The following is a 135466-nucleotide window of genomic DNA, read 5'->3' on the forward strand; positions in this document are numbered from 1 at the left end:
ACCACAACTGGCAGCATTTTTTGAAGGTTGAGTTTACCATTTTCTAGTCGACTGTGGCAGTGTCAATAATGAACTGGGCTATTAAGCTTTCCCCTCCCCTTTGGCAGCATCAGCGGTCAGTGGCTACTAGCTTCCACCAACGTGGACCTTTCATACTGCACTTCTAAAGCTTGGCACATCAGTTGCCAGTGCATCATGTCATAAACCAACATGAATTCTGGTTGTTTCATTCACATCAAGACGTAGGTTGTGCAGTGATGGAACATATGACCTGTTTAGAAAAGGTTGTTCATGAGTTATCCAGTCCTTCGATTAAAATAAGTGCATCAGTTAATAGATTATCCAGTGGGTATATGTAAGAACTTTATAATACTCTACATCTACATGGATACTCTGCAAATCACATTTAAGTGCCTGGCAGAGGGTTCATTGAACCACCTTCACAATTCTCTGTTATTCCAGTCTCGTATAGCGCACAGAAAAAACGAACACCTATATCTTTCCATACGAGATCTGATTTCCCTAATTTTATCATGGTGATCGTTTCTCCCTATGTAGGCTAGTGTCAACAAAATATTTTCACATTCAGAGGAGAAACTTGGTGATTGTAATTTCATCAGAAGATTCTGTCGCAATGAAGAATGCCTTTGTTTTAATTATGTCCAGCCCAAATCTTGTATCATTTCAGTAACACTCTCTCTCATATCTCATGATAATACAAAACATGCTGCAGTTCTTTGAACTTTTTTGATGTACGCCATCAATCTTATCTAGTAAGGATCCCACACCACACAGCAGTATTCTAAAAGAGGATGAACAAGTGTAGTGCAGGCAGTCTCCTTAGTAGATCTGCTACATTTTCTAAGTGTCCTGCCAATAAAATGCAGTCTTTGGTTAGCCTTTTCTATGTGTTCCTTCCAATTTAAGTTGTTCATAATTGTAATTCCTAGGTATTTAGTTGAATTTACAGCATTTAGATTTGATTGATTTATCATGTAACCAAAGTTTAACAGTTTCCTTTTAGCACTCATGTAGATGACGTCACACTATTCATTATTTAGGGTAAACTGTCAATTTTCACAGCATTCTGATATCTTTTCTAAATTGTTTTGCAATTTGTATTGATCTTCTGATGACTTTATTAGTCGATAAACGACAGTGTCATCTGCAAACAACCTAAGACAGCTGCTCAGATGGTCTCCCAAATCGTTTATATAGATAAGGAACAGCAAAGGTACTATAACACTACCTTGGGGAATGCCAGAAATCACTTCTGTTTTACTCGATGACTTTCCATCAGTTACTACGAACTGTGACCTCTCTGACAGAAAATCACAAATCCAGTCATATAACTGAGACAATATTCCATAAACAAGCAATATTTCTACAAGCCTTTCAGAAATCAGGAAATACAGAATCAATATGAAATCCCTTGCCAATAGCACTCAACACTTCATGCAAATAAAGTGCTAGTTGTGTTTCACAAGAATGATTTTTTCTAAATCCATAGTGACTATGTGTCAGTAGACCGTTTTCTTTGAAGTAAATCATAATGGTAGAACACAATATATCTTCCAAAATCCTGCTGCATATCAATGTGAATGACATTGGCCTATGGATTACTCTAACTACGTTTCTTGAATGCGGGTGTGACCTGTACAACTTTCCAGTCTTTGGGTATGCATCTTTCATTGAGTGAATGGTTATATGTGACTGTTAAGCATCGAGCTAATGCATCAGCATAGTCTGAAAGGAACCTAATTAGTATACAGTCTGGACCAGAAGACTTGCTTTTATTAAGTGATTTAAGTTGCTTCACTACCCCGAGGATATTTACTTCTACGTTACTCATGTCGGCAGCTGTTCTTGATTCGAATTCTCGAATATTTACTTCATATTCTTTTTTGAAAGCATTTCAGAAGGCTGTGTTTAGCAACTCTGCTTTGGCAGCACTGTCTTTGATAGTATATCCATTGCTATCATGCAGAGAAGGCACTGATTGTGTCTTGCCACTAACATACTTCACATACAACCAGAATCTCTTTGGATTTTCTGCCAGGTTTGAAGACAAAGTTCCATTGTGGAAACTATTATGAGCATCTTGCATTGAAGTCCGTGCTAAATTCTGAGCTTCTGTAAAGCAGTGTCAATCTTGGGGATTTTACGTCTGTTTAAATTTGGCAAATTCGTTTCATTGTTTCTGTAACAGTGTTCTGACTCATTTTGAGTACCAAGGAGGATCAGCTCTGTCGTTTGTTAACATCTCAATTGCTGCTGATACTATTTCCTTGAATTCAAGCCACATCTGGTCTACACTTATATTATTAATTTGGAAGGAGTGGAGATTGTCTCTCAGGAAGGCATTAGGTGAATTTTTATCTGCTTTTCTTAATTGCTATATTTTTCGTTTATTTTTGGAGGATTTTGGGATCACAATATTCAATCTCGCTATGAAAACCCTGTTTTCCCTACTCCCTGTATCTGTTTTGATGCTCATTATTAACTCAGGATTATTTGTTGCTACAAGGTCAAGTGTGTTTTCACAAATGTTTACTGTTTGTGTGGGCTCATGAACTAACTGCTCGAAATAATTTTCAGCACAGTTTCAAATGATGTTTTATGCATATCTCTGGGATTAAACATGTATTTTCTGCAATATATTGAGGGTAAATTAAAGTCACTGCCAACTATAATCGTATGAGTCACGTAGGCGTTTGAAAACCTTTGAACCTTTCAGCAACTGTGTCATCTGAATTGGGTGGTCAGTAAAAGGATCCAATTATTATTTTATTCCAGTTGCCAACAATGACCTCTGCCCATACTAACTGACAGGAACTATCTACTTCAATTTATTGACAAGATAAACTACTTCTAACAGCAACAAACGTGCCACCACCAATCATATTTAGCATGCCATTCTGGAACACCATTAGGTTCTTCACAAAAATTTCAGCTGAGTTTATCTCCAGCTTTAGCCAGCTTTCAGTGCCTATAACAACTTCAGCATCAGTGCTTTCTATTAGTGCTTGGAGCTCAGGTACTTTCCCAACACAGATGTGACAATTTATAACTGTTATACCGATGGTTCCTGTATCTATGTTCTCCTTGTGTTTGGCTTGCACCCTTTGTAACTGAAGTCCTTCTTGTGTTTGCCTGAGACCCTCTAACCTAAAAAACCACCCAGCCCCTGCTACTCATGTAGCACCTCCTGCATATAGTGGACACCTGACCTATCCAGTGGAGCCCAAAACCCAACTACCCTTCCACGCAAGTCGAGGAATCTGCACCCTACACAGTCGCAGAACCATCTGAGCCTCTGATTTAGACCCTCCACTCAGCCCTGTACCAGAGGTCTGCAATCAGTCCTGTTGACTATGCTGCAAATGGTCAGCTCTGCTTTCATCTTGCAAGCAAGATTGGCATTCTTTACCACTTCTGTTAGCCGCTCAAAACCAGAGAGAATCTCTTCTGATCCAAAGTGACACACATTATTGGTACCGATGTGAGCCACCACCTGCAGTTGGCTGAACCCTGTGCTCTTTGTGGCATCTGGGAAGACCTGTTCCACACCTGGAATGACTCCACCTGGTATGCACATGGAGTGCACATTGGTTTTCCTTCTCTTCTTGGCAGCCATGTCCCTATGGGGCACCATAATGTGCCTAACATTGGAGCTCCCAACTATCAAGAATCCCACCCTTTGTGATGTCCGGATCTTGCAGGCTGAGAGGTTTCCTTTGAAACAGGACAGGTGACAGTGTCTGGTCCAGCGACAGTGCCAGCCAAAGGCAGCACCTGGAACATGTTTGTCAGAAAAACTGGGAAGCCTTATGTGCGGCCACCTGGAAAATCTTTCCCCACCTGCCTTGCCATGGGGTGACCTCCCACTCGACCACAGGTGAGGGGTCAACCTCAGTGCAAGCAGTAACTGGGCTGGCCACTGGTGAGGACTGATCAGAGGACTCAGACATGGTGGATGTCCATTGGATCCCCACGGCCAGCACACAAAAGTGGGGTGCCTATCCACTGCAGCCTCAAGCTGTGTAACCAAAGCCATCACAGCAATTGCAATCCCTGTCCATACTAAAAACTGTGGAAAACTAAATTATGCAGATAAATGGACTATTGGCACGTGCTATGGAACTCTACTGTAGACACTGCTGAAAATGCACGAGCTGTGTCTAATAAATTAGAGTAATATGCAGAGATTCAAAAACCTAACTAATAAAGCACTCAGATGAAATTAAATAAATTGCTCCTGATTAGGAACTTGTAATATGTCACAAAATCAGTTACTTCCCTGTTGCTACACCTGTCTGGGCCTCCTGCTGCTGCCTGACTGGTTGGCTGGCTAACTAACGTCAACAAGCAGTCACTAGCACTCATTTTTATATATGTTTTCTTTTTATAGTTTATACAGAAAATGAATACTGTAAACATCAAGTGAGATAGATATTTTTTTCTCTTATTTGCATTAATTAACACTGAAAACTAACTTTGCATTTTAATAAACATTTTTGCATTCTACATAATATGTAAGCTTAAGACCCACCAACACTAAATGAAATAGATGAAATACCGTATTTATTTATTTATTCATGCAGTAAACACTTGCCACAAACATGTTTGGTATTTTTTGTTCTGACATAGAACCTTTCCAACTTCATTGCTAATTTATGTGTGTACCACATGATGTTCCTCATTTGTACAGTAGTTTTATGAGTATGTTCATCACACTTTCAGTCTGTTTTGCAAATACTTCTATGTTGTTCACATTTACATATATCCATTTATTTTCCTCGATAGAAAGGCCATATAATAACTTTTTGTCATTAAAATACAAGTTTTGCCAATATTTTAAAATTACAAATGACTTTTCATTATCTCAAACTACTTTTTATTAAGACGACGTTTATTAACACTCATCCACAACAAGTTTAGGTGGAAAGCATCCCTTCTGTCTGAGTATGTTCTTTAAATGACCTACACATATAAATAAATATTTGCACAGCCTCCATGTGGCAAAGATATCACAGGGATGTAAGATTATATCCCACTGACATAAAAATTGAAGAACAAAATTAGCAATTATTTTATGTACCTCATTTGTCTTTTTTCACTGATCTCGTAGTCTGTTGATCTTCTGAGCTGGTGCAAGAAAGATGTATGCAATACAGTTCTCTCAGTATTGTGTTAAGTAAAAGTTCTAATACGTGGGAGTTGCAAGTTTTGCATTCTGCTACTGAGCTATGTCCTAATTTCCATCTCCCGATGTGAAGAGGACTTGCATTTTAAAATTCAGGTCTTTGGAGAGGAAGTCAACTCAAAGAAAGAATAGCTGCTGCAGCCACACTGGCATTGTTGTACATCATTGGGTAGAAAAGGTACATTACCAAGCTGCACACTATGTGCTTAATATTTATTTTATGTTTTGGAATGCATATATGTCAGCACATGTTTCTGGGCAGACAATTTTTGGAGTGGTTTCCCAATACTGGATGCATATGCCTCTGTCCCCAACCTGGCGACCTACAGACAGACATTGCTATTGGGAGAGAGTTAGCACATTTGTAACAATTTAAAATAATTATATAATTTTGTAAATTTTCTATTTTACTAATTGTTGTCTTTCTCTATTTCCAGAACTTCATGAATGGGGTATATTGATATTGCAATGAAAACAGAAAAGGAAATCACACAATGTGCAAAATGTTAAACGTAATCAATTGCAGAATAAATTCTGGAAGGAGTGAAAAAGCCAATGAAAAGGCAGGAAAATTCACAACCCATTGTTTTCATGACTTCGCTTGGTAGCATCTCTGCCAGTGGTGATCAGAGTACCTTTCCTAATCCAATTCCCAAATTGAAGCATTCTCATAAAATACGTAGGCAATTGGACAGAAAATTAATTTTAGGGAGAGAAATGTGTGCATACAACTGAGTTATGCTGACAATGTATTTTGATAGATGTTAGTGAGGCACCACTGAATAGGTTTCATAGTGCTATTCTCACTATTACAAACAGAATATTTCATTCTCAAAAGTATTCATTTATTTGCTCACTTTTGTAAAGTTATCAAAAAATGATTACACACAATAGACTCATCATTGCCAGTCCATTATCGGATAGCCAGGCACAAGATGTCAAAGTGGACAACCAGTTACATTTTTCAATCAACATAGACACAGATGATAGTAACAGTACCATTCAAAATGATACAATGATGACAGTAGATGAGACAGGGTCACAATTTTCTCCAGGGAGTATTTTTCCCCTGGTGAAAATGTAACATGCAACAGCATGGGCTTATTAAATCATTCTTTGCCTGCCACAATTATGCCTAATGCAAATGTGATTGGACAGGGTACATTGAACATACTGGAAACCCTGATCATGATGCAAATGTTATAACAGTTATTTAAAGAAAGTGTCAATGAGTTTTCAAAACAACTGACAGACACACAAATGGAATTACTTGAACAGCAAAAGCAAACTCTTAATGCTATCAAAACCAACATAACACAACAGTTCAAGACTTGGCAAAAAATTTGCATACTGATCTTTCAAATGAATTACTGGATGCACTTGTAAGTATGGGGAAAGACCTAAATACACAATTACTCAGTGATTTGTCACAAGATATAGATAATTCAAGCCTAAAAGTGTCATCAGTAGGCAAGGCACAAGAACAGTTTGTGGAAAAGGTGAAGGGAGTATCTGAGGCTCTGACAAAGATGCAGCAGGAGCAGTCACAATTGTGCCATAACATAAATACACTCGCAGATACCATTGATGGGTTGCAAACAGTGTACAAAGGTTTTACTGAACAGGAGTAAAACCTGTCACTGTAGCTAAGTAGCATAAGTTTAAATACTCATTTCATGAGGAAGAAACAAGAAAGGATAGATAATGACATTAAATAAATAAAAGGCAGAGCCAAGGCTGGTATCTTAGACCAAGTCCGTACCCTGGCACAGAAGTTAGTCTAGGAACATAAGGGTTATGTAGGTTAGATTAGATTAGATTAGATTTACTTTCATTCCAATTGATCTGATGTAATCAAGAAAGCAATGAAGGTACAGAAGGCAGATATAAGAGCTGAAATAGATCAGAGGTTGAAAGTAGTGGAGGAAAAATCATGGACTAACATCATTAGTAACATTGAAAAGGAAAGGGAACATTCAACCCCAAGCTATCAGGTGTGAACAAACAGGATGGATAATCTGATTATCTATCTGCACTTGAACCCTAACCTGTGAGATGAAATAGATCACAAGTGTAACATGTAGCACATGTTGTCAACTTCTGTCCTTGCTGTGCAGAAGTATTCTGAATATGATCCGATACATCAAAACAATGCCACACTGGCAACAGGCAGTGTTGCATGCCTTTCTACTTTGCTCATGGGTGAAGGCTTATTACGACATGGGCAGTTTCTGACTTTTTCTTCCAAAGGTAAGCAAACAAACCCAGTTATATTCATAACAGCCCTCCAGAACATTTTCCCAAGGAACTGGACCAAAGCACAGAAGATACGCCTTGTGGTTGGCTATACACAGAATGATTTCTTGCTGTGGGCCACTGATATGGTGGCAAAATGTCACAACCTTGAACTATTTGAAAGGGCATTCTTAGGCAAGTTCTGGTCCATTGCAGTACAAGAGAGATTGAGACATAAAGTGTTTAACCCAGTGCCATTCAGCTGTAAGCACAGAGGGCTCAGAAAGTACTCCAAGAAGTATCTAAATAAAACCTGTTACTGAACAAACTCGATATTAAACATAGATTTCTTAAAAATCTTGAAAAGCTGACTACCAGGTAACATATGTCAGAAATTAATCACCACTCCTGAGCATGATATAGAGAATTTCCTCTCACTGCTTGGTTCCATTGATCTATTTACGAAGACAGATCTGTACAACCACAAAGTGATAGCACACAGGCAGGACCCTTATGAACTAATGCACAACATGGCAATAACACCCAATACAGTTGGCAGCTATATCCCCTCACGCAATACCAACAGGAACCAATTTGGTAATAGAAAGGAGCAAAAATTCAAGCGAGGATTTAATTATAATCAAGGACAGAACACCTGTCAGACAGGATTTAATGACCAGAGGGGTTATAGACAGCAAGTGTACAATGCACTGCCACCACTCACTGTCAAGAACAGAATGCAAGCAGATGACAAAATAATCTGCCACTGCCTGGCTATAATCAGTACAATCAAAATTACATTTTGATTAGTGGCCAGGGACAATGAAATTTGGAATTAAAAAACATGCAAGATACTCACTGGTGAAATCAGATACAGAATGTCCACATAGTTGAGGTTACCTGTAACTGAGAGGTCTGTGCTCAGAGCAATTCAGAAAACTCCAATTGGTCTTGATAGGTCCCCATTCAACGACCAGTAATAGGGGTGGAAGTGGAACTAGTTAAAAGCTGTTTTCTTTGATATGACAGCTGCGGTGATATCAAAGATGACCTGTGTAAATGGAAATGAAGACACAGTACAGGTAGTAATCAGTGCACAAATATTTGCTGGACACAGGAGCTACCACAAATGTAATTTCACCATGTCTCTTTGACCAATTACAAAAACAAGGACACATACTGATCTTCCAAACAGCTGTAGGAGGCATTAAATTGCAGGCAAGGATTCAAATTCAGAGTTTCTCTTACAATGCATCTTTCTTGCCGTTGAAAGGCTAATAGTAAACTGCCTTATCAGCATCAATACCTTTAGGAAATACCAAGCACGAATTGACATTTGTAGAGGGAAGAGTCAAATTGTTGTAAACAACTGATGATATTCAAATGGCAGAGAAAGCTAAGTACAATGCACTCCTGAAGTTTGAATACAATTCTTCTACTCTACTCTCATGTTTCTAAACACACAGAAAGAGGAAACAGGCCTTGAGATCATGTGTACCAAGGTGAATGAGTCAGTGTGTCTTACAGAAGAATGAAAGGAAGAACTGCAAGAGCTTTTAATGGATTTTATTCATGTTTTTGAATGACACCCTGGCATAATCAAAGGATACAAACACAAAATGGAGGTGTACATACATAAAACATGCTGGCCATTTGTTATATCAAAACTCCCTCACCCAGGAGGCTATAAGTTGGTATACTTAAACAGTGGTAAGGAAAAATTGCTCTACACACAAAGATTTATGTGAATTTGTGCACTAAACAAAATATGACATTGATCAAGGAGGGCTTGGAGGAATGTACCTAAGTGTATATAAGAGATGACATACAGTCCCTTAAATATACTAATTACAACTGATGTTTAGTATCAAGGAAATATTTCTGTTTTGCCTATTTCATGTGTGTTGCCTCATTAGGATGTAAGTTTTAGTTGTGTAAGATTTTTTTGTATGTTTACAGGTCAGAGTAGCTCAGAAAACATTACCCTCACCAGGCACAAGAAATTCTTTAATTTGACTGTTTAAACACACTGTAGGTATGTGATTGAGACACCGTGCATGTAAGTAGTGAAATGGCTTTAGGACAGAACCGTGCATGCACAGTTCCTAGCTTTAAGGTTGACAACCTCTGCAAATGTGCACAGCACATTGTAAGCCAATGGGTCACCACCAGACATCAACAGCTTAGCAAAGAAACATGAAGCACTCTACATTTAGAGAAACCTTACAATATGAGTTCACCATCTACAGAAACAAGCCACACAGTATGATACTACATAAAAGTTATTTACATTTATACAAGTCATTATTTACTCACTACGCAAAAGGGATATCTACATGGGGAATAAAGGAATATAAATTAAGTCTCGAATATACTGTTAACACTATGCTTTCCGGGTGCAAAAAGGTAACCTAAAATAACTGCAGTATTAACAACTCATAAAAAAGCTGAGCCAGTGAGTAACTATGCACTTACTTCTAAGTAAGTATTTAAGTGCCCTTCCAGTGAACCATGTGGAGTCATGTCCTGGATAAAATAGAGGATACAATAGTTAGGTGTTTGGTACAAAAGCATAAAGGTTGCACTGAAAATAAATAATTGTATGTATAAAAATATGTGTGAGTGTGATGGTGTGAATGCACATATGAAAAAGCTACAGTACGCCAGATATATAAAAAGGATGAACTTAAGTCTTGTGCTACCAAATTCAAAGGGGGTCAGACCATGCATTATAAGTCCATGTGACTGAGGAGAGCTGGCCAGAGTAGCCAAGCGGTTCTAGGCACTACAGTCTGGAACCGCGTGATAACAACAGTCGCAGGCTCGAATCCTGCCTGAGGCATGGATGTGTGTGATGTCCTTAGGTTAGTTAGGTTTAAGTATTTCTAAGTTCTAGGGGACTAATGACCTCAGAAGTTAAGTCCCATAGTGCTCAGAGCCATTTGAACCATTTGACTGAGAAGAGCACCAAGCAAGAGTTATTGCAATACATTTTCACACGAACACAAGTTGTCTCAACATTGTTTTACACTAGTTCATTGGCATAATTCTTGTAGAGACATACTCATGTACAGCAGAATACACAAGAGTGTTATCCAGTAGTAAAATGAAGTATAAGTCACTAACATTGAGCTACATTGTTTACAGTTGATGATGACACTTGTATAACACAATATTTTACTGCCAGAATATATCAGTAGATAGTAAACACAAGGTAAGTGGATTAACATGATTAGATACCCTTGAAATGACGTACTCAATAGTTATTGTGTAATGAATGAAGGATTGCAGTTGTAGAATAAAAACTGAATGCTTTTTCCTGCCCATAACACTTCCTGTAGACCAGTAGACATATCATAGTAAATTTGTCAGAGGTGTAGCTAACATTAGTTATGGGGGCTTATTGTGATTTCATGTTATGAAGCTTTCCTCCCTCCACATCTTTAATGATGGATACTCACATTAGGTATGGTGTATGAAGGTGGCAGGGGTAAAATACAGGGAGCGAAAGGCTATTTACAATTTGTACAGAAACCAGATGGCAGTTACAACAGTTGAGGGGAATGAAAGGGAAGCAAAGGTTGGGAAGGGAGTAAGACAGGGTTGTAGCCTACCCCAATGTTATTCAATCTGTATATTGAGCAAGCAGTAAAGGAAACAAAAGAAAAATTTGGAGTAGGAATTAAAATCCATAGACAAGAAATAAAAACTTTGAGGTTTGCCAATGACATTGTTATTCTGTCAGAGACAGCAAAGGACCTGGAAGAGCAGTTGAATGGAATGGACTGTGTCTTGGAAGGAGGATATAAGATGAGCGTCAACAAAACCAAAATAAGGATAATGGAATGTAGTCAAATTTAATCAAGTGATGCTGAGGGAATTAGATTAGGAAATGAGACACTTAAAGAAGTAGATGAGTTTTGCTATTTGGGGAGCAAAATAACTGATAATGGTCGAAGCTCAAATGTCTCTAAGCACTATGGGACTTACTTAACATCTGAGGTCATCAGTCCCCGTAGACTTAGAGCTACTTAAATCTAACTAACCTAAGGACATCACACACATCCATGCCTGAGGCAGGATTCGAACCTGCGACCACAGCAGGGGCGCGGTTCCAGACTGCAGCACCTAGAACCACTCGACCACAGCAGCCGGTGATGGTCAAAGTAGAGAAAATGTAGACTGGCAATGACAAGGAAAGTGTTTCTGAATTAGAGAAATTTGTTGACATTGAGTATAGATTTAAGAGTCTGGAAGTCGTTTCTGAAAGTATTTGTATGGAGTGTAGTCATGTATGGAAGTGAAACATGGGCGATAAATAGTTTAGACAAGAAGAGAATAGGAGCTTTCAGAATGTGGTGCTATAGAAGAATGATGAAGATTAGATAGGTAGATCACATAAATGATGAGGAGGTACTGAAAAGAATTGGGGAGAAGAGAAATATGTGGCACAACTTGACTAGATGATGGGGTCGGTTGGTAGGACATGTTCTGAGGCATCAAGGGATCACCAATTTAGTATTGGAGGGCAGTGTGGAGGGTAAAAGTTGTGGAGGGACACCAAGAGATAAATACATGAAGCAGATTCAGAAGAATGTAGGTTGCAGTAGGTTCTGGGAGATGAAGAAGCTTGCACAGGATAGAATACCATGGAGAGCTGGACTGAAGACAACAACAACAACAATGAACATAAAACTTATGCACATCATGTGATAATGTTGTATGCAAATATTTTGCCAATACTGAAGACTATGAATACAGATTGCTCACAAGTTAACATTTGAAAGTTTAATGCCTGATAGCAAAATATGATAAAAATGGTAATGTAAAATCGGAAAGATGATATGTGACATATAAACACAAGAGACGTATGTAATATTAAATGTCTTCTATGTATAATTTCTGTGTAGTGTCTATGGAAAGTTTTGTATAATATTTATGTAAAGAAATGTAATTGCAATATAAAAATGTTCATGCAAGAGGTAAGAAATATGCAAACCCAGCATGTCAATACTTAGGTTATTGTAACAACGATGAAATATAAAGACCATGTAATGCTGAATATGTGTTCCAGGGAACAGTTGTGTAGATTCTTTAAATGGCTACACATATAAATGAATATTCGTGCTCTCTCCATAAGGCAACGATATTGTAGATATGTATGATTATATCTCGGCTGACAAAAAACACTGAAGAACAGAAATAGCAATTATTTTATGTACCTCATTTTTCTTTTTTCACCAAACTTGCTGTCTGTTGGTCTTCTGAGCTGGTGCAAGAATGACATATGTAATCAAGTTATCTCAGTATTGTGTTAAGTAAAAGTTCTAATATGTGGGAGTCACAAGTTTTGTATTCTACTACCAAGCTACACCCTAATTTCTTTCTCCTGATGTGAAGAGGACTTGCATTTTAAAATTTGGCTCTTCAGAGAGGAAGCCAACTCGAAGAAAGAGTAGCAGCAGCAGATAAGCTGGCATTGTTGTACATCGTTGGGGAGAAAAGGTAAATTACCAAGCTGCACACTAAAACTACAAGATTAACATTTATTTAATGTTTTAGAATGCATGTATCTCAGTGCATGGTTCTGCACAAACAATTTTTGGTGCAGCTTCCTGATAACTGGTGCATATACCTCTCTCCCCAACCAATATCTGTTGATTTGTTGGTCATTTGTATATTATTTACATTAATATATCTTATTTCATTTCTCTACATTAGTAAGTATGCTCCTTGCTTGCAATACATTTATTTTCAATGCTAGTTGCTTTGCTTTACACTAAAATGCTGATTCATTAATATTTTAAATTTTTGAGAATACAAGCTCACAACACTAAGATAACTTTCATTTCCTTGTTCTTTTATTTTTATGGCTCTCAGCAAACCAGTCACGGAATTTCTTGGGTGCAGAGGCAATGTAAGATTTGCAACAGTCTGACATAGCAATATGCAGTGTGGTAATGGCTGAAAGTAGTATTTTTTAAAACTCACATAGTAGTGTCTGGCAAGCATACTTTCGAATAAAATGTATGTGAGCCTGTATGCTTGTTATGTATATCAATTGCAACAAAAAATCAAATCGCAGAGGCAGCAATATGAATGGTGTTTTGTTTTGAAACATTAGAATGTGAAAATTTGTGCTGTTGAGTGACACATATTAATAAATCAGCAAATTTGTGACTCAGTATATTGATTACTGCCAATGATAACGCTGCCCGACTGTGACTGGTTCCCATCTACAAACCAGATGACTAGGTTTCTTTATGATCTGAAGTATAACAGATAAATTAAAATTGATTTCTACTGCAACTGCGAGGACAGAATGTTGAAGAAGTAAATTGTGATAGCTTACAACATTCACACAGAAATACTAAATTTATGTTTACTTGCAGCTCTAAATTCAATGTATAAGTCTCTAAGAACAGGTAAACATGGCTGACTGATAACTCTATTAGAAAAGAATCTCCAGTCATACTGCAAAACACTAAATCCTCCATCCTAAAAACTAATGTGTGTCAGTGTAACTTCATCCCATTGGACTGGGGCAACAAGTATGAGGCACACCATGGAGATAATTACATGCACGAGCTGCAGGTTATTAATCCTCACCCCCCCCCCCCCCCCAAGTAGCAACCACTCCTTCCCTTCCCCTACCCTCCTCCCCACCACCAGTTGCAAGACACACTGACTAAACAGTAAGATGACGGTCTACAGGGGAATACCTTATTGTGCCTTATTGCCTGCAGGACCACTTGGCTGTTTGCACATTCCCCTGTATTTCCAAATGCCTGTTTGATACAAGCTTCCTCTGATGTTTGTCTCTGTTACTTTCTAGCATAATTGGTAACATCCAACCAGTGCATACATGGCTCTTCCCGTATTTTTGATAAGACAAATTATGTTTCTTAATATCACTCCCCACTTAAGCTGGAAAACCATTTGCTAAATAACTGTTATTTTCCATGCAAAATTCTTCCCATCAATCTCTGCCATTCCTAGTGTGAATTCCTACAGACTGGCTGGAAATGCCTATGTGTTTTATCCCATTATCTGTTTCAATCTTTGACCTTTCCTATCATTGGTTTATTTTTTCACACTTCTTTACCACTGGATTAAACGAGTAATTATCTCGCATTTTAGGATATGGTAATTGGACTGTCATTTCTGAAATGGATCTACTCAGTTATTTTAAGCAGATATTCACTTTTTATATGTGATGATCATTTATCATCTTTAGCTACCTCTTTTTCCTACACTTTGAAAAACCATTACTAATTGCCTCTTAAGTCCACTTATAATGTTAGTGTCTTCATCAACATCCATCTGTTTGATTTTCCACAGTGTGGTTGAACGGTTCTAGGCGCTTCAGTTTGGAACTGCATGACCGCTATGGTCACAGGTTCGAATCCTGCCTCGGGCATTGATGTGTGTGATATCCTTAGGTTAGTTAGGTTTAAGTAGTTCTAAGTTCTATGGGACTGATGACGTCTGATGTTAAGTCCCATAGTGTTCAGAGCCATTTGAACCATTTTGATTTTCCAAGACTGAGAAGCTTTTTCCCTGCTTCTTGTTTGGTTTCGTTATGCAGTATATTCTAAAAATTATTTCTTTCTGATGTCTATACTGTATTTATTTAGTCTCTCATTTTTCATTGTTATTGTTATATATCATCAGAAAAAGTGGACCCTTACTATACATAGATTTGTGATCATTTATTTTATGTCTCATTGTAACTCATTTTTTGCCTATTAAGACTCATTTATGTGGTTCTGAAGTTGGAAACTGAATGTAGTTATCTTCCCAGTAAAATTTTTGTGTAGATTTTGTCTTTGAACAGTTTTATTGTCACTTTTTACTCCTCTTTCATTTCTTCAAGCATTCAGGTTATTTCTGCCTCATTTATCAATTGTTACTAGCCATTTAATATCTGCTTTATTCTCTTACAGCTGGTACAATATATTCCCCTTACAAAATTTTTTGGAGACCACATGTAATTAACTAGCAACACTACAATATCTTCTCCTAAACTGTGGTTCTGGAAACAACTCAAGGTGTTCTGCATACTATATAAACTACTACTATAGTACTACTACTACTACTACTACTACTAGTGTTGCTACCACTTAAGTAACAAGAAAAGTTAGATCTTATCATTAGCTAATCTCTGGTGTGAAATCAGTATGATTATCTGATATGAGTATAGAAACATCAGCATGCTGCTTCTTCCCCTGTAACAAGTTCAATCATATTAAGTTATCTTAATGTATATTAGATAAATACCCACACAGCAAGAACTCTATATGATCATTATCATCTAACTAGTGAGCCTTATCTTAATGCTTATTTTATCTAACTGTCAAGTTATTACTATGAAACATCTACATATATGTGGAAGTAGAAGTCTTTTTGGGCAAACTTCTTTTTATCTGCAACATTACAAGTATCTTATACATAGCAATGTGTTACTTTAAGTTAATTTCTCTCACAGTCATCCTGTTTTTCATCTGCTGTACTGTAAAACAAGTTCAGGTAAGAAAGCACTGTGAGAAATCTATCAGTTTCACTTATTATAACTAGAGCTGTATCTCAAAGGTTGTAGGAACTTTGGAGTTAAGAAGTGGTACGCCAACAGTTCTGCAAAACTGTAGCTCTCAGCACAGGCATATTTGTGTCTTTAGCTTTGACTATTTGTTTTAAGCTTAACTTAACAGTAAAATTTATAGAATTTAGAACATGTGAGTATTCTTAATTAATATTTATGATTTTCTGTCATACTCTCTAATATGCTACAAATAAATGATATGTTCAGGGTGCCACAAGGATATATAAAACAGTAAACACAACTCTGGGCCCTATAAGGGGTCGGCAATTTAATACTTCAACTGGCAATCCTGTTTACATATTCAGAAGAGTTCCTTACGCTGAACCACCAGTTGGAGAACGTCGTTTTAAAGTAAGAAATTATCAATCAAAGTAATTCATTTGATGTTATTTGTCTTATGTAGTAATGCTACTTTTTAAACACATAATTATTTTGAGCATAATCTTAATGGACAGGCCAGGTGCATGAATGTGCCTTCATAACATTTTAGAAACAAATAAAGAACCACAAATAGTAACTGTTGAGTTGGGTAAATTTTCAACTACTTCATTAGTGATGTGTTATTCAGCATCAATTAAAATATGATTTCTGAGATAATGATGACTTTTAAGAAGAGGAATAAATTGTTGATCGATCAATTGTGATAAACAATTTTTTGCAAACTTCTTTAAACTAAGTTTTATCATTGCCATTGAATTTACAATGAACTGATGCAGGGACAAACAGTGCAGATAAAGTAACAGAAAATTATCTGTGCAGACTGAAATTCAGCAGGAAACTAAATACTACGTTAACAGTGACTCATTGTGATGATTCATATGTTTATACCTGTTTTACAAATGTTAAGAAAGGCTGCCTTTCAAACACTGTAAAGAGTGTTAGATGTAGTGTCAGTAACTTCTTTACACAATGATGAAAACCCTCCAGGAATAATTTGTCATCTACAACTCACTAGGTCATGGAAAAAGAAAAATTTCCTAGCATTTGGTTCACTCTCTTTGATGTTTTATTCATGAGTCTTTGCCAGGGGCAAAATTGGCAACGTTTCCCCATAACTGGTTTGCATTATTTATAATTCAACATACACACACACACACACAAAATTCTCTTCTCAATGCAGCTTCATAAGACTACTGCAAGAAACAACATAATAATGACTAAATTAATGCAACCATATGATATAATAAGATACATTTTTTTTTAATCTAATTTTAGTACTGCTTCACTTTTTATACTTCCACTGTGTGTCATATGAAGTTACCTAAGGAAAGAATACAAATAAGTAAGTGTTTATCCAGCAAAACTGTGTAGCGTGAATGCTGATAAAATAGACAATTGTAAATATTATAGGGGGCTCTTCAAAGGTCCTGGAATTTTTTCATTCATTTTATTGTAAGTTTTCCCTTCCAATTATTAACCTGTTATTTTGGAAACCTCATATCCACACTTCATTAGACTTTTTGTTGAATATTTTTCATATGTTAGCATAAAATAAGATGACTGGTTACATATTGTATGTACTATGCTCACTAGGAACAGTGATGATACTTTTTATTTATCTTCAGTCTTTGTTGCACAATGAGTAAGTAGTTTGGTCTAATGATTCTTACTACAAAACGAGTTTAAAGTTCACCATAATCATCTACATTATGAAATGAATAACCTTACTCTGTTAGATTAAAGACCTCTATGTCCACTCATTCTTGGTATGATCTGCATTAAATAATGGACATTACATCGTAAAGACTAACAAAAACTGCCAAAATAGATAATTGTAAATATTATAGGGGGCTCTTCAAAGCTCCTAAAATTTTTTCATTCAGTTTGCTGTAAGTTTTCCCTTCCGATAATTATTCTGTTACTTTGGAAACCTCATATCCACACTTCGATAGACTTTTCATTGAATATTTTTCATATGTCAGCATAAAATAATGAATGCTACCAAATAAAAAAATTAAAAGAGTGAGTACACAGACAAGAAATGAATTTAATAGCACCATTATTTACAATGCAAAGTAAATTTTGTTCTTAGTTGTTGCATCTGTATAAATTAATACTTTTATAAGTGCAATCATAAAACTGTCATCAAATACATTATTACCTTTGAGAATTCGATGGTGTAAATACTAACAAGCTCCTGAGTACTTTTTATGAAGATAAAAAAGCTGAAAAAACGCATAATTTTAGACACAACATACTGAATAAATTTTATTACAAACTTAGATAATTATGAGGAAAAGATAATATAAAGTGGAGTCTTCTCTTAATAAAACATGCAAGAGGGCAATATGAAAAAAAATCAAAAGAATTTGTGAATAAATAACATAAAATGCAAATGAAGTTTTAAAAACAAATACTCATGTATTCTTAATAGAAATTGTGACATAACATGGTGAATTATTCGCATCTGTTATTATCTAAACTTATTGCTGATATTTATCTCATTTTCTGCTCATTCATTTATTGGCATGCAACACATACATGAAAATCTCAGGAGTTTATTTAGACTAGATTTCACTTGCATTCACTGTTCAGATTATCATTTTGGTTGTTGTCTTTACACTGGTGTGATCAGCTTTCATTAAGGCATTCATAATTAGGAAATAAAATAAATTGCTGCTTGTAAAATAAATTGATGCTTGTAATAATGTTCACAATATGCAGAACCGTATGAGCTATTCAGTGTATTTAATAAATAGAAAGTCTGCAAGTCCCACTTTCCTCGAAAGTACTTTGAACTATCTGAAACTAATTAACTAGAGAGATAATTAACTTTCAGGTTCATAAGCAGCCCCGTTTTCCTTCACAGATTTAATAATAACTGTTGTTGGATTCCAAACATTGACTGCATACTTTTGTTAGCATAATTTTTTGGTACAATATGACATACAGCACTAATTAATTAACTGAATAATTAAAAATTTCATGTTATTTATCATAATATGCAATATGGCACTCATATTTGTAAAAAAGAGAGTTGGAATAATGTAACAATAATAATGCTCATATATTTTTCTAAATTTTTAACCAGAAACATTTTATATAAGCCTAAACCACTTAAGATCTTGCAGTTCATTCAAACATTGTATTTGTGATGCAGTCTGTCCAGCCATGGCTGGTAAACGATGAAGATATAGTAATAAGGTAATAAAGTAATAAAGTAAAGTAATAAATCAGTAAAATCCAGCCCAGCTAATTTTTGAAGCATAATGTAGTTTACACTATAACAGTTTATATTTAAGTTCATCCAAAAATAGTCTAACATTACCCAAAATTGGCAGTTTTATGGTTTGCAAGCACACAGATATGAGTTATGTCAGGTGCACTCTCATTGTTGACTCATGTGAGAGTTATGCATGCTTTCTACATGAAAATACATACATCAACAACTGCAAGACTCATTAATATTACTATTTAAAGACCTTTGAGTGATTACGGTACCTCAAATTAAGGAACATTTTAAATGAACTTGCAATTGACATAATGTGTGAAACATCATTTCTATCAGAGTGAATGATTGTTGGACACAGTGATGCTCATTATTGACTGGATTAGTCAAATTACCACATTGTAGTCTTTTTTGATAAAATACCACAGTCATGACAGTTTTGTGTAGATGCTGACTGTGTTTTCTGAAACAGCTGAACATTCAACTTCAGCACTTGGGCTGTTGATGGGTAACTCTAGGTGCTGGCCTGGTTCAGTACACTAATAAATTTTCATGGTTGACAAAATTATCACAATTCTTAATAGGTGACTTTGGCTTAGAATAAATGTTTCTTAGTGCAATTCAGATTATGGTGCCACATATAATCTTGAGCAAACAATATCCTGCACACATTTAGACTTTCAGCTTTGACACGAGCAGCTCTTTGCACTACTGCCTAGAGACTACAAAACCCAGGTCAGTTTCACTACAAACTGAACAGCTACAAGAAGCAATGGAAGTCTGACGTGATGGATTGAGCTATTCTTTAAAATGAGAACACCAAATATCCAACAACAGCCCACTAACAAAGTATCAAGATGCAATATTAATTCAGGAATCAGTGGATATACCACTACCCCCATATCTACAGTAGGGGCTTCAAGGGCAGGACTAAGATAATTACCTCTGCTCTGAGGCATTTTAGCAGTCTTTCCTCATATGATTCATAACTGAATGGGACATGAGGAAATCTAAACATGTGGGACCTGGGGAAGTCCCCTCCACCATACACATCACAGATGCTGCAGAGTATTGATATAGATGTTGATTTAACAGTCCAAAAGATGCTTTGGAAGAGATCCAGAATAAGAAGAACAAACTGGAGGAGGAAGAGAAGGAGGAGGAAGGCAAAAATTCTTTGTTTCCCTGTGCCATTTTCATATTAAAGTACCTTCCCCCCCCCCCCCTCCCCCCCCCCCCCAATCATGACTCAATAATTTGACACAATCTATGCTAGTAATGTCTTGAAACGTGGCTTTGATATTTCATCCATGCCACCAAGTACTGAAGTCCCATCTGTCCATTACACACACAGCCCGATAATATGAATAATAATAACTTATCTTCCATTTAATACATTATTTAGGTACTAAATATTTTAGAGCTCACAGACCACAGAGTTTCTCCTTAATACTCTAGAACCATTTATTTGCGTAAAGTAACAGTCTTGTTGCATAATATCAGCATTCAACAATATCTGTGGATGATGTTCATGTTAGATGACGCATGGACACATCATCATTAAATTTCTCTTAGTTTCTTCATTATTTTCAAAAGCTATACAAAAGAACAACATTTTACTTATCTTCATTTTTTCTTGTTTTTGTTGGTTACAATTCTTGTGTCTAGGGGTACATTCTTGAGGCTGAAATTTTGACTTACTGGGTACCAGAAGACTAAATGACTGATGAAGTACTACTTCTTGTTGTGATTTTCTTTTATTTTATCCCATTCTTCTATATTACACTAACTTCACAATCTCCTTTTTAACAAAACCATCAATTATATTGTTGTAAACACAATTAAAACTATATGTGCATTTTCATCAAAAACATGCTCACTACTACTGACATTCTGCAGTACTCACAATATTACGAAGAGTTTACAAAGCAACTTTCTTGACAAAAGAAGAATCATCACCAAGATATAATATTATTTTATTAATGAGTCCAGAAATAAATATAATAATTCACATTAGATTGTGCAAATAATAATACGAATTTTAAATATCCCAGAAATTTCATAATTTCAAATATTTCTAGAAGAAGAGTAAGTTTAACAATACATACAGAGTACTACTTTTAATCATGCATAATTTAGCACAAAACATAGCACATCATATACAAGATCCTATGAATTTCATTCAGTTAAACGGCTGATACTAGGATGGTTTGAAAAGTTCTCGGAATGGAATAGAAAAAATGTACTTGCATCACTGAAACTTTTTTATTTTATTTTTCAATGTAGTTTCCTTGTAGAGTAATGCACTTGCTCCAATGATGTTCCAGTGCCTTGATCCCATCTTGAAAATGATTTTCCACCAGACCTGCAAAATAGTTGTCAATTCCAGCTGTTAATTCTTCATTTGAAGTGAATCTTCATCCATCAAGAAAAATTTTCAGTTTTGGGAAGAGATGGGAGTCTGACGGAGCCATATCAGGTGAATAAGGTGGGTGTGGCAACAGTTCATGCCTTAGTTAATGTAATTTTGCAATGACAATGGCACATGTGTGTGGGCATGCATCAAGAGTTGCAACACCCATCTTGCAGATACTTTTTTCATTTCTAATTCTTCAATTAAAATGTGATATATCCTTTCACATGACATCTGCCAAGCATGAGCAGTTTCATGCACTTTCAATTGTTGATCCTCCATGACCATTTGCGCACTTTATCAATGATTTCTGGAGTAGTGATACACCTTGGCCGACCACTGTGTGGATCATCATCTAACCTCTCCCAACAAAGCTTAAATTCATTTGTCCACTTGGCAACAGTTGAATATGAAGAAGCAGAGTCCCCCAGTGTTTGCTGGAAATCAGCATGAATGTCCTTTGCTTTCATACTTTCCTTACCGAGTACTTAGTCACTGCTCAAATCTCAATTTTTTACATCTTCGAAAATCACTATGCAGGAACAACAACAAAGCCATGTCGCCACCACAGCTCTCTCCCAAGAGCACTGACATGGCACATGTTTACAGGCAACAGTCCAATGAATATCATGTGAACAACTCGTTGCACTAGTGCTGACCTCTCGTGGTGATTCTGAGAACTTTTCAAACCACTCTCGTATAATGTTCACCTATACTAGAATCGATAGTATAGATGGTATTGGTTGTTTCTATAAAAAAAAAAAAGGTAATGTTAGAGGAGAGTGTTCCATTACAATATCCCCCTCACAAAATCTGGAGACAGGGTGTTTACAATATTTTATGACAGACTACATGGTTTGCCAAACAGTGTACAAATTGATGCTCAGGATAACAGAGAGATGTATAGAATTTTCTGGTACATAACATACTCCAGAAAACATTAGCAAAATATCTACTATACAAGCTATAATCTATACATATATCAGGATATGCTATGCAGATTTTCAGATCTATGGAACACATTGTTGCAAGACAAAAAATACAAGCTCAAAACTACAACATTACACCACTAAACTATAGAAATAATTACAGAGATAATGTAAATTACAAGACTTATAAATTGTAATTTTAATCTAAACAATCAAACCTTCAAAATCTTCAAAAGCCTGGCCCTGTTGTGCCTCTTAAGAATTTTTATAATGATTAACCCTGTCACTTAATCTTAGACATTTCTACAGTGTCCTTTGCCCTGCACCATGGAACTTATTTCATTACTAGGCTTCTTGCACAATAACCTCTAGCTCTGTATTGCAAGCTTATAAGCTAAAATGAATTAATTATCCTTAATTTTAGCCTCTCCTGCATTCATCTTCCTCCTTCTGCTTTTATGCTCAGGGTATCCAATCCACTGGAATCTGAACAATGGCTAGGCCTGAACTTCTGCTTCGTCTCCTATGTACCAAAACAAGGATTATGTTCTGCAGAACAAGTGTTGCTGCAGTGGTTGGTATGACAATTGTCAATGTTAGAATGAGATAAATACCTCCAGCTGCTGACGGGTGTTGATATATACCAACGGGGACAGGTGAAAATGTGTGCCCCGACTGGGACTCGAATCCAGGATCTCCTGCTTACACAGCAGACGCTCTATCCATCTGAGCCACCGAAGGCACAGAGGATATTGCGACTGCAAGGACTATCTCGCTCGTGACTCCGGCGAGACCCACATTCTCACCTTGTATGTTCACACACTACATTCATAGTGTCCCACCCCAACACACTCATTACTCATGGAAGGGATTCTTTCCAAGTCCCGTAAGAGTTCAGGGAATATGTGTGCATCTGCACAGAAGAAGAAGGTTATGGCCGGTATCGCCAGAACTATATACTTATACGAATTTGGCGTCTGTTCTTTTGGACATATCTGAAAGAACAGACGCCATTGATGACTTGCAGCCATCTAGAACGAAATTAAAATTAGATTAACACCTCCAGCTGCTAACGGGTGTTGATATACACCAACGGGGATAGGTGAAAATGTGTGCCCCGAATGGGATTTGAACCCGGGACCCCCTGCATATGTCAGACACTCTATCCATCTGAGCCACCGAGGGCACAGAGGATATTGCAACTACAGGGACTATCTCACACACGCCTCCTGCCAGACCCACATTCTCACCTTGTATGTCCACACACTACATTTGTAGTGTCCCACCCCAACACACTCATTACTCGTGGAAGGCATTCTTTCCAAGTCCTGTAAGAGTTCAGGGAACATGTGTGCATCCGCACAGAAGGTCATGGCCGGTATTGTCAGAACTATATACTTATATGTTCTTTCGGACATGTCCGAAAGAACAGACACCATATCCATATAAGTATGTAGTTCTGGCAACACTGGCCATGACCTTCTTCTTCTGTGCAGATACAAACATATTCCCCGAACTCTTATGGGATTTGGTAAGAATGTCTTCCAGGTAAGAATGTCTTCCATTAGTAATGAGTGTGTTGGGGTGGGACACTACGAATGTAGTGTGTGGACATACAAGGTGAGAATGTGGGTCTCGCAGGAGGTGTGCATGAGACAGTCCCTGCAGTCGCACTATCCTCTGGGCCCTCAGTGGTTCAGATGGACAGAGCGTCTACCACGTAAGCAGGAGATCTCGGGTTCGAGTCCAGGTCAGGGCACACGTTTTCACCTGTCCCCATCGATATATACCAACGCCCGTTAGCAGCTGAAGGTATTAATATAATTCTAATTTCATTCTAGTTGGCTGCAGGTCATCAATGGAGTCCGTTCTTTTGGATATGTCCAAAGAAGCTAGACCTCTAAGGGAATGGAACAGACTGGTTCACTGACTAATCATCATCCAGCCGAGACTGCTAAGGATGGCAACTTGAAATTTGGAGATGGTGTGGATCTTATACTGTAGGCATTGTTTAAGAAGGGATTGTCAGAAATTACACTTCTAAGGGAGGAAATAAGGGATGAAAGGCTTTTCGTAAATTTTCAGACATGTCCAAAAGAACAGACACCATATCCATTTAAGTATATAGTTCATATCAGCCATAATTTCATGAGTTTGATTTCATAATAGTCGAACATCTCAGGCATACAGCTAATAAAACCTGAAAGTGATTCATAAAAATTCAAGAAGTATTTCACTAATAATAGTTATTTACACTTTGCACTTTCGCGTTTACACTGTTGAGTCTCTGGAGTATGTCCTCTCAGACTGTCATCATGAATACTGTAAATAGTCTAACGAGTTGATCCACTGAAGCTCATGTCTCATTTCGCGCAAATGGTTTCTCACAGGTGTTGGTAGCACATGTGAGGACATTGACAACACTCTCGCAGTTTTCAATTAGACTTACACATGCTGGTTCTTCCCCTCTTGCTGACCAACTTGTTTTTGATAAAGTCTAAACTGTATTGCTTCTTAGTTAGTTTCATGAAAGAAAGAAATCGATCCCAGCGTTGTGAAGAAACAGAGGAAAATTATAAACGTTTTGCACTAAACTGGAAAATGAATATGCTTCTTGACAACAGCTTGCTACACAAGTGGCAACTAAATTTCAAAGAATGTGTTGTACAAGGCACATAATAAGTGTGCTTTCAGATTTCATTTTTTTAATGTGTACCTGCAAACTAGAGATGGGTCAACTTGAGTTACCAAACCATGCTAACTAGGGTCAAGGGAATTTCAAGACAACACTGATAGATCGTTGCTAACTCAAGTTGTGTTTATTCAGTGTTCAGTGGTTGCCACTACTGATAACGGTTTCGTGCGAGGCTGGATACTGACATCCCGTCGAGTGTAGACTGAAGCTGAGTTGAGTTCATGCCTACATAATGGTATCTCAGGCAATGTGTTCTTTAAAAGTGCAGCATCCTGTTATGATTTGTTTGGTTGAAGCGTTTGATAAGTGTTATTTTGAAAGAGGTTAAGCTAGTCTGATTGTCTTCGAAATCTTAGAGAAAATTCAAAGTGACTCTTTGAGTATATTCAAATTTCTGCCTGAAGTGTGACATTCATTAACCTTAGCAGTACAGACGCATGCATTACCAGAGGATTCTGTACTCTATGCTCTCCTTAAACAAAGTTTAAAAAGCAATATTCGTTAAACATTGTTGACTTATATTGTCAACATACTTTTTATAGAGGTAGTGCTGTGGCAGTAAGGTTCTGAACCTGAGATATTGAACACCAGATTACCGCCCACTGCTTTTTTACTTCTGTAGGCTGTATGGCCTGCACAGTCTTTTGTTTTTCTTTAATAGAATTTTTATGTTCACAAATTGTTATACCTTCTAATTTTTTCGCACTAATTAAGGTCGCCGAAGCACGGTATTTGCAGAATGTACTTCTCACCGAAAAGTGATTCCGGTAACTGGAGTTCAAGGTTTTTGTTAATCATGACTTTTGTGTACTTGTGGAGGTAATGCCATAGAAGCTTCATCCCCTATCACATGTTTCTTTACATCTAAATGAGAAGTGAAATACTAGTTTCCATAGATCTATAGTTTAAAAAAAATTTTAAATGAAATATTTTCTTAATAATTTTCATCCCATATTTTACCCCTTAATGGTGGAGTTTCCGAAAATGCTGAAACATGTATTTTTTTTATTTCTAACTGAGGAACGATGTACCAATTTTTGTAGGCCTAGATTCAAAATTGCCTTAATAGCAAGACATTTACGAAAAGTATTTCATCCCTTATTTCCTCCCTTAGGAGCGTAATTTCTGAGAATCCCTTCTTAAATGATGCCTGCAGTATAAGATCCACACCATCTCCAAATTTCAAGTTTCCATCCTTAGCGGTCTGGGCTGGATAATGATTAGTCAGTGAACCAGTCTGTTCCACTCCCTTAGAAGTCCAGCTTCCAAAAACAGTGAAAGACGTTTATTTTGCTTCTAACAAAGAAGTGAAATTGAAATTTTCAGAGCCTGCTTTAAAAACGCTTTCATAAGGAAATACTTCATAAAACAACACCCCCTTATGGGTGGCATTTCCAAAAACACCTAAACGGGTATTTCTTTTATTTCTAACCGAGAAGTCAAATACCATTTTTCATAGCTCTAGCTTTAAAAACGTTTGTATCCTTTAATAATGATTTATTTTCAAAAAATCTTTCACACACTACCGCTACGAACTGTGACCTTTCTAGCAGGAAATCACGAATCCAGTCACACAGATGAGGCGATATTCCACAGGCACGCAGTTGGGTTAGAAAACGCTTACGTGGAACGGTGTCGAAAGACTTCTGGAAATCCAAAAAAGTAGGATCAATTTGACATCCCCTGTCGGTAGCACTCATTACTTCATGAGTATAAAGGGCTAGTTGTGTTTTGCAAGAACGATATTTCTGAATTCATGCTGACTACGTGTCAGTAAATAATTTTCTTCGAGGTACTTCATAATGTTCGAATACAGTACATGTTCCAAAACCCTACTGCAAATCGACGTTAGTGATATGAGCCTATAATTCGACGAATTACTCCTACTTCCGTTTTTGGGTATTGGTGTGACCTGAGCAATTTTCCAGTCTTTAGGTACGAATCTTTCTGTGAGCGAGCAGTTGTATATAATTGCTAAATACGGAGCTATTGTATCAGAATACTCAGAGGAACTAACAGGTATACAACTGGACCGGAAGCCTTGCTTTTGTAAGTGATTTAAGCTGCTTTGCGACACCGAGGATATCTATATCCGTGTTTCTCATCTTGGCAGTTGTTCTTGACTGGGATTCAGGAATATTTACTTCGCCTTCTTTGGTGAAGGAATTTTGGAAAATCGTGTTTAATAACTCTGCTTTAGTGGCATTGTCATCAGTGACTTCACCGTTGTTATCGTGTAGTGAAGGTATTGATTGCGCTTTGTCACTGGTGTGCTTTATATATGACCAGAATCACTTTGGGTTTTCTGCCAGATTTAGAGACAGAGTTTCGTTGTGGAAATTACTGAAAGCATCTCGTATTGAAGTGGGAGCTATGTTTCTAACTTCTGCAAAACTTAACCAGTCTTGGGATTTTGCATTCTTTTAAATTTGGTATGCTTTTTTCGCAGCTTCTGGAACAGCAATCTGACCCGTTTTGTGTGCCATGGGGGATCAGTACCATCACATTAATTTATGTGGTATATATCTCTAAATTGCTGTCGATACTGTCTCTTTGAAATCATTCCACAACTTTCCTACGCTTACATGATCAGATCGGAAGGAGTGCAGACTGTCTCTTTAAACGGTATAAAGGGCATTTTTATCAGCTTCTTTAAATAGATATACTTTGCGTTTCTTTTTGATGGCTCTAGGAGTTACGGTATTCAGCATAGCAGCTACTGCCTTGCGGTCGCCAATCCCTGTATTCGTCACGATACTCACTATTTGCCCAGAATTATTTGTTTTATAAGAGGTCAAGTATGCTTTCACAACCACTTACGCTTCGAGTGGGCTCATGAACTAATTGTTCAAAATAATTTTCTGATAAAGCACCTATGAAGCGAAATATCGAAAAAATCTCTTCTTAAACGACACCTACAGTATAAGATGAACACTCTCTGCAAATTTCAAGTTTCTGTCCTCAGTAGTTTGGGCTGGGCGATGATGAGTCTGTCAATGAATGAGTGAGTCGGGACATTGCCTCTCATATATCGAAAGATTACATTCATTACGAAAAGAGACATCACTATTAAGACTTAAATTTTTGGATTAAGGCACAGTAGCCATTCGTGCTTGTGGTGGGACATTTGGCTACAAAATCGCCAGTTATGAACTGCCCTCAAGAAAAAAATGACTGATATGTTAGAAGATTATAATAATATTGAGTATATAACTTGTAAGAAATATATTGCAATGGATAGAAAATATTGCTCTGACATAAGATATTTGGACATCAAGCAATACAAAATGTGTTTCCAGTTTCATTGCCGATTATATAAGTACCAAAATTGCAGTCAAAAAAGTATGTAAACAGCACAGACGCTAACAAGCGAAATGAACGCCAGCAGAATTTTTGTACCAGTTCCGTTTGGTTGGCATATGTTAAGAGAAGTTACTACTCGGACAGACGTGAACATGGCAAATGAAGTTGAACGTTAATTTAGCTTTTCCTGCTAACTCGGCTTTAACGAGCTTGGACTCAGCTTGGTTTATGAAATGGGCTATCTTGAGTTGGATTGTTACTAACTCGAGTTGAATGTGTTGCACGGCGAGCGGTGCTTAGTTACGATTAGTTTCACGTTAGTTCAGGGCTCTCACCGCCACTTTCGGACCAATCCAACCCGAGTTCATCCAAATCAGACATCTACATCTTCATTAACGAGCGCTAACTGAATGTTATCACAAGTCTTATCTTCAAAATTTCAAGCCAACAGACCAAAAATTGCACCATATGCAGTATCCATCTCGCTCTTGATTAATATATATACAGAGTGATTTTTTACGTCATGTACAAACTCAGGAGATTGATTGAGGAGAGGATACGGAACAGGGAAGGTCTAATGAACTTCTGTCTCTAAATGTATGGTTTCCATACTTCTGTCTGGAAATGCATGGTTCCTATTCAATCATACAATGTTACAGAGACCATGGTCTAATACACGCTGTACCATGCAACCACAGTTACAGTACACGCTGAAAATGCTTTATGTGTGCCTCAACATATGTCTGTACGTGCTGTAGCATGTTTTGTCTCATACGTTCACATCATCCAGGGTGCATCAGAACAGTGTCAAAGGCAGCATGAATCCACAGCACCAATGTCTCTGCATCTGGAATGGCCTCTGCATACACAATACTTTTGAGATGGCCTCATAACCAGAAATCACATGGGTTGAGATCTAATGAATGAGCAGGCCATCCAATGGACCCCCTCGTCCGATCCATTAACCAGGGAAGACACAACTGAGATACACCTCAGTGTTAATGGCGAAGTGGGCTCGAGCACCATCATGTAGCAGCTACATATCCTTCCGAATCATCAATGGCACTAGCTAAAGCAAGGGAGCCAAGTCACCCACAAGAAACGCAGATAGTTCTGATCTGTTAAGTGGCGTGGAAGGAAGACTGGTCCCAAAATATGGTATCCAATTACCCCAGCTCCCACATTCCGGCTGGATCAATGCTGATGATACGCTGTCACCATACTATGGAGGTTCTGCATACCGTCCCAGAGGTGACTATTATGAAAGATGAAGATACCACTCCACGTAAGGGAGTCCACATATGTGAATAGCCTTGTGAAGAAACAGTGATGAAACTGCTCCCGATGTGGAGTGTCTGTCGCTAGTAACCCCTGCACACGCTCTAAGTGATAATATTAGTAACAGTTGTCATCGAGATGTTCCACATGATCATCTAGCTCACCCTCTACAAGCGGTCCAACTACCTGCTACTGACACGGTGGTTGCCTTCCACAATCTTAATCACATTTTCCTCCAAGTCTGATGTCTGAACATTTAGGGTACATCCTTCATGATTTCCTGCTTCCTGAAATGACCCTGTCGCAGATAAACGACGAAACACTGTTGCAAACATTGAATTCTGTGGTGGTTATCGGCGGGATAGGTCTCCTGATACAACCTTGCTGCCCGCCACCTGTTTCCATTTGCCTTTCATAAGTAAACACCATATCAGCAAGCTCTCAATTCAAATACAGAACCATTGCGTACAACACTGTATCACATCCACTTCAAGGTGAGTCAGCAAGAGAAGTGAATTGGATATAACATTACCAATTACTATGGCAGGAGAGGGCGCTAGGGTATGATGTATGAGGAACAGTACTACCCTCTAGGAGGAAACTGTGCATACTGTAAACTGTGGCTGTGTTGTTCAGTGCATGCTAGACCGCAGTCTCTGTACCAAAGTATGAATAAATGGTTCCTGGACATACATTCATTAGAACTTTTTTCTTCCATATCCTCTCATCGATCAATCTCTTGAGTTTGTACACAATGGAAAAAATCACCCCATATAGGCCTATAATCATCAATTGGGAAACCGTGAATCTTTGGTTTGTTAACTGAAATGAATATAATCTGTCGAATGTTATCTCAGTTCTTTTCTTTACTTTTTTTGGACCCAACTGGTTTAACTTGGTTTGAACTCGGTTTATGCAAACTTTCAGATCGGTTTGAAATAAACTCGAATTGGCCCATCACTACTGCCAATGTAGGCTCCTGACTAGTTGCTTGCATTGTCTTATGACTGGCCTCTACAGTTAGTAATTTCATAGGAATTTGTAGACAGCGCTTTCAGTATGGCCTCAGTTAGGTTTTCAGACTTGTGTCTCTGGTTGTAAAAACAGAATGAAACATTCAACAGGTTCATCATTCTCATTCACATATCTTAATATGAAAGATAATTCGTCAGTACTGGTAAGTGAAATTTCCACAGTAGGATCTACTGTTACAGAGAAATCTTTGGCCTGTTTGGTAACTGTCATGATAATTCTTTTTATTAATTCATGAAGCAGCTCTATTATTTTCTCACAGATCGTTGAAGATAGATAACTTTTGTGTCCCTGCTCTGGATTTCCATGTTGTTCAATATGCTCTGAGTGAAAAGTATCGAACTCGGCTATAAGTGAAAGAGACATAATGAAATTTTTCAACATGCCCATGTGTTGGAAGTCCACGACTTGTTAGCTTCTTCACGACTGCATAAACCCCTTTCAACACATTGCGCCAGTACATTTTTTTCTGTCTCAACGTGTGACTCGAAATGATTTTCTACAGTTACAAGTGATTTTTAACCCCTCATTAAAAGTGATGACTCAGAATTTTAGCGTTCAATTGAATTTTCAAGATGAGATAAAATATTAGAATATTTCTCCAATCTGATATACCAATAGCAGCAATCACAGTCTTACCGCAGAACAATCTGCACGGTGCACAAAAAATAGTACCGGTGCTACAGGTGGAGAAAACGGTTCCTGGAGATCTACTATGAACGTGAATTTGTAATCAGAAAATATTCAAAGAAAAACTGCATGAAATAAGTTAATATTGTGTAAACCCAACAAACCTGTTTTACTCCCTGAAACTTCAAAAGCACTCCCCTATATGAGAAGTTTCCCAATCCTGTTAAAATCCAGATAATATCATCCTTTGGTAATGGAAAACAGTAAAACAATCTGAAGCTAATTTGGTAAATAATGACACAGTGTACTGTAATTTTGCTTACCAGTAACCGTTAAACCCAGATAAATTTGCATCTAAACATGAATGAATGAGAATATGACATCAATCGGCTTGTAAACAAAGATCGCATACTTTGATAGTTGTCAGATTCTAAGTTCCCTCTAATACGCTAACTTGAACCAATGGCGAATAAGCTACTTCTTTGTAATTGGTCGGTATGAATAACTTCAATGGCAGGTGCCTCGACTTAACACGTTTGGCCACGCTTCGCAGTGCAACACTTAAGTTCTCCTGTCTAAATTGCTGTATAGACACATCGAAGCACACCCTTCCAAAAGACACACGCAACACATGTAACGACTAGTACAAATATACTGAAAAGCAAAAACAAATAAATGATGGCAATAACTACTGTTAGTGATGGGGTAACAATCACTGAAGGTGAACAGTCTTTACAATACACTTCTTTTATTTACTGATAGAAAGATTAAGAGATGGTCTATTACAAAGCAGAAAAAAATTGAATTGGTTACAATTGTGTTTCTCGAAGAGAGGAATGGTATGGTCTTATCTGTTCTTGGTCGGCGTGATGTGGTGATCGAAGCGCTTTGAAGTTGCTGATGTGAATGCTATAAGTTTTTCGAGTCGTGTCCTTAGCATTAAAATATCCTGTTTCCTTACATCCTGTTTCGGCTGGCGGTGATAATAAGTTGCGTAGCATCCATTTGTCGTAAGCTGGAACAAAGTGACTGCTTATGCAGCACCTGAAGGACAAATTAATTCAACTGCAACTATCACACATGATAGTTTGACACAGTCCACATCGTGTTTAAATTAACATTCCGCTTCGGGAAGAGAACTGTAAGGAGAATTGTGAACGAAAGTGTCAGAGCTATAGGAACTGTAGAAAAAGTTGGTTTCGTGTCTCCTGGAAAGCATCGAAATCGCAATGAATCCATAACATAAATGGATGGTTTTAACAACGATGTTTTAAAGTGCTCCACGTGAATCATGAATGTCCAACTTCACAAAAGCGTGCTACAGTTAAGAGCGAGAAAATTAGCTTCAATGGTAAGCGCTTCGTCAGTGTAAGGAATTTTGAAAGACATTGTTTCCTGATACGTTAAGAAGAGAGTTTTTAGTTCAAAGCAGTGATATAGTTGCAGCACAAGCTACATCCCATATAAATACAAGAGAAGGAGGTAGTTCAACAGTGTATGATGAAACATGCACCAATTAGAATCGTTTCAGGAAGATATGCTGGAAAATGTGTGATGGTACTGGCGGTTTTAAAGTTTTCATTTGAATAGCTTCTCAGATAATTATTCTGCGTGCTGACTCTTCTTTCGGTTTTGTCTCTGAGAGCAAACTTGCTTTTAGTGTAAGAAAAACAGTAGTAACTACCATTTGGGAAATGAACGCTGTCAGTTTCGTGACGTGATTCAAATGAACGCTGTCAGTTTCGTGACGTGATTCACAGTTCTTGTCATACCTTGCCTCGAAGTCTGTCATTGCCAGTTATAATTCGACTGTTACAGAGAAAACACCAGAAAAGCGGATATTTTTTCCCGTTTTAAAAACAAAAATATTAAGCACTGTATAAACCAGACTCGTGCCTATCTCCTGAAGCTTATTAATTTATACAAGTCACGTTACAGAATGTACAAACTTGACTGCCTTGCACATGAATGGGGTCACACAGTTTTGAGTTTACCCACATGTCACTGTCAGTGTAGCCCTATGGAATTAATTTAGGCAAAGGATAAGGCTATATGAAAGTTGTGAAGCACATATAATGATTTTGGTTTGTGCTTGAAGTTAATTTTCTTGTGTATTGAATTTTTACTCGTAATACAGTACAAAAGGCAATAAATGATAATTATTGCAAGCAGTTTCAATGATCTTGTTGTTAGACAGTTGCCATTTCGAGACAAATTGTACTTCAGGTCTTTACAAAGCTGTCAGCTGTTCTTTGTCTCCTGATGTCACGTAGCAGTGGATGCAACGTCGTCAAGATGGGAATTAATATTTCTCATGACGAATGAGCGAAATTGGTTTTAATATTTACTATTCATCTTATAGTTTTGAACTTATTATATGATGTACTGTGACAAATGAGCCTAACTGTTGTCCGCAGCAACGCAGTTCAGCAATGTAGACTTTGTTTGCCCTCTTCTGCTGCCGCGCATGCGCAGTTGTCATCCCTCCACTGCTCCATCATCTAACGTGAGACGAGCTGTAGCCGAAAATTTGTAAAAACAAGACGATGATAATAATGATGATGATGTTTGGTTTGTGAGGCGCTCATCTGCGCGGTCATCAACGCCTGTAAAAAGTCCCAACTTTTTCACACTACAATTTTTTACGCAGTCTAATCTAGCCACAATCATGAATGATGAAAAACAACACGAAAACTGACAGCCCAAGTATGTTTCAAAAGTAGTTGCTTTTTCGTGGGAGTGCGGAATTGGAAAACCAGTAACAAGAATTGGATTTCCAGAGTCGGTTTTGAAGTGTTTACTGACCAACCAGAAGCAGTATTGGCAAATGCCCCGTGTCAAATGACTGTTTAATCAACTGAGTAGTTCACATTACCTCACCAATCTGTGCCATCAAATAAATTCGTTAAGACATATAATGACAATAGCAGAATAAATTATATTCATTTACACCTCTTTCTCGATTCTCAGTAAGCAGAAATTAGAAGCCGATAGCATTCTAGGAATAACAACATTTTAAAATTAGTATTGTTGATTGTTGTTGATGGCTTACTTTAAAATATTATTGAACAATTTCATAATCACAATTCCGGAAGGAAATTGAGTTCCAGTCGGTCACCGAGTAAATTACTAGTATTTCAAAGCTTTTATTGTCGACTGCCGTTCTTACAGCTTGTTTAAACTTCGAAGCTATTTCATAATATTAATAGTTTTTGTCATTTGTTAGTGTATTTATTTTAATTTGTAAAATGTTAAAGTAAATACAGTGCACAAAATGTCGCGCTCTAAAGCTGCCGTCCCTACAATAGCGTCGAGTGGGCCATGTGTAAATCTTCCTCTGGTTGTGTACTACATACAGGTTGTTGGGTTCAGCTAACCTGGTGGCTAATGGGGTATCAGGGAAAACATATGCAGGTTTAACCCGATTCAACGCAACAGTCGTGGTTTTGCCGTTCACTAGGATATCCATCGTGTGGGCACTGCGCCGTAGCATTTCATATGGACCAGAATAAGGAGCTTGTAGAGGTGGTTTAACGCCCTCAGTGCGGAGCATGACGTGACGGCATTGTTCCAGGTCCTGGTGCACGAAAGTGGGCGGCTTGCCATGACGTGTGGCTTTCGGAGGGTGAATCTTTGATACATGGTCCCTCAACCGTCGCAAGAAATCTGGCTGGCCAGTAGCAACTGTCTCTGTGGCATCAGCGTCTACAAAGTCACCAGGAAGGCGCAGTGTTTCTCCATAAACCAGTTCTGCCGCTGACGACCCCAGGTCTGGTTTGAAAGTCGTCCGTAAGCCTAACAAGACCACTGGTAGTGCGGTTGTCCAGGTTTCTTCGTGGCACATCAGCGCAGCCTTCAAACAACGGTGCCAGCGTTCGATCATTCCGTTGCTTGCTGGGTGGTAACTTGTGGTCTTATGGTGGGTGTAACCACAGAACTTGGCCAACTGTGAGAACAGGTCTGATTCAAATTGCCAACAGCTGCCAATGGTAATATGTAGTGGGCACCCAAATCTTGCCAACCAAGTCATTGCAAAAGTGGAAGCTAATGTCTCTGCTGTGGTATTGTCAACCGGCACTGCCTCCGGCCAACGTGTAAAACGGTCAATCATTGTAAACAGGTATCTTTGTCCGTTCGAAGGTGGAAGTGGTCCAACTACATCCAAGTGAACGTGGGCAAAGCGGGCGGTGGTATTAGGAAAATCGCCAATCGGTGCGTGTACATGGCAGTTAATCTTGCAGTGTTGGCACTGAAGACAAGATCGGACCCACTCGTGGCAGTCTTTTTGCATGCCCGGCCACACGAAACGTTGGGATACTAGGCAGAATGTCGGGCGTACCCCTGGACGGCACAATCCATGTACTGTATCAAAGGCTCGTCTTCTAAAAGCCGGCGTCAGAAAGGGACGAGGTCGGCCACGAGAAACGTCGCAGTATAGCTGTGTATCTTCACCCGGAACATCAACGAGTTTCAGTTGCAATGCGGAAGCCGTATCTTTACATAGGCAAGGAGTTCTTTGTCGTCTGTACCAGTGCAGGAAAGTCTATGGTACTGGAAACACTGCTGATCCGTGATAGGCAATCTGCAACAATGTTGTCGATCCCAGAAATATGTCTAATGTCGGTAGTAACTGGGCCACGAACTCAAGGTGATGAAATTTACGGGGGGAGCAGATGACACTATTCTGACGGAAAGCGAACGTGAGTGGCTTGTGGTCTGTATACATCGTGAAAGTTCGCGCTTCCACTTGGGGGCGGAAATATTTCACTGCTTGGTATACTGCCAGGAGCTCACGGTCATATGTGCCAAATTTTTTTTGCAGGCGAAAGCTTGTGGGAATAATACGCCAGTGGCTGCCATGCATTGTCCGACCATTGTTGTAATGCGGCTCCAATCACCGTCTGGCTCGCGTCTACAACAATTTCTAATAGCACGTCGAGCCGTGGGTGTGCGAGAAGCGCTGCATCGGCCATGCTCTTCTTTGTTGCCTCGAACGCAGAACACATGTCCTCTGTCCACTGTATCAGAGACTTGCTATTTACTTTAGGGCCTGATAATGCCGCCGTCAAAGGTTCCTGCAGCTCCGCAGCGTGAGGAAGGTGTCGTCGATAAAAATTGAGCATCCCCAAAAAACGGCGTAATTCTTTGATCGTAGTTGGTCGGGGTAGCTGCAAGATAGCGTCCACCTTCTCGGACAGAGGATGAGAGCCTTCAGCAGAAATCTTATGGCCAAGAAATGTCACCTCTGACCGCCCAAAAACACACTTGTCCACGTTCAAGGCGACACCGTAACGCTCCAATCGCTCTAAAATCTCTCGCAGATGTTGTCGGTGTTGTTCCTCGTCAGCAGAGAACACTAACACATCGTCCAGGTAGGCGAAACAAAGCGGTAGCCCCTGGAGAACCGAGTCTATAAACCTTTCCCAGGTCTGAGCGGCATTGCGTAAACCGAAAGGCATAAATTTACTTTCAAATAAACCGAAAGGCGTTATTATTGCAGTCTTTGGAATGTCATCATTGGCCACCAGAATCTGTGTATACGCTTTAGGGCAGTCCAGAACTGTGAACACCGTGGCACTGTGTATAGCGTGATTAGAGTCCCTCAGTAACGGAACAGGATATCTGTACGCCACTGTTCGCGCGTTAAGCGCGCGGTAGTCACCACATGGGCGCCAAGCTCCACCCTTCTTCGGAACAAGATGTAATGTGGAGGACCACGGGCTCTTAGATGGCCGCATTATGCCCTCGCGAATCATGGCGTCAAATTCTGCCTTCACTATCTTCAATCGGTCCAGAGCGAGACGCCTAGGTCGGCATGCTACTGGGGACCATCAGTCATTGGAATGTGATGCACCGTATCATGTGGTACGAACCTGGGAGTGCCGGGCGGCCTGGTCAAGTTCAGATAGTTAAGCAGTAATTCAGTGTACTCACCCTCTGTAGCATGGACCAACTTGGCACTGTACATTGCGGTGTTGCGACGGAAACCCGTGACTGCTAAGCCAGTGACGCTGTCTACCAAGCGTGCGTTCACGACGTCCGGCAGCAGGTGGTTGTGCGCCAGGAGGTCAGCCCTGACGATCGCCTCCTTGACGTCAGCCACTGTAAAATTCCACTCGTACGGGCGACGTAGGCCGAGATTAAGCTCCATCCTCTGTGTGCCATATGTTGCGATGGAAGAATTGTTGGCAGCCGCCAGACGGATGGCAGTTGGCGGCCGGCAACGATGTATGGCTGTTCATGGTATGATACTCAGGTCCGACCCAGTGTCGATTTAAAACTTTACGCCAGAACTCCCATCGGTAATGAACAGGCGCTTGAAGGATAACTGGCAGTCAGTTGCGCCTATTGTCGACCGCTGGTGCTAGCATGGCGATGTGCAGTTCCTTGCCTGATCGCCGAATCGTCGGTGGTACCAGCACAACGGTACCTCGCCTTGCGGAGTGGTAGTACCGCTGGAAGATCTGCTTCTTGAACGCCGCCGTCTGTATCGACTTCTTCTATTGTTGTCGTCGTCACGTGCCAGCAGCGCACTGACCTGGACGCACAAAAGCTCAACCTTGGCCACGAGTGAGTCGTGGTCGGCCCGTGCTACAGAGGCTGTACTGTTTGCACTGTTGTCCAACGCCACGGCTGCGCTGACCTGAGCTGGTGTGATCGCGTCCTGAATTCGGTCTGCTAGCTGCACCACGTCATCCAGTGGCACGTCCTTTTGTGAGGCGATTATGGCTTTTATTTGTGGCGGCAACCTACTGCTCCACAGCGTTCTGAGCAGACTGTCTGGCACAGTAACGTTGTCAACTTTGCTGCGTAGATGTCGCAGGTATTGAGAACGCTTCCTGTCACCAATTTCTTCCTGTGTCAGAACCTGACGTATCCGGTCCTCTTGTGATGTGGCCACCCGTCGAATCAACTCTGATTTTAGCCGGGCATAAGCTCTAGTCTCGGACGGTGCTGTGATTATGTCCTGCACCTCGGCTGCGTGACGTTGGTCGAGCTGGCTCACAATCAGCGCAAATTTAGTTGCTTCGGCCGTTATTCCAGCGCAGCAAAAGCTTGCCTCTGCCTGAGCAAACCAGAGTACCGGGTTGTCAGGCCAGAACGGCGGCAAACGGACTGCAATCCTGGAGATGGCCTGCTGTTCGGTCATTATGTGCTCGTTACTTACGTAACTCATGCCTGCTTCTTCTTAATCAGGTCAGTTTCTGTTTGGATCACGTCGGGGTCACCACTCGCCGGGTTCAGCTAAACTGGTGGCTGTCCAACCTTTGCTTAACGTGATTCAGAAGAATAAAGATCTTCAGTTGAGCAACAATAACTTTATTGCGAGCACGTATCTGACGACGCCCGTCATGTATGATTTGATCGGAGTTACAAAATTTGCTTCCGACCTATACAGAGGGATCCTTCATCCTGGGAAAACTTCTGCAGTTATTGGAGAGAAAACAGTACTCATCCACACAAGCCAGGAGGCAAAGAACTACTAACTGAAAAAACAAGGAATAATAACAATAATAAACAGAACGTATATAAAAGCTAGAAAACCCAGCGCCTCTAGAGGCTGGACGCGGAACTACACAGATGTCGTGTACAGTAATTATGACCGCACAGCACTGCACTGACACACGCGTACACACCACACACACACACACAAACCGGCGAACTTGAATTAGCGCACGGCAGTGTCGCTACAAGGTCTTTCAGGACATTCAAGCATGGATTAGCAAATTGTCAAAACAGTGCCTGTTCCTTCAGACATGCGTACTATAGTACACAGTCAAAATTTAAACGTTATAAACTTCTTTCAGCCTAGGCAAACTGAGTAAATTGGTTGGTTCTTTTGCATTAGGTGTTATTTGAGGTGGACCTTGGGCGACTAGTAAAAGCACCATTTGTTCGTTAGTGATTCCTGAGCAAACCACGAAGAAACATGTTTTTGGTCCACTAACAGAAATCATAAATGAATCCTTCAAAACTGGTTGCTTCCCTGACTATCTGAAGCATGCCAAAATTTAACCAGTTCGCAAGAAAGGTGACGTAGAAAACGTTGAGAACTACAGACCAGTAGCCCTATTGTCATGCTTTTCCAAAGAGATAGAAACAATAATGAAAAACAGGCTTTAGAGTTATCTAAGTAAATTCAACCTCCTCTGCAATGACCAGCATGGTTTCAGGCCTGGTAGAGTTACAGAATCTGCAATATATTAGAGGCACTAGGAGTAAGGGGAGTGGTTCTCAAATGGTTTTGTTCATATCTAGAAAACAGAGTACAGTCAGTAGAGATCACACATGTCTCCAGTGGATCAAAGTACATTGAGAAACATATATCTGATCCACAATATATCATTATTGGGGGTCCCTCAAGGAAGTGTACTGTGCCCTGTATTATTTCTGGTGTATATAAATGATTTCCCGCAACATATCAGCCATGGAGAGAAGATATTGTTTGCAGATGACAGCAACATAGTAATCACCAGTAAGACACCAGCACAAATGTTGTAAAATTCTACTGAAGCGCTGAGGGATGTTCACAAATGGTCTCAGGAAAACAAAGTAATTCCCATTGTAAAGAAAACAAATACAATATGCTTTAGAATGAACAGGAAACAGAATCCCTTAAATTTAATACTAGATAATATCTCCATAGATGATGTACCTACAACAAAATTCTTAGGGTTGCACATTGACAGCCAAATGAAGTGGAATTAACATGCTAAGAAACTCTCGAAAAAGATATCCACAACATGTTATGCACTTAGAGTCCTTGTATCGGCATGCAGTAGTGAATGTTTGAAAACTGTATACTTTAGTTATGTTCATTCAGTAATCAAATGGTTCAAATGGCTCTGAGCACATGGGACTTAATATCTATGGTCATCAGTCCCCTAGAACTTAGAACTACCTAAACCTAACTAACCTAAGGAATCACATACATCCATGTCCGGGGCAGGATTCAAACCTGTGACCGTAGTGGTCAAGCGGTTCCAGACTGAAGTGCCTAGAACCGCACAGCCACACCGACCAGCCATTCAGTAATCAGTTATGGTATTATTTTCTGGGGAAACAGTGCTCAGAATTTACAAACAGTATTTAAAATGCAAAAGAGAGCAGTAAGAATTATAACCAAAAGCAGTAAGTGGGGCAACTGCAGAGAACTTTTCAAAATGTTAAATTCTAACTGATCCTTGTGAATTTATATTCCAGACCATAGTGTACATCAAGAAAAATATAGAAATTTGTAGCACAAATAGCAGTTTTCATAACTATAGTACAAGAACAAGTCACTATCTTCACCTAGACAGAAAGAATAAACATAAGACTCAAAATAGCTTCTTGTATGAATGTGTAAAACTGTATAATAAACTGCTGCAGAAAATAAAAGAAGCAGATAACATGTATCGCTTTAGGAAAAATCTTAAATTGTTTCTGCAGGAACACTGCTTTTACATTATAAGTGAATTCCTTAGTACAAAATGATTGTAAATAGCTTTTGTGTCACAATATTTTGTTAAGGAGCAAAAATGATTGTAAATAACTTATATGTCACAATGTTTAACTACATGTAACAACAAACTATATAAATATATGAATGTACGCAACTGACAACATCCATACATTTTAAAATGTCCGTGGATGGCAAAATAAATAAAGAAATAAATAAATGGTACACAAATGGTACTGATTGTGGGGATTGCCACTTCCATAATTTCTGTTCTCGGCAGAGTGTCAACATTTTTACCGTATGTTCTTAATATGATGTTCTCGGGGAACCTTACTGAGGTCCAGAGGTTCTTAATTACTACTCATAGACCTTTTAAAGAGGAACATATCTGTTTTTTTTTGTGCTTGGACAGGAACGTATTTCCAGTGGTAAACATTATGAGCAAGTCAATACAAGGACGAAAATGAATCTTCCAAATAATATCTTGAAGGTGTGTTACACAGAGTGCTTGTATTCATAACTTATAATAAATTATATTGTGGTTTTACTTTAATTTTAAAGCCTATGTAGGTTTTACTTTAAATTAATTTGAACTGATAAAGTTTGAATTCAGAATTCTTTATTCTGAGTAATCTCAACTGAAGTTCAAAATGAATGTGTATAGGAGAGTTTTTAAACATTGAAAGTGAGTAAATGAACCTATAAACAAAAGTTCACTGTTATTTGCAGCCACCAGTACCCCTATCTCCTTGGAATGAAACAAGAGACGCTTTGTCGTATGCAGATAAATGTGTACAGAGACGTGGATCTGGAGTAATAGAAGGAAATGAAGACTGCCTCTACCTCAATATTTTTAGCCCAGAGGTATTTCTACATTTATTGTTGTTCCTTTAGTTTTGATTTATATTTCAGCAACAAAGTGGTAACACAGCATGATTGAAATGTTTCATCTTATTAATGCCAAATGATGAACTCAGTAAGAAATTAAAAAAAAAAAAAGTAACATGTGCCATAATACACCCAATTCATTTACCCACTTTTCTCATTGTTATTAGTACCCTTAGCTCATTACATTTGTAAACTCTCTTTGCTTGAGCAGTTGCTGTAATTTGTGTTGTTGTGTTTCTTGATTGAAGAACCAATTACCAATTAATTTTTTGGGGGATTTCATTTATGAAACTACAAGTTCTAAGTGTGTGCTAGAGTTTCATCTGATGAAATGTAGAACTTAAGAGAACGTTTTCTTCATTTTCTTTATTAACTAATGTTTGATTACGTTTTTCGATATTTTCGTGTGTTTGCATTTTCTCTTTTTTTATATAATGTTCTTTTCTCAGTGAACTTGAGTTTAACATTCATGGTCATGGGAAATGGTGGGTGGAATATACCACACAGATATGTTGAGCAGCAAGTCGATAATTAAAATTATGTGGAACATATTAGCTCAGATTTTCGCTTTTTTTCATTCTTTACTTTGTATATGTGTGCATTCTGACACAGAACAGTTCAGAAGCTGAGCTACAAAGCACAGTATCTTGCATATGGATCTGTCCAGTAATTGGTACTTTATTTATAAGGTATCTGGCTATTTTCCCTGTGCTTGAGTATGATCATTTTTCTTAGGTAGGTCAAAAAGCTTACAATCTATTTATCAGCGCAAGTAAAATAAGATATTCACTACAATGTATGGTAGTAAGGTGTTTTATGAGTACATCATGTTTAAACTTTGGTGTGGGGCTGGAGGTGAGTTCTTTGTATAGGACCGAAACTTTGTAGGATTAATGTTTTTGGTAGATATGTTGAGATGTCACTGCAAAGGCTTTCACGGTGTAATAATTCTTGTTTCTCTCCTTGTGTTTGCTGCTGGACATTCAATATGACTGGATATTTCAGCAATTCACCTGTCCACTATCTTTCAGAGAGGTACTGCTGCTGCTGCTGAGTCCTGATAAAAAATGATGGCAAAGCTGGAAACCATTTGACCTCTATAGGCCTCCATACTGTACATATTGCATGTACTGCCTATCACATGTTCTGTCCCCAAATTGACCTTGTAGTACTCCCTGCCAATGACATATGCCAATGATGAATTATACATCAAACTTTCCTCTAACAAATAGGCTAGCTACAACAAAGAATGTTGCGTTTTGATGTAAGATGTTATAGAGTTTCACAACCTGCTAGGAAGAAAACTCTCATCTCTGTTAATCAGTCTGCCAAATTATGGCATTACTCAGCTCTTTCAGGAACGATTTGGGACTTAGGAAGCCTGGCAGATACAACATTCCTTGTCAGTGAGGGAAGGCTGACATCAATCAGTTGCCAGCTCAGATGGTACAGCACTTGCCCGCGAAAGGCAAAGGTCCCAAGTTCGAGTCTCGGTCTGGCACACAGTTTCATATCAGTCAGTTGATTTGCACAGATTAAGAACATCACTGTTATATGAGGCTACAACAGCCTGAAAAATAAATGGTAATGGAACATTGTTTAAATAAGGGACACATGATAAAATTTAGTGAGAATTGCTGATACATACAGTTTTTTGCCACAGTGTTTGTAAGGAGGCACTTGAAGTCCAGTCGGCAGACAATTTGGTTCATAGAGACAAAGATTTTCCTCTTAGCAAGACATGGAACCTGTGAGTTGGATTCCATCTCTGCTCATTAAATGAATTATGAACAAGTTGAAGGCTGCACACTGTAAATGTCCCAAATTGGTGTTTGGAGCAGCACCAGCAAAGTTATGGACCAATGGAATTTTTGAAAATGCAAATTTCATATCACAATCTGATAACAATTATGTGCTCTGTGTGTAGTGAAAATTCTTGGACTTCTTCTTCAAATGACTGCAGGTTCAATCTGTATGATAAGAGAAAAAGATGCTGGAATTTAGTAACAAAGTCATGCCACATAATTGTCATGTCAAAGTGTTGCATCTCTCCCACAAAAAAGTGGAAAAGCTGATTTAATAGCACAATGATTGTTGGCCTAAATATATGAATTGGTATTGTATAAATGTATTGGAATACATTTTGAATGAAAATTAGTGTAATATGTTGGAGATTATTCCAATCTACACATTTTGATGCTTACATGACAAAATCAGGACAGTAAAAGACAAAAGCTAACAGCCAGGCAGCTCCTAGCAGCCCTTGGAAAAAAAGAAGAAGAAGAAAAAAGAAACTGAGGGCTGTCCTCTCGTTTATTTATACAGATAGTATAAATATTGCCATATGGACACTTTGGTCCTCAACTGATATATCAGTTATATCTTCCCTTGCACAAGTACACACAAAATTTTATACATGCACACACACACACACACACACACACATACAAAATTATACTATCTCACACCAAAAGAAAACATTCTTTGGTGTAACCAACTGGAGTGGCTGACACTAGTGTTTGAGTATGACACATCATTGGTGCTGGTGTTTTACTATGGATAGCTCCACAAGCCTAGTCTTGGGAGAAACCCCTGTAATGGATAATACATGCGCCATGCATGGTATGAAGGCCTATATAGGATGACCGTTTCCAACCTTGGCATCAATTTTCAGCAAGACTAACCAGCGGGAGTAGCAGTAGCAGTAGCTTCTCTACCAAAGATGGTGGGCAGGTGGGTCACTGAAATAGTGAGTCATGTTGATTTTAGGGCCTGGCAGCAAACTCGAAGAAGCTAGCAACAGTGTTTTGGGTTTGTTTAGGTTCTGTTAGAGTACAACACCAATTGGAACCAGGTAACAGTTATTTGCATACATACACCCAAAATGAACTAAAAAATGTATTTCAAAGATTGATACCTTAATATCGTCACCAAAATGATTAAAGCGCTTACAAAATTTACACTGGTCCACTGAAACATGTAGACAATGTAAACAGAAATGTGTAAATGCGTTATACTAGTTTTCACTATTACATGTCAGATGCAAAACATTTCCCAACTTATAACTGTTGAGTGATCATTAATAATCCAATTTATTTACACAGACAGTACCATTATCATTTTCAAACCAATAGATTCGTCTTCAGATGTTAGTTCATATTTTTATTAAATTCTTTGCGGTTTGCATTACTTGTTGGTTTTTTTTTCCGTCTTGTGGTGAAAGTCCCTCAAGGTGATAGTTCCCTACAGCAAGAAAACAATATGAGAAATGGCCTAGCTATTTAATTGTAACTGTACCTGATACGGAATGAAAACAATGTAAATAAATCTCTAAGAATTGTTCAAGATTTAGGTTACTTATGTTAGAATGCCATAAGTAACTAAATCTGAAACAACTCTACCTTAGTGATTTGTTTACATTGTTTTCATTTCTTATCAGGTACAGTTACAGTTAAATAGGTTGTTGTTAAATGGGCTTCTGCTGTAGGGCCCAAAAGACACTTCTGCCAGAAAGGGAAAAACCAGCTAACAAATAATGTAAACCTCAATCAATGTGATATAAATTTGAACAGCCAACTGGAGATGAACCTGTTGGTTCAAGACCAGCAATGGCGCTATTTGTGTACATAAATAGCATTATTAAGAGTGTTTGGTTGTTGTTTTCTTCTTTTCAAGAATCAGTGTGTGCTTTGTACACATCCACAATCTCAAAATTATCATTTTTGACAAAATAATGTTAGTGATTACTCACAAAGCATGGTATATTTTTTAGCCTACTATTTTTATTGATGAATAAGTATCTTTCAACATGAAGTAGTATGAAATCAGATATATTACTTAAATGTTCACAACATCCAAATATTTCCCTTTCAATTATGTTGCAGTTGCCATCAAATACAAGCAACCCCAATAGACCAGTGTTGGTGCTAATACATGGTGGCTGCTTTGTAACAGGGTATGCCCAATCAAATTCACAAGATTATTATGTTGACAATGGAATTCTGGTTGTTACCATACAATACCGACTTGGAGCCTTAGGTAAGTATGGAAGTCACTTCATACATTGTGCAGATCATGATTTTAAAAGCCTAAACTGTGAAACTTCATTTTGAAAATAATTTTCTTTTTATATAAAAACAAGTTAAAGTTTTCAGGAAAACATAAAGAAAACAAAGGGAAAAAGAAATGATAGGATAATTGGCTATAAATATTTATAGATCATATGTGCTTATATCAGAACCGATAAATTTTAGGAACAAGTTCATATCCAACACAACAAATTTTTGCTTATTGTAAATTAACAATTATTTGAACACATCGGAATGGTAATGGCAGTGAAGAAATTTTCTAAGAGATTCAAATTTTGCACAACCAGAGCTTTAGAGGCATCAGGAAAAATAATGAAGTATCTGTGGCCAAATTTTCATAACCCAATTTAGTAGCACGCTGTATAAGACAAACCTGTAAATGCTGCTGATCACTAATAGTAGAAGCGTATTCTACCAAGATTTCCCACAAGATGACATTCCTTATTCTACAGTACATAATATGTTGTTACTTAACCTATCTAGATTTACTAAGTATTGCGTAAAAATTTAGAGAGTGTAAAATAGTAAATATAATAACTGGTGACTCTGATTGCACTAAATATGTACCCAGCTTGTATGTTGGAAAGGCAATTGCCCTAATGGTTGTTGGTTGTTGTTACTTATTGTGAACAACAAATTATGAACTCCCGGATTGTTATCGCCATCATAAAATGCGTAAGAATAGGCACAGATGAAATATGATCAGTCTGTGTTTTCTGTGTTATTTGAAAGTGCCTCTTGAAGATACATTGAGTTTCCTTGCCAACCACTTCTCTCCAGAAATTGACACATTATGTATAGTGGTAAATATTATGAAATGACCACTGGAATGGCCATGGGTCCAAATTTGTCACTTTCTATGTCAGATTTTTTCATGGAGAATTTTGAAGAATGCTGCATAAATATGGCTACTTGCCAATTTCACAAAGGGAAGCACTGGGTATGACAGAACCTTTTGCCTTAATAGCTGATGCTTTAGTAATACAAGATTCAAACTTGTGTCCAAGGCTATTAACAAGAATAGAAAAAGTCCTCACATTAAAAAAAGTTTGTTGGATGTTGATGCCATTATAGCTGTTCTGCAGCAGAGCAGGAGCATTCAGTGCTTGAGAATCTTCAGTGAGATATTTAAGAGTTCTATTGCCAGTGTTGTTCAAGGGAGCAATAGCAGCAACAAATGCTATTGGGATACTAATTATTTTGTTCATATGTTTTAAAGCCCTTTTGTCACTGAGACCTTCATTTCCTTTTTTAAAATTATGTGCATTTGATAAATGACTGCAGTTATCTTTCTATGTCATCACAAAAGCTTGTTTCCTTTCCATGAGTGATCTACATTTGCACATCAAAAGCAAAATGTTCTTTTGTACTCAGAGTACATCTTCCCATATTCTTGCATTTTCTCTAGAACTTATACTATTTTGAGACTGTAAGTTTGGCAACAGCTTACTATAAGATTTGTTCTCACATTGTCTGTTTTCTTGCTATAGTTCAACAAATTTATAATTTTGTGGGGAGTTCACCCTCTGAGTGACAGCTTATTGTGTAAAAACTCAGTGCAAAATTGTCTTTGTCAGACATTCTTTTAGTTTAGTGATATCTTTGAAGTGCTGGATGAGAGCTCAGTTTATTCTTAGCTGTTTGTGTGAATGTCTTGAACATGTGCTGCACAATTGTATTAATAAACACTGTTAGTACCTGCAACCAAGATGAATGCCATGCCTGCTATCTCCCTGCCTGGAATCCATGACTTAATGTAAATATTCCAGCCAACAGAACTTCAATAATATCGTCTTGGGTGTAATTTTTTTTATTGAGTTTATGAATGATATCATCTTTGTTACATGTGCTAACCCATATCTTTCTGCTTGCATGGATGTTTAAACAGGCAGAACTATAAAAATTTTTATTTAATGCAGATTAAAACTTTAAAACCACACTGCTTGCTTTGAAGGATTTGTATCTTATCTTTCAAGGAAGATGTACAGTGTAATAGTTGGCAGATGCATGATGAAACTTTACAGTTCACAGAGCAACTTGTAAAGCCTAATATGCCTAAAGGCTATAATCTATATTCCCTTCTCTTTATCATTTTTACTAATGAATTACTGAAAAGTACTGCCATAGGAATATCAGTACTATATGTAGATGATTATAGTATTTTAAAGACTATCATTATCCTCAAGAGGTAGATGGTATATTGACAAAAAATCTAAAAACTCATGCTCTGGCTTAGCACAAACAAGTTATTACTATGTAAATAAAATCTCTTCATCTATTTCTGGTCTTTAACAACAATCACCATCAGTGATCACAGTATTGCAATGGAACAGGAGAGTCAGTATGCTTTTTGGAGTCTGATTATTGAATACGATTATGTGGGACATTGTAATGTAAAAACCAACAAACAAGCTAGACATTACATGTTATGTATGAAATGTAGAGTGTGTGGTACAGAATAGGCTATGTAAATTAATTACGTTCTTGCACACTCAGTCATCTAATATGGCACAAAAGATCATATTTATTATTCAAAAAAATAAAAAGGTTACTCGTCTCTTGTAGTATAAAAATTCCTGCTTCATGTGGTCAATATAATATCTTTACTATTTATATTCTAGCAAAAACATCTTGCAAAGACAACAACTAGAACATATCACTAAAAGCAGTAAGACGATCAGTATGGCACATACCAGTCAAATGACATATCTGTTTTTACTAGTATCAAGATGAAAGGCATACCAGCATTAGAAATGGGAGAATGCTTATTTACAAAATGTTCTTTTCTTAAATAAAACATGTATTTTAGCACGAAAATAAATATGTCATTTCATAAACATTTCTTGCACTCTGCAGATAACTTTACAACATCTATCCACTTTGCACATTTATGAATATACTGCACAAAATTTGTTGGAATGTTTTGTTTATTATGTCATCTTTAATTATCCATATCGTGTGTATGTTAGTGTAGCCAGTAGGGTAGTGGCTTGTAGGCCAGTAACCTAGTGGTTTCTCTTCCATCCTGTGACTCAGTGTGCTGTTGTATTGTAGTGAGTGTTGCTTTTATTATAGTCACAGTATGTGTGTATAATTAGCCACTCTTTTCTTTTTATCTGTTTAATGTACTCAGTACCTTTTATTGTTTCATAAAATCCTCAATATTGTTAAAAATATCTGCCATTACAGTTCCTCAAATCTGCTTGTAAACACAATACAATTTTTTTTTCCCCCTTTCAGTAAATCATAGAGAGTCAATACATCTTATTTTCTGATTGGCTTTTCTCCTTTTTTTGTAATTGTACTTTTGTCTTAGCTTTTGATTCCTCCCAGTTATTTATTGCTCATTGGGAATGAATTATCAAGTAGGAAAAAAATGCACATTTACTCTCTCTTCTTTGGAATTTTTATAAGAGCTTTTTTTCCCCAGTTCTGGAGACACAGCTGAAAGTTGAGTTGCATTGACTCACATATTTTTGGAACAGTGAACAAATGTATAATGCACTTGCACTAAAAAATTAGTGACAGTGCCAACTGCACTATGTGATCAGAAGTATCCGGACACCACCAAAAACATATGTTTTTCACATTAGGTGCATTGTGCTTCATATTGGTGACCTCAGCAGTCATTAGACATCATGAAAGGGCAGAAAGGGGCAATACACAGAACTCAGGGTCTATGAACGTTGTCGGGCGATTGGGTGTCACTTGCGTCAAACGTCTGTATGCAAGATTTCCACACTCCTAAACATCCCCTGGCCCACTGTTTCTGATGTAATAGTGAATTGTAAACATGAAGGGACATGTACAGCACAAAAGCGTACAGGCAAACCTTTTCTGTTGACTGACAGAGACCACCGACAGTTGAAGAGAGTCGTAATGTGTAGTAGGCAGACATCTTTCTAGACCATCACACAGGAATTCCCAACAGCATCAGGATCCACTGCAAGTACTATGACAGTTAGGCAGGAGGTGAGAAAACTTGGATTTCATGGTCGAGTGGCTGCTCATAAGCCACACATCACAGCGGTAAATGCCTAACGTCTCGCTTCTTGTAAGGAGTGTAAACACTGGATGATTGAACAGTGGAAAAATGTTGTGTGGAGTGATGTATCATGCTACACAATGTGGCAGGGTGAGGGTATGTTGAATGCTCGGTGAATGTCATCTGCCAGCATGTGTAGTGCCAACAGTAAAATTCGGAGGTAGTGGTGTTATGGTGTGGTCGTGTTTTTCATAGAGGGGGCTTGCACCCCTTTTTGTTCTGTGTGGCACTATCACAGCACAGGCCTACATTGATGTTTAAAGCACCTTCTTGCTTCCCAATGTTGAAGAACAATTCGGGTATGGTGATTGCATCTTTCAACACAATTGAGCTCCTGTTCATTATGCATGGCCTTTAGCAGAGTAGTTACACGACAATGAGATCCCTGTAAGGAACTGGTCTGCACGGGGTCATGACCTGAATCCTATAGAATGCCTTTGGGGTGTTTTGGAATGCCAACTTTGTACCAGGACTGACTGTTCGACATCAATACCTCTCCTCACACTGTGAAGAATAGGCTGCCATTCCCCAAGAACCTTCCAACACCTGACGGAACATATGCCTCCAAGAGTGGAAGCTGTCATCAAGGCTAATGGTGGGCCAACACCATACTGAATTCCAGCATTACGGATGGAGGGCGCACAAACTTGTAAGTCATTTTCAGCCAGGTGTCCGAATACTTTTGATCACATAGTGAATGTGCATGTACTACCTGGCTCACATTGTTTTCATGGACTATTAATTTTTCTTTTCTAAATTTTTTTCTACATTTATCTAAAATGCTCTTTATCATTACAGCAATGTCTAACATCTACTGTTTCAAAAGAAAAATGGAGCTATGTGTTTCCCAATAGTACTTCAGTAACTTACATGATGTCCTTGGCATATAAACTGAATATACTGTATTGAAATGTTCACATTCCTTCAGCACATTAAATGAAGTTTTTGACTCAACAAAAAGAATGAGTGACTATTCTAAGCTTTATTCCTTCAGTTTCTAAGATCAGAATAATTCATTACAACACACAAAAATCTGAAACTTTCATATTGTACACCAAAATTTTTTGTTAAATGCAGGATTCATGAGTACTGGTGATTCAGTTCTTCCCGGAAATCTTGGCATGAAAGATCAGGTCCTTGCACTGGAATGGACAAAACAGAATATTGCAGCATTTGGAGGTAATCCAGATGATGTTACAATTGGTGGTCAAAGTGCTGGAGGAGCCTCTGTCCATTACCATGTGCTGTCACCAAAGTCAAAAGGTACCTTTATAATACCATATAATGTGCAATAAGCATTAGCAGTTTTGGATTTGGGGAAAGAGAACCCTCTAGGTTAAGAGTTTAAAAATGTACCAATAAATTAAATTTCAACATACAAGTCCAAAAGTTAAAGTGGTCGAAACAACATTAAGCTGTATAAAAACATGAATTTTAAATGTCACCTATAGTCACAGCCAGCCATAAGGGGAATGCTAATTCATGTACTCCTTGCAGTAAGGGAATGAATATATTATATAAGTATGAATTCAAATATACCTCTCTGATTATTCTGTGTCACTGTAGTTTAATGTGTAGTAGATACTAAAAAATTAGTTTTTATAGTTACAGTAAACTAAACTGCAGGATTTTTATGTAGTTACGTAAATCAAGCTATTTCCACATATTGTCATTCTAGTGGCTTCAATGAAAATTCCATTAGCTTCTGTGCACTCCTCTTTTAATTTTTGGACAAAATTAAATTGTTAGATTGATTACTTTAATTAATAGCTTTTCTGTTATACATACTAAAGAAGCATGAAATTAAACAAGGAAGGCCTAGAAGACCACTGTGTACATTTAATTGGCAGTGAAGTCATTACAGATGGTGCATGGGTAGGACAGGATGGGAAAGAAAATTCATTATGTCCATTTCTTACTTATTGGAAAAAAGAAGTTCATTATCAAACTGTTACTGTTATGGCTAAAACTGGAATGTACAGCGAATCTTTTCTCATGCAAGTGTGATAATTATGTTATTCTCCACTACTAATGAAGACCTGCAGCTAAAAAGAAATGCATATAGAGCCAATTGTATAAAGTAGTCGATCTTAGAATATCACAGAAAGTGAAATTGGCCAACCTGAACTCAGAAAACTGTATTGTATAAAGATTGATCTCAGATTATGTCCCTGTGAATTAGGATCATCTTTGACTGATGATATTTCACTGATCAAAGCTGATACAAAATCTAATGAATTTATAGATCGAAAGCAGACAAAATTCTGCATTGCTAGTGCCAAAGCAGAGAGGATATGAACTTGAATACTTTTGTATTAGTGGTGGACATTCATCTGGTGGACAGCTGGTTGTAGTCAGTTCATCGTAAAAAGCTGTGCAGTGTATGCAGCAGAACTGCTGTATATGTTCACAGAAAAGCAGAAGCGTTGAATTGTCAATAGGCACAGACAGAACAGAAACAAAGGAAACTTGCTAGCTTTCTGGGTAAGCCTTTTTTTTTCAGCTGAAGTAATACACCCCCCCCCCCCCCCCCCAAACACACACAGACTTGTGCTTGTGTCCCCAATCACTCTCCGTGGCTTCTACCTGTCTCTCCCTATACATAACCCACCCAACACTGCCCCCACCACAACCTAGTTCACGTGCCAAATGCAGCACTAGCACTGTCCGTCCAGTGCGACACTGTGTAAGGGCACAAGCATGTGTATGTGTGTGTGTGCATGTGTATGTGTGTGCAGTTTTTTCTTTTTCTTTGTGTATTTTGCTCTAGCTAAGAAAAGAATTACTGCAAAAGCTAGTAAGTTTTCCTTCTTTGAGTGATGCTGATGCTGATTACAGTTTTAGCATGACTGTGCGCACTTCCTAGCTCAGATATGATCAACTGACAATGTAATTTATATTACAATTTGATGATAGTGCCTTACTCATGGCTTCATCAACAGACAATAATCACCTTATATTTCACATAACATGATGCTGTGAATAATTTTATGAAACTGATGATGGTCGGATGACTGAAATAGGTTGTATAAGTAAAGTATTTTATCAGCAGCTCAAGTCAGTAATATGACATTATTCAGTTATGTGAAAGCATATGATAGAGTATTTCATTTTCAGACACACTCATCATGGCATTTATATTTCATTTGACACACACAACATGAGTCTGCCATGCTGCTATGGTGTTACAGCACTTAGATCACTAGAGTTTGTAGCAGTCGTAGACATAAGACAGTCGACATGATGTATCTACATGCACCAATAACAAGTAAGGAGCCAAAGTTCTGCTCGGCTTTGACAACTTACAGACTCTTCTTGCTGCTGCTAAGCTTTGCAATGTAACAGCCAGTGTAAGTGATTGCAGCCAAAATTTAGCACGAGAGATTTAAAAAAAAATTTTAAAAAATACCACTATTTGGTAGGGGTGAGGCGGGAGGGGGGTGGGGGTGGGCTGGGGGGGGGGGGGGTGGCATGTTGCTTACCCCTATCCCTAGGTTCTTACCCCTATCCCTAGGTTCCTGCTAGCATCAGCCTCAAGTTACTCGAAGCCTGCAAGGTTTCAACATTCAAGTAATAATAGAATTCTTCCACAAATTATTGACTACTTGTTGTACCAGTTTTAGGGAATTTTGGAGAGGGAGCTAGCTAAAGAGCATAATCCACCAGTGATATTTGTTGAAGTGATAGTGATATGGTAAAACAGCTGCTGTCATGAGAATCATTACTGGAAGGAATACAGTAGATGAAGCCTGGAAGGAACTGTGAAAGCATAAACTGTAAAATATAGGAGTGACAAAATTTGAAAGATTCAAGCTGAATTTCACAGTGGGATTGTTCATATTTAAGTACTGCTAAGCAAAAATGTTATTTTATTTGTTTATTTATGCACTTATTTTACCTGGATTTCAGGTTATCTCATATATGTAACCAGACTTTTGGTGACTGTGTCTACAGTTAACAGTGTAATGTACAAGGTGCTTAATCTGTGAATAGTAGTGACAGTTATATCAATTAATAATAATATTATGATAGTGTATCTTATTACAGCTGTGTTAACTATTTTTCTTAAAAATAGCACTCTTAGTGACTAAAACCAATGACATACTAGCAGAAATGCATAGCAGCAGTAAAGAAAGTATCCGAGTTTAGTTAATGAATGCTCTATTTTTTGTTCATAGGTCTTTTCAAACGTGCTATAGCACAAAGTGGATCTGCACTTAGCCCATGGGCATTTGATAAAAATGCTACAGATAGAACATACCGTTTTGTTTCATACCTGGGATATGATGCACAGAACTCTTCAGACCTTATGCAGTTTTTGATGATGGTCAATGCATCAGAACTGGTGAAAGCAAGCTTACCTGCTCTGTCTGATGAAGTAAGTACTTTACCCGAAAGTTTATATGAACAAGATATTGAGACTCTTTTTCCAGGGGCCTAATTATACCATAATTAATCTTTCTGTAAAAGTACTGTGTGAAAGTGGTGCAGTATTTATTTAGCTGAGCAGTCCAGGAAAACAGACTTCCTGTATTTTAATTGAAAATGTACTGCAATTTGTCTTTTGCAAACAGTAAATTGGCTTTTACTTAGCTTCCTCACTATAAGCTAATTGCAAGTAGTCAGAAAATGCTTATAATAATTTAAGTAAGAAAGAGTTTAAAAATTTGCAATGCATGTTAAACAATTATTAGAATGCAGTGTATGTGTGCAAGTTTGTTCATTTTGCAATCCTGGGGAAATCTTTGAAGCTAAGTGGTTGTCACAATTGTGAATTGTTGATGAATGTTAGATGTCAAGTGAGTTGAGTTATTAAGAAAAAAATATCGGTGATAATACATAATGCAATACACATCAAAACAGCTACAGTGAAATAAAAAGGAAAGAATTCTATGACATTGTTGCCTGGGAGACTTTGAGTGGTAGGTTCAGCCACCTAATTAGAAAAGATTTTCTTTCTGTGCACAAATTGGCCCCTTTCTACATAGTATGAGACAGATGTGTTCATTCACTCTTCAATTCATACATCATCTTCCATGAAGGAAGGATGTGGAATATGTCACTGGTACTTTTGTAAAATGTACTAACAACAAATAAGGACTAGTGCTAAGCTATATAAACTGATAATTATAGTAATTACTTTGAGATTACTTTATATATGTTTGTTACACTGCTCCTCCTCTTATGCTACCCAGCTGCTATTTTTATCTAATACTTCAAACAAGACATTTTAACTTTACACAGGCCACTGTTAGCTGTCTATTTACTATTTACTGTCAAAATGAGGATATATCTGATACAAATGTTATAATTACACACAAAATTTATATTCCTGAGTCCAAGTATCCAGATATATTGTAGAAGGAGTGGCTAGCGAGGTATTCTTTTACTTTATGTATAAATATTTGGTAACTTTCAAATTACTGCCTGATATTCACTGGCAACCTCTTATAGATTTTTTCCTCACAATGTGAAACTCCATTCTGAACCTTAAAGAGGGATGTAAATTATTTCTGTTGTCAGTATTGCGGTTTTGAATTGTTGACTTTATTCTGTATTCACTCTTATCATTAACTACATATACTACTTGCTTTTGTTATTAACCACAAATACCATTACGGATATGTACTGGCATGTAAGTGTAGATTTGGCATGTAAGTGTAGATTTCCTCTGAAGAGGCTTCTGAAAGATTTTATGTTATCAACTTTACATGATATTCTTATTGCAAAGCTTCCATAGAATAAATACTTTCTTCAATTAGCTACAACTTCCCAGAAGATTATGCCATAGGATAGAAAAGAGTGAAAGTGTGCATAGTATGTTAGAATCTTATCTGGAGTTCAACACTGTGTGAATGTACCAGCTGGAAAGCAATCCTGCTGAGAGGCAGCTACAGGAACTGGATAGATTGTGCAGGACCTTCTGCAGCAAACAGCACACTACTTGGGTGGGGTATGTGACTGTATTTGAAGATCTTTATGAATACAGTTAAAAACATTGCCACTTGTTCCTCTCAACATGAAGTTAAATCTACACCAGACAATTATTCATTTTACATACTTCTTAGAGTTCAATATAGATTGCTTTGTGGTGCCTGGTCTTGCTATGAACATTATTCTCAGGATGAATTTTCTTGGTAAGTATGGTAGCAGTATTATTGTAACAGACAGAGTTTTGGAATTTAATGATAGAGGTAGCAGAAAAGGGTTAAGTTTCGAAATGAATTGACAGGAGGTAAAGTGGTGGCTCACATAGAATGGAAGAATGAGTGTAGTGGGGACACGTGTTCTCTAGAGTGAATAAATGACAAAATAAAGAGATCAGTCATTTGTTAATTTTTTTGTAAAAGTTCATTCATGTTTTCTGGTTGATTATTCTCTTTTACAATTATCTTGTTCAGTCTCCTCACATCTAACACAATCCTTGCAGAACCATCTTACTTTTTGATTATAACAATTGGGTTACTATACTCATTCCTGCCCAACCCAATAACCTTCCAGTCGATCATTTTCATTATTCTGGCCCTTATTGCTTCCTTGTTTGCCACAGCAATAGTGAAAGGTTTAACCCTAATTACATCAAGGAGCATTACCTTTAAATGATATTTAAAATCAACTACTTCTGCAGACCTATCTGGAAGCACATCTTTATATTTATTCAATAGTTCATTGAGCCATGAGCTTTGATCTTTTGACAAATGACTGATCTCCTTATTTTGTCATTTATTTGCTCTAGAGAACATGCCTCTCCACTAAACTCATTCTTCCTTCCCATGTGAGCCACCTCTATACCTCCTGTCAATTTGTTTCTAAATTTAACTCTTTTTCTGCTACCTCCATCATTAAATCTGGAACTCTGTCTGTTACAATAATACTGCTGCCATACTTACTAAGAAAATTAATCCTGAGAATAGTGTTCATAGCAAGGTCAGGCACCACAAAGCAATCTATATTGAACTCTAAGAAGTATGTATAGTAAATAATTGTTAGGAATAAGAAGCAGTTAAACCTGTAGAAAAAAATAAAGAAAAAATCAAACAGTTGATTTGTCTTAAACAAACCATCTCAAGAATTAAATCTTCACCTTTACTGTCTTGTTATATCCCCCAGTTGCAGTCTTTATTTTAACTCCAGTCACAGTCAACTCCAGCAAATCTCTGCTTCTTATCTGTTGTCAGAATGATTCAGATACAGGTGACACACTAGACCCAGAATCCAATAATGCAATAGTTTCTACATTTCCCACTTTGGCATTAATAATTTGGTGAACTTTTTCAATATTACTGTCTTTAATTCAGTCCTTTCCAACATATCTGCTTCAATGCCTTCCCTGCTCTCTCTGTCCATTATATAAACACTGTTATCCAGTCTAGCATTTTCATTATTCTGGCCCTTAGTGCTTCCTTGTTCACCAAAGCAATAGTGAAAGGTTTAACCCTAATTACTTCAAGGAGCATTACCTTTAAATTATATTTAAAATCAACTGCTTCCTCAGGCTCATGTGAAAGCCTTATCTCCATTTCCACATACATAACCTGATCACAAATAATTTCATTATTATCTGCATCTTCCTTAAACAAATCCTGAACCACTTCCCTTATATCCTGTACACCCCTTAATTCTTCAATTTTCCTTTCCCCTTTAAATTTTAACTTATCCCCATCCTCAGGAAGATACTCACTCCTTAACATCATACTTAGCTTCCTCTTTTCCCATCCAATCACTACTAATAATCTTATCCAGAACCATCTGATTACCTTCCATAAAAACATGTGTCTGAACTTCTTGCTCACGACAAAACTCAACAACATTTTCATTACTGCAGTCAACCTCAACTCCACTCAAAATGTCACCATTACCAAATGCAACATTATCAGGTGCACCCACTGGCATAGTCACAGCATTTTCATATAAATCATTACCTTTCACCATGTATACTCACTGGTATTCTCACAAACAGCATATGCTTCACTTTGAGCAGGTGCACATACATCAATATCTGAAGAACTTCCCTCATTACTCGTCTCCATTTCCACATACATAACCTGATTACAAATAATTTCATTATTATTTGCTCTGCTGCTCATTTCCACATCAGTGCCTGTTTATACTTCTGACAGAGTGACTGCCTCTGTTTCAAAATTCTCTGTAGTGTTCATTGAAGCTAAACCCACTGTATTTTCCTCATTACCTTCCATTTCAACTATTTTGAAAAACACATTCAGGTTGCTTCCTGTACCCAGCCTGTTTCTTTCCTTCTCCCTAACATGCTATCACTATTAATATCACTCCCTGCACCTTCTGACCCACAATCTCGCAAATTATTAATTTCATCGACCGTGACTGGGTATGGGAAAAATTTACAATGCAGCTGTCAACTGTACTTAACTTGCATTTCCCCATCACCGTATGCAGCCTCTGCTGCTCCGCATTTTGTCCAATGCTGATGCAACATTGCCTGCAATGTGGACTGCCATTTGCCTTGTATGACTCTCTGTGAAACTACCACCTCTGATACTTGGGACCGATGCAATGTTGCTCACATATGACGCCATATGAAGGCACCACCTCTGCAGCTTGGTGCCAATGTGATGCCATCTCTGCTGCTTTGTGCTGATGCGATGTCACCCATGTGTGACACCATGTAGATGCAACTTCTGCTGCTCGGTGACTTTGCCCATGTGGACTGCCATACCGACAATGTACCATGTAGCCATCATCTGCCGCTGATGTTACTAACATGTACTATTACACTTATTGTCTGCACTAAGTGCACTACTGTTGATGCTGCTTTTACCACTGCTGCACTATACCAAAACTTGTGAGTCCACATGCTAGCTGCTCACTACTACAGCTTGAATGCTTGGACAGCCAATCTCGAAACAACAGCAGAATGAAAAAGTAGTACAACATTTTTTTATACTTGTTTAATTAGGAAACTGATCTGTTCATTATAACACAGGCATTATTCTTTTTCATCTGGTGTATCACGAGTGTAACTTCCATGATGGATTCAGTTGTTACAATTTAGTATAAACAGTAATGATAATAATGTCAATTACTTTTTAACTGTCAAAGCTTCAGGCATGGATTTGTGTTCATTGAGCTTGTCCCACTGCCCTGGTTCAAAAAATGTCATTTACTTTTTCTCTACCATGCTTGTAATAAGTGTTAGTGTATTTCATTAAAATCATACTAGTGCCAACATTTCAAATCACAGGTCCCTCCATATTTGCTGGTCCAGCGACCATGTTACCAGAACACACCACTCTTCCTGCCTGGAAAAACCCCAATGAGTACTGGGCCTCATGGCTTGCTAGCCACCTTTACTTCCACTCAGCTGGCTGCCCCAACAAACATTCACACTGACCCACTGAAGACCTGTCAGATTCACGCTGTCCTGCAGCAGTCAGCCACCTGCTTGTAACATCACAACAGTCTTAGCCATTGATTTGCTTCAGACGAAGAGGTGAATGCCTGGGTATGATCATAGTTCCATAGGCCACTGCAAACACTTTCCATGATGGCATTGACCATCTTGTCTCATAGTGCGATAAATGAATTAATAGTTATGGTGATTACTGCTGAAATCATAAATGGTGTACTTTCTTTTTTCCATCTGTCTCATTTTCTTTTGACTGCCCCTTGTAACAAACCAACTAAAGATGTGCAGAAATCAGATTTTGCATAATACTCTACATTATTTGATATTATTTGTAATATATACACCTCAATCAGTTTTACTAAGAAATTCATCAGTAGATTAGGCATTGGCCAGCAATAAATACTTTAGGCTCATCTTAAACTGAACTTCATTAGTATTTTTTTAAGGTTGCTGGAAAGTTATTGAAGGTGTGTATTCCTGATTAATGGAAACCTTTCTGGATCAAAGTAAGTGCTTTAAAATTTCTGTGAATATTATACCTGTTAATTGTTGTACTGATTCCCTCAACAGGGCTGTCTGTTTGAAAAAGAGGTATGTTGTTTATGACAAATTCCATTAAGGATTAAATATATTGGGAAGCAACAGTTAGTATCCTTAGTTCTTTGAGCAGGTCTCTGCAGGAATTTGTTGCGTTTACAAACTAATAATTCATACTGGAGTACACATTTTTGGTTTCAGAAAACTGTAGCTTGGCTTGTTGAGTTACCACAAAAAATGATTCCATATGACATTATGGAATGAAAGTAAGAGAAGTTATATAGCTGATATATTTTTATGTCACTTGTGCCTATCAACATATGCATTGCAAATTAAGATTTCTTTAATGCTTTAGTAGTTCTGCAACATGCTCCTCCCAGTTGAATTTGTTCATCGTCATCATCTACAGTGTCCAGGCCATGGCTGGGTCTGGGTAGAACATAAGCTTTTCCCACATTTTGTGTCCTTCTACCACATTACACTCTCCACTGTGACCCAGTCTTCTCTTTTCCTTATCACACATTCCTTCACCCTAATGATCCATCTTGTCTTCCTCTAGGTCTTTTGCCTTGTATTATCATTTTATGAACATGTTTCAATATTCTTCCACTTCTCATTCTGTTAACATGCTCATACCATCTTAATCTTGTCTTTTCTATTCTATGCTGCATGGGCTTCTCTTTCATTATTTCTCTTACTGTTTCATTTCTTACTCTATCCATTCTAGTAAGTCCTATTCTGCTTCCTTGAAATTTTGTTTCACAAGCCTGTATGATGCTCACCAGCCTATTCTTCATTACCAACATTTCTGATGCCTGCATGAGTATTGCAGCATAAGGAGATTGGTATAACATTAGTTTGATTTTTGGTGATACATCCTTGCTCCAGGCTTCTTACACTCTACAAGACCTAAGTGCTTACCTGCCTCTTTCACTAATTTCCTTATCATTCTTTCATTCCTCCCACTGTCTTCTGTTATGTGCCCTAGATACTTGAATCTTTCTGCTTTCTTTGGTACTTGCACTCTTAATACTTATATCCTTTGCTATTCTTCTTTTATTACTCATTGTCACCAACATATCACACTTCTTTGCATTAAATTTCAATCCACAATGCCCCACCACTTTCTCACATATATGTAGCCTTTCTTGTACCTCTCCTTTTCCATTTCCTCACACCATTTAATCTTCTGCAAACACTATTTTGTATTTTCATCTCCTAATCACACGGTTACTTCTGTCATTATCTCAACCATAACAGTGATAAAAAGAACTGAGGGGATAATCTTCTCCTTTGCTTCAGACTATTCTTCCCTGTTTCTACAAAATTCTTTCATCATTGATACATTTTGGTTATTTTGCTCACAATTGGCCTTCCAGTTCCCCTTTTCTAAAGTGTTACCTTGGTCTTGCTTCCTTTCACACTGTCATATATCTTTTCAGCGTCCAGGAACACCACTACTAAATCCTTACCATATTCACAATGTCCCTCCTGGAGCTGCCTTACACAGAGTATTAGATCCACTGTCAGACTTCCTGGTCTAAACCTATATTGCTCACCCTTCAGTCATCCTCCTACTATCATCTGTACTCCCTATTCCAGAATCTTTTCAAACACCTTGGCAGCATGACATATTGTAGTAACTCTCCTATCAATTTGGAATAGATTCCTGTGACCCTTTCCAAAAATTGGCATGATGATTCCATTTTTCCAGTCATCAGGTGTCCTTCTTTTCCATTCTGTTCTCATGACTCAATAAAGTCAGTGCACTCCAACAGTGCCAGTTGATTTCACCATCTCCACACTCACTATAATGAGAAAAAAGGTAGCTATGAGAGTAGTAGCAGAAGAGGAGATGAAATGGATGAAAGAGTGTACAAAAATGATGGAAGATACAGTGAGAGGAATATGAAAGGCCTCTAACAGGATTGTTAAGATTAAGAAGAGAGGCATGTTGGAGAATGTCGGTATGGTCAATAAAAAAGGAAAGGAAGCTGGGAATGTACAGGAAATCATGTAGTGTTGAAGGCATATTCTGAAGAGTTATTGAATCCCAACAGAACCAATGGAAACAGGAAATGAGAAGTAGGGGATATAATGGATATCGAGATTGATCTAACTTGGACAGAGTAGAAGAAGTGATAGAGATTGTGAAAGGAGCAAAAGCATCTTACTGAATGAAATAAGCTGAATTTATTAACAAGTTGTAAACCCAAGAATTTAACAGTCACCCTCTTCGTCAGAATATCATAATATTGTATCCATATATGGGGGTAAAACCTCTTTCAAGCTCTGAAACCCATTGCGTGTTTTTTCAAAGTTTATTGATGAAGAATTGGCTAGTAAATATTTATTAACGTCCATGAAAATTTCAGTAACCAATATTTCTAAAACTATGTTTCATTGCTGTTTATTGCAATGTTTGTTTCATCTGCAAACAAAACAAACTTGACACCTGCTAATGTTACTAATGTAAGGTAATTAGTATAAAGAAGATCAGGTAAGGGCCCTATTTGGAAACACGTCCCTCTCGTTTTTTTTTTTTTTTTTTTTTTTTTTTTTTTTTTTTTTTTTTTTTTTTTTTTTTTTAAAAAAAAAAGGAGGGAAGACTTTTAATGCCATGTCATTTAACTTTTCCTAACAGAATTTTATGGTCTGCACCATCAAGGGCTTGAAAAGCTCACAGAACATACCAACATGGTAATTTTTGTTGTTTATTTCTACTACAATTGAGATCATGTGTTGTATCCTAGTGGTGAAGCCTTTACAAGGGTCAAACTGAGCTGTAGTTAAAAGGTTATTCCCAGAAAGTATGTTCAGTACTATGTCTATGTTTAATCTTCTTTCTCAAAAAAAACTTTAAAAGTATGTGTCTTTAAGTGTATCTGATAAGTGTAAGTCACTGAAATGAGTATTTGTGTAGTGGGGTGTAGTTGAGAGGCACTGGTAGAAGTAAAGCAGTCACAGCAGGTGATGAGCTGTACAGGGATAGCCCGCTGCTCAGTAAGAGTGTTGTCTGAGGTCCTGGGTTTGTGTTCTAGTCTAACAAAAAGCTTTAACATGCCACGAAGTTTCAGTGAAGTGTCATGTTGGTGTTGTATGATTATGAGAGAAGGGTGAAATTGAGGCTCAGTGTTGGCATATAGCCTACTCTATTTGAATAGCTCCATTTGTGCTGCTGGGTTTGATGTCTGCATGTGATGAATGAATCACACTGAACAGTATTGGAACTTCCTCATTTCGTGAGAGAGTGGAGAAATGTCTAGAATTAAATCCATATCATCAGTAAAAAGTCTGATGATCAATATCTATAGACTGCCATCTCTCCTCCCCTTGCTCGCTAGAAATTTGTGGTGAAAATTCTTCCGTCACCATTACCTGAAACAGCTACATTAATCTTGAATACCACCACGCAGGTGTATATTGGTAACTTCATGTATGGAAGTGAGAAAAACCAATCATATTATACAAAATATATTTCAATTTTTCACTATATTCAGGAAACGTTTGGCGACCAGTTTATGTCATACCTAGGGGACACAGATAGATGGGAGGAGGAAATGGTCTAAGAGAGGGGGGAGGAAGAGATGGACAGAAAGATGGAGGGCAGGAAATCAAAAGAGAACTGAAACAGGAGGAGATGGGCAGCAAGAGGCAAGAGGAAGACAGGGACAGAGATAGGAAAGAGGAGGAGATTGACAGAGAGCTGGAGAAGGTGGCCAGAGAGGGAGGACAGAAGGAGTGGGTGGGTAGAGAGAGGGGAAGGAGTAAATGGAGTAATAGAAGATTGGAATAAATACATATCTGGGAAATTCCAGGTACTTAGCTATCTCTGGAACTACACAGACGACAGCAAATCTCAGAATGTTGTTTATGGAGGGTATTACAGTAGATTTCTGGCTCTCCATACACACTGAGACAATTATAATCTTTCTCAGGCTAAACATGTCACAAACAATCATGAAATTATTTACTTCCTTTTCTGGCATAGTTTGTAATTTTCTACTTGATCAAGTAAAAATGTTTGCCATGAAGTAAATGAGTGAGTTTCAACTGACATTAGTTCTGTCAGTTTTCCTCATCATTTTAAAATTTGGTGGGTCTATTTCTCAGTGTTGCATGGTTTTCAGGGTCAAAACTTGCTCATGATGCATGACTTCCAAGAAATAATTTTTTTGATGGCACGTACGTGTGGGTAGTGTATTTCAGCATTAACAGTTTTTAATAAAATACTGTTTAGCCACAGGTTATGTAATGGGGTGCAGCTACACACACACACACACACAGAGAGAGAGAGAGAGAGAGAGAGAGAGAGAGAGAATGCTAGTGTCATCTCCAAGCACTGTGGCCCCACTGAGGTGAATAGCAGTCTGGGCCAGAGTGGGTGATAGTGTATGGATACAGAGTAGTGGGGGGAGGGGGGGGGGGGGGTTACAGGAAGCATTAGGGATGGTATGTTAGACCTTGGGGGAAGATACTGTAGTACTGAATCATACACGGTGCCCCACATATAACCAGTATGCCTCATGCCCAAATTTCAAGTAACAATGAACCAACTACAAGAGAATAGATAATAGTAACATTACAAAACATGTAGATACCTCTTTATAAGTGGTGACCATGGTCATCTGAGCATCACTGATTTCATGTGATGACATTAGCAGCAAAATGCTGTAATTCTGCAGGCATGATGTGGGTGATTTCTGTAGTAATAATCTGTTTAAGATCATCTATTGTGAAAGGATTGTCAGCATACACTTTGCTCTTTATTGTGCCCCATAAATGAAAATCACATGATATTAACTCCGGGGACTTGGGAACCAGAGGTATCTACCAACAAGCCTGTCTTCAGAGTACACATTGTTTATGTAGCCCATACTTTGATTGGATGGGTGAGCAGTTGCTCCATCTTGCCAAAATACTACATACAGCTTCTCTGCTTCTGTGAACTGTGCATAGAAAGAGTCAAAGATCTATAGATATCTGGCACTGTCTAAGGTGTAATTGGAAAATGTGGGGACAATAATGTGCATGCCAGACAACACACACCACGTACCCGTCTTCCCTGAGGGGTGAGGTTCTTTATGCAAAATATGTGGTTTGTCCTGTGACCAGTATCTGTGGTTCTTGGAATTTACGTAACCTGACAAATGAAACCAGGTATCATCTGACATGAAATAAAGAAAGAGGTCCAAGTAACAGTCAGTAGTTGATGTTAACAGTGTGTTACAATACTGAACTCTTTTTTTTCTGTGTCACACTTGCATGACAGGCTTCCAATTCCATACACAATGACATGATGTTCAAGATACACCAACCTGCTGTGATAACCTCCTTATCATCTTGTGAGGACTTCTGGTAATATCCATGTGAATTCTGTCTGTAGTTTCAGGGGTCCTCACTGTTGGTTGCCTATTTCTCTGCACATTCTGAATATATCCTACAGCCCTCCATTTGTTGCACAGATCTTGAATAGTGCTGATTTTGGGGAGTTTCATACCAGGATACTTCACTTGAAACATTGCTTTACATTCCCTTATGGAGTCTGTTTTATGTCAAATATCAATTCACTATTATAATGTAAACTGCCCCATTTCTGTAACAACTCAACAATATGAATTTCTCACAACAAGTGATGCATGAAGACACAGCTGCACTTGACTTTCCAATAAAATGCAGTGTAGCCAACTTTCGAGACAGAGTTGCAATTTCACAAGCAATTCAACTAGAGATAATTAACTGGTACCTGAGACATATCAGTTTTATGTAACACCCCAAAATATATGAGTGAATCAAAGGCTGGCTGAGGACTTTTGGACTCGCAAATTCCATAGTGGGTTTGTTGACCCATGCACAACAGTTACTTAGATGAAAATGTTTTACAACAAAAGAGTTGCTGGTTTATAGATTACAAGTAGCTGAGAAAGTATGATACCAAAGGGACTGTCTTTCCACTTGGTATATTGTTCCACTTATGTAAACAATGCTGCTCTTTCCAGCTACTGAAAGATGGATGATGTCAAATGTAAGTTGCTGTTTTTGTGCTCTTCAATCTGAAGACTGGTTTGATGCAGTTCTCCATTTAAGCTTCTTCATCTCTGCATACCTGCCACAACCTACATCCCTTTGAACCTACTTACTGTATGAAAACCTTGGTATATGCCTACAATTTTTATCCCTGAAACTTCTTTCCATTACTAAATTGATAACTTATTGATTCCTCAGAATGCTTCCTATCAATCAAGCCCTTCTTTTAGTCTACTAGCACCATAAATTACTTTTTTCCCTAATTTGATTCATTACCTCCCCATCTGTTATGCAGTCTACCCATCTGATCTTCAGCATTTTTCTGTAGCACCACATTTCAAAAGGTTCTGTTATCTTCTTGTCTGAATTGCTTTTTGTCCATGTTCCACTTCTGTACAAAGCTACCCTTCACACAAATACTTTCAGAAAATTGTACCTGACACTTAAATTGTTGTTAGATGTTGGCAAATTCCTATGTCCCAGAAATACTTTCCTTGTCATTTCTGGTCTGCATTTTATATCTTCCTTACTTCAGCCATCATCAGTTATTTTACTGCTGAAGTGGCTCAACGTATCTACTACTCTTATTGTCTCATTTAATGATCTGATTCCTTCGGTATCATCTGATTTAATTTGACTATATTCCATTACCCTTGTTTTACTTTTGTTGAAGTTCGGTCTTATAATTTTGTGGGAAATCAAATCACATACCCACTGGAGAACAGACTGATTCACCACTTGATTGTAAGATTGAGGTTTTATTACATGATACACTATTGCAGGGGAGATAAAAAACAGTACACAAGAACAATATGGAGTTGACTAGTGTCCAGTCAAAGAGTTTGGCTAAAGCTCTTGAGACTAATGGTGGTGGAACTATCAGCAGTCACCCGCCCTCCCTCCCCCTCTTCCACCACCCCCTCATACTCACCATGCCTCTGGCAGTGCAGAGTATGGGGAAGGACGACAAGCATTTGTGCAGTGGATAGCAGAGAGAGGTGACAAATGTTCAGTGTCCTGAATGGCTACACGGCCAATCATGTCTTGGATGGCCCCAGTGGAGAGACGTGACTGTATCATTTATCATGGAGTGAAGCAGTGATTCAATGCTGAAGGCCGAGATGATGTAGTCCTGTAGCCAGCACAGTGGATGTAGGTGAAGGCCCGCATGGGGGAGTGCAATAATTTGGTCATGCACTGTTAAGAGGGAGTGCGAGATAAGGTGTATAAGTACCACAAGGCAGCTGTTGGTCTCAATCAAAGCCAAATAGTTCTCATTGCCAGCGTCCAGTGAAAGGTGATGGGAACACAGGAGTGTGATGTTTTAGCAGTTCGCCTAAGAAAATTGAACCTAAGGACAGGGCCCTCCGCATCAGATCATGGAAGGTCCAAGAGAATTGAAGGTCTGGCATAAGCTGAAGTTCAGTGACATTATAGACAGTGATGCCAAAACTGTTAACCACTAAAAGAACCTTTGATAGCAGGAGAAGCTCCAAAGGAACAATGACAGTGATGCCAAAACTGTTAACCACTATAAGAACCTTTGACAGCAGGAGAAGCTACAAAGGAGCAATGAATAGAGGTGTGATACTCAAATCTGTGCCCTTGTCGATGAGGAAGTGTGTATTATTTGCTTGATCAAGCACATGAAGTCTACCGTTGGAAGGACACACCAAGGATGATGACTGAGATTACACCCTGTTGCAGCAGCACAAGACGAGACCTCTAAACCAGTCAGCATGACAAGTTTGGTTGCTGTGTGCAGGGGAGTTGACAGTTTCTTGCAGCATTGCCAAATATCATGTGAAACCAGAATAGCAGGTAGATGGTTTGCAGGGTAGGGGAAGTGATTCCCACACCATCTGTAGGTCCATTCTTGTGACTGGCAGTGAAAGAAAGTGTGTTGCTGGCTGGAGTAGAAGGGGAAGCAGGATTTTGTAGTGCCAAAGGCCCCCAAGGGGCAGCATGATGCTGTCAAGGACTGCACGAGATCTCACATGACCTCTGCCATACAAGCACGAAGGGGGACAGTGCTTGAACTCTGCTACTAACCTTGTCTGTCAGAGAGCGACTCATTGCAGGCAGCAGTTGACAGTGGGATATGATATGATAAATACACTCAACAAGCTGGAATCAAGTGTCAGACAGCTCTGTGGAATATGGTAGTAGCTGCAAGTTGAGTTCATGAGGCAGTTTGACCAACCATTATATCCATAGAGTAACATCAGACATCACCTCCGGGTCCACAAGAGCGTGTTACCTCTGCCAGAGCTGTGAAGAGGGTTTGTCTCCTTGTTGCCCATCATAGATGATAGGCCATGAAGTGTTCTCAGGGGAATGATACAAATATTTGAAGATAATCACATGCACCTTAGCATATTTTGGAGAGATCAAAATCAATTCACTCATCAAATCAGTATGTTCTTGTAGGTGGCCTATTAGGCATATGAATATGGTGTCATCATTGAGGATGCTACATACATCCAGGATATTGTCAACCAATGCCAAACATATTTTCATATTGTCTTCAAGCAACTGAGATTGCTTTGTGAAATGCCCAACATGATCTTGTTACACTCATGATGGGGAAACAAGTGTAGACTGGGGTGGGGGCAGACTGGCAGCCTAACACAGTACTGTGATCGTGTCCTCAGTGAAGCATCACCTGAGACCTTGTTGAAGATGTGGGCTAGGAGATGGCTGCACAGGTAACACAGTGTGGCTGATGCGGTTGAAGACATGCGTTGCCTAGCTGGAACTGCCATAACTATTGAGAATCTGCTTGAATCCATCAGTTGTAACCATTCTTGAAACAAAATACGGAAATGTGGTTCCTGTATGAAACACATCTCTTGGCAGTTGTGACAGGATACCCAAAGGTGGGGAAGACTGTACAAATACAGCTAAAAATACACTACGTTTGTGTTTAAACAGCACTTGTTCCTGAGGTGAAATGTTCACAGGATAGCTACCGATGGAAGCTGTGGTGTGTGGTGGCAGTCTAACCTGTTGTATGAGCATGTGCCAACATGTCTTGTCACAGGGCTTGATGATGCTGTGACAGTATTTGCACAGACGAACACAGTTGTGAAACATGTCTGAAGTAAAAGAAGGAAACAGAACACCTGTGGTAAAAGCAATCCATTGTCCAACACTGTTTATCAATATCATACATAAAAATAATGGTGTGCATCATATGGATGCGGCATGGAGGGGTATGTGGGAAACACACTGCTCTCCCTGCTGTTTTGCAGACTTTCCAGACCATGGAGCTGCTACTACTCAGTGAAGTAGCCACTCAGTTGGCATCACGAGCCTGAGTGCATCCCATACCAATCTTCTCATGAAGGAAAAATCCTTGGTAGTCCTGGAAATTGCATCCAGATCCTCCGCATGACAGCTGACAGCCATCTGTGCTGACCATCAGCTATGGAGGCAGACGGATATAGATAGATATTATAATTGAAATAAGCACTTTAAGGCCAAATGTTTCTGAAATGATTTGTTTAAAACTAAGAAATAAAATAGAGTAGAGGAACATTGACACATTTTTGAATGCAGCTTGAAAATATACGCTAGTACTCCTTAAAATTTTAAGTGAGAAATTTTACTTTTAAATTCCCAATTGCCACCTCATTTGCTGTAAGTGATTTTGAACACAATTCGAAGGTGAATCAAATTTTCCTCTAATCTATTTTATTTCTTAGTTTTAGACTATTCATTTCACAAAACATTTGTCTTTTCTTTATTTTACTTATTCCCTTATCTTTTATTTTCAATCTTTGTTCAGAAAGCAAGAAATCTGTTAAACATGTATCAGTAATCTTTTATTATTATGAGTATATAGTTTAATCCAATTTTTTACGCAGAGAACCAGGCCTTGAAAATGTGAACTTTTTGAAACTTCATTTACTTGGCTAACTGCAGCTGTTTGTGAGATATTTCAGTTTTCTCTTGAATCCCTAGTTAAGTCTTTTATTAACTCCCTGCTGCTTGTCCATTTCCCACTCTTCGTTTGGCTGTGAATATTTGGACAAAAATTTTTCCTCAAATAACCAATCAAGCTTTTTCTTAATAACACAGATTACTTTCAAGAAGTTAAATACTTTTTACTGAAGTTGAATTCATGCTGCACCATTTGTCTACTTCCAACTCGTTGTTTCATTACAAAAATTTTCTCTCAAATCATCGACTAAGTTGTTCTTAGTTTCCCTGATTATTCTCAAGCAGTTAAACTTTTTTTCTTCGAAACTAGACACATCATGCTTATCAATTTGGTATGCCATCTGTGCACTCTCCACTCTTCATTTGGCTATGAAAATTTGGATAAAAATTGGTTATGTAATTTAGTAAGTCTTGGTTTCATTCTGCTCTAACATTAGACCAAAAATGAGCTCAGGAGCATTTGTAACAATTATAACTGAATTGATCTGAAATAGGGAAGTGACCAGAATAGTGTAATTAGGCTCTTCTCAGTTTCTCAAATGGGAACTATCAACCACAAACAGAATAAGTCTTCAATGTATGTAACAGTCATCAGAATTATGATATCAGTCCATTACTGCTATTCTTAACTTGTTTAAAAAGTTGAGAGAGATAGAGATTGGGGGGGGGGGGGGGGGGGAGACCAGACAAGAGAAACAAGAAAGAGGCAGGGCAGGAATGAGGGGGAGAGCAGTTTTATTAATATACCACTAGTTAGTGACATGAAAATGTTTCTGCAGGATTGTCCTGATAAAAAATTCATTGCAGTTTCATATGTCTGTGTCTTATAAAAATCTAACAATATTATGAAAGAAAAGTTGCTACTGACCAAATAACACAGATGCTGAGTCAGAGATAGGCACAACAAAAAGACTCTCACAATTAAAGCTCTTGGCCATTAAGGTCTTCATCAACAATAGACAACAGGCACACCTTCACACACCCACAAACACACTCACACAAATGCAACTCACACACATGACTGCAGTCTCAGGCAACTGAAACTACACTTATAATATCTAATAAATTACAAACCTGGAGTAATGAAGCAGTTTACATGATGACCTTAAGACATCTAAAAAAATAATTTATAACACATGCTTGCATTTCAGGATCATACATCTACCTTTGTATGTGTTTGGGTGCCACATGTGGAACCTGAAAGTGAAGATGCTTTTCTAACAGAGGAGCCATGGGTGATAACATCAGAAAACCGATATAACCATGTGCCATATCTGACAGGTGCAACAAACTATGAACTGCTGATAAGAACGCAGGGTATGTAAATGAGATGTTTATATTTATCTGACTTAAGCAGGGTAACTTAACCTTTATGGTCATTCATTTACATAGAAACATTGAACAAATGCAAAGTCAACAATTACTTATGTAAATTTGACATGAAAAACAAATGCAAACAAGGAGGTAATTTTTTTGAATTGAAATATGTTTTCTATGTTAAAAATACAATTCTTACTGATGCTATCCCACTTTACACCAGTACAAATTTTACAATGTTTTTTCAATGAGTGGATTCCATCCTTGACTTAATTTCTTCAGATTTGGTAAAGCTGTTAATTTAGGGTGCCAAATCTAACAATAGAATAGATGTTTGAATAATCTGTATTTTTAATCCTTTAGATTTCTATTGACAAAGAACCACTGTGGACAAGCACATGAACCTGATATAAAATGATTTATATCATTAGAATTTCTAGTTTTCCATTTATTTCATTGTCCACGATATCTGTACACTACTTCAAGTTATTGCTTCACACTTTCAAAGTTAAACTATAAGAAGTAACCCTTTAGCACCCTATAAAATAATTGCCATAATCTAACCATTAAATGAAATGGCCTTTGCCCCTTTTGATTCGTGGATGTTGACTTCCATCCATTGCTTTGATTCTTGCTACACTTCTTGTGTAAAATTTTTAATCTACATCCCATCCACAGTAGCAAACTGGTGCACATAAGCAGCTGGAATCTTTTAGAAATGTTCTAAACATTACTGAGAAACGAATTTTTGCATTTGCTTATTGCAGAATTCAAAAAATTTGACATCCATCTTATTCAAAGGTTTAATGAATTGAAAATCCAGGATGGATAATGACAGTATTATAAACAGGACAGACTGCTAATCAGCATGTAGAGGAGATGTTGAGTCTCGGACAGGCATAACAAAAAGACTGCCCTATAAGTGAGATTTTGGCTGAAAGGCCTTCTTCTAATACAGAAACCATACACACATTCACACGTCCACAAAAATCATGATTCACACACACATGAGTATCTCTGGCCCCTGAGGCTGGACTGTGACCATCTATGCCTGATGTACAAAGCAAAATGGGTGGTGAGGGTATGGATGAGGCTGGGGCAGGATAGTAGGGTGCAGATAGGAGAGCATAGTGCTGCTTTTGGGAGCATGCAGGGACATATTGGGGATGTGGTAGGGCTGCCAGGTACAGTTGGGAGGTTGGAGTTAGGTGAAAGGATGGGGGGGGGGGGGGGGGGGGGGAGGAGAGAAGAAGAGAAGGAAAAAAAAACAAGATAGAGCCAGACTAGTGGGTGTGTTAGTGTAGTGGAATAGATGCCTGTGTAGTGCTGAAGTGGGAGCAGGGAATAGGATATGTGGGTGAAGGACAGTGGCTAGCAAAGGTAGAGGCCAGGGAAATTACAGGAACATATTATATACTGCATGGAGCATTTCCATCTACACAGTTCAGAAAAAGTGGTGTTGATAGGTAGGATACAGATGACACAGGATGTGAAGCAGTCATTGAAGTGAAGCATGTTGTGTTGAGCAGCATGTTCAGCAACTGGGCAGTCCAGCTGCCTCTTGACAACAGTTTGTCAGCGGCCATTAAGTGGATAGATAGCTTGTTGGCTGTCATGCCCACGTAGAACAGAGTACAGTGGTTGCAGCTTATTTGTAGATCATGACTGCTTTCGCAATTACCCCTGCCTTTTATTGGATAAGTAGTGGTGGGAGGATGTATGGGACAGGTCTTGCACCTGTGTCTATGACTGGGGTATGATTGATAAGACAAGGGGTTGGGAGTAGGAGTGGAGTTAGAATGGAGAAGTATGTTGTTTAGGTTTGGTGGCCAGTGAAACAGCATGATGAGTAGGAATGGAGAAGGATATTGTGTAGGTTTGGGGGTTGTGAAGTACCATGGTGGGAGGGTTTGGAAGGATAGTGATTAGGATGTTCCTCATTTCAGGTAATGACAAGAGTTAGTTGAAATCCTGTCAAAGAATACGTTTCAGTTGATCCAATTGTGGGTGGTACTGAGTCATAAGGCGAGCGATCTTTTGTGGCCGGATGGTGCGAATGTGGGAGGTAGTATATGACTGAAGAAATAAGGCACAGGAAATTTGTTTTTGTAAAAGGCTGGGAGGGTAATTTCCATCTGTGAAGACCTCAGTGGGACTCTTGGTATATCTGGGAAGGGACTGCTCATCACTATAGATGCAATTGCCATAGGTGGCTAAGCTGTGTGGAAGGGACTTCTGAATGGGTGGCAGCTACTGAAGTGGAGGTATTGCTGGTGGTTGATGTTGACCTCCATCGCAAAGATGGTTTCATCAGTACCTGTGTTCATCAGACCTACCAACCACCAGCAATACCTCCACTTCAACAGCTGCCACCCATTCCATACCAGGCAGACACTTCTACATTGACTAACCACCCATGACCATCACATATGTAATGACAAGTAGTTCCTCTCACTGAAGCCTTCAGAGACCAAAATTACCCTCCTAACCTTGTGTAGCAACAGATCACTTGTGTTTTGTCTCTCCACTCATCTATCACCTTTCACATTAGCACTGTACAGCAACAGAGGTGTACTCCCCGCGTGACTCAGTACCACCCATGACTGGAGCAGCTGAATCACATTCTCAGCCAGGATTTTGACTACCTCTATTGTGTCCTGTAATGAGAAAAATCCTACTGACCATTGTTATCATCCCTCCCACAGTTGTAGTCTTCTGTCCACCAAACATAAACAATATCCTTTCCCATCTCCACTCCAACCCTGCTCCCAACCCCTTGCCTCATGGCTCACAGTACTGTTAATAGACCTAGATGCAAGCCCTGTCCCATACACCTCACATTGAAGTAATGTAGGTGGTATAAGTCAGATCAGATATAGTTCCTTGAGCAAAAGTATTGTCTGGGCTCAAAAATTTTGCATTGACAGACACTTTGCAATGTGTTCACGAACAAAAATTTATGGCCAGAATGCAGAAAAATACTTTTAATGCATGTTTATTACAACAGATTACAGATAAAACTACATGAATTTATGCCCATGAAACTGATTCAAGACTTGTGCTCGGTTAACACAAGTTTGCAGTAATTAGTCTATGGAAATAAATTGGTTTTTGCATCAGGAATTTTATGAAACATGTATTGTAAGCAACTGAGTTATTACATTCTTTATCTGCTTCACAATTACATTATGACTTGTGATACAAACTTGATTTCAGCATTTTTAGTTTGCTATCATTTTGACTACTGCTCTTCTGTATTCTTCCTCACAAGCAATAATCTCAGTGTGTATTTAAATTTGGTTTTATATAACAGGAATTTACAATGCAAATTTTTCATAAGTTGATTAACTTTATATATTAAGCACCTAATTTCATCAGAAGCCCACAATCTTTCATAAATGTGGCAAGTGTTGGCCAATACTATTAAAAGTTTGCATGTGTATAACATTACATAATGGTATCACAATTAATGATATATTTGACATTGATCTGTTCATTTTCTACTGTCAAATTCTGCTACATTCCATACCTCCCCAGAATATTGCAAATATGAGTGAGACTCTGTCACAGCATGCATACATCAGGATAGGAAGCTTTTTATACAAAGTAATCACAGTGTGTGCATCAGGAACACACGTCTTTTCTACATCAAAAGCAGTTTAATGATTTCATTTCAGTTCCAGCAACCCTCAGTTCCTCCTTGAACATTATTCCCTTAAACTGGTGAGACTTGCTACAAGAAACCTTCAGATAGTAAAACATATTAGTCAGCAACATCACTAACTATTTTACTATTTATCGTCTCAAGAGATCTACTATTATGAACCTATCAGGAGTAATTAGTATAGTTCTTTAGATTAACAAAGACTCACAGTAAAGACATTACACACCTTCATTTTCTCCCCAGATACAAAGTCATATTACATGACACAAATGAACATCACACAGTACAGAATAAAATTCCGTAGCTCAAAGAACTTTATCATAACCATCATTTCAAAAATGCTACAGTACAACCTATACTTAATCAATATTTCATTAAAACATGAAGGAAATGCCTACATTTCATCATCACAGCATGTAAAGACCTATTTCAACAAAACATCAGAGAACTCACAGTCAGCTCTCATATTTCAACAAAAATTCTGAAGCTGTTATTTCCATATTACAATATAGTTTGACTATAGAGTATCAATTTTCAAATCATAATCATCCAGCACATGTTCAATACTCTCAACCTCACGCCAGAATTTTTCTAATGTTGGTCCATTTCATGCTTAAAGTTGCCCATGTATAACAGTTCTCACTTGTCACAGCATTCAAAAATTGTGTATGGTCTGAAAATTGATTGCCTCACTCTAAGTTACTCTCTTTTCATAATAAAATCCTTACCAATGCTTTCATTGTAATAGCTTTATTCACATGCTGACTACTGACATTGAAAATAACAGTAGCAAACCAACAATTCAGATTTTATATCTTTCCAATTAGAAAAATTTCGCATGTAAGTTCCCAAATAGATCCAAAATATATTTTTCTGTAATTTCCGTAATCAGACAGCACACAAACCTAAAGCTTCTCTAATGTCATTACTTGCAAAAATTTATTGTCCTTCAAAGATAACCAAAAATATTCCTTCTCAAAATGCAAAACAGTTTCTTCATTATACAAGCATAAATGTAAAAATATCTTTTCGCCATAGCAGCATAAAATGCTATAAGTTTAACCATATTGTAAGTACTCTCTGATTGTTCCTGATATACATCAATGACTTTCCCAGTTGTGTTACTTGTGGTGAAAAAATTCTCTTCGCTGCTGACAGCAATATTGTAGTCACTGAGAAAACAAGAGAACTCCTTGCTGAGAAATCAAATGAAACTCTCAAGAAAGTTTATGATTGCTCAATAAGCAATAAAGTGACATTGAACATAAAGGAAATTAATACCATGAATTTCAGTTTGAAGAGGAAAAATGACAATGTTAAAAGTAGATGGCATCTCTATAGGCTGTGTAACAAAAGCAAAATTTCTAGGAATGAATTTTGATTCTCAGTTGAAGTGGTGTGAACACACAAAGGTACTTGCAAACAGAATGTCATCAGCATATTATTCCCTTAGAATCCTATCATCAGTGTGTAACATACAGTGTCTTTTAGTTACATATTATTCATATGTACACTCAATTCTTAGCTATGGCATTCTTTTTTGGGGAACAAAAGCACAAAATATGAATACAATTTTCAAACTCCAGAAAAGAGCCATAAGAATAATAACCGAAAATACAAGTTCAGCTCATTTTAAAGATCTGTTCAAAACACTGGGGATTTTAACTGCTCCACATGAATACATTTACCAGTCAGTTGTACATATCAAAATTCATATTGGTAATTACTGCACAAACAACTCTGTCCATGACCATGCAACAAGAGATAGACTCAACTTACATTTACCAAGAAAAAATAAACATAAAACTCAAAACAGCATTTTCTACCAAAGAATAAAACTGTACAATAAATTACCAGAAGAGATTAAAGAAATTGCAAAAACACACTTATTCAAAAAGGCAGCTAAAAAGTACCTGTTATGCAATACATTTTATACATTGAAGGACTACTTAGATAAAACAGAGTAGGAGTTTGGCAAAAAAATGTTACACAAATAAATAATAATAATAATAATGATTATAAAATATCCAACATTCCACGTAACACCTTCACTTTATGTTTTTTTCCTTCTTTTTTTCCTTTCTAGAAATACTTACCCCCAAGCTATGCATAGCACAATACTAACACCTCTTCCTCTTTCTGGGCTCAACATCTCACTGATCATGGAGGGATGCTGACTCAGTTTTTCAGGATAGCAAATGGGAAGTTGCGGTACAGAAAATGGCCCAGAGATCACCAGAGTGTGTGTGTGTGTGTGAGTGTGTGTGTGTGTGTGTGTGTGTGTGTGTGTGTGTGTGTGTGTGTGTGTGTGTTTCGTGAGTGAAGTGTTGTGAAACAATGTGTGTATAGTGTGTGCAGTGACTGATAGTGAGTTATGAGTGAACGGTGTGGCATTATTTCATAAGTTCTTTGTAAAAAAAGATTTGTATACCAGGAGTAAATCTAATGATTATCTCTAACTAGAAGTCTGTAAATATATGTGTATACAAATTAGATCATTTTAAATTGATCTAAATTTTAAATACTTTGACATGTCCTATATCCTTGTAAAAAGAGATCAGTGGATAATAAAGCTGCTACTACTACTACTACTGTTCTCATGATGCAATAGTACCACTGCACATCAACAACACCAGCTGCCTGCACCATCTACACACTTACTTCATCCAGGCACTTTTCCTCCTTTCATGGTCTTTTACACTTCTTATAATTCATTCAGGTTAGGTCCATCTTGACATCATCTACTTCCCCAGGCTCCTCATTTTCTTCTTCTGTATTTCCATAAGTGTATAGTAACTCCCCAAAATATTCCTTCCACGTGTCTTTGATTTACTGTACATTGTCAGTGTAATTTCCTTCTTCATTGGTCATACTGACATTTTCCATAATGTCTCTCTTCTTAGATTGGTTTGTTGGTTAATTTGGAGGAGGGGGCCAAAAAGCAAGGTCATCAGTCCCATTGGATTAGGGAAGGATGGGAAAGGGTGTTGGCCATGCTCTTTCAAAGGAACCATCCTGGTATTTGCCTGAAGATATTAGGGAAATCACGCAAAACTTAAATCAGGATGGCCAGATGCAGGTTTGAACCATTGTCCTCATGAATGCAAGTCCAGTGAGCTAACAACTGTGCCACCTCATTCTGTCACTTCTTAACCATTCCATATAGGACCTTCTTACTGCCCTCAGTATCCTCTTCCATCATATTTGTTCACTCTTACATCTATTTCCTCTTTCCTAAAGCTACCACTCTCTTAGTCATTTTCTTCTTGTCAGTGTATTCTTTACTTGCTTGCTCTAATCACTCTTGAAACCAAACATGGACTGCATTGATTTTCTTTTCTACTTCCACCTTTACTCCTTCATTTCACTAGGGACTTCCTTTCTATCTTTTCGTATCACTGGTTCTTCCACACACTTTGTCTGCTGCTTCTGCTGTCTTCATTTTGAAACTTCCCCATTCCTCCTCTGCTGACTTCATTTCATCCCTTGGTATGTTCCTCTTTAATATTTTATAAAATACTTCTTTACACTTCTCTTCTTTCAACGTCCATGTTCTTGTTCTTGTTTTCTATCTTTCTGCTTGCTCTTCCTCTCTAATTCGTGTATCCATCACTACTAAAAGATGGTAATCACTATCTACAGCTTCAAAAGATATTTACCTTGACATCTGTGTCTGTTATCCTTGCACTCAGGCTGTACATTAGTTAGTTTACCCTATATTAACTCAAAAAAGCACCTTATGACTTTCCTTCTTCTTAAACCAAATGTTGCTAACTGCTAGCCCATTCATTTTATAAAATTATAATAGTTTTCGTCCTTCCTCTTTTCTCTTTTACCATCTTTCCACTACCAGTACTTCCTCATAACCTTCTTTTTCCTTGCTCATATATGTATTTATTTTTGCACTTCTCATTGTCTTGTTTTCTGTTAGTTGGCTCTGTGTGTCCTGTTCAAAAGGCTCCTCTTTCGCAGGACATCCAACTTGTGATGAAAAAATTTCAGGTTTCCAACCTGGTGGCAGCATTTAACTACTGCAATGTTTTGAAGATTTTCATACTCATCATCTTTGCCAGAAGATGATGAGTATGACACTCTTCAAAATGACATGGTACTGTCACCTGGCTGGAAACGAAAGAGCTTTTCTTCAACAGTACACTCTGGAAAAGTCTACATTCACAAACTGAACTTGTGGTGCATATGTGTGCACGCTTTCAATATCCTTCCCTTCCACATTTACTCTGACCTCTCTCATGCTGTCAGTTATTTCCTTCACCTCCTCTTTCAACACTGCTCTTATAACTACAGTTACTTCACGTAACCATTTCACCGAGTTTCCTTCTTAATCATTTTCACTTCAGTACAGCCTAGATCCATTCCTCAGTTTCCCATTTCCTTAACCTTTTTGCCTGGTTCCTGGGTTTCTAACAATCGTAGGCTATGCAATCTCCTCAAGTTCAAGTCTACCACTTCTTCCACCTTCCTGTCAGTGTTTGTACATTCAGTGTGCCAAATCCTAATCATCTGGAAACAGCTGGGTCATCTCTCATTACACTCTTAACTAATGTTAATGGGAAATAGAGCTTTGGTATTCCAGGCAATTCTTTTCTTACAACACACTTGACTGGAGTTATGTGCAGTATGATGTATGAACTTATTGGGCCTGTATTTAAATTTACACTCCACTGAGAATTCATGTTTGTTTAAGATATTTTAGCAATCATTTTAGTTATTTGGAGTACCATATATGTCCTCAATGGGCTTGAATTTAAAGTTACACCGTACTGAGAATTCATGTTTAAGATATTTTAACAATCATTATCTTTACGTTTTTCTGACTTTATGTTTCTCTTGGTTTTAAGTTTATCATCTGTTGGGTCAACAGAATTTGCGATTGACTGCTTGTTTCAAAATGTTGATTTCCTTTTTTATTTTGTGACATTTCATAATAATGTATACATATGTTATTGCAGAAAGTCGAAAACGAAATTTTATGCCTATTGCAGTTCTTATAATGTGGACTACAAAGTTCTGATAAACATATGATGTGATAAATTAACTTTTTATTTGCAGAGGGTGGGTTGTTTGCAACTGAGGAAGGTGTAAAGGATTTGAATGATAACTTTGATGATTATATTGCTCATGAACTCAGGCTTTCTAGTAAAGAAGAGCAGCTGAAAGCATCAGCACAGATTCGGCAGTTTTTCTTTGGTGACAGTGAAATTACTTTGGAATCTAATGACTCAATTGCAACGGTAAGATTTACTAATAATCATATTTAATAAACTAAATTTCTTGTTTTTTATTTGATTACAATTGTACAAAGAAATAAATCATAAAGCTATTATGCATGCACCTCTTCGTGGCTTCTTTTGTACGTGTTGTTTGGATAAAAAGTTGCTTCCTGCATTATGAGTCAGAAGGAAGTGGAATATGGCCCACATATTGCTGGCAACAAGGAAAATGCCACTAATATATTGTGCTTGTTGCACAGATAGAATGTGTTTATTACAAAGATTGAAATAACATACACAGCTGATGAATATACAAATATTTATTATAAACTTGAAGTTCTATACATTTTGACAGATGTCTTGTTCAACACATACTTACTCATTTGAGGCCTGCAATTTGGGCATCTTTCTTAGCCCAGTTAGGATGTATGTTTAGAAAAGAATTAGATGTATATTTTTAAGGTACCAGTTACTTATGTCTCACATTCCTAGCAATTAAGAATCAGCGACTCAGCATCTCCACTATATGGTGAGTAGCAACTTTCCTTCTCACAATATTGTTACATTCCATCTTGGATTTTCCATTGTTTGATTTTTTGATTATATTGTTTCCCATATTGCTTTCAGCATATAGTATGAAGTTAAATAAGTATTTTGTTTGTCACAGCTGGTATCAGATCTCATGTTTGTTGAAGGAGTACACACCGTAGTGCAAAACATGAGTAAAGATTCTGCATATCCAGTTTACTATTATGAATTTTCCTTCTATGGACCACTCAGTGAATTTCCTGACTTTCCAGGTAAAAATATTATCATGACTAAAGGTCTTATTGCCACCTGAAATCAGTTTTTATACAATTTTTGATGCAGTACAGTAGCTCCTCTAAAAAGTCTTCAACATAACAATAACACTAATTACTATGTTCCACAGGAGCTTGCCATGGAGATGATAGAAGATATATGAGTAATTATGCAAGTCTTGAATCTGATTCTGCTGGATATAGAACTGGAATTCGGCTGTTACAGATGTGGTCCAATTTTGTGAAATATAGGTAAAATAATTATTTTTGTCAGTATCTGCTTTTTATAAAACAAAAAGGGGGGGGGGGGGGAATGTGGGGGATATATACATATATAAAGTTGAAACACACATTAGCACAGCAGGCAAATAATATTGATTATGCACACCACAATAAAAAAACATTTTAATGCTTATTAACAATAAAAAATGTTAGATATATTGTTAGCCATTAATGATACAAACACCATGCCTACAACAGTCTTCAATTTGGTGTGGAATCTACTACTTGCTTGACTGTGCAAAGGATTAGAATTTTGGTGAAACTGAAGACAGTATGGATATAAGGAAAGGAAAATCAGCAGATGACTCATTCATAAATCAAATTTCATTGTTATGTATTGTGGACAGACAAAAAAAAATCTACTCACCAAGTGGCAGCTGGAGAAAACATACATAATAGTTGTGGAAATGTGCAAGTTTTCACAGTGGACCCTCCCATTGGCAGAAGGGTTGAAGGGAAAGGAGAAGGGATGAAGGAAAAGGACTCACAAGGGTTAGGAAAAGGGGAAAGTTACATAAAAGTCATCCAGAACCCTGGGTCTGTTCAGCTACAGTTACATTGACTTACCACGCATTTTAAATACACTCCTGGAAATGGAAAAAAGAACACATTGACACCGGTGTGTCAGACCCACCATACTTGCTCCGGACACTGCGAGAGGGCTGTACAAGCAATGATCACACGCACGGCACAGCGGACACACCAGGAACCGGGGTGTTGACCGTCGAATGGCGCTAGCTGCGCAGCATTTGTGCACCGCCGCCGTCAGTGTCAGCCAGTTTGCCGTGGCATACGGAGCTCCATCGCAGTCTTTAACACTGGTAGCATGCCGCGACAGCGTGGACGTGAACCGTATGTGCAGTTGACGGACTTTGAGCGAGGGCGTATAGTGGGCATGCGGGAGGCCGGGTGGACGTACCGCCGACTTGCTCAACACGTGGGGTGTGAGGTCTCCACAGTACATCGATGTTGTCGCCAGTGGTCGGCGGAAGGTGCACGTGCCCGTCGACCTGGGACCGGACCGCAGCGACGCACGGATGCACGCCAAGACCGTAGGATCCTACGCAGTGCCGTAGGGGACCGCACCGCCACTTCCCAGCAAATTAGGGACACTGTTGCTCCTGGGGTATCGACGAGGACCATTCGCAACCGTCTCCATGAAGCTGGGCTACGGTCCCGCACACCGTTAGGCCGTCTTCCGCTCACGCCCCAACATCGTGCAGCTCGTCTCCAGTGGTGTCGCGACAGGCGTGAATGGAGGGACGAATGGAGACGTGTCGTCTTCAGCAATGAGAGTCGCTTCTGCCTTGGTGCCAATGATGGTCGTATGCGTGTTTGGCGCCTTGTAGGTGAGCGCCACAATCAGGACTGCATACGACCGAGGCACACAGGGCCAACACCCGGCATCATGGTGTGGGGAGCGATCTCCTACACTGGCCGTACACCACTGGTGATCGTCGAGGGGACACTGAATAGTGCACGGTACATCCAAACCGTCATCGAACCCATCGTTCTACCATTCCTAGACCGGCAAGGGAACTTGCTTTTCCAACAGGACAATGCACGTCCGCATGTATCCCGTGCCACCCAACGTGCTCTAGAAGGTGTAAGTCAACTACCCTGGCCAGCAAGATCTCCGGATCTGTCCCCCATTGAGCATGTTTGGGACTGGATGAAGCGTCGTCTCACGCGGTCTGCACGTCCAGCACGAACGCTGGTCCAACTGAGGCGCCAGGTGGAAATGGCATGGCAAGCCGTTCCACAGGACTACATCCAGCATCTCTACGATCGTTTCCATGGGAGAATAGCAGCCTGCATTGCTGCGAAAGGTGGATATACGCTGTACTAGGGCCGACATTGTGCATGCTCTGTTGCCTGTGTCTATGTGCCTGTGGTTCTGTCAGTGTGATCATGTGATGTATCTGACCCCAGGAATGTGTCAATAAAGTTTCCCCTTCCTGGGACAATGAATTCACGGTGTTCTTATTTCAATTTCCAGGAGTGTAATATAGATATTGCACTCCCTACCAGTTTTCTATTTTCTGAATTAATAAACTGGTTTGGTTATTCTATTGGCATACCTAAGATGTTCTACATTGGATCATACCTTCTGCTGTTTACTGTCCATTTCATGTTCCTAAAAAGAAACGTTATTTTTCAGTAACTTTAGGTTAAAAAAACAACAACGGTCCTGAAGTTTTGATGCTCCCTTTTTATGCAAACCATGTTACAAATTGGTGTAAATGGTAATATACTGTCCACTTTACTTGCTACTGGCACAGTGTGGACCAGAAATGAGCAGGAATTTTAAAATGTTGAACAATACTGATATCGACTCTGGATAAATATGTAATAGTCAGTAGGTGTAAGGCAACTGCTTTATTGATGTGTTTCTAAGACACTGATCCTCAGAATATCTGGAGAAGGTTAAAAAAATCGAGAGTAGCAAGGTAGTAGAAGCTGTAAGACAAGCAAGAAAATACAATAAAGAGTACATGAAAAAAACAAACCAAGACAAGGTGTAGAGCTACATACAGGCAATATGGCATCAAGTGAATATCTCACATACCAGGATGTAACTGAGTACACTACATTAATATCTAAGATTAGAAAATGGTCAATAGGTGGGACTAGTTGTATCATAATGCAGCTTTGAATGCATGAGTAAAATATAATTTAAAATAAAGGGAAGAAGTAAAAAGGATGGTCATACATATGACAAACCACAGAAAATAAAAGAAGAAAAAAAAAAACAGACATTATTCTTACAGTGTTATTAAAACAATATGATACATGCACTAACTGGAAATAGGGGAAGAAGAGGCATGGAGGATGAACCATCAATGAAGAAGGATAAATTTGTTTTATTAAAGACATGATAACAACAAATAAAAAAGTAAAAAGATATAAAACATATTTAGAAAAAATTATGTTGCTTATAAAATATATAGTAATAGTAAGACTAAAAATGTGATGTCATCAGAATTACTTGGAAATGGCAGTGTATATTGGGTGTAGGTGTTTGTAAAAAGGTAGTAGGTTTACAAGCAAATACAATACTTATTTATTTTTTTGTTGTATCGTAAGTACAATATGAAGAAGCAAGGGCTAAAGCAGTCTATTAGTCATCTAGTGTTGCACATTAAACTGGGCAAAAATATGGGAAAATAGACAAGCTGGAGGTGCTCCAATAACTGTTTATTTTTTATTGTATCATAAATGCAATGTGACGGAGCAAGGACTAAAGCAGTCTATTAGTCATCTAGTGTTGCATATTAAATTGGGCAAAAATAAGGGAAACCAGACAAGCTGTAGGTGCTCCAATATTTATTTATTTTTTATTGTATCATAAGTGCAACATGAGGGTGCAGGGACTAGAGCAGTCTGTTAATCATCTAGTGTTGCATATTAAATTGGGCATAAATAAGGGAAAATAGACATGCCTAGGTGCTAGCTGCCGAATAAGAATGAAAGACTTCAACATCAGCAAAAAAATGAATCACACTGCATATGTGCACAAGTAGGAGGAATGGTGAAATTGTACCATAAAGTGCATGACAAAAGAGACAATCGTATCATAAAATATGATAAGACAAGAACAAACAAAATTGCATAACAAATTGTAAAAGTCACTGATTATGCACAGTTTATAAATACCAAACTTATGCTGCAAAGAAAGGGGCCAATAATGAAACATCTCTAAACCATCAAGCCCCCATGACAGAAAATTAATGAGACGTGTGGGCTGGCAAGGGTGTAAAAGGGGAAGGTATAAAGAAAAGGAATGTCACGTGGAAGTTTGCTCAGAAGACATGTGGGTGAACAATGATAGAGACCATCATGCTCAGAAATATTTTTTGTTATTGCTTTTACATATTGTTCACTGCCATTTTGTGGGTTTAAGGACAAGTTGTCGTTGCCTTTGCAGTATGGCTTGACTTGAATTTTGTTGTTGAAAATAATACAAAGTTGTTCATCATAAACTCTCACAGATCTTCATCAGTATTATCATATAGTAATAATCAATATTTAAATGACTATGAATAATAAGTCTCCAATGCCAGTCCTTAGTAGCACTGCTGATAGCTCATTTCTCAAACTAAAAATCTGCTCCTGCAGGTTATCATTAAACTACCAGTTCTGGAGTTTTATATGCTTTTAGATCCACTCTTGTGTCACAACAATTTAATATAATATTCACTAACCTTTAGGGTCTGTATCTTAATACTGATTTTTGTAAATATGCACATCCTTTTTTTTTTCTCTCTTTCCATCACTTTAGATGTTCTACATATTAGCTGCTGTCTATGTAAATGTATATGTTCATTTTTCAATGATTTCTAGGTGAAGTTAGTAAAATAAATCTACAGATCTCTTTCTTTTAAGGTATTTGTATCAAAATTTTCTATTTTTTGTTTCTAAGTCTTATGTTTTGGTGGAAGCTACTGCTTGTGGGTTAGTTCATACGCACAGCTTAGCTAAAATTGCAGGATGTTCCTTTATTGGTAGTTTTTTAACTGTAGCTATAGTTGTTGAAATATTTGGAAGAATTGCTCATTTGCAGAGATTCATTACCAGCATTGCTATACTGAATGTAAATAATGAATTTTTGATAAAGTTTGATAAACACTTTTAAAAAAGTAAGCTGTTATTTTTGTTATGTCCAGAACAAACACAATATAAATTTTAATTTTGTATTTTCAGTAATCCAACTCCATACACTGATGAGTTACTTACAGAAGAATGGAATATATTTGAGATAAATAATACAAATTATCTCGAAATTGCGAGTGATCTCCAGGCTGGTACGGGGCTCAACAAGGAACGAATGAATTTCTGGCATAGTGTGTTGCCATAGACAAGGCACTTTGAAATAGAATGTATGTACAATGACAGAGAGAGGTGCAATTGACAGTATCATACAGAAAATGATTATGACAGAGGCACAGGAGCTGTTAAATTGCAAAAAATTAGATCTAAAGGAAAATTTAACAAATGGGCAAATGTAAAATAAATTATGTTCTACCTTTTCTATAACCACCAATGAAGCTATTTCATGTACTTTGTAAAGGATAGAAATAAAAAATGAGATGAGGCTTAATACCATGTCAATCATGATCCTGTTGGTGACACACTTATTTCATGTTGTATGAACATTATTTGCTTGTGCTTTAGTTGACACTGTAAACTTCTAATGAACCAGTCTCTTATAAGGAATGTAAGCAAAGACTTTCAGGTAGTTTGACAAAAATGTTGTCATTTTCCAATACTTTCTTATTGTTGTGTGTATTTATTTTTTCTTATGACCTTTTCTTTGTATGCTGGTGAACACATTTGAAAGTATGTAAAATAATATCATTATTATGTTATTTTTCAATATTGAGAGAAACAGATACACCAAAAGGACACCAGCTGATTCAACATTCCAAGATTTCCCATTACATGGAATTATCATTTGAAAGCAAAAATAAACAAGAGGCCCACAATTTAAACGTGCCAACAAAGAGTAAAAAATAATAAATGAATAATTCACTAAATTTCACTGTATTGTTTTGAAAGGCAGTGGCCATCATTGCTTATATCATTTAAGAAATCCTTTATACATTTAAGAAGAGTTTTTAGTAACTACCTCCTGTCCTGTAGTGTGAAATATACCAAGGCATAACAATTAATTAGCAAATACTCATCTTCATTTCTCGGTGATCTCAGATGCTGCAGTTGCTGTAAAAGAATTTGTGATTTATTTCCTCCACAAAAATTTGCTGCAACTTGTTGTTAACAGTGTAACTATAGATTTGGTGGCACTAAGAGAAATTTCAGGAAATTCAGGTTGACACAATGTGCTCCTCCAAAATCACATGTATATTGCATAATACTGTAACAGAACTGTCTCAAAAAGCTGTTGGACACAATCATGTGTACTTCATGACTACTTTTATATATATTAGTAATAATTACTTCCTACATCATCCATTATTAGAAACAGAAAGTGTATGGATTACAGTCAAAATCTTGCTAGTGTACACAGACTGTCATCATTCAGTTACACATTAATTCATTACTTTCTCATTGCAAGAAAAAGTTTTACAGGGCTTTGAGAATTGAAATTTGTAAACTATGTTTGCTAACAATATTTTTTTTGTATAAAGTTGCTTATGTCATGAAGATTATTAGTCAGAAAATGTTCCTAACATTTCTGTGAGGCTATTACACAAATGCAAACAGAATGGTAATTTCAGTCCCTTATTTATTTATTTTTTACACAGTATATTGGAAACTTACACATCATGGCTCAATACAAGACTTGTGTTTCAACACCTCTGTAATCTCTCATAAACTATGCAAATAAGTTTTGAAATTAAAAACCTCTTAAAATGCAATGAAAATGAAACCTGTATTACAAATGCATCTCTCAACAAGCAAATGAACTGAAATATAAGTTTACAAGTGGGCCACTGAGGCAATGTGCCTTTACTGTAGTAAAATGTGAAATAGAAGTATAGTTAAAATACCATATTATTATTATTATTATTATTATTATTATTATTATGTAGTATCCCCCCCCATGAACCATGGACCTTGCCGTTGGTGGGGAGGCTTGCGTGCCTCAACGATACAGATAACCATGCCGTAGGTGCAACCACAACGGAGGGGTATCTGTTGAGAGGCCAGGCAAACATATGGTTCCTGAAGAGGGGCAGCAGCCTTTTCAGTAGTTGCAGGGGCAACAGTCTGGATGATTGACTGATCTGGCCTTGTAACACTAACCAAAATGGCCTTGCTGTTGTGGTACTGCGAACGGCTGAAAGCAAGGGGAAACTACAGCCGTCATTTTTTCTGAAGGCATGCAGCTTCACTGTATGATTAAATAATGATGATGTCCTCTTGGGTAAAATATTCTGGAGGTAAAATAGTAGAAAATTTAAAAAGGGAAATGGATAGGTCAAAGTTAGATATAGTGGGAATTAGTGAAGTTCAGTGGCAGAAGGAATAAGACTTTTGGTCAAGTGAAAACAGGGCTATAAATATAAAATCAAATAGGGTTTATGCAGGAGTAGCTTTAATAATGAAAAGGAAAATAGGAGCACGGGTAAGCTACTACAAATAGCATAGTGAACGCTTTATTGTGGTCAAGATAGACACAAAGCCCACACCTACTACAGTAGTACAGGTTTATATGCCAACTAGCTCTGCAGATGATGAAGGATAAACTGAAAGAACCAGAGGTTGTACAAAGTTTCAGGGACAGCATAAGGGAACAATTGACAGGAATGGCAGAAAGAAATACAGTAGAAGAAGAATGGGTAGCTTTGAGGGATGAAATAGTGAAGGCAGCAGAGGATCAAGTAGGTAAAAAGACGAGGCCTAGTAGAAATCCATGGGTAACAGAAGAGATAGTGATTTTAATTGATGAAAGGAGAAAATACAAAAATGCAGTAAATGAAGCAGGCAAAAAGGAATACAAACATCTCAAAAATGAGATCGACAGGAAGTACAAAATGACTAAGCAGGGATGGCTAGAGGACAAATGTAAGGATGTAGAGGCTTATCTCAAGAGGGGTAAGATAGATACTGCCTACAGGAAAATTAAAGAGACGTTTGGAGAAAAGAGAACCACTTGCATGAATATCAAGATCTCAGATGGAAACCCAGTTCTAAGCAAAGAAGGGAAGGCAGAAAGGTGGAAGTAGTATACAGAGGATCTATACAGGGGGGATGTTCTTGATGACAATATTATGGAAATGGAAGAGGATGTAGATGAAATTGAAATGAGAGATTCCAATTGTGTTTTCTGTAGAACATTCTGCATATAGCCTCTACATGTTTGATTACTAACTTTAGTTCTCTGGCATCTGTCACAAAGTTGCTGAAAGATTTCAAATGCTTCTGGTCATGTTATTAAAACATAAATTTTATTAAATTTTCTGTATACATTTCAGTGCTTCACAATGACTATTTGCTTCATGTAGATACCAAATAAGTGTATCAATAAACTGTTCTGGCCAACGTAACTTCCATTTCTCACTGTACAGGCTATTTCTAAAAAAAAAGTCCCCTTGAAAACTGTAAAGTAAAGTCCATCTTTTTCATTTACCATCAACCTAATACAGCTTTTTATTACATTTTTATTCTGCTTGATGTCCTTACAAATCTTAGTTATCTTGTTCTCATCTTTAGTTCCTCTCATAAACATAATTTTGAAATTCTTATCACATTCTCCTCCATTCTTCTCATTCTGTACAAAGAGTACAACATCAATTTCAACCTCTAGAGTCCCAGTAGCTCCCTTAATCTTGACACCAACAACGGGTAATTCAGTAAAATTCCTGTTATATTTAATTTAGTCTCTCAATTTCTCAGAAATTCATAGAATGGACGTTCAGTGTCTACCAAAGAATTCCCTTTCAGTTATCAATTTTAACAAATATGTAAGGACTCCCCTGTAATTCCCCATAATCTCTACCTTCTTTTTCAAAAAACAAATCATTTTATACTCCTCCATAACCAATGTGACCCTTGCCTTGATTATTATCACACTCATTATCAGAACTGGTTACAAAGCTCCTGCAGGCACTTTAGGTCTATCTTAAGTCACCTTCATTTATCTCTTTCCATATGACTGATTGTAATTCATTGCAAATGCCCTCTATTTTCTCAACTACCTTAACATAATTATCAATATTTCTGTAAAGATCCCAAGCAACTCTTAAAATCTCATCATCAATGCACGATAGTCTTTCCTGTGCTGTACTATCAGTGCTCCCTGCTTTTCTGACATCTACATGCAACAGAAGATTCTCTTGTGCCATCCTACCATATGCATCACTCCTCTATGAATTATCAGCCCTACTTACATCATCATCTCTCTTTAGAATATCATCTTTAATACCCACATAAATCATCTCATCTAACTCAACATCAAAAATAATAGCACTTCTCAAATGATAGTCAATGCCATCTACAACATAATCACTTACAACATTGCAATATCTCTCAGCATTACTTTTACAAATCACAGACACATCATCAATCTCCCCAGCCACACAAATCATAGAATCATTATCAGTATCCACAGCCTCACAAATCAGAGAATCGCTATCAATCTCCTCAGCACTACAATTAAAACTCTCTGTTTCCTCTTTTGGTACAAGATCACCTGACTCACTAGTTCAACACTGCAGCAGACACATTCACTCACACTTCCCATACCTTCATTACTCATTATATTATTTATGCCATAAATATCAAAGTTGTCATCATCATTAAAACTTTCACCCCCCCCCCCCCCCACATCCTTACTATTGTCTTCACTATATAAATTCTGAAAAGTTTCTGCATGCAGTCTACAATCATATTTTTCCTCAGTTTGTAAATCTCTCCCATCATATACATCACTCTCCATTACACTCCAAAATTTTTGATCAAACTATAATTGGCACACCTAGTGAGTCTCCATACTATTGAATCTGTGGGATTTCATACAGCCTTCTATGGATCTACAGTGGTTTGCCTGATTCTAATGATTTTTTTTTTCACCCCAAACTGACAGGCATGTGTTCAGATATTCTTCTGTTTCCCTGACCACTGCCTCTGTTGTTTTGTTTCAAGTTATGATATTCCCTCTTCTCTCTCTCCCACTGTCTATTTCTGTTAGCTGTTTCTCTCTTTCTTTTCCTATCTCTGTCAATGCATTGATTATCCCTTTTATTTCCTACACAATTATGATAATTTCTGGAGTTATTCCTATCTTTCCTCCTATGGTTACTCCAATTATTACTCTGATTACATCTGTTTGCTTTAGATCTATTATTCATATTAAAGTTACTGTCTTGATTTCCAAATCATTATAAGGCTCTGTCAAATTTGTTCATGTATTTTTGGAATTCCTCTACAGATTCATCTGGTCCATACACACATTCCCTCTTCACTCTGCTCAGAAGTCTCTTTTTTAGAGTGTCGGTCTGAATGAGTTCATCAAATAGTTTGTTTAATTGAATTAGTCTCCTATGTTGTATTTCACAAAATGCTGTCATGCTTTCCTACCTCACTCTATAAATTGGCTCCTTACTCTCGCTTTCTCTGATCAAAATTTATTTAAACAACAGATCTCAAATACATTACAAGACATTTCAGCAATAACATTTTGATTGCCCATGACAGCACCTATCCACCAAAAAACTTCAATTTAATTTTTAGATTATCAGTCATATGACTTACAAAGTTGTCCCTACATTTATGTAAAAAATCAACAGGGTGAATTTTGCTGTCACATGAAAATTGATTAATTGAGATGTTACCTCACGAGCCAGCACAATTATTGCTAAAGCCTTTCACTACAAAATTTACCTGTAACTCAGTAAATATCTTCTTCATGTTATTCATTCCACTACTATGAGTACAAGCATCAACACTGATAGTTACAAACTTTTCTACGTTAATGACATTGGAGACTCATTCTAATACTCTGTTATTATGGTGGTCTTCTAACTTTTTGAATTTAAAATCTGAATGTGACTTGTTATTTATTACATTTCTCATTACATCACAACCATATATTACATTCTTCTGAACAACTCTGAAGTTGTGTTTGGTACAAGTAATTTCTGCATTGAGTTCTGTTTTGAGAGTACCAATTACAGAGACCCAACTCAATCCTGCAAATTCAGTTTTGACAAAACCAAGGAATGGGGAACAAGCATTCACATCACCACTTACTACGGCCTCATTCTCATGTGTTTGGTTCTGAGCTACCTCACTGTTTACTTTGATTTCACTTTCATTATTGGTGCTACTGTTGTTTAAACTTGGAACATTGTCTACTACCTGTTCCTGTTTTTCTACTGGCACACTGTCTAGGTTACTGTTACTCATCGTACTGATAAAGCAGCACAATTCTAAACAGTTTAAAAGAAAATTTCTGTCCACACACGAAAATTCTAGTTTTCACATGAAATTCCTACCACATATAAAACAAGAATGGACAATCAAAGTACTTATCTCAATTGTCCATGACAATGCATTTCCATGTCCTTAACATCATTTCCTTCTTTGTGTCAACTTCTTAGTTACTGTGTCTTTAATCTCCTTTTTTTCTGTTAACATATAATTCATTTTAGATGTCCTCCCCAGTGTTTTCATTAAAATTGTTCATTGTATTAGCAACCATTATAGCAAAAATCAACCTGAAACTCAAAATTCTCTTTGCGAAATCACCTTATCAGTGCAGTTGTAATCCCAGCTGCTCCATGACAGTTGAAATACACCAGGGTATAACAATTAATTAGCAAATACTCATCTTCATTTCTCCACGATCTCCAATGCTGAGGTAGCAGTAAATGAATTTGTGGGTTACCTGCTCCTCCAAAATTTGCTGCAGCTTGCTGAGTTATTGAGAGTGTGGCTATAGGTTTGGCAGTGCGAAGAGAAACTTCAAGAAATCCAGATTGACACAATATCCTCTTTCAAAATCACATGTTTATTGGATAATACTGTTACAAAACTGGCTCACAAAAAGTGTCAGAAAACTGAAACACCCATTCCTGATTCACCACCCCCTTTATATATTAGTAACAGTTACTGCTTACATCATTAACCATCACTAGAAATATATTGTGTTCATGTGATATTTATCCTCGGCTCAGGGTCTCCCTTGGTATTTGTTAGAATTACTGTGGGCAGTGGGTCCACGAGGTACAGAAATACACAAACTATGAGTTATTAGCCATCACCAATTTATTTCTATGAAGACAGTTATAGATAATGTGCTCGCTACACCGACCCATCATAACTGGGTCTGACATCCTACCACAAACAAATACGGATTTGTTAATGCTGCACTGTGAGTCAAAAAAGACATAATACCACATTGGAACCATGCACATTGGAAACTGTTCTGCCCATGCAGGCAGACAGCAATGTGACTCGACTACTGTGTGTGTGTGTGTGTGTGTGTGTGTGTGTGTGTGTGTGTGTGTGTGTGAAGCACTCTGTGGCCAATGTACACTGACACCTCAGTTCATCAGCATTCCATGATAACTCCAGCTCCCACTTGTACCCACATTTGGCAGCTGTGTCCAAGCTTGTGACCCTTCACCACACCCCACCAAAGAAGATGAGCTATCAAATGTGGCTCAAGACAACCACCTGGGCATCATGAATCTACTTCATCAGTTGTTGTATCAGTAGGCATTGCAACATTTATCTCCTTTGCAGACACAGTAATGATTGATACTGATGAACAGGTTTTCAAAATCACAACATGGTACATGACATATACTGTAACCACAAGATACATTAATAAAAGTAAGAAGAACACAATACTGACAAGTAAGTATGGATTAACATTACTTGAAGATTCAAAAGACTTAATCCTATTTGTTCCTTGAGTGAAATTCAACTCATTGTTAATAGTCATTATATCTTCTTATATATCCACAATTAAATCATTATCCTTGGGAAAACTGGACAGGGAATGATTTGCATATACTATTATGCACAATATGTTATAATAAACTGGTAACATTCTTGTTAGTGGCAGCTTTCCAGCTGCATGAATAATAGTTGGCAATACAGAAGACATATCAAACAGATCATATGATAATCACAATGGGTGGGATTTAAAATTAATCCACTACTGTTTAATTTGAGTGTGAAACATTGATATGGTGTACCAGAAGTTGTACATGCAAATGTGACATCGAGAGTTGAATTGAAAGAGTAAATCATACCTTCAGGACATGAAGAAATGGCTGACACAAATACATTAGCTTCATTGGGCAATCAGCTCTAAGAGGATTATCCATAAATAATTCTTTCTCATGGTTATACACTCTTCTGTGTAAAAATACTGCCAATTCTGGGCAAATTGACTTATGACGATGTTTACATACATACAGGTCATGCTCATCTAGAGCTAAAAAGTACCTTCGATCTTTATTGATCAGTAAATAGTCCTTTAGCTGATACATGACATGAAGGCCAGCTTGTTGCCACACAACAGTGTAAGTATAAATTTTATACATTTCAAAATTATGCTATGATGTAGCAGTGGGTATAGAAGCAATAACAGGTAATTCATCTTCAATCATTAAAGAGCATGTTGTAGCTACCTTGTAGTAGGTATATAAATTATAAGAATTAACAGGGTAAATCATAGTAGATGTTGCATCTAACACACATTCAATTAACAGCAATATCTGTAAGGATTGATCTGGATGTAATTGTACACTGCTTGAACAATTGTTTGAACTAATTTTTGGAGCTGTTCTTAAATAAAGAGCATCAATTCTAGCATCTCATAGACTATCACTAATTCTTAAAAGCAGAGTGTTTAAATCTAAGTGAACACTCACAGAATATAATTCTTCAAAGAGCTCACAGATGGTTGCATTCCTCTCACCATGAGTCATGTTGAAATGGGTAAGAAATTGCCTTACAATTTATTCAATAAAAACTGTGTTATTAGCAATGGCTCTTTGTGTATTCCTTAATACAGTTATTTCATTAGACAGGTTAACTGAATTCGTACAACACTGTTGTTCAAGGGCTACAGTTTTGTATTTAATGTCAAATAAATCTTGGCTTGTTAAAGTGCCAAATACAGTACAAAGGACGCTTCCTCCAAAATCAAACCAGGCAGATTTGTGCCTAATCGAGATTTTATTTGGCAAAAGATTTAAGAAACAGTTAATCTCTTTTTCATAACTAACAAATGCAGACACTACCCACATTTTGGTAGTAATCCAACTGCTATACCAAGATGTACCCACTTCCAAAACTGTGTCATTAACTTTGACTGAATGAATCAAATCAATTAGCTTCTTAACAGAATTGAATTGTTGTTGAATCTCACTCATATTGTATTTAAGTCAAGCTTAGCATAATTTATTGAAACTACCCTGTATGATCATGGTTCAAACAAAACACCTGTTGTATGTGGTACTACCACTACAACATTAATGGAGCAGATTGTCATGGAAAAAATTATAATTGTGGTAAACATGGTCAATTATTTTTAAACACTTGAGCTGTGTAACATCTGCAATCTATATTTCCACAATACATTCAGATAAGCACATGGCTGAGATATAAACACATGTTTTACACATACTCACACTACACACATCTACAAAGATTGTAAGGGTGTTTGGGACTGGACTGCTCAGCACATGGTGGTGCCTCGGTCTCGAAGTCTTTACTGCTACCTCCCACTGCTTGTGTCCTGGGATTTGGGAACAGCTGGATGTCCTCTAGGTCATTCCTCTCATTGTCCCATGGTGCTACAGGAAGTCTACCCAGAAATGGCTTTACATGATTGACATGAATGACAATCAAACGAAAAGGCAGTTGGAGCTTAGGAATTATTGGCGACAACACCTCCAAGATTGGATACGGTCCTTTCCAAAACTTCTTAAATTTTTTGTCCTGACTCTTCTTTAATACTACATTGCTAAGGAAGACAAGATCTCCAACTTGGTACTGTGGCACAACTGCTTGGTGATTGTGATGTTTCACTTGCAGTAGAAAAGAATGATGGTTTTGCCATTTCACTCCATTCCATGCCTCCTTTAGCTTGTGTGCTAATTCCTTCACATGTTCATTGTTGATTCCAGCAGTCGATCATGCAAAGTCCAAAGGTGACTGCATCCTTCTTCCCTATAGAATTTCATATAGACTTAGGCCAGTTGATGTGTGCATTTTTGCATTGTGAGTGCTCACAACGTATGGAGGAGACACATCCCAATTGTCATGCTTGCTACTTGTGTAGTGGCTAACCATCTTAATGACTGTCCTGTGAACTCACTCAACACATCCATTTCCTTCTTGGTGTGCTGGTGTAGTTCTTTTGTGTGATTTACATTAACTTAAAAGTCTGTTTAAGCAGTTCACTCATGAAATTTGATCCTTGGTCAGTGATTATGCTTAATGGTGATCCAAACTTTAGAATCCATTCTTTTACAAAAACCTTAGCCACAGTCTTGCACTCTGATCAGGAATTGGTATCATGAGAAGATATCTGGAGAAATGATCTAACATGGCCAATATGTATTTATTTTCATCTTTAGTCTTAGGCAAAGGTCCAACAATATCAGGTCCAAATCTTCCGAATGGTTCACTAGCCTCTGGTGCCTTAGTTTTTCTTGAATTAGTCTGTCTGTTGCAGGCATCACATTGTGAAACAAACTCAGCTTTATGTCTTGGCCGTCAATATACCTCAGCTATTTGAATGTTTGTTGCTTTCTTATCACAATGTCCAGATAATAAAGAATCATGTTGTTCTGTTGTGATATGCTCTCTCATGCTTTCTGGACCTAGGCAGTTTCCTTTACTATGATCTTGTACATCAGTCCATCTATTTTGACAAAACATTGATTATATTTCTATATTTTACATTGTGGATCCTAATCCTGAGCTGCTTTTAACTCTTCCTTATGACTTATTGTAACACAAACATGCACCTTTTGGCTCATCTCATCAGCATTTATGTGTAGTTTGCCATGTCAATGAATAACTTTAAACTGAAACTAAGTCTCAAAGCCCACCTTGTTAGTATGGAACTTGGATCCTTTAAGCTCAATAGCCATTTAAGCATGGCATGTTCTGTAATCACTGTGAATTCTCTTTTTGTCAAAAAACACCTGTTATGTGTATTACCAAAAGTCAAAGCATAAAGCTCCTTTTCCATAGTAGTACAATTACATTCTACTTTGTTTAATTGTCTGGAAGCAAATGATATTGGGTGTTCATGGCCATCAATTTCTTGAAACAAAATGGCACTGACAGCAAAATTTGAAGCATCTGTTGGAAGAGTGAAGGACTTGCTGAAATCTGAATAGGCTAACACTGGAGCTGTGGTTAGTGCAGTTTTAAGTTCTTCCATTGCCTTCATGTATTCTGTTGACCAACTGAATGTAGTTCCCTTTTTCAGTAGTTGTGTCATTGGATGAGCTATATTTGCACAACCAGCTATGAAACACTATGAAATTTGTTAATCTCAAGAATAACTGTAATTCCTTTAAATTATATGGTTCCAGAAAATTCTTGACAGCTTCAATTAATTTTGGATCAGACAGATGCCTTCACTAGATATAACATGTCCAAGGTAGTTCACCTGATTTTGTGCAAAGTGACATTTATCTATTGACAAGGACAGATCTGTGCTTCTTATACCCTCAAAGACTGCTTGAAGTCTCTCAGTATGCTGCTTCATGTTTTCACCAAAAATTGTTACATTATCAAGGTGTACAAGAGCTTGTGTTGGTGTGAACCCTCATAAAAAAGAATCTATCAGGCGTTGAAAGGCGGCTGCCACAAGTATTTATACACTCCTGTAGTTGTAGCAAATGAAGTTTTTGGTCAATCATCTGGATGCACTGTCAGCTGATGATATCTGCTTGTTAGATCACAAACCAAAAAAATTCAACATCTGCCCAGGCAGCCCAGGGTTTCTAAAAGGTTTGGTAAGGGGTTAATGTCTGGTGTGGTTAATGCATTCAGAGCACGATAATCTATGCAAAAACAGAACTGTGGTTCTCTGGAAACAGATTTCTTCTTATCAAAGACAACTGGTGAACACCATGGTTGATTTGCAGGATCTCTTGGTTCTATAGTTCTGGCTTCCAGTTGTTCTTTAACCATTTATTCTACCAGCTCTCTCCAGCTGAATGGTATTCTGTAAGGTCTCTGAGTGATTGATGCTGCATTTCCAGTACGTGTACAAAGCTGAACCAGATGAGTGAAGGGTAAATTTGAACATTCTTGGAAAAGATCTGCATACTCCAAAAAACAGGCGCTAAAATCTTCTGCTCTTCAACTGTCAAATGTTCTATCTACTGCCAAAACTTGCTCTTTATTTCATTATTAGTTTTGACTCCTGAATGCAATTTTTTGGTACCACTAGAAAAATCTGTCTTTGTAACTGAAACATTTGAAACTTCATTTGGAATCTGTATGACATCACTTTTACTTATGCTCAACACTTCAGCAACTTCCATTCCTCATGGCAATAGAAGCTATTTGTTGCCCATGTTTGATACTGTTATTGAGACTCTAGCTACATTCTGTCGTACGATTGTAGCTACGCCAACACTTCTGGCAACATAACAATGCATTGTCTCCAGCAACTCACATTTATTTAACCACTCGGTCAATTACAAAGTTCCTTCTTTGCATTGAGATGACTTGACTTCGACATACATTGTTTTTCCTGTCCTCTGGGAAATTTGCTGGCACTGTTCAATCTGTACATTGATTCGGAGGGTTTGAACTGATGTATTGGTCGAGTTGATCAATCCCATGATGTCAGTGTTGCTACTCCTTTGAGTACAATCTGAAGAATTATTTCCTATGTAATAGTTTCTATAGGCTAGTCTGATCCCTCTGTCTGTGACAAATATCTCTGCCCCATTAATGGACAAGAAATCAAATCCAAGTACACTGTCATAGCTCATTTCATTATTTGTAACTACTTGCACCCTTGCCATGCATTTTTCATGGTCTAAACATAATTCTATGTCAACCTCAAGGTGGTTACATAAATCCCCACCATTTAATCCATGACCTTTTAGCTGTGGTGGTCTGAATTTATCCCTTTTGTCATTGTAACACAACATTAGTATGGTCTGCCCTCATGTGCCAATAACTAGTTTGATATGTCATCTACAATATACAGCACCTGTAACAAAGTCATTGTCAATCCGATTTTTGGTGGAGATAACAGGAATGACAATCTCAGGCAGGGGGCAGACAATGTGGTGGCCCGTATGTCCCCGTACTCATTTCACATTCTGCCAAGTTGTCCATTCTTCACATTACTGTTATTGCAGAAATCTTTCGATATGTGGCCCTGTATTCCACAGTTGTAACAAAGTCGTTTTTCCTTACAGTCTTCATGTTTATGACCAGGCTTGTGCATCTGTAACATTCTGCATTTGTGTCGAATATGTGACGCTCTTCTTTTCGTAAATCATTTGGGGCCTTAATGCTTCCATGAAGCTAACAGGTGTTTCTACTGCTTCCTGAAGAGTCTTTCATCATGCCAGACTGACTGCTTTGCTTACTTCCTCACCATACAACCCGTGAATGAATGTGTCTAAAGCTCTCTGATTGGTATTGAACAACTGAATGTGATTCTCATTCTTGTCTTCAAGCAGTTTGTATGTTTGAGCATTAATGTTTCAAATTCTGTCAGGAAACTGACCAATAGATCCATCCCATCACATCCACAGACTACACAGTCCCTCTCTGTAGAATCTGATAGCATTTTTGCATTTAAATCTCTGAACAACTGTCACTTCATTGTAAACTTCTGATTTCACACAAGTGGGCTCCGTGTTGATGAAATCTTGTGTGGCTCTCTGAATTCTTAATTTAGCATCTGCTAATTTATCTGAATCAGCCCACAAACCCAACAAGGCAGCTCCTTCATGTTTACAGAAGAAAACCTATATGTCTTCCTTGGGTTTGCCACTAAACAGTGGTACTGATGGCTAAAATGGGAAATTCTTTATTGAGCCAGCACTGCAAGAGCTATCGTTTGACAAGTCATGTGAAAGATTGTGCTCATTTCTGTCTGCTTTTAACCTTCTTCCTTGGGTTTGCCACTAAACAGTAGCACTGATGGCTAAAATGGGAAATTCTTTATCAGGCCAGCACTGCAAGAGCCATCATTTGACAAGTCATGTAAAAAGCTGCACTCATTTCTGCCTGCTTTTAACCATTGAATCTCTTTCTGCAAATCATTTATATGGTTTGGAGATCAGCTGTGCCACCTGTGTTACGTTCTGCCATAATTATTTTTGTACAGCAGCAAACTCACTCTATTACAGCAAAATATTTACAAATTCATCACTGCCTCTCATACTGTAGCTAAATTTGTGTAGACGAACCTGAATTCCAGCATTGGATGACCCCATGCGGTCAGATAATCTCCATGTTGCTGCTGCTGTTGATTTGTCACACAGATATGCCAGAACTCAGAAATTCTCAGAAGTTCACATATTGCTGCATCTCCTCAGGACTGTAGGATATTCACAACTGATGCCCATGCTGACACCACTTCTATAAGGTGTTTATGAGATTTGTATCCTCGACGGAGGGACTCCCTTGGTATTTTTCAGGATTATTGTGGGCATAGGGTCCATGACGTACAGAAATATGTTAACTATGAGTTATTAGCCATCATCATTTTATTTCTATCAAGACATTTATGTTCACTATGCCGTCCCATTATAACTGTGTCTGACATCCTACCATGAACAAACATGGATTTGTCAATACTCCAGTGTGAGTTGAGAAAGGCATAATTCTGCATTGGATCCAAGTATATTGGAAACTGTTCTGCCCACACAGGCAGCCAGCAACACGACTTGACTACTGCATGTGTGAGGCGCTCTGCAGCCGGTACATATTGACACCGAAGTTTGTCAGATTTCCACAATAATGCCAGATTGCACTCACACTCGTACTCACATGATGCAGCTGTGTACAAGCCTCTGATCATTCCAGAAACACAAAAATTTGCATATTACAACCAAAATCTTTCTGATGTACACAGACTATCATAATTCAGCTAAACAGTAATTCATTCCTCTCTCATTGCAAGGTAACATTTTAAACAGCTTTTAGTACCGAAATTTGTAAAATATGTTTGCAATTTCTTTTCATAAAGTTGCTTATATTATGAAGATTATTATTTGCAAAATCTTCCTAACATTTCTTACACAAATGTAAATGGAAAGGTAGTTTCAGTACTTACAAAAACTTTATTGCAACCACAAAAAGAGAATTGTTTGTATTTTATGTTCAAGTACTGATTAGTAACAGTCAAACCAGTGCAGAGATATATGTATGTGTGCTAAATTTGCAATGAAATTAATGTCAGAATATGAATCTGTATCATAAATTGAATTTTAAAGGACCAGATAGTTGAAATGAGGTTGTTGCAAAACTTATGTAAGCCTATAAATGTGGCTGCCTGATGCATGAGGACAACACTACATGTCATACTTATCCTTACATATGTATATTGGTATGTTTCAAGTGGCTCAGGTGTGATAAAGGTTTCATTCTTTTTGTGTACACCATTTTATGTAACTGTGGTACAGATGAACACAGAGTTTTCATATCAAGAATTAAATCAAGAAACCATTGGGGTTAATTAGTGGTTTTATATGATCTGTTGTGATTGTCTGAATAAGTGTATGTTGTAGTTTAAACAAAGTTCCACATTAGCTGAACCAAACATCCAAAACATAGGGACAATTTATTCCATTTGCTAAAGGAAATAACAAATATTTGCACAACAAATGGCAAAACAGTTTAAAATTATATTCCTTATTTCATTTCCAATTTTTGTGCCTATTTGTTATCCCATTTCTATTGGAACAAAGAGACCCTCTTTGCAGAAAAATTGATTCAGTGTTTGCTGGACTTTGTATATTTGGCAATACAATCAAAACAGAAGAGCAGAGATGAAAATTTCCATAAATATATTATTAAGCCAAACATAAATGCAATGATAATGGCTACTTGCTTCACTTTGAAAGATCTGTCATAAAAAGGGACTTTTTTCAGATCAGCCTTTCTTGATAAAGGACAATATTATGAAAAGGATAGATGTGTACTCACCATGTATTGGAGATGTTGAGTTTACAGACAGGCACAACAAAAAGACTGCTAAACAAGTCAGCTTTTGGCCAAATGGAATTTTTCTAAATTAGGTAATACACACACACACACACACACACACACACACACACACACACACACACACACACAGAGAGAGAGAGAGAGAGAGAGAGAGAGAGAGAGAGAGAGAGAGAGAGAGAGAGATAATGAAATTTTGGCAGAGAATATGATTCAGTTGTTCCAGATCTAGGTAGCACTGAGTCATGAGAGGAATGCTCCTCTGTGACTTGAATGTAGAACTTTGGGAGGTAGTGGGTGACTGGATAAGGCACAATAGATCTGTTTCTGTACAAGTTTGGGAAGGTAATTATGGTCTGTGAAGGCCTCAGTGAGACCCTTGGTATATTTCAAGAGGCACTGCTTGTCACTACACATGTGATAGCTACAGGTAATTGGGCTATATGGAAGGGACTCCTCAGTGTGGAATGCGTGGCAGCTGTCAGAGTGGAGATACTGCTGGTGGTTGGTAAGTTTGATATGGACAGAGATACTGATGTAGCCATTTTTGAGGTGGGAGTCAACATCAAGGAAGATGGCTTGTCAGGTTGAGGATGATCTGGTGAAGTGAATGGGGGAGGTGTTGAGGTTCTGGAGGACTGTGGGTAGTATGTCCTCACTCTCAGTCCAGATCAGGAAGACACCATCAGTGAATCTGAACCAGGTGAGGGCTTTGGGATTCTGGATGGTTAGGAAGGATTCCTCTAGCGGCCCATGAATAGGCTACATTAGTATGGTACCCATTGCAAAACCTCAGACTTTGTTTGTAGGTTATACCTTCAAAGGAGAGGCAATCATGGGCGAGGATGTAGTCTGTCAGGGTGAAGAAGATGGAGGTTGTAGGTTTGGAATCCCTCAGGTGTTGGGAAAGGTAGTTTTCAATAGCAATAAGGCCATGGGCTTTAGGGATGTTAGTTTAAAGGGAGGTGGCACTAATAGTGACAAGTAAGGCAATGTGTAGTACAAGAACAGGAACTGTGGAGAATCAGTGGAGGAAATGGTTGATATGTTTTACATATGAGGATGAGTTGGGGTTAATAGACTGAAGGTGCTGGTCTATAAGACCAGAGATTCACTCAGTAGGATCACAGTAACTAGCCACAATGGGGGATCCTGAATTGTTGGATTTATGTGCTTTAGGAAGCATCTGGAAGGTATGAGTGTGGGGAGTGGTAAGCGTGAGGAAAGGGATAGACTCTTGGCACAAGTTCTGAGCTGGGCTAAGAAACTGATGAGAGACTGGAGATGCTACTTGATTTCTGTAATGAGATCACTGTGGCCGTGTTTGCAAGTGGATGAATCTGCCAGCTGGTGGACTATCTGTGAAACCAGTTATAAGCTAAGCTGCAATGCAACCACTGTGGGCATGACAACCAACAAGTTGTCTGTCCACATGAATGGTCACTGACAAACTGTGGCAAAGAAACAGCTGGACCATCCAGTTCTGAGCATGCTGCCCAACACAATGTTCTTCATTTCAATGAGTGCTTCACAGTCTGTGGCATCTGGATGCTTCCTACCATGACCAGTTTTCCTGAATTGGACAGTTAGGAAATCTTCCTGCAATATACCCTACATTCCCATAACGCTCCTGCTCTCAACTTTCATTAGTCACTGTCCTTCACCCACCTATCTCCATCCCTGTGTCCACTCCAGTACTATACAGCCTTTTATTTCACCAATGCACCACTGCACCTAGTGCCCTACTCTTTCCCCACATCATCTGTGTGTCCCTGTGTGCTCCTATAAGCAACACTTTTCTGTCCTCCACCTCTACCCTGCTATCCCTCTACCTCCTCTTGACAGCCTCTTCCTTATCCTTACCATCCAGACTGTTTCTCCCATCATATGCTGTTGCCTGCATTCTGGTCTCAGCAGCCAGAGACAGTGGTCATGTGTGTGAGTGACATCTGTATGAAAGTGTGTGTGTGTCTGTTGTCTAATTTAGAACAAGGCCTTTGTTGAAGCATATTTGTCTAGCAGTGTTTTTGTTGTGCATGTCTGTGACTAAATATCTCCCATATATCCTGAGTAGCACGATATCCTTTTCTTAACATTGCCATTATTCCATGGTAAAATTTCCATTTGTTCATAAAGTGGTTGTAACATTTCATAATGAGTTAATACAGATTAGTGAACCATTCACTAAACCTTCTGTGTCTTATCAAAGTAATAATAACATATGTAAGAAGCATAATAATTAAATTCCCACAATAAATTGAGAACGTTTTTACTTTATTTTTTTTATTTTTTTTAATTTGCTTCTTAGAGTTTCTCTGATGTGGACTGCTGTAGACATGTTCATTCTAATACAGGATTAGTCTGGTATTATTATTAAATATGATATTAATGGATTAAAAATGAATCTACAAATAATCTTAACATTAAATGTTCAGTTTAGCATGTACATTACAAATCAGAGTGACAATGTAGCAATTATGAATTTCATACTGCCCCTTGAGTTTCTGCCTCACAGTTATCTAACTGATTTCAAGATGGAAGCTAGAGAATGTGCTGGCATGTCATTTCCTATTACACTACTCTCAAGAAATTGTGAGGTGTTCTATGCCTTGAGAAAACAGATTTGCTGAAGTGTATATTAAACGAAGAAGAGAGAATAATAATAATTTTCCTTTTTATGCAATTTTAGTTAACAATTCAAGAGAAAGTTGATTTTGTTTGTATTTTAAATACATTACAAAGGCTGTTACACACAGTAAGACACAGACAATATATTGTGTTTTTCTTACTTTCTGTGACTTTGTGTACATAGACTCAAAGTCTGTGGCATTTACTTTCACAAAAAATGTCTCTAGAGACTGAATGAGAGTCAAATGTTGATGTGTGCAGTACTGTTCTGTCTCAAACAAATTAGCATTTGGAGGTAGAGCAAATGGCTTTCTATGTTCATTCTGCTACCTGATTATATGAATCATGGTAAACTTCTCAAAAAATTTTATTTCACATGAATTGCTGAAAATCTATGTGGACTTGGATTCAGGGGAAGCATGGAATGAAAGAATAAGCTTTATAAATAACTCTATCATGAATAAAAATGACACAAGAGACAAAATAAATGCAATCTGTTTGTAAACATGTATTTTGCACATCTATGAAATCATAATGTGCTTGGATCCCCCTTGGAATGGTGTCTGAAAGTTGGCCAAGATGCTGCTGTGACAATGGAACTCCTGGCATCGCCCATTGTGCCAGGAATGTTCCTGCAACATTATACTACTAGTTTCAGCTGACGCCAAGCATGTTGAATATTTTTTTGTAATTGTCTCTTAGCTTAGCCAACTCATGCTTACATAATTTTTTTCAGGTAATGACAGAAAATTAATGGCACAATATCTGTTTCAAGTAGTAATCACGCGTAAATTGCATAGTTGACAATGACCTATTTTCAAACATTTACTTTTCAGCCAGATTCAACTGAGACACAACTACCATGGGAATATTTGTACAGGTGCATACAGCAGCTCTACAATGATAACAGAGATAGTCTGTCATGACATTGTTTACACCATAGAGAAGTTGAAAATCATTTGTGAATTGCGCTATATAAATTAAATGGTGAAAAGGATGTGAACAGCAGTATTTTGATGGAGTGCAGATGGAATCTGTTAGGTGTCAATGATCTTTGTAGGAAGTCAAGGGCCTGTGAGGGTACAGGTTTGTTTTTAGAAACACAGATGAGTATCTGAGTACCATTTGTACTCCTCTCATCTTTTTTGATTGAGTAAGTATTGACATTTTGAACTAGGTCCATCCAAGAAATAATTGTTGTCAGTTATTAAAATATTTGTGTGATGCTGTTTTTTTTTGGTGGTAGTCTTGTGTTTGAGATACTTCTGGGGCATCATGCTGTGACATGAGGTCTCATTATGACATGCTTGTATCATCATACACTGTCTCCTCAGAGTCTGCAAAACAGAGTCCTGTGTCTTGAAGTCCCTCCTGGAGAAGTTCTTTGACATGAACTTCTCAGCAATTGAAACAGATATCAAGGATTTATTGTAAAATGTTTGGCTGTTTTGGATTTAATGTTGAATCGGCCTGGAAAATATGTCCAAGTTATCAAACAAATATTCCAATGATTTATTATTTAATGCATGAATAATAAACAAAATTATTAACTAACAAATGGATTTTCTATTAGTATCTTTGAAAACCATGGCAAGAAGATTTTTTTGAGATTTCGCAGGGTTTTTGTGTGACTAGTGTCAAGACCCAACTGCAAGAAGTTGAATTTCATCAGCATAAAACCTTCCAGACTTTCCTCACTGCTATCTTGGAACTGACATGCTGTTTCATAAGCTGTGAACAATTCCCTATTGTATGCTGACCATTTCTGCTGAGAGTCTGTCAAGTTACTGGAAAAGAAGCATAGAGGTTGTTGTATTCCTGCTAATGGCTGTTGCAGAACTGTTCTGATCAGAAAATTGCTTGCATCAGTGCAGTATAGTGGGAGCACCAACATCATAGCCTGAGAAAGGCAATCTTTAATTTTCTCAAATGCCTGTTTGCAATTGCAGGGTCCATTCACTATATCACTTGCCTATTGTGTACTTGTCTGCTGGATGGCAGTTGTTTTGAGGGGTAGGTGTCTGCAATAAAAATGTACCATGCTGAGAAACTGGTACAATTCTTGAAACTTCCATGGCTACAGTGGCTGTCTAATGATCTCACTCCATTCTGTTGCACACTGTAATGATTCATGGTGAATGTTACTTAACTTAAGCTTCTTCTGCCTGGTCCATTGATGAATGAATGCAAAATTTTCATGCTTGTCAAAATTTATTCATATTAATTGACATCAGAACTCAACACTCATCATGTAACCAAAATATGGCCAGACTTCACTGATCTCTTTCACTTCCAAAAGCAGGCTAACTTCAAAACTGACTTTTGGCAGCATCACTACATTTATTTATATAGAATTTTAACAATAGCTTCCAAAATAGTCCATTTGTTACAATTAAGATTTACAAAACGTAAAGAAACTGATGTTACAGCCAAATAAGGTATAAAATACAATATTTTAATAACAATCTTTTCTAATAATATCTTTAGTTCTCCATAAGAAAATCACTCTGAACTTTAATTACAATAATGTCTCTCTTGTTATTTTAGTTATGCAATTAATTTCAATTTGAATTTGGTTCCTAACATTCAATAACATTACAAATCTTGTGCTTTATCTGACTGCATAAGAGAAAGTTACAAATAAGGCCTCAAATTCTAAAATTGGAAAACTGAAATGTAACAATTGGAGAGTTAATTAGAAATGTAATTACAAGGACTATTAACTGCAGAGGATGACATAAAAATAAATAACAAATGAAAATACATCTCTTGGTAATAACCTCAAGCTGATTATCAAGATAGAGATGTTTTCTATTACTGGATCATTTGATTACCATTTTGTTAATTAGAAGCAATGATTTTTCATGCTAACATCTCTGCAGTCTCTAGTTATTTATTGCTCAGAACTTGTTACTTCGGTTCCTTGTTTAGTTACTTAATTTAGTATATGTACATAATTTTATCAATAACAACAATCCACCGATAATTATGTCAATGCACGATCTTCTAGAACAGTCCATATGCCTTTGCAATGAATATCAAGTTTTTTTGTCAAATAGGATAGAATGATATATATAAAGGCACACATACAAGGCCTTAGGAAGCACTGAATTGTCTGATAACTATCTGGATGCATAAAAAAAGGGGGAGGCTGTACTGTTATAACATCATACGCCATTGAAAAGCTGGTGGCTGAGTAATCTAAATTCTGACTATCACAACTGACATTTATTGTCATTGATTATGATGCAAAGCTTATTTAGAGCTTCAAAAACTCATTCTGAACTATAATTACAATAATTTCTCTCATATTATTTTAGTTACATAATTAATTACAGTTTGGATTTCGTTACTAATATTTAATGGTAGTACAGAGCTCATGCTTTATCCGATTGCATACATAAAACGCATAAATAAGGCCTCAAATTCTGGAAATTGGAAAACTGTGAGATGTAAACAATTGGAGACTTAATTAGAAATGTAATTACAAAGAATATTAATGACAGAGAAAGACATAAAAATTAACAACAAATGAAAATACATCGCTCGGTAATAACTTTTGAGCTGTTTCTTTCTTTCTTTTTTTTTTTTTTTTTTGAGATAGTGAGGTGTTCTGTTACTGGATTTTTTTTAGATTATCATTTTGTTAATTAGAAGAATTGATTTTTCATGCTAACATCTCTGCAGTCTCTAATTATTGCTACGGACTTATTACTTCCATTTCTTGAATAGTTACTTAATTTAGTATACGAACATAATTTTATGAATGACAACAATCCACCGATAATTATGACAACGCATGTCCTTCCAGAACATTCCACATGCCTTCACAATGAATATCAAGTTTTCCATCAAAGTGGACAGAATGATACATGTAAAGACACACATAAAAGGCCTTAGGAAACTCTGAATTGCATCCGGATGCATATTAAAAATGGTAGAATCAGACATTTCATATGAATTTTGAGGAAGGCTGTATCATTATAGCATGACTTTGAAAATAGTTAAGTGTACATTTTCTGTGCAAGAAGTTAAATCTTTAGGTCATCTTATATCTGAAAAATGAATTGCACCTGATAAAGAGAAACTTGATGCTTTGCTAATTTACCCCCTCCTCACAATGAAAAAACAGATCAAACAATTTTTTGGGTTAGCTGAATTTTATATAAAATTTTGTAGCATCCAAGGTTTGAATGCTCCAAGCTTGTGTGAACTTTTGAAGAAGAACACCATCTGAGATTGGAATCAGGAGTGTCAGGATTCTTTCGATGAGATCAAAGGTCAGTTGTGTCAAAGTCAGATATTGTGCAGACCAGATTTGTCTCTTCCCTTTTGTATTATGACAGACAGTAGTGATGTGTGATTGGGTGCTCATTTATTTCAGGAGGTTGAAGTTGATGGTGTTATTGAACACAGATCTCTTGAATTTGCTAGTAGAGTTTTGCAGAAACATGAAAAGACATACACTGTAACTGAGAAAGAACTTTTGGCTGTACATTGGGCATTCAACCAATTTGAAAGTTATTTACTCAGTCACAAAGTTATTATCTATACTCATCACAAAACATTATGTTCTCTTCAGGTATGTAAGCTGTACTGTAACAGAATTACTCGTTGGGCCTTGTTTTTACTGCAGTTAAATTGTGAAATGAGGTACATTAAGGGCACAGATAATGTAGTTGGTGATGCTTTGTCTAGGCTACTATTAGGGAGTGAATCATCTAACAACGTTGGAGAAGGAGAGAAAGAGTTTAAAATTATGTACTTGACAGGTGTGAAACAGGAAAAAGAAATATTGAAAATTATCAAAGACATGGGTAGGTATAAAAATCATGAACAAAATTAGAAACAGGTTAAGAGCATGTCGGGTAAGAAAATACAGAACAGGAGAAAATACAGAACAGTACTATAATGTACACAATGGTATTTTATTCAGGAGACCTAAGACTGCCTCAGATGACTGGAAACTATGTTGGCCGGAACAGTGTATTGATACTTCAATAACTTTTACACATGAGAGTATTGGTCATTGTGGATCAACCAAATGCACACAAAAGATTCAGAAAAACATCTATTTTGATAACATAGGAAGAAGAGTAAAGAAGAAGATTGCCAGGTGTGACACTTGTCAAAGAGTGAAGGTAAGTAACCAAACAAGTAGAGGCCATATCCGAAACACACTGCCTAGTAGAAACCTAGTTCTCGCATCTGTGAATGTTTATGGACTCTTGCCTAAGTCTAAGGATGGATTTTGTTATGTTTTTGTGGTGCTTGATGTATTTTCGAAGTTCATAAACCCATTTCTGCTTAGGAAACTACCAGTAAGCAAATCATCTATAAGTTTGGTAATATGTATTTGCATCAGGTGGGTATTCCTAAAACAGTTTTATCTGATAATGATTCTCAGTTTAAATCGCAAGCTTGGAAAGATTTTGCTGATCACACAAAAATAAGGCATATTCTAACCTTGGTGTACCATCCTTGGAGTAATCCTGCTGAAAGATATAGTATAAGAGAGATTGGAAGACTGTTTAGAACATATTGTAGTATCATACCAGTTGGATAGATTATGTCAGTGATTTTGAGGATATTATGAACATCTTACAACACTCTTCAGCAGGTTTCTTGCCATTTGAAATCTTGTTTAATTGCAGACAGGGTAACTTTGTTTCTGAAACTGTTGAGTATCCACCTTGTTAAATTCTGCCACCACAAGAGAGGGAAGAATGTGTTAGGAAGATGATGAAAAAACAGCGGGATAGGAGAAAGGAGAGATGTTATGGTAAAGGTAGATTTTCTAAGTCTGAAGTAGGGGATCTTGTTTCACAGCCAAAGAGAATTCTAAGCTGTTGACCTCTGGGATAAAGAAATTTTTTGATATTTATATTGGGCCATTCAAAATTCACGAAAATCCACATTCTAATGCATACAGACTTATGTATCCAAAATGTAAGTAGTTGTTTGGATTATGCAATATCACTGAACTGAAAGCATATAGACATTATCCATAAGTATCTAATTTTTGTTTGTTTGCCTTTTTTCCATTGTCTTGAACTTAGTGTGCAAGATCATGCAGCTTCTAGAGATCTAACTTATCCATTAACTGTGTTTAAATCTATCTGTATACGAATAAGACTAGATGTTTTGTTTGTCTGTAATTTAGTATGTAAGATGATGTGATTTTTAAAGATTTGTCTTATCTATTGACTGGGTTAAAATCTATGACACACTTATAGTTGTGTTCTGTAATAGAGTTTTGTTTTAGAACTCGGTACATATATATGCCATGAGACTAAATTAGTAGATCTTTTTGCAGTTTTGAAGTGGGACAATATTCATAATTTGCACTGCAAAGATTAGGAATAGTATCTTAGTATACCTGTGTGTATCGCCTGGTTATTGCATTTTTTTAATTGCATTTAACTCTGTTATTAATGTTTCGTATGTGAACACTTTTTAATTGCACCTGACTTAAATCCCATATGATTAACTTTGAAAAGTTACTAAGGAGAACATATCTTGTGTGATGTGAAGGAGGTATCGAACAGCATATTTAGTACATAAAACAATGTTTCAGGATTTGATGTGATTGCTAGACAGGAAGTTGCTTTATCTATTTCACTGTGTGATGAGAACTCTAGGGAGAAAACTGAAAGATGTGGTGGATCCATTCCCCACACTGCAGTATTGCTGTACACTGCTGGACCACTCAACTTGCAAGGGATCACTGTTGCTGGGTAATGTACTCAAGCATCTGTCAATGCGATCTGTGTTGCAGCTGATATTTGTGAACTGTTAGGCAAGACTGCTTATGACAGTGTTATTCAGCACAAACACATTTTTTCAAGTACAATACATTATGTAACATTAAATCAGTATGTATTTTTTTTATCATTTGTAAGTAAATCTTCTAAGCTTTTATTTACGTAAGTTAGTTTGTATGGATAATTAAGCCCAACCGGTTAGCCGTGCAGTCTAATGCATTGCTTTCCAGGTGGGAAAGCATGTTGGCCCCCGGCACGAATCCACTCGGTGGATTAGTGTTGAGGTCCAGTGTGCTGGCCAGCCTGTGGATGGTTTTTAAGGCAGTTTTCCATCTACCTCAGCAAATATGGGCCGGTTCCCCTTATTCCACCTCAGTTATACTATGTCGGAATTGCTGCGTAAACACTTTCTCCATGTACGCATACACCATAAGTAATCTACCATGCAAACATTGGGGTTACACTCGTATGGTGTGAGGTGTTCCCGGGGGGGCGCGGGGGGGGGGGGGGGGGTCCACTGGGGGCCAAACCCCACAATGGCACAATGGCCCTGAGCTTGGTGTTGGGTGGCGGTGTGGTGAGTGGACTGCTGCAGCCTGTTGTGAAACACTGAGGGCTATGTCGGGGATGAAGCCTCTCATTGTTTCTAGGTCCCCAGTTCCATACAATACAATACAGTACAATACAATGGACAGTTATCAAATAGGGTGGAAGACATTTACTAGTATGGACAATATAACAAGATGTATACATGTCTGCTTTCATGCACTGATTTTAGTCCTCCAGCCACTGGCATGTGTCATCATTCAAAGCTAATTATGGCTATGTTTAGCCGTATTTATCCTAAGTATTGCAATATTGTATCTGACTGGACCTTGAATTGTGAACAGACTCATGCTAAGCTCTGTTTTCGTGTGTGTCTGTGTGTGTGTGTGTGTGTGTGTGTGTGTGTGTGTGTGTGTGTGTGTGTGTGTATTCAAGGAGAGCGTACAACCATTGATTGAGGCTAGATGCTTCTTACAATTACTCTTTGCATATAATTGAACATATTGATATGATTATGAACTTTATTCATTTTGTAGTATTGAAACAATTTTTGCTGGTTTGTATCCGGTGTGGTTTTGATTCTTGGGTTGATTCCTACATCGTAAACTTAGGCCCTAATATATTTTCCATTACTTTGTTCTTTCATAAGTCAACATATCCTTGAATACTCTTGTTTATGTGGTTGATTGATTCCTACTCATGGTTGAGTATATTCTTCTGGTCTGTACCTGTTGTTATGAGTTTTTCAGGTCAGCTCACTTGTCAAACACTTAAGCTCTGCAATTTTTCTCTTTTCTTTTGAAGATTTTAAAGGTTCGATTGTATGGATTAAACTTAAAATTTACATTTCTAGTAATTTATATTATCTCTGTGATTATTTATATAGTTTAGTGGTGTAATGTTGTAGTTATGACCTTGTATTATTGGTCTTGTGACAGCATGTTCCACAGATCTGAAAATCTGAATGCCATATCCTGATATATGTATAGATTGTGACTTGTACAGTAGATATTTTTCTTATGTTTTCTGTAATATGTTATGTATCAGATACTATAGGCCTACATGCTACCCTGTGCATCATTTTGTACACTGTTTGGTGAACTTTATAGTATGTCACAAAATACTGTTTCCAAATTTTGTGAGGGAGATATTGTAATGGGACACCCCTTTCCTACATAACTTTTTTGTTTATGGAAGTAGCCGATACCAGGATATTGAAATAAACATGCGGTTACAGTTTGAAAGTAAATATAAATGTGTTTATTAACACACACAGAACAAATGTAACACAATGGTAGGCAAAACACAACCATGTTGATAGGACCAAGCCTCCATAGCAACTGTAGCAAAGATAAATATGTAGCAGAGGCATTGATTCTAAATTCCAACACCCCCACTAGTAGCAATGTCTCCCAGTGCTTCATTCTCAGAGTCCCAGTTCTTGTGTTAGTTGCTGATGTCTGGTTCTTGGCAGTGGCTTTGTCATCATATCTGCAAGCATTCCATTTGTGGAAATTTGCACCACTGTGATTTCTCCTCTACCTATCTTTTCCCTGATGACATGATGCCTGGTGTCAATGTGTTTAGTGTGACCTTTGTATCCACTTGTCTTTGACAGATCAATTGCACCTTTGTTGTCGCAAAACAATCTTATCGGGCCCTCTTTTGGGAAAGGCGATACCTCTCTTTGCAGATGTTGCAGCCAAAGTGCTTCCTGACATGCAGAAGTTAAAGCCATATATTCTGCTTCTGTCACCAAGAGAACTACTGTTGGTTGTTTTTTACTATTCCATGAAACTGCTGCACCTTGTGACATAAATAAAAAAACCAGTGGTTGATTTTTTATCTCCTATCATCAGTGTAACCTGTGATGTCACTGGAAAAATGTAGCTTGAAGTCTTTAGTTCCCTTTATATACCTTAGGACTTGCTTTACAGGTTGCCAGTGGGATATACCAGGGTTATTATGAAACCAACTCATAACTCCAATTGTGTACGCAAGATCTGGTCTAGTACCTAGTTGTACATACATTAAGCTACCTATGGCATCTTTATATGGGACTTCCTTCATGGCACCTCTTTCTGTTTTTGGCTCATTTCACGAGTTAATACTTAGTTATTGTCAAGCGGAGTGGATACTGAATTACAGTTTTCCACATTATACTTTTGTAAAATCTGATTCATATAATGAGTCTGATCCAACCATAAAAGTCCAAGCTTCGATCTCTTGTCACTCGAATCCGTAGACAATTGGATACTTCTCCAAGGTCCTTTAGTTTAAGTTGTTCCTTTGGTTTCTGTGATAAACACATGGATCAACGGTGGACCAGCTGAAGTTTAAGCTCAGTAGATCTTCGTCCAGTTTGATATTCCAACAGCAACTAACCTCTTTAAGTCCATACACTGCTTTCTTGGAGTCTTTTAATACCTTCTTATGTGACTGATTTGTCACGTAGTGAACTGTGGGAATTTTAACATAAATTTCTTCTTTCAAATCACCTTGCAAAAAGGCTGTCGCAACATCACAATGATCAATGTCCAAGTCATATCTAGCAGCTAGAGTAAACAAATATCTGGGTGAATTGTATCGTATCACAGATGAGTAAGTTTCTTCATAGTCTAAACCTTTAACTTGCGAACATCCCTTAACTACAAGTCGAGCTTTATGGCGAATTATCTGCCCTTGTATGGCTCTTTTTATCTTAAAGACCCGCCTAGCATCATTCGCTTTTTGTGCCTTGAGGCAGGATAGCTGATTCCCAAGTTTTATTTTCCGCATGTGATTTCAATTCTTCTTCTATAGCTTGAAACCATTTCTCTGAATTCTTGGATTGCAAAGCTTCTTCCAAAGTGGATTGCTCTGATTCTTGTGAATCTCCCTTAGTATTTTAGGTCACATAATCATCCATCTTCTTGGGGTGGATATTGTGGAAGATCTTCTGAGCACTTGTTGAGGTGGTTCTGAGTCTTCTTCTATTTCGACTGAACCTGTTTCTTCTGAAATGCTGTTATCTGATATGTTGTCCCTTGTGTCATTCTTTGTTGAAGTGGATGGAACAACCGGTATGCCTTACTGTCTTCACAGAATCCGACGAGTATGCACTGAATACATTTCTTGTCCCATTTGCACCTAATGGTTTTTGGTATGTCGACAAATGCCTTGCTGCCGAATAATCTTAAATGTCGGAGTTCAGGTTTCTTTCCTGAGAAAGCTTCCTCTGGCGCTATGTTGCTCAAAGCTTTTGTAGGTGATCTGTTAATGAGATAAACTGCTGTGGAGACTGCTTCTCCTCAAAAATTCGCAGGTAATTTCGCTTCAAATAACAAACATCTTGCCCTTTCCACAATTGTTCTGTTGTACCTTTCTGCAACACCATTTTGTTCTGGAGTGTAGGGAACAGTGGTTTCATGTTTAACTCCTTTTTTCCTTAAATATTTCGTCAGTCTTTCGTTTACATATTCTTTTCCATTATCAGTCAGGAAGATACAAAGCCTTCCGCCTGTCTGATTCTCTATGAACTTTTTAAAATTGCGTATAATGTCAGGTACTTGGTATTTATTGCTGACAGTATTCAAAAAAATCAATCAGAGTTAGAAAATATTTAGCTCGACCAATCGATGTGGCTTGCATTGGACCAAACAAATCTGAATGCACTAACTCCAAAATTCTTTTAGCTCTAGAAGTGGAGTCAGAAAGGAAAATCTAGTTTGCTTACCTTCTAGGCACGTAATGCACTGAGTGTTGACGGCTCGTTTACATTTGATGCCATTAGCCAAACCATTTCGTAATTCTTCCATCGCATCTGACTGTAGGTGGCCTAATCTTCTGTGCCATTGATTCGCATCAATAGACAAGGATGCATGTGTTTCTGCACTGCGATCACTTGGTTGGTCCAGCCTATACATTCAGTTGATTAACCATGCCCCATGAACCATAGACCTTGCCGTTGGTGGGGAGGCTTGCGTGCCTCAGCGATACAGATGGCCGTACTGTAGGTGCAACCACAACGGAGGAGTATCTGTTGAGAGGCCAGACAAACATGTGGTTCCTGAAGAGGGGCAGCAGCCTTTTCAGTGGTTGCAAGGGCAACAGTCTGGATGATTGACTGATCTGGCCTTGTAACACTAACCAAAACGGCCTTGCTGTGCTGGTACTGCGAATGGCTGAAAGCAAGGGGAAACTACAGCCGTAATTTTTCCCGAGGGCATGCAGCTTTACTGTATGGTTAAATGATGAAGGTGTCCTCTTGCGTAGAATATTCCAGAGCTAAAATAGTCCCCCACTCGGATCTCCGGGCAGGGACTACTCAGGAGGACATCGTTATCAGGAGAAAGAAAACTGGTGTTTTACGGATCGGAGTGTGGAATGTCAGATCCCTTAATCGGGCAGGTAGGTTAGAAAATTTAAAAAGGGAAATGGATAGGTTAAAGTTAGATATAGTGGGAATTAGTGAAGTTCGGTGGCAGGAGGAACAAGACTTTTGGTCAGGTGAATACAGGGTTATAAATACAAAATCAAATAGGGGTAATGCAGGAGTAGGTTTAATAATGAATAACAAAATAGGAGTGCCGGTAAGCTACTACAAACAGCATAGTGAACTTATTATTGTGGGCAAGAGAGACACGAAGCCCATGCCTACTACAATAGTACAAGTTTATATGCCAACTAGCTCTGCAGATGATGAAGGAATTGATGAAATGTATGATGAGATAAAAGAAATTATTCAGGTAGTGAAGGGAGACGAAAATTTAATAGTCATGGGTGACTGGAATTCGACAGTAGGAAAAGGAATCGAAGGAAACGTAGTAGGTGAATATGGATTGGGGCTAAGAAATGAAAGAGGAAGCCACCTGGTAGAATTTTGCACAGAGCATAACTTAATCATAGTTAACACTTGGTTCAAGAATCATGAGAGGTTATATACATGGAAGAACCCTGGAGATACTAGAAGGTTTCAGATAGATTATATAATGGTAAGACAGAGACTTAGGAACCAGGTTTTAAATTGTAAGACATTTCCAGGGGCAGATGTGGACTCTGACCACAATCTATTGGTTATGAACTGTAGATTAAAACTGAAGAAACTGCAAAAAGATGGGAATTTAAGGACATGGGACCTGGATAAACTGAAAGAACCAGAAGTTGTACAGAGTTTCAGGGACAGCTTAAGGGAAAAATTGACAGGAATGGGGGAAAGACAGTAGAAGAAGAATGGATAGCTTTGAGGGATGAAATAGTGAAGGCAGCAGAGGATAAAGTAGGTAAAAAGATGAGGCCTAGTAGAACTCCGTGGGTAACAGAAGAGGTAGTGATTTTAATTGATGAAAGGAGAAAATACAAAAATGCCATAAATGAAGCAGGCAAAAAGGAATACAAACATCTCAAAAATGAGATCGACAGGAAGTGGAAAATGGCTAATCAGGGATGGCTGGAGGACAAATGTAAGGATGTAGAGGCTTATCTCAAGAGGGATAAGATAGATACTGCCTACAGGAAAATTAAAGAGACCTTTGGAGAAAAGAGAACCACTTATATGAATATCAAGAGCCCAGATGGAAACCCAGTTCTAAACAAAGAAGGGAAAGCAGAAAGGTGGAAGGAGTATATAGAGAGTCTATACAGGGAGGGTGTTCTTGAGGATAATATTATGGAAATGAAAGAGGATGTAGATGAACGTGAAATGGGAGATACGATACTGCATGAGGAGTTAGACAGAGCACTGAAAGACCTAAGTTGAAACAAGGCCCCAGGAGTAGACAACATTCCTTTAGAACTACTGATAGCATTGGAAGAGCCAGTCCTGACAAAACTCTACCATCTGGTGAGCAAGATGTATGAGACAGGCGAAATACCCTCAGACTTCAAGAAGAATTTAATAATTCCAATCCCAAAGAAAGCAGCTGTTGACAGATGTGAAAATTACCTAACTATCAGTTTAATAAGTCACAGCTGCAAAATACTAACGCGAATTCTTTACAGACGAAAAACTGATAGAAGTCGACCTCGGGGAAGATCAGTTTGGATTCCGTAGAAATGTAGGAACACGTGAGGCAATACCGACCTTTCACCTTATCTTAGAAGAAACATTAAGGAAAGGCAAACCTATGTTTCTAGCATTTGTAGACTTAGAGAAAGCTTTTGACAATGTTGACTGGATTACTCGCTTTCGAATTCTAAAGGTGGCAGGGGTAAAATACAGGGAGCGAAAAGCTATTTACAATTTGTACAGAAACCAGATGGCAGTTATAAGAGTCGAGTGACATGAAAGGGAAGCAGTGGTTGGGAAGGGAGTGAGACAGGGTTGTAGCCTCTCCCCCATGTTATTCAATCTGTATATTGAGCAAGCAGTAAAGGAAACAAAAGAAAAATTCGGAGTAGGTATTAAAATCCATGGAGAAGAAATAAAAACTTTGAGGTTCGCCGATGACATTGTAATTCTGTCAGAGTCAGCAAAGGACTTGAAAGAGCAGTTGAACGGAATGGATAGTGTCTTGAAAGGAGGATATAAGATGAACATCAACAAAAGCAAAACGAGGATAATGGAATGTAGTCGAATTAAGTCGGGTGATACTGAGGGCATCAGATTAGGAAATCAGATGCTTAAAGTAGTAAAGGAGTTTTGCTATTTGGGGAGCAAAATAACTGATGATGGTCGAAGTAGAGAGGATATAAAATGTAGACTGACAATGGAAAGGAAAGCGTTTCTGAAGAAGTGGAATTTGTTAACATCGAGTATAGATTTAAGTGTCAGGAAGTCGTTTCTGAAAGTATTCTGAAAGTATTGTATGGACGATAAATAGTTTGGACAGGAAGAGAATAGAAGCTTTCGAACTGTGGTGCTACAGAAGAATGCTGAAGATTAGATGGGTAGATGACAGAACTAATGAGGAGTTATTGAATAGAATAGGGGAGAAGAGAAGTTATTGGCACAACTTGACAAGAAGAAGGGACCGTTTGGTAGGGCATGTTCTGTGGCATCAAGGGATCACCAATTTAGCATTGGAGGGCAGTGTGGAGGGTAAAAATCTTAGAGGGAGACCAAGAGATGAATACATTAAGCAGATTCAGAAGGATGTAGGTTGTAGTAAGTACTGGGAGATGAAGAAGCTTGCACAGGATAGAGTAGCATGGAGAGTTGCATCAAACCTGTCTCAGGACTAAAGACCACAACAACAACAACAGCTATCAATTTCTTCTCTGTATCTCGAATGCGACAGCCTCTATTATCAAAAATGACTGAGTGACCCTGTTGCACTATTTTGCTTACGGAAAGTAAATTTGTACTCAGCTGAGGAACGTAAAGTACATCCGTCACCTTAATATTTATTTTCTCTCAGCCTGCCACAGCTTTAATATGCGTGCAACCCATCCCTTTAACGGGTAAATTTTCGTTGTTGGCCACAGCCACTTGTGAACTGGGAAGTGACGCTACGAAACTTAAATCACATGGAAGGTTTTACATGTGAGTTGACACACCAAAATCCACAAACTAGTTTTTGTGTACACCTTTAGCTGATCGTGGGATCATGAAGAATGTCTTGTAACTGGTTCCATTAATTACAATTTTTCGCTTGCCTTGTTTTTAATGCGACAGTTTTTTTGCTGTGTGTCCATATTTGTTGCAGTTGTAACATCTCGGACCTCTAGTATTGTGGTGTGAGCTGATTCGCTTGTCTTTTTTATTCGCCTGGAGAGCCACGTCATTAACTTACGAGTTGCCACACGCTTCATCCTTTACTTCCTGTAGCAATTTGTTTTTAATGGAATCGTCCGTTATCGGCGTGTTGGAATTCTCTAAACCCATTATCATTGGTTTGCACTCATTAGGCAGCCCAGCTAACAAGATACATTCTACACACTCGTCTTTCACTTCAAATAAACCGCTAGGTGACTGTGCCTGGGCCCATAATCAGTTGCTATTGAATTTGAAATAAACACGCGTTTACGGTTTGAAAGTGACATAAATGCTTCTATTAACACGCACAGAACGAATGTAACACAAGGGTAGTCAAAACACAACCATGTTAATAGGAACGCCTATAAAAGCGTCCGTAGCAACTGCGACAAAGATAAATATGTAGCAGAGGCATCGATTCTAAATTCCAACAGTATACAATGTATTATATTTCAGACTAAAATGTATTTGTTACTCTCTGTATGTACAGTTAAAATTACTCTTCTTTTAGAAATATTTGAAATTACGAAATATCTGGCATACTTAAATATCGTATTATTAATTGCACAATCTAACTCGAATTGTTAAGTTTATTCCTGGATTCGTTTATAAAATAATGTTATATCTTGGCAGGGATTCTTTTTTTGTCAAGAAGGTTTGTAAACTCTTTTCTCTTATAAAGTCTTTGGAATATTGTGAGTACCGCAGATGTTAAGAGTAGTGGGCATGCCTATGATGGAAGTATACATTTTTCTAAGTTAGTCAACAACAATTTAAGGAAATACGGAAGCGTTCGATCTAACCCGTCGGCTTTGACCCATGACGTCACAAATATAGCGGAAACGACAATTCCAATATGGCGGATATAGAAACGTTGCATACGTATCACAAAGACGAAGACACATAGAAAAACAACACACACAAAGGTTTCACAAGAACAATCTGCTAACATTGATAGCAAACAAAGATAATAATAAACAAGTGGTACTCAAGGCCAGGCACGGGAGGGTGGGGGGGGGGGGGGGGGTGGGGGTCTGCGCCCCCCCCCCTGACCCCCCCCCCCCCCCCCGCCAAAAAAAAACTCCCAACCTAACCTCGTATTCAGGGCTACGCTACAAATCAATGTGTAGGTCAATCAAAAGATAAAAAAAAGAAACAAATAAAAAAAAAAAGAAAAAAACAATATTGATTCATTAGACATAACGAGTAGCGACAAAACATATAGACCATAAAGATTGAACAATCTAATGGCGAACTGATAAAAGCCTCATAGACGACGTTAAAACAAAAAGTACAGTAAAAAGGTAAACTATATATTACAGGCCCTAAAACTCCTACTAAGGGAACGTCAACGAGGCAACATCTACAAACAAGCCACACTCACAAACCAAACTCCGCGCCGTAATGACGTCACACACCACAACACCCTTACGTCACGGGTCAAAGCCGATGCGTGAGATCGGATGTTTCTGTTGACCCCAATTTAATTATTGTTTTTCTTTAATGTTGAAAATGTAAAGACGGTTTTTTAATTAACAGTGTTACAAACAATAAAATTCAAGAAATATACAGCCAAATCTTCGTCAGTGTCAGATTCATGTCTCTTGTCAGTTATTACCTGGTCGATTTGATTGTGTGCGGTACCATCTGGCGAGCACCATTTGGCTTTCCTTAAATCATGGAACCATGTACCCTTCACGACCATTACATTCCCCCACACAAAAGTACGAATATCTTTGTCCATGTTTTTCCATATATCATGCAGAATTTCCTTTCCTACCGTCTGTCTAAAAGCATCTTCTTTCCTCACATTAGCGTTGAAGTCCCCTTTTTATCTTTACATCTTGCCTTGGTGTATCTTTTAATTCTTCTTCTAGTCGGCCGCTAAATTTGTCTTTCACTTCGTCCTCATGGCCTTCTTAGGTTGGAGAAACGGTTCTTCATTCTCAAAGTGCATTGCCTTTCATTTCTAGGGTTAAAATTCAAAACTCAGAATGTAATTCTTGCACAGAAGAAGTGGCAGGCAAAAATTTCGTTCGACTTTTTCTTTAGTATTGCTCGTCAGAGTGTGACTCTTACCAGGTAGAATTAATAGAAGAGGTGGAGAACATCCAAACATTAGTGTTACTTTTCGTCACGAGTTTGTCTGTTTAGAATGAGAACGTTACTGAGATGCTCAACAAACGCCATTTCAGACATTCAGGCATTCCTGGCCAATAAATGCCATACAATCATTTCTTTTCAATTTTTATGTCACATTGTCTCAAGTCTAGAATGTGTCTTTTGTAACTCATAGTGACTAATGGACACTCTATTTACACAAAGGCGGGTACAAACTCATGAATACATTGACCTCTCAATTTTTTTACGTGAAATTAGGTAACTCTGTGGTTTGTTATATGTTGTCTGGTAACGCAAGTCATTTGGACAGACTATTTCTAAGCTGTCCTGTTTGGCTAGGCGCAAATTGAGACGCGTGTGGCACGACGCAGTGCAGCGCGTTTTTGTCACTTCACTGGTTCAAATGGGACTGAGCAAATTGCGACGCGATTCGACTGGGACGCGACACGCGCTTGCGCCAGGTCGCGAGGCGTGGTGTCGTGTCACGTCACACGTGCTATACGCGTCTCAATTTGCGCCTAGCCTTTCTCGTTGTCGGAGAATTAGTAACTTAGGTACCATTGTGTGGTTCCTTATTTATATTATGTGATAACACAGTGACACTTCATATTTATGTTACGTAATGAGTTGTTAAAATGGCGTGGAACTGTATTATTTTAGGTGACAACGACGTCTCTGTCGTTAGATGTGACATCATCTCTGCTGGATATGGTGCAATAGGGCGAATGTGGTAAATTATTCAAGAGGTTAACACAGAATTTGCAAAGAGAGCTAAGGGAAACAAAATCAGAAAGAACGTTCAAGGAGGTGCAGATGAACTCACATTCGAGAAAAGTGTGTTTGGTAACCCCGTCTGAACCCTCAAGGTTCATGTTTTGTAGTACCTCAAATATTGAGAGCTTCCATTTGTAAATATTAGAAGCAAATCTACCGATAATGGTATCAGTTAATAGACATAAAGTAAAGGAATTTAGGAATCTATTTCATATTTGGACACATTAATTAGCTTAGATATAATTAAACTTATGGCCGTTATTTACCTATTTTCATCCTATTAGCTGGAGCAAGGAAAACTGTAAATAACAGTTCCACGTACACGGGTCGGAAGTTTAGCTTAGATGCCGTTAGTCGTTGAATAACTAACCAAAATTTGCGGGATGGTGTCTTATGAGAGGTAACTTTACCCATTTCAGAGCGGCTACTTCTTTGTGACTTCACTCCTCCAGCCACAGTAGGTGCCAACTAGATGGGGCTACGAGAGTCCCTCCCCAGTTTAATGTGGAGGGGTGGGTGCCCTTGCAAGAACGATAACTTGTACACTTACTGTATGCAGTCTCCTTTTTCTTTTTCTTTTTTTTCTTTTTCTTTTTTTTTTTTTTTTTTTCGCGGCCAAGCTAAGTAACGAACCAATAACGAAAGTTCCGCCTCCATATAAATCCTCATCCTCACCAGTTTATCTTCGCCCTTTCCAACAACTACAAGTTTAGGCGTTTGTGAAAGTAGAGTCCAGTTCATCAAAGTTTTGCTAACAATAACACAGAGTAAGCACACCACTTTTTAGAGTTACAACACGTCAGATGAAAATTCGAGTTCTGTATCCATTCCAATGTTAAGACATTGATTCAACATCATAGTAAAGTCTATTATTGTATCATTACTGGCAATAGAAATACGTACATCTGTAAAAAAAATTGGCAGTTAGCATAGTTCCTGAAAAATAGCAAAAAAAAAAAAAAAAATACCAAGCTGAACGGCGAAAACATAAATTAATAGTAATAGTGTAATGGCTTCAGAATGCAAGACGTCGAAGTGAAGAAATTATTTATGTCGTCAAGATTGGTGCATATCAGTAGTGTAAATAAAGTAGCTGGTTACATAAATTTCGTAGAATAAATGCCGTAAAAGTTCCTTCTGAAATTCTTGTTGTTGAAATAAGCTTGCGTATAATTTCGTTCATACTCGAGCCGTATTCTTGGAGCTAAAACTTACCATATTTTTATTTCAGTAATACCTCATTATTGCTATACGATGGAAACTGAAATTCAGTACATATTCAGGTGTTGCATAGCTACAAAAGGCGTAAAAAATAGACAAATTCCGTGTACTAGTGTCAAAATCGATGTGTAACGTCGCAGTCCGGGAAAGCAAAATGGTATAAAAATTAATTCACGTAATGGCAGAATCTGCTATGCTGTATCTACACAGCGCAATATAGGTCATGGAGATCTGCGTTTGGCTTGGCATATTTTTGAGATGAATGTAGATGTGCTTAGTTTTGGAAATCGACTTTTTCATATAAACCTGCTCGACGGTTTGGGGCTGGACGTATTCTTCACTGGTTGCTTTATTGTGGACTGATTTGCTGCTGATGATTTGGCGACTAATTTCATAGGATGTGTTCACTACTGTTAAATAAGATTGGCTTCACGAGTTTTGTTTTGTTCGCCGTAGTGCAGCACTGCTAACCCAGATAACCCTGACGTCCTTCTGGAAGGACGACGTCACTCACTGTTGAAATTATTTATTTCTGTGAATAACGCATTGTTGCAACTGACTGTGACACATTGTTATATGAAATAGGCAGAGTCAGTTGCGCGGTGCAACAGTCAATTTGACGGTGTCATTCATAGTGAGTGAGAAACTGTGTCTGGAAAATAGGGCCGATTTTACCATGGACGAACTGACTGACCTTGTCATCGATGGGTATGTATATTTTCTTTCATATTGCGCCAATAATTCTGAAATTTGTCATATAATATCTTAAAGAATTAACCTATATTATTTATGAGTTCATATTACGATAGAAAGTTTTCGTCGGTTGTAATTCAATGATGTTTTCAACCGTCCTTTCTAGAAGTATGTCAGGGTAATATGTTGTCATTCTGTATTCACAGAAAACGATGTACACTGATGCAACTTTTGGACATGTCAGAATCAAAAGATGAGGAAATACCTAATACTGGTGTGAATGTAACATTACACCCTCCTCTAAATTCAACTGATGATGTAACAGATGAAGATTCGGGTGCTGAAGAAAATCCAAGTGTAGATAAATTACTAGCAAGTCAGCTCAATGCTACTGCGCTTTGTGATTTGTCCATTTCTACCAATGGTAATGCTCTGAATGCAACTAGGAAACAATCCTTTACCTCTGATTTTGTTCCAGGACCTTCCAGCATTACAAAAATAGCAACAATACCAACAACAACCACAGATAAACCAGCAAGGCTATCGAAGAATAAAGTTCTAATATAGGCTGAGAGATAAATCGTAGTTCGGCTTTTGTCCAGTTGGTAATAGTCCGTCATAGTTGGGACGACATCGGCTCGTCGGGGTCATCACCTCTCAACGGATTACCTCCCTCTGAATCCAGCACAGAAGCGACGTACATAACAACGAGCGCTGGTCGTTGAGTGGAGCTAGATTATGCATTTACAATTCATGTTCTTATTGCTATTGACGTTTTGGGGAAGCATCAGTAATTCATATCCCACTGTTAACGAAGTGGTACAGTTGAAACGCTGAAAGTATATTCACAGTGAAGGATGTTGGGTTAATTACAATAAGACAACGCCCCCGAATTCCATTATTCGTATTAAAATAATCCTGTGGATACTTTGCATTTTCTAAACATGTAACTGCTTCAGTGTTTTGTGCAGGCGGAAGTAATAAATTAGTTGCAAGCGTTGTACAAAAGTATGGAAACAAACACAAAAAAACATTATCATGCCTAACACAGCATAGCATGTCCTTTGGAATTCAATACGGCTTCCAGGTTCAGGTAAAATGATCGAGGTGGATAACAATCACGCACACTACTCTCCAGAGGAGACCGGAAATATATATATATATATAATAATAAATATATATAACATTGAGATCTGGTGACTGTGGTGTCTATGAGAGATGCGACTATTCATCCTCATCTTAAAAAACCCTGTGGTGAACGATGCGAGCTGTGTCAACCTGTCTCCTGGAATACATTATCACCATTCGGAAACAAACATTGCACCATGGGATGGATCTGATCAGCCAAAATGGTCACAAAATTCTTGACAGTAATGCGAGAATCCAGAGTAACCGCGGAGCCCATGGAAAATAGCGATATAGCTGCCTAAATAATCTTCCCCGCCAAGTTTCACTACTGGGACTTAAGCTTGGACACAAGTTAGGTACAGCGAGCAGCAAGCCTCATACTACCCAATGATTTCTTCAATTGCTTCGCCGTCCAGGTGTTATGGCTTCGAACCGCGTTTTTCGGTTCTGGGCATTTGCATCGCCAATGAGTGGTCTTGGAATTTCATCTCGGCATTCAACCCGCTGCTTACGGAGCTCCGGAGCTCTCTTCGCGTTGTTTTGGTGCTGGCGGGATTTGCGAGTGTGACACACAGTTCTGGTTGAAATTTGCTGCTGTCGTCCTCTTACTTTTTGTCCTACCCTCCTGAATCACCGTTTGCCACTATCACTCAAACGCACACTTCCGTCCGCGTTGTTATTTCGTGGATGGTTATACAGCGTATTTAATATTGACCATGTTTGAAGAGGGCGTTTGGGACTATGTGGTACCGCTGTCTAGTGTTGAATGTTGATGTATAAAACGTTTTATATGAATAAGTTTGATTTAATATCGTGTACTTACCTTTGCAGACGATCTGTCGAAGCAGTAGTCCGGGTTTCTTACAGTTACTGTAAAGTTTAACTATAAAGTTAAATATTTAATCAAGTTCTATATATAGTTCTATACATTAGACTGCTACATCTCATGTATCAGACCTGTTTTTGAGTGTTGTTAGTAAGTCAATTGAGTGGTGGTGCTGCTGTATGTCATGATTCCTATTGGAATTATGTGTGTTTTTTTTTTACTTTGTTAATTAATTATCTTAACGTCGGTTCTTACTGTTAACAGATTTGTTTCGCATTTTTGAATTATTACTTCTGCTTTTCTGCTCGTTGTTAATTGTTGAGGATTTAGTTTCTCATTTCATATGTTATTACGTAGGGGTATGACGAGGAAATGTACCAGCAGGCCGTTACATGCCACAATGGTCGACGGTATGGCGACAACTGTAAAGTTTGTGCTGTTTTTTGGGTAGACTGCTGAATATGTCATGAGTTACGTTTGTGGCGAATTTATGAAATGAACCAAAATTATTGCGTCAGTGAGTAGGGACGGGTATATGCGGAGGTGTCGCCATGACAATGTTTGGCATTTTATTCGGAGGGGTCCCTGGTTCGAGAAGTACAAGCTAGCAGTTCGTGATACGATGTTGTTTACATATCATTTTTGCTGTCGCTCATCGATTGTGTTTTATGCTGAAGACACGGGCGTTAGCGATCGTACTGTGTTCTATTGGTTTTCCTTTTGTAGGGAGGTTTTTATTTTCATTGTTTATTGGTATAGCAGATGGCAAATGTTGCTGTGGAAATTTATGAGTCGGCATTTGGGCAGGTGAAGTATGTGAAGAAGAGGGAACTGGATGTTCAAACGTGGCTTTTAAGTTCATGGGTAGACGGACGAAACGAGTATTAGATGAGTTGAGGAATATATTGAGAAGAGGTCTACGTTTGTATCCTGATTTATTATAGAGATTTGGAGGCATAGGGGTTTCGGCGCTTGGTTGTGAATTAGAAATTGTCGAACATGTTGAGGAGTGGTTAAATCTGTGGTAAGCAGGAGGAAAGCACGAATCCCTGCTTGCAGTCTCGCTGAAATGCTGAAGTGGGTACTGCTGGAGAAAGTTTGCACACACTTTTTGTCCAGTCCACAGCATGTTAAAGGTTATTGAGAAGATGTATAGGTCAAGGGTTGGAAATTGAATTTTTGGGGCATTTTGAATTTGGTTCGCATTCCTTTGTTAGGCTTAATTTGCAGTTTGACTGTAAGAGGTGTTATGTAGGTTTTTTTTTACAAGGGGAGTGGGGAGGTTTAGAGAGGGAGTGTCTTAGGTTATTTTTGTGTTGCGTTTTATTTTTATTTATTTTTCATTTCGATAGTATGGCTCATGTGAAGTTTCCCATATCAGCTTTTGGAGCTGTGCCGTGGCTTGTGGTATCATTGACTTCTTTTGAGCTATGCAGTGAAATGTAATTTCCGATATCGGCTATTGGAATGATGTGTGCTTTCGTAGTATCTGGACATCACTTGAGCTGTATACGCCAAGCAAAATTTCCAATATAAATTTTTTGCAGATTTATTTGGCTGTATATGGTATCGTAGAGGTTACTTTTTTATTTGTTTTTATTGAGGTTTCGTGGATTTCTCTAGCTGGATTCCTGATTTAGACTTTTGCTTTGGTATGTCTTTACAGATAAATGGAGAATTTGCGTCATCGAGGTCATTAGAGACAGCATACTAGCTCGCAGTGTTTGAAGGATGGGGAAGAAAATCGGCTGTGCCCTTATATTATCTAGTTAATTAACCAGATAATTGGCTCATGCACTGGTACGGGGTTTTATCATTCTTTACTCGGAACAGCGTGCCGCAAGATACGAGGGGACCTCTGCCGGTTACGTTCCTCGAACAACAGAACAAGAAAAAAGAGAAACACAACTCCCGTGTTAAAAGTGGGAAACACAGACCGACAACAGCGCCTCAAGTGGTATCGAGATGAACTAAAATATGTAAACAGTCAGGTTGCATCCCCCCCTAGTTTACTTACATTGTAGGTTTTCATTTCTCTTTTAAGTCTATTACCTTATTTTTCTGGGCCTGCTATGTAATTATTTAGGCTGGAATCATAATGAAATAATTGAAACACAGCTATAGCACACTTTACTACAGCAGAGAGAAACTTATTCAGTAATATTTTCGGTCTATTTTTGACGTTTTCGTCTGACAGACAAGAAAACATGATAGGAACATCACTGTCAGGTGCAAACGTCAAAAATAGACTTTTAAATTGACATGCTTATATTGTTAACTATCAACATGTAAAAGCTCCAGCATGTTTTATGGCTCATAAGAACTAGATGCAACACTTGAAAATGAGACTAAGTTGAAACAAGCTTGTAGTGTAAATAATTGAAGCAAAAGAAAAATAACATTGTAACAGCTAAACAGGACTACAAATATTCCTGAGTAATGTCATAATTTTTACATCATACAAGCTGCTGGGCCAATGGAGAAAAAATGCCTATTATTAAGAGAATAAACAGCAGTTAAAGAGGTTCAATTAAGAAATATTTATCACAGTATTAATTAATGAAGAATTGTAAAATTTGTTACAACTGTGTTGCAGGACTATAAGTTCTGAGTAAGTGCCCAGCAAACTTGCACCACTGACCATTAATTTCTTAAAAAGGTTCCTACATCTTACTACTGTAAATGCTTCAACATAAAAAAGAAGACATCAATACCAAAAGCAGGAAAGGTGGATAAAAACAGTGAAATGAAAACAAAACTTAATTTTTATTTCTCAAGCTCACAAGAAAAAATTTCTTTTAACTGTTATAAAGCTTTAAACCGTTTACTGAATTTGTCTTTAAAAATATCAAGTCCTTTATTACTGATGGTGTGTTTCCAATCTTTCATATACTTGTAAATCAATAGAGGTACACATTGTCTGAAGATACACTGTTCAGAAAAACAGGCCTTGCAAAATGTTATTTCCTCTGGAAACTTAAACAGTGAATAGAATGTATTCTCCAATTGTTCCTGGTGTCCACATTTATCTAAGAATGCATACAACTGACTATGAACATTTGCTACAAAGGACATTAAGCTGTCACTAGCATACAATAATTTTGGGTTTAAAGCATCATATTCTTTGAAACTTGTAAATAAATGATGCTCTGTGGGTGTTGGTGAGAACAGAGTTGTTTTACAGTCACTACAGTTGGTTTCAAGTGTTACACCCATCTTTCGTAGGATGTAACCAGCTACATATGCTAGTGCTTGTCTGTCATTTCTTACATCAGCCCCACCACTACCAGCAGCAGCTTCATTATCAGCAAGGGCACAATATAAAGCACTTTGATCTATAATGGAATGGTCTGTTGTGGAGTCAAGAACGTTGTCATCACTAGCTCCCAAAAATTGTCTTAAATTGCTTAATGGCATGCATCTACAATCCTCACAATAACCTAGTGACTTTGTAGGTAAGGACATGCTGTTGACTATAACTGTTTTCAATGCTGCTTTTAACTGAAAGCAAGTTGGGTTGGTGTTTGCAACACCATGCTGCCTCACACAACAAAATACATTCTCCACTGGGTCTTGATTGAAAGCCCTCATATTTAAAAAATTAAAGCCATTTTTTAAAAAAATGTTCCAAATGAACATCAGTGATCTTATTGTAGTTTGCCACCCACTTATGAAACTGAACATATTTGTCTTATCTCCCCCTATGCCTAGCTCCAACACTTTCCAATTTTCCATTTCCTTTAATAGACTGTACCACATTTCAATATGTGGAGACTCTGCAGAAAGGGCACACTTATAAGACTTGCCATCTTGTGGATAACAATAGGAACTGTTCAGTGAATCAAATAAACCATCCATCTTTTCAACAAATTCTGCAGTGTATATTGGCTCAGCAGGTAAGATATTAAATGAAACATTAGTTTCAATAACTGCAGCAACTGTATGACTAAGCTGGACTGCAGTTACCTTGACTTTCATTTTAGTAAAAGAGCCCTTTAATTCAAAATGATTCCTATGTAGTTCTGGCAATGTCTTAAACATCTTCTGCTGATCCAGAAGAAAAGCCCTGTGAATATATTCAAAACTGGCCTCTTTTTTAAACCCAAACTGTATTTTATTTCCTAGCAGAGCATTTCTAGTATTTTTAATAGATGTGGGACATCATGAATGACTGCAATAGGTTCATCTCTACTACAAAATGAAATGGACTGGACTCAGTAGATTTCTCAGAGCAGAGTTCCTTCAGTGCTCTCTGGTTGGTTGCACCCTGGTCACTAACTGTACAAACTACCTTTAGCCCTATTTCTTGCAATTGCCTTATGACATAGGTAATAAGACTGTTTAAAGTGATACTTGAAACTGAGTTGTGAGTGAAATAATAAGCAACAACCTGCTTCCTGCTTTTATGTGTGGCTCTATCCATGAAAACTAATGCATGATTTGCATGAACATTTGACCTCCCTAAATGCGCTAAATCTTGAAACCCTGATTTTTCTTGTTTGATTGCAATATAATATAACCCTCTTTCTAAAGACATTTCATCAAACAACAAAGCACAATATTTGTCACTGTTGTTCATTACTTCAACTCCTGCTTTCATTACATTCCTGACCAAAGTCTTCAATCCTGGTTCAAAAGGTACAGAAGACAACAGACATTTCAGATACCTTACAGATGGAAGATAAAAATGAACTGACAAATATTCGTACAGGCGGGGACTTCGTTTATATAAGGATAAAGCAAATACTTTGTCCACGGGTGCCCATCGCCTTGCATTTGCAGATCGATTAGCATTTCGCAATTGGCTGTTTATGAAATCTTTGGCAACAGAGATTAAATTAGATTTTATGACAGAGAAAGTATTGCTGTCATATAAATCCTTAAGTGCTTTCAGTTCTGATTTTTCATGATGTAGCTATCCTTTCAGTTTTGATAGCCTTGTTAGAGTATTCCTTTGAATCTTGTACATTTTTTATTTTGTTGGAGTCAAGTCTGCTTTTGAAACCCCTATACCTAAAACCTCACTTTCCTCATTACAAAATGTTCCAGATAAGAATGAGTACTCACTATCTGCAGATTCATTTTGAGGGGAGATAAAAAATTTAAGAGGTGCATCACTCAATGAATTACTCTGCTCAGCACAACTAGTGCTAGGTAATTCTCTAACACCAGTTTCACCTCTGGTATTGGCACCTGTATAATAAAGATTTTCCATGGTACCACCAGCGCTTGGTAAGTCTAATTCACTATCAACAGCAGTTTCACCTGATCCACTTCTGGTACAAACACCTACATGAGAACTACTTGCCACAGCACAACTAAGGCTTTATAGTTCATTAACACCAGTTTCACTTCTGGTATTAGCAGCTGTAAAATGAACAGTTGCCATAGCACCACTAGTGAGTGCTTGGTAGGCCCAATTCACTATTAACAACAGTGTCACCTGATTCACTACCGATTTTGGCAATTTCACAAGGAACACCTGTCACATGTTTTAGAAACACACCCCTGTGTAGCCTATGCCTTCTTTTATTCATAAAATCTTTTCGAAAAAATGATCTTCACAAACAAAATAAGAAGCACAGTTCACATCTGGTAACAGTTTACAAACACTCTTCCACTTTAGAAGCAACTCTTGAGGTTGTTTTGGAAACCTGTAGAAATGCTTGTTGCAAATTTTCTCCGTTGAACCCACGTAATAGCCAGATGAACAGCCGGTGAACTTGCAGGAGTATTTCAACATCAATCTGTTGTGTTGAATATTCTGAAAAAAACATAAACGTCTTCATTAAATAAAACTACTACAGACATATCAAAGTTATTTAAATAAACAAACTGAAACCACACTGCTTAATTCACGAGAGGAGAGAATACATTTCATTTATAAGCTATGAGATTATTTAATGAAAAGTTAAATGTCTTACCTTACAATTAATTGTGGACATTTTTCAGCAGGAAATTTCTTCAATTCCATGGTGAGCTTTATGAATTTAAAGTAAAAAAACTGTTTATAATGAAGATGAGTAGTACGTAAATATGAAACAAATACAAAGACGACTGTAACTGAGGACCAAAGACTTCAGTGCAGACCAAGACGATAGAATATTTCAAAACAACCACCACTGGAGTTTAGACAGCTCTCATTGGTCAATTCCAGCTTCGTTTGACCCCTAGCGCCTCTTTTGGTCTGGACTAGAACTACGTGGCTTGTTGCCTCTTCGCCCACATAGCTTTCACCCCCGTGCCTCTAACCACTTCTCGCCAATGCGGTGTTACGGCTTAGCGCCAACAGAGGGCGCTGATTATGTGCAGCAGTATGTTTTCATCCATTGGGCATCTTTAGCTGTTTGTTTTGTAATTTTTATATTATTCTGTGTACTCGGAAAGCTGTTTATTATTTATATCATTATCTATAATATCGCCACTTGAGCGTATGTCAATTACTGTATCTTTTTTTCCCCCTTTTTAACAGTCTAAGTTTTGTCGTTTTTGATGTCATTGCTTTTTATTACAGTAATGCCTCTTGCACCTTATAATTCCATTGCAGACTTTACTGACTGTACCCCCCTTTATTTTACATCGAAAAATTACACTGAAGAATATGTGCACACCTACAGTAGCGACATCTGGGGAACTTGCAACACAATATTTTGTGGCCCCTGTATTGCAGTTTGTTTTGAACAGTAGTGCTGCTGACGAGATGAGTCTTGTTGTATACTATTATTTACATATGTTTGAGGATGTTGGCATTGACTTTGTTTTTAGCATATGACATGTCACTATGGTTCCAGTATATTAGGGCATGTTTTTATAAAACGAGCATGTCACATCATATTTAAAGCGCACAAATGCACATGTATGTTAGTAATACTTTCCATCATGGTCTGTTTTATTGTGTTAAGCTATAGACAATCCGCTACTTGTATTTGTGTTTTTCCCATATTTTGCTGCATATCTGAAGATGGTCATTAAAGACCGAAACTGATGACATAAAAACAAGTGACCAAAGAAGTGAAGTAAAGAGAATTTAACTTAATATGTGGCTGAGATTAATTTACCGATACCTTTTAATTCTTTTTCAACCGTCCCAATTATGTCTATGGTATTCATGCTGACTGGTAGCTTGTTTTACCATATGATCAGCTTGTTTTGAATATTTAGTCGCATATGCATGTTTCACGCAAAATTTGTAAATTATTAAGAGTGGCAACTCACTCCTAGAAAGGGTGTTCTAATATGTAAATAACATCGAATATTACAGAATATATATCACTTAAGTTAATAAAGTCCCAGAATTTATACAAATGCAAATATGAATAAAAAATTTAGAAATAGCAGGGCGCAAACCAGCTGATTTGGACTTTGTAACGCATCTTCTAACCAAACTGCGTGCCTGTGGAATATCGCCTCATTTGTGCGACTGGAATCGTGATTTCCTGTCAGAAAGGTCACAGTTCGTAGTAATAGATGGAGAGTCATCGACTAAAACAGAAGTAATACCTGGCGTTTCCCTAGGAAGTGTTATATGCCCTCTATTATTCCTGACCTATATTAACGACATAGGAGACAATTTGAGTAGTCCTTTTAGACTGTTTACAGATGATGGTGTTATTTACCGTCTTGTAAAGTCATCAGATGACCAAAACGAATTGCAAAATGATTTAGATAAGATATCTGCATGGTGCGAAAAGTGGCAATTGATCCTGAACAAAGAAAAGTGAGAAGTCATTAACATCCGCTAAATTTCGATTACGCGATAAGTCACACAAATCTGAAGGTCGTAAATTCAACTAAATATTTAGGGATTACAATTACAAATAAACTAAATTGCAACGGTCACATAGCTATGTTATGGGTAGAGCAGATCAAAGACTGCGATTCTTTGGCAGAACACTTACAAGGTGCAACTTGTCTGCTAAAGAGACTGCTTACACCAGGCTTGTCCGCCCTACCCTGGAGTACTGCTGTGCAGTGTGGGATGCATATCAGGTGGGACTGACGAATGACATCGAAAAAGTTCAAAGAACGGCAGATCGTTTTGTACTATCGCGAAATAGGGAAGATAGTACCATAGACATGAAACGTGAATTGGAGTGGCAATCATTAAAACAAATGCGTTTTTCGTTGCGACGGGATCTTCTCATGAAATTTCAGTCACCAGTTTTCTCCTCGGATTGCGAAAACATTATGTTGGCTCCTACCTACATAGGGAGAAGTGATCATCACGATAAAATAAGAGAAATCAGGGCTCTTTTTTCAGTGCACGTTTTTCCCGCACGCCGTTCGAGAATGGAACAGTAGAGAGACAGCTTGAATGTGGTTCACTGTACCCTCTGCCAGGCACTTTATTGTGAACAAGTTGCCAGAGTGACTTTATCACACTCCTCCTGAAGGCTTTAATTGCCCATATTCATTACTTGACATTTACTTATATCAAATCTTACAAAGGGCTACATGTTGCTGATAAATCTTCCATGTGCCATTTTCTTCAAATGGCGTACTTCCACAAAAGTTCTAATATGAAAACGATCAAATACAAAATTACTTTAACCACCAATATGACGTTTTTCGTTGTTTTGTTACAACAATCTTACCAAGACAGACTCGTTTTCAAGAAATCTGTAATGTACTAGTACTTGGAAACAGCACGTAATTATAGGACATAAGCTATATTATAAAACCTGCGAAATACGAGCTTCAACTAAAAACGACTGATTCTTCTACTGCACCTAACGATCACGAAATTCCATAGACAGTTGCTGCAACCTTCGTGAGTGTGACTTGAAAATGACGTCACGTTTGCCTCAGGTGTTTTGTGAACTGTTACCCGTCGCGGCATCGGACGTTTCGCTATTTGCTGAGAAAGCTAGCGAGAAACGGAAATAGGATCATTATCCGTTAATGTAATAATTTTCGAAAATCCACTTCAGCAAATTCGAAATGAGTATGTCGCTCCAAAGACTTGTCGCAATATTTGTCATTTTCCTCAAGATTCAGAATCGCTTTGAAAGCCATTTCCTGACAATAAATCTACATTTGAAATACACAGATCGTGAAGGGCAAAACTCTTTTCAAACGGAACCTAACAAAACTCATGAGACCATCTTTCCGGATCGCAGACATTGTCCTTCATTAACGGCCGAAGTGCAATCTTACCACGCCACATGTAAAATAGGAAACGTTACTTGCCGTTCGCAATACTACTGGCTCTTTCACTCACTCATGTATTACAGCTGCGACAGTTCTTCGATTTTGACAAAGGTAGATGTTTCATTAATAACCATTCTCCAACGTCCATTCT

The 135466-nt window shown here is 37.9% G+C and overlaps 1 protein-coding gene across 1 annotated transcript; it reads left to right on the forward strand.

Annotated features, from left to right (window-relative positions):
• Positions 1 to 15837: 15837 nt before the first annotated feature.
• Positions 15838 to 86255, forward strand: LOC124596133 (esterase FE4-like). Its single transcript, XM_047135153.1, has 11 exons — positions 15838 to 15970; positions 16251 to 16394; positions 41664 to 41798; positions 45707 to 45860; positions 51033 to 51218; positions 54134 to 54333; positions 71001 to 71166; positions 79901 to 80082; positions 80729 to 80861; positions 80993 to 81113; positions 85848 to 86255. Exons 1-11 carry the CDS (start codon positions 15899 to 15901, stop codon positions 85999 to 86001), a joined length of 1647 nt encoding a protein of 548 aa, XP_046991109.1. The 5' UTR covers positions 15838 to 15898; the 3' UTR covers positions 86002 to 86255.
• The last annotated feature ends 49211 nt before the right edge of the window (positions 86256 to 135466 follow it).

The sequence above is a fragment of the Schistocerca americana genome, chromosome 2 (genome assembly GCF_021461395.2).
Source record: "Schistocerca americana isolate TAMUIC-IGC-003095 chromosome 2, iqSchAmer2.1, whole genome shotgun sequence".
Taxonomy (NCBI): Eukaryota; Metazoa; Arthropoda; class Insecta; order Orthoptera; family Acrididae; genus Schistocerca; species Schistocerca americana.

What these genes read in the sequence shown, in the direction of transcription:
- LOC124596133 (XM_047135153.1), top strand. Translation starts at nt 15,899, where the DNA reads ATGTGTTACTTTAAGTTAATTTCTCTCACAGTCATCCTGTTTTTCATC. An exon ending in TACCTGCTCTGTCTGATGAA is followed by an intron (nt 54,334 to 71,000) that starts GTAAGTACTTTA and finishes CTTGCATTTCAG; the next exon opens with GATCATACATCTACCTTTGT. An exon ending in TGAATTTCCTGACTTTCCAG is followed by an intron (nt 80,862 to 80,992) that starts GTAAAAATATTA and finishes TATGTTCCACAG; the next exon opens with GAGCTTGCCATGGAGATGAT.